At 35.0% G+C, this 132,983-nt stretch overlaps 4 protein-coding genes and 2 long non-coding RNA genes across 11 annotated transcripts; 3 read left to right on the top strand and 3 right to left on the bottom strand.

The window, feature by feature from the left end:
• The first annotated feature begins 15,601 nt into the window (after window positions 1-15,601).
• Window positions 15,602-47,450, top strand: LOC126971595 (medium-chain acyl-CoA ligase ACSF2, mitochondrial-like). 2 transcript variants are annotated; one of them, XM_050817924.1, is made up of 12 exons: window positions 15,602-15,748; window positions 23,385-23,562; window positions 26,434-26,562; window positions 29,211-29,431; window positions 32,117-32,235; window positions 36,783-36,889; window positions 40,261-40,388; window positions 40,884-41,049; window positions 43,324-43,437; window positions 44,321-44,463; window positions 45,476-45,617; window positions 46,985-47,450. In XM_050817924.1, the coding sequence occupies exons 1-12, from the start codon at window positions 15,696-15,698 to the stop codon at window positions 47,207-47,209; spliced, it is 1,725 nt and encodes a 574-aa protein (XP_050673881.1). In that variant the 5' UTR covers window positions 15,602-15,695; the 3' UTR covers window positions 47,210-47,450. The 2 variants fall into 2 exon arrangements, with proteins under 2 accessions (XP_050673881.1, XP_050673882.1); XM_050817925.1 differs by having other exon boundaries at window positions 15,682-15,757.
• An 11-nt stretch (window positions 47,451-47,461) lies between these two features.
• LOC126971723 (uncharacterized) lies at window positions 47,462-53,734 on the top strand. The gene is made up of 2 exons (XR_007730975.1): window positions 47,462-48,631; window positions 52,889-53,734. It is a non-coding gene; the product is annotated as an uncharacterized LOC126971723 (long non-coding RNA).
• A 1,360-nt stretch (window positions 53,735-55,094) lies between these two features.
• LOC126971609 (cytochrome P450 4C1-like) lies at window positions 55,095-77,866 on the top strand. Of its 2 annotated transcripts, none has more exons than XM_050817960.1 (9): window positions 55,095-55,291; window positions 56,745-56,851; window positions 58,662-58,752; window positions 59,598-59,783; window positions 61,634-62,016; window positions 63,921-63,989; window positions 65,929-66,097; window positions 76,488-76,667; window positions 77,654-77,866. In XM_050817960.1, the coding sequence occupies exons 1-9, from the start codon at window positions 55,135-55,137 to the stop codon at window positions 77,824-77,826; spliced, it is 1,515 nt and encodes a 504-aa protein (XP_050673917.1). In that variant the 5' UTR covers window positions 55,095-55,134; the 3' UTR covers window positions 77,827-77,866. The 2 variants fall into 2 exon arrangements, with proteins under 2 accessions (XP_050673917.1, XP_050673916.1); XM_050817959.1 differs by having other exon boundaries at window positions 55,096-55,291; window positions 56,742-56,851.
• Window positions 77,867-78,551: 685 nt separating this feature from the next.
• On the bottom strand, window positions 78,552-83,939 carry LOC126971716 (uncharacterized). Its single transcript, XR_007730968.1, has 5 exons — window positions 83,796-83,939; window positions 81,980-82,106; window positions 81,207-81,477; window positions 79,791-79,913; window positions 78,552-78,824 (listed from the first exon to the last, which is right to left on the bottom strand). It is a non-coding gene; the product is annotated as an uncharacterized LOC126971716 (long non-coding RNA).
• Window positions 83,940-86,180: 2,241 nt separating this feature from the next.
• Window positions 86,181-93,928, bottom strand: LOC126971691 (uncharacterized). Its single transcript, XM_050818086.1, has 5 exons — window positions 93,803-93,928; window positions 91,645-91,768; window positions 90,947-91,214; window positions 88,827-88,946; window positions 86,181-86,337 (listed from the first exon to the last, which is right to left on the bottom strand). Exons 1-5 carry the CDS (start codon window positions 93,861-93,863, stop codon window positions 86,209-86,211), a joined length of 702 nt encoding a protein of 233 aa, XP_050674043.1. The 5' UTR covers window positions 93,864-93,928; the 3' UTR covers window positions 86,181-86,208.
• A 5,553-nt stretch (window positions 93,929-99,481) lies between these two features.
• LOC126971594 (medium-chain acyl-CoA ligase ACSF2, mitochondrial) lies at window positions 99,482-122,704 on the bottom strand. 4 transcript variants are annotated; one of them, XM_050817920.1, is made up of 12 exons: window positions 122,586-122,704; window positions 120,651-120,828; window positions 117,662-117,790; window positions 115,221-115,441; window positions 113,505-113,626; window positions 111,010-111,116; window positions 107,289-107,416; window positions 104,762-104,930; window positions 103,590-103,703; window positions 102,573-102,715; window positions 101,004-101,145; window positions 99,482-99,742 (listed from the first exon to the last, which is right to left on the bottom strand). In XM_050817920.1, exons 1-12 carry the CDS (start codon window positions 122,639-122,641, stop codon window positions 99,515-99,517), a joined length of 1,737 nt encoding a protein of 578 aa, XP_050673877.1. In that variant the 5' UTR covers window positions 122,642-122,704; the 3' UTR covers window positions 99,482-99,514. The 4 variants fall into 4 exon arrangements, with proteins under 4 accessions (XP_050673877.1, XP_050673878.1, XP_050673879.1 ...); XM_050817921.1 differs by lacking the exon at window positions 117,662-117,790 and having other exon boundaries at window positions 99,483-99,742; XM_050817922.1 differs by lacking the exons at window positions 115,221-115,441; window positions 117,662-117,790; window positions 120,651-120,828; window positions 122,586-122,704 and having other exon boundaries at window positions 99,486-99,742; window positions 113,492-113,618.
• Between the last annotated feature and the right edge of the window lie 10,279 nt (window positions 122,705-132,983).

Below are 132,983 nucleotides of genomic sequence, written 5' to 3'. Positions count from 1 at the left end.
ATTTAAACAACACTTTGATGGACCTCCATGCAAGTAAAGGTTGTAGGTTTATTATTTGTAACGTGCCACATGCAAGAAATCTATCTGATATCCAGAATAAGCATACACAAAAACTAAATTCGTTATTACATACGAGTACACTTTTTTACAATAATATATATTTATTAATTGACCTAAATATGTTTATTAAAACATATAAATTGACAAAAGATAGAATGTATCTATCTCTTTCTTAAAGGCGACATATTGCTATTATTAGCATACAATATTCAAATTGACCCAGGTACCACACTTCTACTTCGGCCAATATATTGGTAGAACAATCTGCTTTTATTGAGCAAACTAAATGTTATTCCTAGAGACCGGATTATATGCAAATGCATATTGCATATGCTTTTGTATATTTAGTACCTTTCCAGCGGTAGTTGCATATTTTAGAAAAAAAAAAATAATAATTATGCACATTTACGCTTGATCTCCATCATCGTTCGATGCTTTTCATAGTAAGCCCAAATATTGCATTCAAATTTAAATTCTGCCCAGTAGCCTCAGTAGACGTAGAACGCTCCTTTTCCGCTTACAAAAATTTATTAAGCGATCGTAGACACAATTTGACTACAGAACGTTTAGATCAGTACATAGTAGTACATATTTTTAAAGGCAAATCTAAAATTTCATTGTTACCTAAGTAGTATCTTGTAATACTTTTTTCCCACAAATACGATTGTCAGTACAAGCCTTTATAAAATTGAAAAAAAAAATTAAAAATATGACTTTTTATTTTTTGGCCCATTTTAAAGATTTTCGTACATATTGTGAGCTATTTTACTTGCATATTTGCATGCATGTATTGGGTATTTTTTGTAGCATATAATCCGGTCTCTAGTTATTGCGATACTTTGGATAATAATAAAAAAAATATAATATTTTAAACTAGATAAGGAGACAACAGAAGTTTTACTCTTGTTTAAAAAGTAATTTTAAGGAGGGTTTACTCACAGATAAAGTGAATCAAACCAATAAAAATACACCAGATGTTATCAACATGGTTCACCAAAATATCAGATGTTTTCAAGGAAAAGAACTTGAAATAGAACTGTTTTTAAATAACTTTAATATTGATATAATTTGTTTCACTGAACACTGGTTAAAAAGTTATGAATGTATTTTTAATTTCAACAATTACCAGGTTGGTAGCTTGTTCAACTGAACCGCTGCAATTCATGGAGGTTCATTAATTTTACTGAAGAAAAAGTTAATGTATAAGAATCGAAATGATATTGTCTGCCTGTCTATTGAGCGGATAATTGAGCTAGCCTCAATTGAATTAGAGCAATTCATTATTGTGTCTGTTTATAAACCACCCTGTGCTAACTTTGAACTTTTTGAGAAAGTAATGGATGAAGTTTTATTCAAAATTACAAAATCAAATATGCTTGTTTGTGGAGACTGTGGATAGTGGATAATATAAATATTTTAGAAAATAGTACTTTAAGTATTAAATTTATTTAAATCATACAACTTATCCAATATGTTCATGGAACCCACAAGAATAACTTCTACTAGTGCCACATGTATTGATAATATTTTTACAAATGTAAGGGGTACTAGTAAAAACATAATTAGTAAATTAGATTCGGACCACTGTGGACAGTTTATTCACTCCTAAATCGGTCCTCATAACTGAGGCAATAGTTTTTAGCGAGTGGGCAACAGTTGAATTACACAAAAACAGGCAAAAATTGTACGATTTATATGCGGAGCGACAATATAACTGTAGTGATGACTTCAAAAAATATGTTCAACAGTTCTCTAAAAATTTAAAAAAGATTGTACTGTGTGTCAAGGTATATACGAGATAAAATAATCAATTGTTCTAACGTGATAAAAACGACTTGGAAAATAATAAATGAAGAAGCCGAAAGGGTGACCCATAAAATATCTGAGTTAAATTTAAACTTTGATAACAGGTCCGTAAAGCCGGATTGCGAAGTTGCAACAATTTTCGAAACATTCTTTACAGATATACCTGCTACCACTACAAATTCGTTGAACTCATCACCAGACTCCGCTCTTTCACTATTGAGAGATTTCATTTCCGTGACCTACATGATATATGGTATAGGGGCTCTTGTTTCCGCAATTAAGCCACTAGCATGGGTCCATTTTGCGTGCAGTAATGGCCGGTTACTCCAACCAGCCCAGCTCCTTCCAGAAGTTCAGAACATTCCTGGGGTGTTCACAGACTTCTTGGAGCGACCTCGTATTGGTTAAGGTTTTTGCCCGTTGGTTGGCCACCCCCGCACATTCCAGGATTACGTGAGCGACCGTTTCGTCTTCGGTCAGACAACCTCTGCACTTAGGACTGTCCGTTACGCCGATTGTGAAAAGGTGTTTGTTTAGTGATGTGTGACCCGTTAGGGTGCCCACCATTATACGGATGTCATGTCTGTTGAGGCTCATAAGTCTACGTGTCAGTTTGGGCGATAGTGCAGGTATCGCCACCTTCGACTGTCTACAACTTGAGACATTCATCCATCGGGTGTTGTGTAGGTCGTTGGTGAGAGAGCGTATCCATGAGCGCATTTGGCTGAAGGGCAGTGGCAGAAGTGGCAATGGACCAGACACTATATTTGCCGATGCCCGCCTTGCAAGCTCATCCGCTGCATCATTACCCAACGAACCACTATGTCCCTTGATCCATTGCAGAGTTACCTGGTTATAAGAGGCAACTTGCTCCAGGGTTTGGTGACATTCGTGTATTAGTGCTGAGTTGTGTGGTACCCTTCAGCGCTGTTAGTACCGCCATACTGACAGAAAGAAATCTGGTGTTGTGGCCATGTACTTTTCTTCTTAATATAGCGCTGGCGGCTTCCTTGATGGCTACGCACTCACATTGGAAGATGGAGCTGTGTGTGCCCAAGGGTATGGAAATGTGTATGTTTAGTTCCTGTGAGAATATGCCGGCACCAGTTCCAGTAGCCATTTTCGAGCCGTCTGTGTAAATTCTTAATTCGTTTACACCTGACTGGTCAGCATCTTTCTCATATAGCTGTATGTGATAGTTTTTATGGAAGGTATTTGTTTTAGGTATCTTATCACATGGTGCCTCACAGAGTGGATAATCCTTTGTTACCCTATTCCAGAGCTTATCTGTTAGGCCATCTTCATTCTTCCATACACCCAACAGCTTTAGACGTAGAGTCGCCCTACATGATATATGATAGATATGAATAAAGTTATTTTGATTTGATTTGGTATTTGTTGAGTGGGGTACTATACCCACGAAATTTTTTTAGAGCTCAAACATAATGTATAAATCTATCGCTATAGAGCGACATTCTGAACTATTTCTTTAACTCTTGACCTAAACATTTGCTATCATAATAGATCCTGTTGGTTACAGTAAGACAGGTCCACTCAAAACTGTATTTAGCCATATAGCCGCAAACTATAGCAATGGTAAGCGGTGAAAACTTACCATAAAATAACCCGTGCGCCCGTTTCGATAATAATTACCTTTTTCTTATATGAATGATAATTAATTGGTACATAAATTTCTAAAAAGTACCCATTTCCGTATAAAAAAAAATTGTTTAACGTTTCGAACCTATTGGTCAAGTCATAATCAAGTTTTCCATGTCTTTGACCCCATTAAAGTTTAGGGCAAGATAATCCCTTCTAATACAAGTTTTTTGTTTTGGCGTTAGAATAATTTGCATACATGTTTTACTATTTGTATGTAAATGATTGCATATAAATCATTATTAATTACAAAATTTAAAATAAAGATTCTTTATAATATACCCCACATTATGATAATTTATTCGTAAAGTTCAACTACATTTGTGATTAAGTTATCTCATCCGTTCAAGTAACAAATGTTGTTATAGAGAAATCGGTCTTTGGAGTGGAATGAAGAGAACGCTCTATTTTTACATAAGCATAATGGAACTGGTTACAACTGGTACAAAGATAGATAAGATTAAAAAAAGAAAGGTTCTTATCACTTGCCCAAAAATTGTGAAGTAATGAAATAATGCCCATATTGGGGATTAAAGATCTCACCCGTCACATTGACAAAGTTTGTAGCGACATTAATCATTAACAAAAGTTGAACAAAGCAAACAGAATTTTATGGCGAGGCGGTACTCGAACGGTAAGCTCAGATGGTTAGAGCACCGGCACACAACGCCGGAGGTCATGGGTTCGAAACCGCATCGTTCATAAAATTTTGTTTTACAAATTTTATTTGTGTATTAATCCTGGAAGTGAGGGTTATCACTTTAAAAAAACATAACATATTGTTTACAAAATTAATCGTTTTGTCTAGGTATTTAATAGGTTAAGAAGGATAGGGTAACACATGTTATCCCTTATGGCCTATCATGGATACGTCGCATCAGTTTTACGCTATGGACTACTTATATGGGGTAATGGTTCATATGTTCAGCGAGATTTGTTGCCCAAAAAAATGCTTAAGTGTAATAGTAGGTATAGGTGTAGGGCCGTGGCACTCTTGCAAAATGCTATTTAAAAATGCATAACCTGCTAAATCTACCATGTATGTACATTTTCGAGGCTTGCATTTGTGCGTAACCACAGATATCATTTCACGTCAGTTATTGAGGTGAATGCTAGAGGAACATGACAGCCGCATAGACTGGATTTGAAACATTGTCCTAAAACATCACTTTATCTGAAAAATAGCCATAACATGTATATTAAATTATATAACAAACTAACTGACCCCGGCAAACGTTGTATTGCCGATATTAAAATCGCGATACAAAAGTAACTGTTGATCGTAGATGGGTGAAATTGAAGTTGTATGTATTTATTAATTCTGACTAATAAACAAACAAATTTAGAAAACGATGTCAAAAAAATAAAAAATAAAATTTGACGTGGACCCTTAACATTTAGGGGGATGAAAAATAGATGTAGTCCGATTCTCAGACCCACTATGCACTCAAAATTTCATGAGAATCGGACAAACCGTTTCGATGGAGTTTAACTACAAACACCGCGACATTTTTTTTATTAATATTATTATTTATTATAATTAAATACATTGTTCTACATGCCTAATATACAATCTCAATCTCAAAAACAGAAACAAAGAGGCACCTTTAAATTAAATTCCTCTGGATGGCTCACTAGGAAACCCTGTGCAGAACCAACCAGTCATTACCGTCTGCTATGTAATTTTATTTAATGTTAATTATTAATGAAATAGAACTAAGACTGACACTTAAACAATATTTATCTAACTTTAAAGCATACCTATCTAATAATAAGAACTGTATAAAATAAAATAATAATAGAATAATAGATAATTAAATATATAAAGTTATATTATATAGTTATATTATAGACATGAGAATGTTATTAGATAATTACAGACAAATGCTACAGATTTATATAATTGTATTAGATTTGATAAAAATATAGTATTTATTTTTATAATAATATAATATAAAAGGAAAGAAATTATTTTCGAAGCAATCGTATCACCGAGCGCCTTTTAAAATTAAAATAGCAAAAAAAATGTAGAGTAGAAAAAATCAATTTAGGAGAATCATTTGAATAATAAATATTAATTTAAAAGATATATTCTCTCTTAATAATATTTGCAGGGATAGTTGATGATTTAGACATGTCCAGATTCGATTCCTGTTTTTGCAAACGTGTAATAGACACATTGAAATGTGTATGTAAATGTAATGTACGTTTTGATAATGTTCTGCATGTTCATAAGCACATTGAGGAATTTTCTAGAAACTGTCACATTCATAATGTTAATACGAGGAACAAACATAAACTCGAGTCGAGTTAGTAAGTCTTTTGTTGGGCGATGTATATGCTTCTACAATATGATCCCAGAAAATGTACAAATGTGTTATGAATTTTAAAAAAATTGTTAAATAACGTTTGTTTGGGTAAGGTTATTATAGCATAAACGATTTTCTTAATGACACCACGGACTGGGAATAAAGTGAACACCCTCAGGCTCTTTAATTATAAATGTTTATTGTACGATATCACATTGTAATCCATATTTTATATTAAAAAAAAAGCCCGCTGAGTTTCTTGCGCCCATTCTTCTCAGGTCTGAGGCAGTCTCTTTTGAATGGGTATTAGTTTTTGATTTAAAATCCTATTTTGAATATAAATTTTGAATTTGAATTTGAATAACACTAAAAATCTAAGTATCCATCCCTTCTCCGTGTTAAGAATAGTTACAATTATTAGCGACGCAATAGAACCTCTGATTCTCACCATAGAGACGGTTCGATCCTCTTCGACAATTAAACAAATTCTTTGTAGTTTTCAATTTTTTTTTTGAGAGGACGAAATACAGTTACGTATTTACGCCCCGGAACGGTATGGGGCGGACACCCCATACCGACTCAAACCTCCTCTAAGCTGTTAGCCATGCTTTTACAGCGACATAGGACATGGGCCGTGGAGGCCGCAAAGACTACGCAGCAACAGTCGCGGGGCGTCTCCTAAGGAGACTCGAACCTCGGATCGGCTGTGTGCTTGTGGGAAGGAGAGAGAATGAAGATGAAGGATGAAAAGATGAGAAGAACACACTCGCCGGCGAGTGTGGTGATGTTTTGTGTAATGTATGTAAGTGTGTATGTATGTGTTTATGAGTGTATGTATGTATGTTTGTATGTATGTAAGTAGTGTAAATGTTTGTGTGCATGTATGTTTGTGTTTGTTCGAATTCATAGTATGTACATCTATTTAACGCTTTAGAAGGTGGGCATCGCTTTTGTTTGGTCACGTGTTACAACAAAGTATGGACGGTGGTGATCACTTACCATCAGGTGACCCTTATGTACACCCGCTTGACCTCCTCTTTAATAAAAAAAAATCAAAAAATTAGAACTTTCGAAAATGTTGAGCTTAAATGAGAAGAAGTGACAAGAAACTCATTGCCACTATTTTTAATCAACATTTACAGCTTCTTCGTTTTTCTAATTAATTATAATGTACATAACATGCTGCACCAAAAATACCAACGTCGAAACAATACTCAATAACTTAGTGCCTTTTCAAATTCGGCCAAGGCACGGCCGCCGTGTTAAGTAGAAATGTATGAGTTACAATGATATCTTTCACATGGCACAGTGACCGTGCCGTGACCGTTTGTCGCCCGTGCTTATCCACTAAAAACACGTTTTGGACGCGGCAACCGTCTGCAGTAATGCATTGACTTGTGTAGCCTCGTTCACATGAACACAGGCAAAAACGACCTCTAATGGTGACCACGTACCGGAAGCCGAAGTTAGTCGGCCCCCCACAAGATGGACCGACGAACTGGACAGGATCGCCGGAGTACATTGGATGAGGGCAACGAAGGACCGATCGTTGTGGAGATCTTTGGGGGAGGCCTTTGTCCAGCTGTGGACGTCTTCGGGCTGATGAAATGATTTATGAAATGAAATGATTTATTTGTATGAATCGTGGTAACATAGTTGTTAACAATTAATTGGTGTACAGCACAATTCGCCAATATATCGGCTTACAAATATTTGATTGTAAATATCGGAATTTTCATATTTATACGTCATTAATACACATTACATAGCTTTAATTATAATATAATATTAAATAAACATTAGTTTGTAGGTACCTCTCAAAAACTTACATTTAAATACTATTATTTTTTGCTAAAGAATTCTTTTAAACTATAAAAGCGTTTATCTATTAGCCATAATTTTAATTTTTTATGCATTAATGTTTTAGGCATCTCTCTAATATTCTTTGGAAAGTGGTTAAAGACCCTAATACACATAGCATTTGCGTTATTTTGATGAAGCGCTGTTCTACAGCATGGCATCAGAAGGCGAGTTGGATCTCTTAATCCTAATATGGAATCGTCCTTTGCTGGTTTAAAAAGTTCACCATGTTTTTTAATGAACATACAAATTTCTATCTTGAAAAAGCTTGGTCTTCTGTCACATACACAGTAACGTTACCTACTTAAATACAACTTGTATGAGAAAACTAACAAAGTCAAATGATAAGCTAAATTTTTTTCTAAAGTTATATTAACACTTTTATCAGAAAAACGGTGAATGTTTAAAATATCACTCGACTGAAGTGAAATCTTCATGAAGGTGAGATAATTTATATGAATTAAACAACAAATTTTTCTTTATTTTCAATGACGTTCTATTCACATCATACAAAAAGAAAGCCTAAATATGGCACAATACAGAACGTCATTCAGCACATTGCACAAATGACACCTTAACACGTTCCCAGCGTCACTGATTTATCTGTACTTTCCATTACTGGGTTAGGAGACGTTTGAAACCTCGTTCTGAACAAGAGGTTGTAGCGGCACGAGGCTTAATAAACCCCACCCACAGGAGACAAAAAGTCCTTTTTTTGGCGCCAAATAAGGCGAAATGTACCGTTTTTGTCGCGATTATTATTATCAATGAGTTGATTTACTTAAATCTGCCGCCGCCTGTGGGCAGATTATTTAGTTTAGATTCTATAGATAAAATAAAATGTGGGGTCTTATGTACCTTACCAGACTTACCAGTTTTTCAAATATCGGTAATTTTGAATTAGATTTACCACCCAACTCGTCTTCATCATCAATAATATTATTAATTAACTTTCTTCAGCAACATTTCGACATCTTATAATATCGTCGCGGGTGCAGCTTTACACAACACTAACCGCTTGAAGCTAGCGTAGGGTGCGGTACGAGGTGTGCGGGGGTACGAGGTGTTCGCAACCTCGTAACGCACTGTATTAAACTTTTATTTATTCAGTACGGTACGAGGCCTAAAAAATCCGGTATTAAGGTAGGCATACCCAAAAACTCAGCATCAATAGCACATCTCAGATATATAGTTATCTCTTTCCTAGACTATACACACAGAAGTTACGCCTCTCGCACGTCAGAGAAGTTTAAGTTTTTCCTTACCGCTATAAAGACGAGACACTAACGAGGTGTTTCAAGCCTCGTTTCATACTCATCGTGTTAATAAGCTTCGACTGTTATGTCTATACATTTCTGCGTTTACTCCAGTTGTTTAAAATATTATTGGTCCATAGGCAACAATATAAACATTTTTTCAGTTTAAGCTGCGTATTTTGAAATTAGAACCCGATTTGGACAGTGATATCAGTGGAGTAGCACTTTGTTTTTATTTTAAACCCTGATGAAAAAGAGAGTTGCTATAAGTTTTACGTTTGTCACTCTGTCCCTATTTTCTGATTAAGATCTGTCCAGTAGGAAGTTTTTAACGTTTTTAATCAAAAATCGCACTCATATTATAAAGGCAAAAGTGCTCAAAATGGATTTGGATCTATTAGATATGGTAACCTATAATGAGAGAAACAAACACATAAATATAATATTTTTATTTAAGTAAAATAATTCGGTAAACTGGTATTATTAAAATGTTAAGTTCCCTGAAACAAATTTAATTTGTGAAAAACTTGTCGTCGTGGGTATCTTTTTGGCATATGTAGTGTAAGCGGACATTTGTGTGACACATATATATTGTCAAATATAAATGTTCCTAAATTGGACTTTTGTGTTGTGTCAATTTGACTAAATATGTCGACATTTAAAAGAGATATCAATATTTTTAATATTAAAAAAAGTTTTATCATCTTATTTTTTGAGCGTGAATTTTTAAACGCTTAAATCATTTAGTGAAATATAAATCATCTTCGAGGAAATGATTTGACGTGGTTTGTGAAATTCTCCAGATCTTTCTTTTGCTACGAACTGGCGCCAATACTCTTTCATTATCTCGTGTGCGGGAAAGCTGAAAAAGATTAGCTTTTACAGTTTTGTTTGATTGTTGTAAGATTGTTCACCTCTTGTAAGCCGTTCACATTCACCGGCAATTGTGCTCTTTTAAAAATGAGCGACTTTATAGTTTTTGCTGGCCGCGTCCTTTCATCTGTCTCTTTGTGACAAGCGGTTGAGAAAGGGATGTCAATACTTGTCAGTAATTATACCATATTTAATGAAAAAATACTTATTTTACTAAATTATTTACGCTTTTTGCAATATTAAAATGAACTTAAAGATGATAAGTCACACCATCTTTTTTGCGTAGTTAACGTATTATTTGAGCACTTTTTTATAGCAAAAACAAGCTTGGTGATTGACATACGACTAAGGAGTTTTGCTGTTCTGCTATCAGACTGCGAATGATATGTCCATAATATGTATATATATCATTGTATATCATCATAAAATTTTTACAACATAACATTATATATAAAAAATATCTGTGTAATTTGTCAATAGCCTTTTATGTAAATATTTTCCTTTATAATGCTGTAGCTGTAAGTTTTCCAATTAAAATAAAATTTAAATGTTATAAAATGACACTGGTACACTTTGGTCTGACTGGTCGTTCTCCCTTTGCTTAACAAAGCCAAATTCAGCCTAGTGAGCAGGTGGTCCGAGGTTCGAGCCTCCTTCCGCGACGCCCCGCACCTGTGAGCTACATTTTCGGACTCCAGGGCCCCCCGCCCGGCTTCGCTGTATAAGCCTTTAGAGTTATCAGCACAGAAGAGGTTTTTAGTCGCAAGGGGGTGTTTACACCCGAGCCCGACATTCTTCAATACGTAAATGTATTTTCCTCCTCTCGAAGAAAAAAAAATACACAACAAAATGTAATGAATCCGAATTGCGAAGCCCTCTCATATAAAGTTTCATTCGAAAAATCTCACACTATTATAAACTTCACCTGCGCAATGGATGATGGGATGGACAGCTGCTAGCTATAAGCGAAGCCGTGAATGGAGCAGTAGTGTAATAAAATGGTATATATTATTTAAAACAAAAACGAACAAGTGAGAGTTGAACGCGCCTACCGAGGGTTCTGTCCATTATTTTTATGATTTCCTAGTACTAGGTTATCGGTAAAAAACCTTTAAAAAAAAGATATTTGATTTTTTTCCGTTTTATGTATCATTTCTACTCGATATGTCTACGTATTACCGAGATAGAGCGAGTGGGAGGCTCCTTTGCACAGGAAGCCGGCTAGGTTGTGGGTACCACAACGGCGCCTATTTCTGCCGTGAAGCAGTAATGTGTAAGCATTACTGTGCTTCGGTCTGAAGAGCGCCGTAGCTAGTGAAATTACTGGGCAAATGAGACTTAACATCTTATGTCTCAAGGTGACGAGCGCAATTGTAGTGCCGCTCAGAATTTTTGGGCTTTTCAAGAATCCTGAACGGCACTGCATTGTAATAATAATTTTAATAATATTGACACACTTTTTACACAAATTATCTTGTGTTATGGGTTACAAGACAATGATATATTTAGTACAACATACTTACTTAAACATACAAAAATTCATATAAACATACATATAAATATACATTTAAACATCCATGACTCGGAAACAAACATCCATATTCATCATATAAATGCTTGCACCTACCGGGATTCGAACCCGGGACCTCTAGCTTAGTAGGTAGGATAGCTAACCACTCGGCTATACAGGTCGTCAAATGGGTAGTGCGTATCAATTACCATCAGCTGAACGTTGTGCTCGTCCGTCCCTCATTTTAAAAATAAAGAGGTTCTTGACAGACAGACTGACGGACAACAAACGATAAATTTTTTCCTTTTGAGGTGTGGAACTCTAAAGCCGAATCGTAAAGTTGGAATTGGCCTTTGTCCATTAAGACAAATGAGCATTTAGATATTAAGTAACTATTAAGTAATTATCTTTAAGTTACATTAAGAAAAACCTGTTTATTACACAATAAAAGGCTTCATTATTATTATGACTTATGGTATGAGTAAATAATTAATTATAATTTCCCAGGCTCAGTTTTTTTTTATACAATATAGATAAAAAATATTCAATTATTATCATTAACTTTAATATAATTGCTCAGTCAGTCTCACAAAAGTTGTTTTTTGACCTCTGTGTCTCGAAATGTCATTTTTTCGGACATTTTTTCAATTCTAGAATACAGCAAAGTTATTCATTTTTAAAATCTCGTAAGACTAGATTTTTAAAATGCGTCTTCGTTAAATAAATGCGTCTCACCAATAATAATACGACAATAAATTATCACAGATTATTGATGAATATTTAAATAGAAACAAGAATGAAATTGATTCCAAAACTTCACCCAAAATGCATGATTCAAATGCACTATTCTAGAAGTTTAGCACTATTCTAAAAGTTCAAACTTTTAGAATAGTGCTAAACTAATGAAGGATAGAAATCCCTGGTTTTGTTGGAGAATGTGTTTTCGTGTAATATAAAAAAATTATGGTTTTTATAGGGTCAGACCCCACTTGTCTGCATGGATTACGTATGCGTGCTATCCTCTTCTTTAACTCAAACTCAATTTTTTTATTAACAGCTATCCTTATATGAAGCACTTTTGAATAGTCCTTACATTTTTTATATAATTAACCGAATCTACCTAAATACCTTATACCTGCCAATGTTCGGGAAAAGTAGAGATCGTGACAAGAACATATAAAAAAAACTGACTAACCTGACTTTTTATCAAATTATCTTAAAAGATCCAATATACGAATAACATTCGATAACCTTCACTTCTGGTATTAATTAATTAATTTATTTATTTATTTAAGCCTTAAAACTACTTTTAACTATACAAAACTTTAATATAAATAAAATCATATACTTCATCCCACTGCTGGGCGAAGGCCTCCCCCTTTTTCTTCCACATTTTGTCAGCTGTTGATCGGGTCCAGAGTACTCCTTCAAAGGCAATTAATTCGTCGATCCACCTGGTGGTAGGTCTGCCTCTTTTACGTTTTGCGTCTCTCGGATACCATGATGTGACCAGACTACTCCAGCTATTGCTAGATCTTCTTGTTATATTTCCTGCCCAGTTCCATTTTATTCATTTCGTTACTCTTGCTACATCTTGTAGTTAACTTTCTTGTCTTATGTTTTTATTTGGTATCTTATCATTATTATCCTTATGTTAAAAAAATTTGTTCCATGTTTCACTGTGCTTTTTTGATTTTCCTAAGCTGACTCCTATTCAATGCCCACGTCTGACAGCTATACGTTAGGGACGGGATTATACAGCTATTGCAAGTCTTCGTTTTTAAGCTTACAGGTATAGCTCTGTTTTTAAAAATGAACTTTAAACTCCAATATTTATTCCAGCTTTTTTGAATTCTTTTTTCAATTTCTGTATCTTGCCAATTATTGAAAGATATTGTTTGACTGTCTACAACTTCTAGTTTGCAATTATTAATAGGTAATACATATATCTTCAGTACTTCCCATTAATTTTGTCTTATTCACGTTCATCAACAATCCTGCTTTTTTGCTTTCTTGTCCTAAATCGTGAATCATTGTTTTTAAGTTCAGAATTGTGTTGGCAAATAGTACCACATCGTTTGCAAATCTTAAATTTTTAACTGTTGACCATTTATCTTTATACCTAAGCCTTCCCATTTATTGTCAAGCTTTAAAAATATATTTTGAAGGACCGAGAGAACAGTTTTGGGGACAACTGGTATTAATTACACAAATTAAATTTGTAAACAAAATTTATGCGGGACCTCTCGCATTCCGTGCGAGAACTCTACAACTGAGCAAACCGGTGGAGCTTCGCATCGTCCATACATTTTGTTATTTTGTTTACAAATTTAATTTGTGCCTGTTTTTAATATTTCTTATTTTTTTTCCTTTTTCAGAATCCACAAAGATATGTAAATAAAACAAACACTCCTTAGAGTATTAATAAGCGTGTTATTGTGTATCTTTGTTTTTACATTATATTTTCCCCCTGAAACGTCGGGTTGACTAAAATAATAATAAAAATGTAAATTTTACGCAAAATCTAATGTAAAAACACAGTTACTATTACACGGATTTTAATCCCTTAAAAAGTGTTTTATTTAAATGTGTAACACAACGCGAGTGTTACACACATCAAAGAAAATTTGAATGTATTTCTCTACGGGCATAGAATAAAAATTCTAATTGCACACCTAAACTAAACATGTGTCTAAACGCTACTTGATACTACCTTAGACAAGAACAAATTATGGCAAGCGTATGTTTACGAGAGCGCACAACTTTTAAATAGTCTACCATAATCTCTCAAAAAGATTCAGTCGTTTAAAACATTTAAATGTTAGTTATCACACTACATTATCTCTAAGTTTTTATAAAAAACATGTCTGAAAAAGTTTGTAATACCACAATGACCTGTAAAAGTATACATTTATAAATTTTGTGAAGAAGAATATATTAAGTACCTATATACATATATACATAAACTATATATATATACATAACTAATAATGTAAGTGACGATATGTTTTTAATGAGAAAATAAATATCTTTTAACCTAATTACAGTAAATACAAACTATTTTTAGTTTTTGCCCATAGAGGAATACATGCTCAAACACAGCATATTATGTATGTTTATAAACAATAAAATTACCAACGTGCTGTGCAGATATTATTAGATCTTGCTAGGGCTATCGAAAGGATTTCTAGAGCTATCCTAAGGAATTCTATTCTTCTTCCTAATAAATCTTATAAAATTAAAAATCTTGCTTATAAGGCAGAGTTACTGCTTTAAATGTCTCCGAGCAGGGGCGTAGGTACCGCCGTATCGATTATACTACCCCCCGGGCCATGGGGACCCCCAACGTGCGAAAGCTATAATAAATAAAAACTTCCCAATTTTTTTATTGCAGAAATGAAAAATGTCAAAAAAAGATAAAAAAAAACTAAAGTCAACCTCAGCTATAAATATTTAATAAAGCCGAAAAAAGACAACGAGAGTGTACCTATATTTAATTTGAATTGCTTGAAAAAAATTGGAAAAAGTGATAGATAGATAATTGGTGGATAGATATCTCTTTTAATTATCCCCCAAAAAATTTTTTTACGGGGTCTCGTCAAGACACGGTACGCCAGTGTGTCCGAGACAAAACGGTTTGACGCCTATTTGGTTGAAAACTTGAAATAGCATTAACCAATCCAGTGATCCGTCCGTATAAATGGGGCCTAACCCTTAAAGTTTTAACACTTAATCGTGCTGTAGCTGATAAGATAATTATTTATTGATGAGTGACTATTATGATGTACTAGCTTACTTAATTCTCTCCTAAGCATATCGTCATAACTTGTTTTTCGTATCTCTGCTTCCCTGTTCTGTGTATTCTCATTCAAAACCCTTAAGGTAATATTTAGAGTGAACATTTATTTTATAATTACGTACGTAATTAATTATGTCATCAGCTATAAGCTGTATTTAATTTTTATTGAAATGTGCGATATTATTCGTTTCGATAATCACTGCGAAATTCGGATCATATAATATGTCGTCAGTGCGTCGAACTTAATATTATCGTCCATTTGTTTACGTTTATTGAGATTATCGGCAGTGAGTAGACTTTCACATCCAAAATCAGTCGCCTAGCATGCGCCCAGATAGCCAACCGCTCACAAAAATATATTATCTGTTGTTATATATTGAGAAACGTAATTAAAAGACACAGTGAGTGAACAGACGCAGTGTGTGCTTATCCACCAAGTGACCGCCGATCATCATAGATATTGACGTCAAGGACACTTCAAGTTGAGGCTAAGCACTGCTTGTACTTAAAGTTACTATGGTTATCCACTGTGTTCATTTGCTGAGTTCTCTGCTACCCGAAAGATGTTTCCCCGCGGTACTGCGCGTTCTAATTTTAAGCATTTGCGTTTCACAAGGTAATTCAGGTGAATATTTATTTTAATAATAATTCTTTTCAATTGTTTCATATAGAAAAATATTCGCAACTATTTCTATGAATTACTTTAATTTTAAAATATTTTAAACATTTATATTATCATGATAAAAATATATTGAATTAATTACGAAGTAATATTAATTGAATTCTTAATAACTAATAGGTATATAATAGTATTATATACAGGAATTACACTTTAAGCCTATTGTTATCTAGCTTATATTATTTAAAAAAAAATATGGCTTAGTGCCATTATGAAAAATACTAATTTGTTGATTTATAACAGGGTTGTTGTCAAATTATATACCTACCGGACATTTTGAGTAATATATTACCTACTTAGTAAAAGACTAATGGATACTCATTATCATACGTTCGCACTTATGAAATAGTAATAATTAATTACTTAACTTGCAAGCTTCTAATTGAGCTTATTAAAATTATTTTTTGCATAGATATATTCTGTAATTGTTACGTGGTGTGCGAATGAGATTACAATTAGTTGGTCAGTTATTCGCGCTAAAGTAATTATTAGGTATTTGACTTAAAGGAAATTGACGCGTTTTTGTTGTCATACCGAAAATCATAATATAAAGTAATTGTGGAAATTATATTGATAAATTGCATTGTGTTATGGTATTGCGATGCCAAATATTCTTCCCACTTCTTATTTGCGTGCCAAAGATCATCATGTCAAATTTTTCACCGCAGCAGTTAGGAACAGGGATTCAGATCACAGGCTAAATAGCTCACAAGTATGTCAGCCAAGGTGTCCACCCTCTACCTGGTTTCGTTGTTTTTATGAACGCTCATCGGCCTGCCTGTTTTATAATAGATAAAAGATAATAACCCACTAATAACCCATAATGTGTTAATTAAAACATGTGGTCTTGTCGTGTTTGTATTTAAGTGTTTTTTTCTTAAACCAAAAATACATTGGTATGTAGCGGGCGAGAATCGAACCGGTGGTTTCGAAGTGAGAGTCTACTGTTCAACCCATTCTGAATATAATCCCATAGAAGAACATTACATATTGTTAGCAGATAAAAACACTTATCTGGTATCCACCTGGTTGACATACTATGCTAAGACCTACTGTTTTTAAATGTTATTTTTTATGAAAATAAGGGACGAGACGACCAGGACGTTCAGCTGATGTTAATTGATACGCCCTACCCATTACAATGCAATGCCGCTCAGGATTCTTGAAAAACCCAAAAATTCTGAGCGGCACTACAATTGCGCTCGTCACCTTGAGACATAAGATGTCAAGTCTCATTCGCTCAGTAATTTCACTAGCTACGGCGCCCTTCAGACCCAAACACAGATATGTTTACACATAACTGCTTCACGGCAGAAATAGGCGCCGATAGTAGATAAAAGATGATAAAACTTTAATTAAAACGTGGTCTTTGGTGGTGGTGTAAAATAAAATAAATGTTTGTCGTAGAACACTATTCCAAATATGAAACTTCTGTTCAGTTACAGTGATATTTCATTTTGGTAACTTAGTATTTTTCTTAGAAATTATTTATATAAGCTGACCCAGCAAACGTTGTATTGCCGATATTAAAATCGCGATACAAAAGTAACTGTTGATCGTAGATGGGTGAAAATTTGAAATTGTATGTATTTTTTTATGCTGACTCCTAATTTAAAAAAAATAAAAAAAAAATACATGTGGACCCTTAACATTTAGGGGGATGAAAAATAGATGTTTCCGATTCTCAGACCTCGACCTACCCAATATGCACTAAAAATTTCATGAGAATCGTGTTTCGTTAGGCTTAACAATCAACGCGAGTAAATATTTACGCGGACTATTTTGGCGGTATAAAAGTTTAAGCTGAGAATATCAGTTGTCAGAGAGGACATGACACTTGTCATCTAGAAGGCCTCGGTAGAAAAAGAAAAAAAATAAACAAGCTGTCAACCACGGACGAGTAAAAAAGAAGTACTCCGCGCCGTGATATAAGCAAGTGAAGCACCGTTATGCTAGTGTGTGTGCGGTTACCGGGGATACTAGTTACACAATTTTTCCCCTTTAAATAATCATAAATGGCCTCAAATACTTATATAGTATCGTTTTTACACTTATTCACAACGCACGACGGCATTTTTAAAATATTTTATTGAGACGCAAACTGGTCTGTCACAGACGATGACAATTCTCATAATGGCCGTCAATCGGCCTGTAGTAGTGTGTGTGCGTAGGGCTATGTTTTGGTGCTGCACTGTTATGTAAGGTGACACGGAGTCCTTATTTTTTTACTAGTCTGTGGCTGTCAACATTTGACTACATAATTGAATTGTTAAGGCCATTTCATGTCACGTTAATAATAATTAATAATTAAAAGGTTTATTTGGTTCAAAAATTCAGAAATCTTATTACTAATAACAATATTGTGGACATAACATAACCAAAATGGTGTCTAGTCAGCATTATGTGGGGAATTTTACTTCTCAACGCTGGTATTCTCTAGACACCGAGACACAGACTTCGAGAATTAAACATATATAATCCCCCAAGTCTACTGCTACCATAAACATTGGCAATGAAAATAAAATTATATATATACTTATACAAAACAATAAAAATTAAATCTGTTATTAATTAATACGCTTATCAATTTATGGAAAATAATAATAACATAACTTTAAATCAGAATATCATAACATCAGTAAGTAATCGGCAAAATTTTTCTTACAAATAAAATAACAATTGGTTTGAATAAATAATAGGTAAGTCATAACTTTGACCTTTAAAACAAAATAAAATATATCCTTATGACATCAATGAATCATCTATAAAACCCAATGATATTCTATACATAAAACCAAATAATAACAAATCCTGTAAGATCATATCATTATCAACTTATAGATATTTAAATTAGGTAAATAAATTCTTAGTAACAGAGCAAGATACTCAACTGTTTACCTGAAAATTTATTGAAATAGGCGTTACTTTGCGGAAATCCATAATTATCAAAATAATTTGAGTTTTTCTTTAGTGTTAATTGCGCCAATATATGTCTTAAAACAAGTAAAGTAAGTGTTTTAAAAAACTTTGATTCTCGTGTCGTGTAGAGGCGAAACACGTGTCAAATTGTTTTAAGACAATTTATTTAATTATTTAATAAACACTAAAAAAAAATTCAAATCATTTTGATGTTTACCTAAACTTCTAGCAAGTGCCGTTTGATTTTTTTTTAAAGAGTGACAGATACGTCAGAAGAAACGATAGAACATTGTCAGTTTATAAATTCGTTCATCAGTCACTTTTAAGGCATATTATAAACAATACCGAGATAGCGTACTCTGCAAGCACCTACATTGGAAAAACGAGAACGAAAATATCCAAGTGATTTATCACATGAATTTATTCAAGGATTAAAATTATCCTCGTTTAGTTAACCTCGTGTTACATTGTGTTTGGTCAAATCCGCCCTAAGACTAGTTGAGTGGTATAATACCGAGATATCCTAATTTTCCCTATGAAATGAGAAAAACGAACTGACAAATAACAATAACTCTTTACTTATATAATATTAGTATAGATTAAAGTTTTTTGTGCGATTTGATACCGAGATTAAAAGAGGTCACAAAGATCGACCACACGAGGAGATCTCACCGAAACTTGTTTACAATGATACAATGAAATTGCGTCGGTCTGTTACCACAATATGTATCTCATGAACTGTAATATTTTATTAACTAGTCAACCGACACTTGAAATTTTGATGATGATGTAATTTCTTTTGCCACTATAACAACAAATACTAACAACAGAACAAAATTAATATATAATAATATAATATTGACACACTTTTACACCAATTATCTTGCCCCGAACTAGATATAGCCCGTACTATGGGAACAAGACAACGTATTATCGTTTTTTTAATGCAATAATATACATACATAAACACACATAGATGACTCGGAAACAAACATCTATATTCATCATACAAATGTTTGCACCTACCGAGTGCATATAGTCGCACAATTTCGAGCGAAGCCAAGTCTAGCAACTCTGTGCTCGTGGAGTAATTTGGGGCCACAGACTGGACGGCGACTGCGTATACTGGTAGCGAGAAGCCTCCTTCTGACATTTAATAAGCTAGTTTGCATAGCTCTCAGTTCCTCTAGAGTCTTTTTGAGGTCGACATAATATGATGATTTGCGCCTTGATGATGCCTGGTTCACCAGGAAGCGGTTATCTTGAGCTTCTTTGCATGGTTTTTTTCCAGACCCAGGCTTTCTACTGACGGAACCAGTGTCTTGATATCGTTGCCAAGTCCTTTGGACAATCGAACGACTCACATTTATCCTCTGGGACACATAACATTGACTTATACCCTTCCTCCAGTAACGTTATAATTTTCTCGCTGTTATCGTTAATATGATTTTGAATTAATACGAACTATCAACGATTCCCGCCACGATACGCAACTGCAATTTTAAAGTCGTACTATGTCTTAAATTTGAATTTGTAATAAACGTTCTTAAGCAACACATCACTTCATAAATGTGCCAGTAATATTCTCAAATTATTAAAATCTCTTTTGCTATTTTTTTTGCAAGTGAGTTGAGTTACACTTACGATTTTATCATTATGTTTCAAAGTGACAAGTGCAATTGAGATGCCTCTCAGAATATCTTCCAGAACCCAGAGGTTCACTGCATTGTAATGGACAGGTTGTATTCTTATCATCAGGTGAAACTGCTTGCTCATCCCGCCATTTTTTCTAATAAAAAAAACACTTATCTTGCTTAACAGATTTATTCAAACAAAACAAATCTTTTAACTATATTTACAATACTATGACTACATAAAATTAAAACTATCATTACGTGGAAGCTTACCAAGAATACTGGCAGCATTTCCGCGTTGAATAGCTAGGCTGATCCGTTGACCGAGATAGCTGCCAGCGCATGGGTTTCCAGTAGCCTTATTGAGGCGCGAAGATAGTATTTTGAACCGCTCTCTCACTCCGCGCCTCCGGGCCAAGTGTCTCGACACCAAACGGCACAAAGATGTATGACTCACTGAGACCAACATACTTGCGACGCTTGCCGTCTTCAGCAGTCGAAGCAGCAGCCCCAGCACTAACTGATGAAACTTGGACATGAGAAGGAGCCCGACCCAAGTCGCATCCGACACCAGCGCCCTTCCCCGTGCCCAAGCCACCAGAGTCATTCCATCAGGACGCTTGCCATCGCGGAGGGTAATACCATTTCGCTCTAAATCAGCTGCTATATTAAGAGCGGCAAATGCCCTGCGGATGACCTCATTAATGCTGGCGTGATGACTGATACGGCTTGCCGATGTTAGGTAAGATAACCCGTGACACCCAAGAGCATCTACCTGAACGCCACATCTACATTGATATGGTTCATTCAGTTTTATACCTAGCCGATGTGATACGCATATTGACAATGTCAAATTGTCAAGTAGCGTTCCAATAGGCACAGAAGGCACGGCTTGTAACCAAAAGCCCGACTCATTTTGTGTCACGGCCAAAAGACGAGCACGCTCTGTTCTGTCAGTAGATGAGATCAAAAGATCATCAAAGGCTGACTTACAAAGAAGTGCGTCCCATGATTTTTGACACTTTAAATCGTCCGGAATATTTTGAATATTTGCAATATTTGGCCAAGCATTGTTAGCTTCGTTCAAATACACAATCTCTGAGTTACCTGATACATTATTTAGAATTCTAGTAACCAAAGGCTGTGCACTATGAACTGAAGATAGAAATGCTTGTAAGGCAACTTATCTTTCTTGTCTTCTTAACATTCGAATTTTATCACAAACAACTTTATTCGTACGTTGATCTGATTTTTTTTATGAAAATAAGGGATGAGACAAGCAGGACGTTCAGCTGATGGTAATAGATACGCCCTACACATTACAATGCAGTGCCGCTCAGGATTCTTGAAAAAACCCAAAAATTCTGAGTGGCACTACAATTGCGCTCGTCACCTTGAGACATAAGATGTTAAGTATAATTTGCCCAGTATTTTCACTAGCTCTGACGCCCTTCATACCGAAACACAATAATGCTTACAGATTACTGCTTCACGACAGAAATAGGCGCCGTTGTGGTACCCATAATCTAGCCGACTTCCTGTGCAAAGGAGCCTCTCACTTTATTATTATGTACAAATTAAATATATTACAGTTTTCACATTTAACAAGAGTATAATCAACTTACTAAATACAAGAGTTGCAGTTGAGTTTCTTGTATGTTCTTCTCAAGAGCTCCACTACTCTCAAACATAATCGTAGGACTAGGTGCTGTAATTAAAATTCAATATTTATAATATCTATTTAATATTATATAAAAACGCTTATTGTAGACTATTTCAATAAATTTTATTTGACTTTGAATTTTAATAATATACTCAAATAAAACTGAAAACAAAATTTTATGAACAATGCGGGACTTGAACTTGCGACCTCTCGCGATCCGTGCGAGCGCTCTTTCCAACTGAGTCAACCGTTCGACTTTCGTATCGTTGATAAAATCTTATATGCTTTGTTCAACTCTCAGATTGTGCTTCATCTACAGGATCTACTTTAATAATTACTCTACAGGTCTCGGGTTCGAGTCCCGCATCGTTCATAAAATTTTGTTTTAAGTTTTATTTGTGTAATTAACCCCAAAAGCGAGGGTAATCGGTTTAAAAACATAACATATTGTTCAATAATATAATAATCGTCTCTGTAGATAGTGCATAATTTATAAACATACTAGTGGACCCGACAGACGTTGTCCTGTACACAAGTCCTAATTTTGAAAAATTGGTTCAGCCGTTACGAGTCGTTCACTAACATACACATGAGCAGGAGAATTATATTATATGGACGGAATTGAGAATCTAAACCATTCTCGAATCCACCTGAAGACACACACCAATCTCAAATTCACTGGAACACACAAAAAAAAACATTAAAATCAGTCCAGCCGTTTAGGAGGAGTTCAGTTACAACAGAAGCACAAAAGAAATGTATATATTAAGATATTGTGTTTACTTTGATTTATCTGTAATAGATATCTGATGACAAAAAAATGAGTTACTAATAGTCATTATGATGATAACCTAGGCTAGCTAATACGTGTTACTATATTACCAACTGATAAACTTCAATCATAAGTCATTATAATGAACTGTGAATAATGAGCGATTAGATTTTAATAATATAATAATTAATAATATGATAATTTCTCTAATACAAGAGATTAATTTAAATTTTTACCAGTGGGAGGCTCGTTTGCACCGGATGCCGGCTAGATTATGGGTACCACAACGGCGCCTATTTCTGTCGTAAAGCAGTAATGTTTAAACATTAGTGGGTTTCAGTCTGAAGGGCGCCGTAGTTAGTGAATTTCTGGGCAAATGAGACTTGACATCTTATGTCTGAAGGTGACGAGCGCAGTTGTTGTGCCGCTCAGAATTTTTGGGTTTTTCAATAATCTTGAGCGGCACTGCATTGGGTGTATCAATTACCATTAGCTGAACGTCCTGCTCGTCTAGTCCCTTATTTTCATAAATAAAAATTCAATGCTTCATCAAAGACTGTAGATCTAAAACGTCTCTTATTCCAGGTTTACACGAAAATATACAAAACAAGCTAGCTACGTGCACCACCCAGGATGTGAACCATTAACCTATTCGAATTTGGGTGATGTTTTAGAAGAAACAGTGAATAAGTACCCAAATCGGGTAGCAATAAAGTCTATACATGAAAATTTGGAAATGACTTATGAGGATCTACTAAATAAGGTAAATAACTGTTTCATTTTTCTCGCACATAAATTGTACCCTTGCTGCATAATACCAGGCAAGCAAACTGTTTGCTCTTACAGGGAAATAGTTCTTTGTCTTCGTTTGTTTTTGGCCTTTCGAAGTGCTAAACTAGCACCATGCACTTCGTAAGAAGCTTTTGTTCGGAAAACGCCTCCAAGGAGGTATTTATTAGATCTTATATCTTTTAGCGAGCGAATCATGAGATCTCTGCGGAAAACTCGTTTTGAAGAGTTTTCACTACCATTGTCTTCTAGGTGGGTCACTCTCTTAGGATGAAAATTCATCTTGTTTTTTCTCTATTTGTTTTGGTACAACCATGTACCAATAAACATATTCAAATCACAAACGCTTATAAATTAAAATTTAATTATATAACAGTATCAATTTATTTTTTATTGATTAATAAAGTAAATCCTAAGATTTTTGGGTAATTATTTTAATATAAATTCAACACATTAGTTTAATTACGCTATTTACTTTCGTAAGTGGCGTTTCCGCTAATAATAATAATTTGACACTTATTATCAAGGCTCAGAACCGGTTTTAGATTTAATGATTGTAACCGGTTTATGTATTATAATATTTCGTTTGGAATGTAATAGTTATTGGAGTGTTTTATTATCACTTATTAACAGTTTATTTTATAGATAGGCGAATCGAGATGACTCATGCGTCCCAGTGCCTTTGATGTGCCAAATGACTCGGCCTTGTGGATTCGCGGAAAACCGTCCCTTACCGGTTTATTCCTTGAAACCTTTATTTTGAGGTTAAATAAGCAAATAGTGGTTAAATGTGGACAAAATAGATAAAACGGCGGTATGATTTTGTCGGTTTTCAAGCCTTGCCTCAGTCTTATTTACGGCACTTATAGAGATGCAGCAGTTTTTAGTTTAGCTGGGCTGTTTACACACAGCCTCTTGAATGGGTCATTGTGCGTTTTCGTTTATCTTCTTACTCCAACCAGCCCAGATCATTCCAGAAGTATAGCAGTCTTTTTTAGCTTCTGCAGGCATCTGGGAGCGATGCTGGAGATAGGAGTATTTGTACCCGTTGTTTGGCCATACTCCTGCATTCCATAAGCACGTGTTCTAGCATTTCTTCTGCCTCCATGCATACTCTGCACAAAGGGTGTGCCTGTTACACCTATGATAAATTTAAAGAAATAAACATTTATTTAAAGATATAAACATTTTTTCTGTTGCTTCTCAGTACATTTTTGATAATGTTCTGTATGTTCATAAGCACATTGAGGAATTTTCTAGAAACTGTGACATTCAAAATGTTAACACGAGGAACAAACATAAACTTGTTATGCCTACTACTCGGTTGGGTCGAGTTAGTAAGTCTTTTGTTGGGCGATGTATATCCTTCTACAATATGATCCCAGAAAATGTACAAAACAAATGTGTTATGAAATTTAAAAGAATTGTTAAAAAAATGTTTGTGTGGGAAAGGTTATTTAACGATTTTCTTAATGACACCACGGACTGGGAATAAAGCGAACTTCAGGCTCTTTAATTATAAATGTTTATTGTACAATATCACATTGTTATCCATATTTTATATTAAAAAAAAAGCCCGCTGAGTTTCTTGCGCCCATTCTTCTCAGGTCTGAGGCAGTCTCTTTTGATGGGTGGTAGTTTTAAAGATTAATAAGTGATTTTAAATCCTATTTTGAATAAAAATATTTGAATTTGAATTTGATAAACAGATGCTTGTTCGAGGGTCAGTGACCGGTGACTACACCTACAATTGTACGTATTTTGTCCATGTGTAGTCTCAACAGGTTGCGGGCGAACCTCTTTCAGGGCACCGGAACCGCATTCATTGTTTAACTGCAACCTTGACTGTTTCTCCATTCTGTTAGGTGGAATTGTTCCGTTTTTCCCGCAGACACTTTTAATTTGGGCCTGAGGTATGGGTAGCAGTGGCTCCAATCCGTACGCAGCAGTTTTGTATAGATGTTAAAATGATAAAAAATAACACTTTTCCGTCCTCTCTCCGCTGTTTGAGACGCCGCAGGTAGCGAGATTTTGACAATAGTAGGTAGGTACCTACTATTCTCGTAGTATCAATTTTTGGCTACAACTTCACAATTCAATCGTTCTGACCACGTGGCCTTTCGTTCTTCTCATACATTTACTTAGTTTTCTAAAGCGCGATCTTCAATTTTCCTAGACACTGAACTCAGAATTATAAATAAACTGTGTACTTAGAATTCTATGATATTATTTCTAGCTGTTGATAAAAGCATTTGCGGAAAAAAAGGATTAGGACTTCCGCAATTTTTACATCTTTTATATTATATAAAACTAAGTAAATTTATATTGATTATAATTGCCTGCAATAATGATCAGTAATTAAAACTAAGTAGGCATTTCCTTAAATTTTCTTACATGGGTGATTTGTTCATTACTATTTATCCTTGTATTATCTTCCAGTCTTACTAAACTAATATTCAAGCATTGTTTTGTTTGAACATACAGATTTCATCATCATCATATCAGTCGGAAGACAAAGGCTTTCCCCAAAGATAATCCGTGCGGTGTTTTTTTTTAATGACAATAAGGGACGAGACGAGCCATATGTTCAGCTGATGGTAATTGATACGCCCTGTCCATTACAATACAGTGATGCTCAAGATTGATTGCAATTCTAAACATGTTTTATATAAGATTTTATGACGATATGTCACTCGAACGGTCAGCTCAGTTGGAAGAGGTCGTGGGTTTGAGTCCCGTATCGTTCATAAAATTCTGTTTTCAAATTAGATTTGTGTTATGGAAATATTAAATTTAACATTCGTGCCAGGTCAAAGAGTAATATAATATCAATTAAAATTTTTAGGCGGATGCGTTAGGGTGCGCTCTTCGAAACAATGGATTTGAGAAAGGAGACCGACTTGGCATTTGGAGTCAGAACTGTTCCGGATGGATTATATCGGCGATAGCAGCTGCTCGTGCGGGGCTTATCTCTGTAAGTAATTTTTTAATTTTTGCCATCGTCATAAAATGTTCATTACACTCACAGCACTATATATATCAATCTATGTACTCTACTAGCGGATCCGTTAGACGTTATTCTGTACACACGTCTTAAATTTAAAAAATCGGTGCAGCCGATAGTAGATTTTCACTAACATACACATGAGGCAGGAGAATTTTATATGGAATGAATTGAGAATCTAAACCAATCCCAAATTCACTGAAACACAGGTCCAGCCATTTTGGAGGTAGATTAATCGTGAATCTAAATCATACTCGAATCCACTTGAACACACACAGAAAACTTCATTCAAATCGGTCCAGCCGTTTAGGAGTTCACTGTCAACATACGTACAGAAGAATCATATATATTAAGATATACCTCTGGACTGGCGGCTGTCAAAGTGCTTTTGTGCCTGTTTGATATTCGCCATTTTGGCGCAGTTGGCCATGTAGCGAGAGTCTGCGGTACTAAAACTAGTGATGACAACCTCGATAGATGGTGGGAAACTATTTACAAAAAAAAAATGTGTACTTAATAACGTTGATTCTTCAAGTATAAATAACACCGAAAACGAAAGAAATTAATTCAAAATTCAAAAATACTTCAGAGTATTGTACGTTCCGTCGCAGCCATTTGTATTATACGTCAAAATTAGTTCTCTGGACGCTCGCGAGTGGCGCTTCAAATAGGCACAAAAAATTGTTGTCAAATATATGAAACAGCCTGTCCAGTGGTATTTATACAGATGAGTGATAACACTCACAAATGTCCATTCACGCATGATTCAAGTCATGCGAAGTGAATGGTTGTAAAACTTGCTTTGCTATCAAGAACGTGAGGCATCTATTAAAATGCATAAACTAGAATTGTTATTAAATAGATAAAGGCCATATGTTATGTTTTGAGCTCATGCGACCATGTCGTCGTATGATCATTCTTCGGTATTATATTGATCCGTTTTTTATTTATGATAATAAGGGACGAGACGAGCAGGACGTTCAGCTGATGGTAATTAATACGCCCTGCCCATAACAATGCAGTGCCGCTCAGGATTTTTTCCACAATTTCGCTCGTCACCTTGATACGTAAGATGTTAAGTCTCATTTGCAGAGTCATTTCACTAGCTACGGCGCCCTTTAGACCGAAACACAGTAATGTTTACACACTACTGCTTCACGGCAGAAATAGGCACCGTTGTGGTACCCATAATCTAGCCGGCATCTTATGCAAAGGAGCCTCCCACTGGTAAGAAGTCCGTGTCCGTTTTATCTTGTTTGCGGTCGATATCGCTACTATCACGCCGAAAGAATATGTTTTTGTGCGTCGTATTTTATTAACAATAACTGTGTAACATTTAGCCCATAATATGTGTTAATTCTGTGGAGTGATTGGATTTAGTTATCACTCGACGGTCAATGAACCGTTCATTTTATTAATAATTATAAGTTTGTTTATGATAATTATATAATCTTTTCATACGACTTATTTTCGATTATTTATACGTCGTATGGTATTTTGTGCAATGCACGCACACTAACAGAAAGTGACATACTAATCGCGAGTGTAAGACGTAACTTGTCAGTTGTCACGCACACTAAAGTAATAAACCTGGCCTATTTTCATCGGTTGACTAGCAGCAAGAGTCTTTATCTGGATATATATATTTTCTAATGAATAAACTATACATCAAACATTTTAATAGTATATCTAGTTTGTATACAAATCACATGCAGGTTTTATGTTATCTTTGCTATTTAAGTTTAAAAGGATTTCATTTTATATTATCTCCTTTTAATTCTAAACAGTTTTGAAGTAACATATATTATTGTTTTTATGGAAGCAAAGCAAAAACGAACGAATCTACATCTGACTTTAAGTGATCACCGCCGCCCACATTCTCCTGCAACAATAGAAAAACACAAGATCTTTACCGGCCTTTAATAGACATTACGGCCTGTAATTATATTATGATGCTAAAGTTATCTAATTTGCGAAAATGATTATTTATTTATTTATATCTTAGCTTTTCCCGAACTTAAAAGGAAATAAATTAATGAAGGAACGTTGGAATCTGAAATATAAGTAGCCACCATAAACCATCTAGGATCAACTTCGCATCGAATGGTGGTAGTTTCATATCAATACGATCAGCAGTTTAGGCGTGAAAGAACCTCAAACAAAGACCATTTTCTATATATATTGATTTTATTCAGAAACAAACAGTTATTTATAACTATATTAGCTGAGAAATACTTATTTAAATATAAACCCTACAGTGTCCTAGACTTTTATAAACTACATCATTAATTATTTTATATTACACAAATTCTTAATTATAGACATAAGTTTTAAAGATTATCCCCGTTATTCATAATAGTCTGCTAACTTAAAGCATTGCCAATTCTCACTCTATCTTCTTCTATTGACCTAAGTCAGAATTAGAAAAAACACTCCTTAGCGGCTGTTTTAAGTTAGCGGACCATTATGAATAATACCATCTATTTACCAGCAAACAAACTCTCAGTTATCTATATACGTAATTCAGGAATCAGTATTTTGTAATGCATCAGAGAAAAATGCTTTGTAAAGTATATACTATGCTTCACAATAGTGAATATATTTTTTCAAATTTTCAGGTTATGATAAATTCATTATATGAATCATCAGAATTGAGACACTGTATTAATAAAATTGAATTAAAAGGTTTGGTACTTGGCGACAATATAAGTGGCAAGAACTACTATGAGATGTTACGACAGTTAATTCCAGAGTTAAATAATACGAAACCGGGAGATTTGACGTCCGAAACATTACCCTCCTTGAAATATTTATTTTCTATGGGAAAAAACGATTTGAAGTAAGTGTAATAATAATAATAATTTACATCACGAAGGATGGCACAGTAGACATATGTCGGGCGTGCAATGGAGAGTATTTGCAAAGACACAACCAAGTAGCCAGGATTATCCATCAGCAACTTGCTCTTCGGTACAGTCTTGTGCATTTTGAAGTCCCATATTATAAGTATACTCCGGAGTCAGTTCTGGAAAACAGACGTGCCAAGCTCTACTGAGACCGATCTATCATCACGGACAGAACTATCATTGCTAATAAGCCTGATATTGTTTTGCCAGATTGGTTAGAGCGTCAGGCATTTATTGTTGATATCACCGTTCCGTGTGATGATAACCTTGTGAAAGCTGAAATAGACAAATTGTCGAAGTACCTAGACTTAGCACACGAGGTTACTGACATGTGGGATGTTGATGCAACAATAATTGTCCCAATAGTCGTTTTCGTTAACGGTCTTATAGCAAAGAGCATCGACCATCATCTCAAGAGGCTCTCACTTAATATTTGGCTATAGGGTCAGTTACAGAAAGCAGCTGTTTTGGGAACGGCACGCATCGTGCGGAAGTTCCTCTGTCTGTCGCCCTAACCACCGGCGGAATTGTCGTGAACCAACGCCGGCAGGACTCTATTTTTTATATTTATATTTGTAATATTGTTTTTTATAAATATGTTATATATATAAATGTAGAAAATAAGATGAAATTGTAAAGAAAACAATAATAATAAATTTCTTTATTGGGGCAATAGAGGCCTATATTTTGTTAGTAACAGGCTTAAAAAACTACGTTAGTATATTACAATTTCTACAATTTGCTTAATATAATATAATTTATTCTTAATACACACTTAAAACATAGGATAACTTTGTTAACAATCTGAGATAGCCTATTTTTATCGGACAAGAACTTGATCGAATCGTTGCAGTATTCGCGAATCCAGTTTTCCCGCTATCATATTCAGGATACTGTTTGAGCTCGAACGCAGCCTTACCAGGACAGATGACGTCCTTTTCCGATAATTATTGTTTACTAGCTGACCCGACAGACGTTGTTCTGTATATAATAAATAAAATAATGTTTTTATATGAATTTGTCAATAATATATCATAACATCATTAATTACTTCGTAAAATATGCACCCTGTTGTCGTAATGAAATTGTGTCACAGCAGAACTGTCAAACCGTGCGTCAATAAATTCTCTCATAGAAATTATGTAAATTTGTTGTTTTTATTTAATTTAGGAGCATTTTCCTATTTATTCACCTTTAAACCTTCTCTGGACTTCCACAAATAATTCCAGACCAAAATTAGCGAAATCGGTCCAGCTGTTCTCAGGTTTTAGCGAGACTAACGAACAGCAATTCATTTATACATATATATATATATGAATGATTTCGAATAGGGTTGCTAACAACAGGATTCAAAACGCATCATAAACAATACCTTTAAATGATTTTAAGTTTAACCGTTCGAGTGACGTATCGTCATAAAATATTGTATGCTTTGTTCAACTCTCGGGTTGTGGCTTCATCTACAGGATCTACTTTACAGTTGATAACCTGCTGAACCCCGATATTTGCATAATAGGAAATTGAATTGAGATGACGCTTTAGCAAATCAAAACAATGTGTTATGTTTTTAAAGTGATAACCCACACTTCTGGGATTAGAGGTGAGTCGAGTCCCGCATCGTTCATAAAATTTCGTTTTCAAATTTTATTTGTCTATTAATCCCAGAAGTAAGGGTTATCGTTTTAAAAACATAACAAATTGTTTTAAATATGTTTCTATTGTGATCCGTTTTCTCCGCAACGAAAAGTTTAAAATTGACGTTTAAAAAAACGATATTCTAAGATGGGATGTATAACAACTATTCAAATTTTAAATATTTCAATCAATTGCTTTTAAATTCAATAAGCAAATATGTTAAAACCGATATCCGATTTTAATATTGTAATGTTCCTGGTTTGGTCACGAGTGAAACAACTACCCCTTTATTCATAATAGTCTGCTAACTTAAAGCATTGCTAATTCTCAGTCTGTCTTCTTCTATTGACCTAAGTCAGAATGAGAAAAAACACTTCTAAGCGGATGTTTTAAGTTAGCGGAACATTATGAATAAGGGGGCTAATCTTAATACTTTACTATGTAGCACTACACCCGCGGGCGTCCGCTTGCAATCGATAGCCGATTGGAATTGGTATCGCAGCCTAAGTCTGCTTTGGTTGTGTGGGACTCACGTAAAACCTAAGTGCCTACCCACTAAACACCACCTGAGGTTGGCTTTGGGCAAGTGCCCTCTAAGCATTCATCGAAGGCGGCCTTCTCTTAGGGAGAGAGAGGCGCTAGCGGTAGCTAGTATGCGCTTCCTTATAATAGCACTTAACGTCACACGGTTAATGTCACTGTCGATGTCATGACAGTGACAATGATAGTTAACACATACTCAGTTCGGACTACACTACAAGTATCATTCTCGATTGCCACGGTTGAAGAGAATTTAAATACACACATTACTTTACTTTCTCATCTCATCTCATCCCACACGTTACTTTCTCGCCCTTGCTACTCATCCCCGCCACTTCACTGTTAGGAAATACATTATTTATACTATAATTTTAGCCAGTATTTTTTAATGGTAAAACGTAGCGGTATGTCATATTTTATTATTGTAATTTTATATATTACAGAGGTGTCTATAACGTGAATTCATTTACGAATGAATATAATAATAAGGACACAACGAAATATCGAAGAGAAATAAAACCAGAGGATGGAGCAATCATTCATTTCACATCAGGATCAACAGGTGGGTATTTTTTTTTGTTGATATTTTGTTAGACGCAATGTTTTTTAAGTAACTATACAAAATTAAAAGCAAATCCAGCCTTAAGGCGAAACTAAACGTCAGCGACCTTGAGCGATATGAGTTCACGGCTGTCGGCCCGCCATCTATGTAACAAAGCCTATATTTTGAACATTCTTGCGTGGAAAACGTAATATTTTAACAGGCGCAAACAGTTTATATACTTACAATTCTCACTATTGATTACTTATCTGAATAAATGTACCTACACAAAAAAAGTACAAGCTATAAGAATAACTTTTCTGTGAGTCGTACTAAACAAATGCGTCATGCCGAGAAAAAACTTGTTTAACTGCAAAGAAAAGTGGTAGATTAAAATAGCTCTGGAGTGTTAACTATGACCAACATTGGCAACCTACAAATAAGACTTAAGGGTATGTGTTACATGATAAAGTAGTGTTTATAGCTCCAAGTGCTATATTTTCACCACAAAAATTGTCTAAAAACACCTTGTTTGCGTGAATTCTGCTTACCCTTCGCCTTAACAGGTTATATGTTGGCTTATATTATTGTTCAATACATGTTATTCTGATGACAGTGTCATCTTTTTATATGTTAAATTGCACAACGCTTATGTTATTTTTAGTCGTATATAAAGCCGTCCTTCACGAGGTAAAGTCATAAAAAATCATTACACGAAAATTGTGTAGTGTTACATACATAAATAGTGTTACATACGAAAATTGTGTAGTGTTACATACATTCATACTCATATGCCCTACTTATTAAGAAACTTACAGCCATTTATATAACATACATGATTAATTAATTAATTAATTCAAGGTCCACCAACACAGAATCAACACGAGACAATTCATAAGATTGTAACATAAATTTCAAAAATCGTGTTCCTGCAATTACAGGTGAACACATCATGCACATAAACATACAAACAATTTAGTTCTTAAGAACTTAGAAGATGATAAAGAATAAATATTATACTAGCCAAAATAGTTCCTAACGATGCTTATTACACAGTGAAATTTAAGACTTATTAAAAATAATTAGAGCCAATTAACTCACAGATACAAATATAACCTTAGGCCACGTTCAGATGACGCATGCCGCCCTGTTTCAGTTTGAGTTCTACATTTGTCGAAGATGGACGTAGAAAAAATTTCTTCTTTTCTTCATTGTCATGTCCTTTACAGAATATAAGGACGAGTTCTTTCCAAGCCTGTCTTCTTAAAATCTTCTCTGAACAATCGCTACTTGTCATGTGCCAAATCGCAGGACGTTTCTCTATTTCATCAATTAATAATTCCGTATTAAAAGCTTCGGTTTCCATTTCGGACGATTTCCGGATGAACTAGATGAACCCTAAAATATGTCTATGCGCGTCGAAAGCGCGCGCTCAACTGAACGGAAACATAAAAAACCAATGATCTCAATTGACGCGCGCTGACAACAATCGAGCGTTTAACGCGCGCTTTATTAAAACGCGCGTTAGCATATGTACGGTCTGAATAAAATGTATGTAGTTGTAAGCGCACGTTATCAAAACGCTCGTTGAGCGCTTGTCATCTGAACATAGGCTTAGGTACTAATTTTTTTATCGAAAGATACAAAATCGTACATAATCGTATATTCAGAGAATGTTTTATTCTCTGCCAAATCGTTACACAATTTATGACAAATGAATAAAGTACATACTTAATAATATTGGCATATGGTTCTATTTTCAAAATATAAGTTATTTTTTTCACTTACAAGTGGCCAGTTGAAAAAACTTTCAGTGTCACCTACGTATATTATTAGCATTAGATATACTGTCAAACCATGGATAATATTAATGAAAAACTCAAGATCTATACGCGTAACAAAGTGGAATGTAGACGAAGTTTAACCACTTGGTTGAAATCCATGAATTATAAATGGGAAATGGAAGGGTTATTTAACTACACGGAGTAAATTTTAGGTATACCTTCTTGATAGTACAATAAGTAGTGTTTTACGAAAAGTAACAATGACACACACCACACATACGCACACATGCTCATACACACACATACTCACATACACACACACACACACACACTCAGACTTCCTGTTTGTATAATATTTTTCTTATATTAAATTATATTTTTAGACTTAATTTGTGATCCCTAGTTTTTGGTACTGTTAATTTTAATTGATATGGAAGAGCGTGGCCTTCTGGCACAGGTGCTTCTCACTTAATAGAAGGTCACATTCCACTATTATGTTTGTACCATTTTTGTTACAGAAATAAATATTTTTTCATTTTTTTTCATGGAGAAAATAATTTCAACGCTTCAAACGAAGTTAACAATATCTAATTTGTCAACTACGTCAGGTCCACAAGCCACAGTATTTTATTTTTATGGAACCATAGGAGCGTTGACGGCCCTTAAGGAAGGCGTACGCGCTTTTTTTAAGGTGCCCATGTTGATTCGTCCTGGAAGCACAGCTCAAGGAAGCTCATTCCACAACTTTGTCGTATGTGGAAGAAACTTCCTTGAAAACCGCACTGTGGAGGACCGCCACACATCCAGATATAGTGGTATATATCCAGGTGATATTCTAATTTGTGGCGTGTCGTGTGAATATGGAATTCAGAAAAGAAAAATAAAAAATTTAAATATCGAATTTATTATTAATTCATCATCATCACCATCATCGTCATCCTCATCAGCCGGAAGACGTCCACAGCTGGACAAAGGCCTCCCCCAAAGATTTCTACGACGATCGGTCCTGCGCTGCCCTCATCCAACGTATTCCGGTGATCTTGACCAGATCGTTGGTCCATCTTGTGAGTACAAACACTGCGTCATCCGGTACGTGGTCGCCATTCGAGGACTTTACTGCCCCAACGGCCATCTTTCCGTCGAACTATAGGTATGCCCTAGGCTATATCGGTACTATGGTTCTCCTCATTTCTGATTCGATTTCATTATTTATGTTAAATTTTCGAGTCGTTAGGTATGTTGTATTTACCTTTCAGTCTCAGTTTGTAAATAACAAAGTAGACTCCAAATACCTATATATTCGCAATACACAATCACCCAACTGAGGTGAGCGGGCGTGAGTTTCTGAATGCTCATTGGTCAGATTATATTCACAATATATCGTAATTAAAGACTACTGTCTACTATGGCTTTATTTAAGAATTATTTTCCTAATATGGTATTTCAAAGTGTTCGCCCTTTATTAGGCGTCTATGGGGTACCTATTTATCTATATCCACCTATAAATATATAGTTGTTGTATATGGCCGAAAATAATATGGAATCGTAGTAAGAATTTATGCGTAGATTGGTTGCAAATGTTGTTTACTCAATAATTCCATCCAGTATTCTGTAATTTGCATTTACGATCAATATTTCATAATCACGTGCATGTATAGTGCAGATAATGCTGCTTAGACGTGTGGGTGGGTCAGGGCTAGTGTTGGAGTATTTGACTGTTAAAAGTATGGATTAATCTGTTGCCATTACAAATACTATACAGTCCACATTTCAATGAATTTTTGACCAAGTATATTTATTATGGACTAGCTGACCTGACAGACGAAGTTCTGGCTTAGCTATGGACTTTCAATTTGGACTGGAATAAAGAATAAAATTAATTTAAGTATTTATTATGATTATAATACATTATTGTTGTAATGTTACAACAACATTAATACGGCTTTACTCACGTTTTATCGGGGTGGGTTCAAATTAGTTTCGGATCATTCGGAGGTCCTACATCAGGGTGAGTGTAGTGGGTTCGCGAAAACGTCCCGTCTCACAATGCGAACTTGTACTCGTAGTGCGCGGCTGGACAAGGTGGGGGCCATGGGGTGCGCCGGTTGTGATGACGATCACGGCATCACCACCGGCGCGAGACGAGCAGGACGTTCAGCTGATGGTAATTAATACGTCATGCCCAATGCAGTGCCGTTCAGGATTCTTAAAAAACCCAAAAATTCTGAGCGGCACTACAATAATTGCGCTCGTTACCTTGAGACATAAGATGTTAAGTCTCATTTTGCCCAGTAATTTCACTAGCTACGGCACCCTTCCTATCGAAACACAGTAATGTTTATACATTACTGCTTCACGGCAGGAATAGGCGCCGTTGTGGTACCCATAACCTAGCCGGCATCCTGTGCAAAGGAGCCTCCCACCGGTATATCTAATATAACGAACACCTCTCAGTGATATTAGTGTGTTATTGTTGATCAGCTTTAGTGTTATTAGTATATCATTTATTGCAGCGACGTGTAACAAAAAATATACGGATATATACTGCGTTTTTCATACCTAATAGTATTAAGCCTGTTATTCTCCAGCAAAAAAGAAATACATGCGTTTTAATAATCTCTTAACCATTCTTCATAGTCCGACCTGTTTTTGGTGTATAAAAACTAATGATGATTTATAATAATGTTGATTTTGTGCGTCTAGAATTATATATAAATGGTGTTTATGTGATCATATTTTTCATATTATAATTTAAAGTGATTTAAATTAATTCTTTTATTACAGGTTTACCTAAAGGTGGCCTTGATTCAAACTTTGCTGTAGTAAATAGCGCTTACTTTAATGGGCTAAGATTTGGCTTACATGAAGAACATCACAAAATTTGTGTGCAGGTATACTTAACGATACTACTATATAATAAAGTATATCTCTCTCTTTCTTTCTGTGTTATTTGTAATGTACAGGCATTCTAGAAACTGTGATATCATATTGTTAACAACAGAAACATTCATAAACTTGGTTGAGTCGAGTTAATTTGTTAAACGATTATATGGTAAAGTTATTAACATAAATGACTCTCCTAACTGTACTACAACTTGGGAATGAGGCGACCGCGCTGTGACTAATTAACTTAAGAATAACTTTCAATTTTATGTTAACGAAAATTTATTAAATACTAGTCCGCTGAGTTTCTTGTGACCGTTTCTTCTCACGTATGAGGCATTATGTTTTCAAATGGGTGGTAGTTTTTGACGATCCAAAAATTATTTAATCTTAGGTTAAGGATTGGTCTCCGCTGCGCTCCAACTAGATACCGCAGGCGTAGTCGCAAAGTGCGGCAACTAATACTACTTCTTAGGTATTACGGTATCTAGTTGGAGCGGAGACCAATCATTAATCTAAGGATTCAATATTATAATAAATTTTTATGAAAGATGATTACAAGCAAGCGTATGGTAACATGATGGTAATTGATCACTAAAACTCTCTTACGGCCATTTTCAATAACCTATCTATCCTTAGTTTAACTTATTAGAGGTAGACAAATCTATTCTTTTACACTTACATTTCAGTAACCTGTCGACATAAGCATTGGACTATAACTATACTGGAGTTATATCCATGGATAGATAAGATCTTGTCATTAAACGGTGACGGCAATGTATCCGTAAGTTAAACTAAGGATAGATAGGCTATTGAAAACGACCGTAAAAGAACATACTTATTCTTCTAATCAGGGGGAGACAAGATATTTTTGGAGGTACTCATGTCGTTTCAATCTGGAAATACCGCGCAAGGAAGCGCATTCTAGTTTTGTTCTGCGTGAATGATGCACTGAACTCCATGAAGTAATCTCCAATAAAATCAGTTCATCAGTTAAGAAGTTCCTCGGAAACAAACACCAGGACACTGGATTTATTATTATATATTAAGTTTTGCTGCTAAATCTTGTCCCTATGATTTAATAGGCGCGACCTGTGCATGTAAACACTTTTGATACATTGTGAAATGAAAACGGTGTCTTTATTCGATAGATGAGTCGCAGGTATTCGTTATTTCTTTCCTTTATAATATAGGACCTTAGTCTATTAAACCCATAACTAATATTATAATTTAAACCCAATCGCAATCAATAAATTTGAACTAAAGAGCTCTTCTTAAAGTCAAAGTCAAATAAACTTTATTCAATTAGACTTAAACTAACCACTTTTTGATCGTCACTTTAAATATTTCTTTTTAATTTCTTTTAATTTACCATATGTTTGGAAATGGCAGTGCTTGGACGAAGAGCATAACAACAGACTCAACGGCCACTGTTTTCAATCAAATAGAGTATTTTATAATGTCTGTAATATAAAAAATAAATTAGTTTGTAAGCTGCTGCATCCAATATATGAATCGTGTTCAAATAATATAAATCATTTCATAAAAAGTTATAAATAATAAACTGTATAAATTATCGTATATTCGATGCATCAACCTTGAGAGCTTGAATTCATTGTTTGGGTAAGGATGCTTCGTGGATATGATGATCGTTATAAAAACTAAAAACTTTAAAAACGATTTCAATAATAAATTTTATTTTGATTCACTTTAGTTTCATCGCAAGCGACCTTGAGGAAATAAAATATAATAAATAATACGTTACACTTATAGAATAGTTAAAATATTTATGAAATATTTTAAATACAAAAAAATAACATTTAACATTGAAGCGAAGCGGTTAAAACGTTTTTTTATGTTCCGCTTTGTTTCAAGATTTGTTCCTAGATTTAAAGAAATTCCACAAACAATAATTAATGGAAGAACCTTGTACTGGTACGGTCACAGATAGTGAAATATAACGCAATTATTATAATAAATTTGTATGTTTCCAATTTTGCAAACGGCGATATTACTATTAAAAATGTTATATGGAAAAATAAACTGTTATATTTGACACTCTCAGTAAAGTTAGTAAATCAACTGTGGGTGGTGATTGCATTTATTTATTATGCTTGTCTTACCCGAAAATATATTAATGAAACTGATAAAGATTTGTTATGTCAGATTTCTGCAATCGGTATTAATCTTATTGAAATTTTATATTATATTTTTAGAATTTATGACTTTCGGTTTGGTCTATAGTGACTACCTCGTAATCAGTATTATCTATATAAATCATTAATTTATATTTACATATTCATTTTTAACCATTAGCATAGTAATTAAAGAAACACGTATCTAAATATATAAATTTTTAATCAAATATCTAATATAAATATTAACAGATTTATTATTCACAATTATGTTTATGTTACAAATACAATTCCACAATCCGCGTAACGGACTGTCCTAAGTGCAGTGGATAATATTATAATATGTGTCTGGCCAAGGATGAAACGGTCACTAATGGAATGTACTCATGTTATCCCGGACAGTGCAGGAGTAACCAACTAATGTGCGAAAAACCTTTAAAAACTCGACTTCGCAGAAGTACAAGAACAACAAAAGTTTTCAGACTTCAGTCTGCGAACATTCTAGGAATGTTCTGAACTTCTGGAGGAGATGAGCTGATTGGAGTAACTGACCAACATTGCATGCAAAATTAACCCAATTAATGATCTACTTGTGAAACAGGAGCCCCCACCAATATAGCAAGGCAATAAAAGGCATAAAAGGCATTTATTTTCTCAAAATTGATTCCTTTAGAATTCTTTTTGATGCCATTTCTTATACTACTAGATACTACTACCGCTTTGGAAACAAATGGCGCTCTGAGAGAGAAGAAGCGGCGCAAGAAACTCTCCCAGCATTCTTTTTTTTGCGCTCTTTTCAATAAAAATATACAATATTGTACAGTCATTTCTATCGCTATAAAATAATCAAGCAAGTAATACTTCAAGCAGACCTAAATTCTAGCGCTTTATAAGGTTTGATCACAGCTGTCATCTCTGGTCTGTACCCCAGTACTGAGTTCGGGGATGCAGTGAAGGGTTGATACTTAACTTTGGAATGAGATACCTTGCGCGGTATTTTCAGTATAGGATATTAGCCTACCTTCAAAAACAGCATGTACACCATTCGTGAAGATCGATAGCGGTCTAGTGATTCCTCTGGCATCAAAAGAGTATACTCGGCAGTCAATCGGTACTTAACATCAGATGCACCGTACAACGTCGTACGTCAATCCCGTACTGCGGCGAAATGATAGCTCTGGTAAATTTGTATATTTTAATAATTGTTTGATTTCAACCAGATAAAAATCATTTGCATTTTTTAGGTGCCGATGTTTCACGCTTTGGGCTCCATCGTTACGGTGTTAGGAGGTCTTAGGCATGGGGCCACTTTAATAATTCCATCACCAACTTACAGCACTGCAGCTAACATCAACGCCATGTTTAATGAAAAGTAAGAATTAGTCGTTTGAAGTTCATTTTCATCGTTATTTCTGCAATATTGTGACAGAAAAGAATTCTTGGATTATCTTATTAATTCTTATGAATAAATAACGAATTGTTTTCTTGTTTTTATATAAATATAATTGAAGTATCTGTTTGTCTGTCCTTAACGACTGGGCTTATTTTGACGGGATATTTCTGGCTCATGTTATCAGAATTTAACATTGAGGTCAACTCAACTCGACTCATACAAACTCACTTAAGTCTCGTAGAACACTGATTTTTTTTAGATGAATCTATTAAAAATTTGCTATTGTAAACCATTGATATAAATATTTCAATTCAGAATCCTATTAATAAATCTCTAGTTTTTCACGCCACAATACTCCCTGCCATTGGAACTCCCCTGCCTGCCTTCCCTTCCGATCAGTGAATAGGAATCCTGAATCGATAAAATTTTATTGATTAGTACTTTTGCTTTTATATATTTTTTCATATTTTATAGATGTACTACGATTACTGGTACCCCAACAATGTACGTGGACTTACTATCGCAAATAAGAACCAGGGGAGAGTTACCGGCAAAACTGAAAGTTGCAATGACAGCTGGCGCACCGTGCAGCCCAAAGATCATACAACAGATTCAGCAACACTTAGCAGACAGGGTCATGGTAAGAAAATGCATCATTTATATCTTCAAAACCTTTTTATTTTGCAAGATTCCAACTAATATATTATGAGTTTATCAAATATCGTTAAATAACATTCTTTTCACTTATTTTAGCTGAACCCTCAGAATACAGAATACTAACGCGAAGCAGGAAATTAAATCACATTTCTACGCAGGGGTACCACAAAGGCGCCTATTTCTACCGTGAAGCAGAAATGTGTAAACATGTTTCGGTCTTAAGGGCGCCGTAGCCAGTGAAATTACTGCAAATGAGACTTAAACTCTTTTAATAAAATAAATTAAAAATGTGCTACTTATAGATGAAATGTAAACCCATTTGATTTCTTCATATGCCCTGCGGGCCTACCATGAACTCTTATTGCGATTCAATTGAATACCTAAAATGAACTGCTTTGCTATTTCGTACCACGACGTGATTAGAGCTATCTAATTTAGGTTGACGTCAATTCAACTGATTAAATCGCAATGATGTCAATTGAATGTCAAAAATGATAATGAAAGTGATTTCGTTTGTTCATTCATTCGTACCATGAGGTAATATTTCAACCTAAACTGGATAGCTTATGTGTCAAAGTGAGCGATTCGAAATAGTTGCTACTTCCTTAGACGAAAGTGAATCGTGTTGTTAATAACTTTTAAAAAATAGTGAAAACATACAGAAAAGGAAAATTTTATTGATGAAACATGAGATGAGAATACTTTATTGGACTTTTTGTAAAACTAAATACTGAAAATAAATACCAAAGACGAGGCAGTCAGGGCCCGGGTTATAGCCTGTTCGCAAGAACGAATGAACGAGGTGCGTTCATAACTCGTTATTTTTACGAAAACACCTAAGCAAACATTTAATAATTAAAATATATATTAAATTAATAATAATAATTCAATGAACTAAATTTATTAATATTACTATTATTTAATAAGTACAAAAAGGGCTTAATGGTTTATAATTTGAGGCTATAAAGCGCAATTTTAAAATGTATTTTAAGTATTTTCTACGCAAAAAAACCGCTAAAATCATATCATTTTAGGTTCCAAAACGCATCGCATATGGTTCGAGTAAAAGAGACAAACTTATGCAACGACTATAGAGCGTCATCTCTTACTCACACCGCGAACCACAGACAAATTTATTTCGTTCATTCTTCATAAGCCATCCAAACGCCATTGAGTAAAAGGCACTTCATGGTACGAATTTTAGTGATTCAGTTTAGGTACCTAAACTGAACTGCATTGGAATCGCATCGCTTATAAAAAGTTGATGGTAGGACCTCTGGTAGCATTATTGAAAGTGGGAACGACCCACAACCGCGTAATTATTTATCTGACATTTGCAAATAGTTAACTCGTGTCGACTATTACCCCAATATGTAGTCTTGTCATAAATAATGAAACAAAGAAAAAAAAAATTTCTATTGCAAATAACATTTATTACTTTTACAGTGGGTTAGTTTAATACATAAATGTAAAACAATTTAAAATAGAAAAAGCTTATTCGAAGTGGCCTCCATTGGCTGCACTACAGTACTTTAAACGTTCAGGCCATTCAATACAAGCACACACTCTTTCCATGGGAAAATTCTTCACTGCCGATCGTACGGATAGTTTTAGGGACTCCAAATTATCATGGAATCTAGAGCAAGCCGTACACTCTAAAACTTACCATAATCATAATCCAGCGGATTGAGATCGGGATTAGACGACGGCCAGTCTTCAGCTCTGATGAAGTCCAAAACGTTCAAGTTCCAAAAATTTAGCGCGTTGAAGGTTTCTAGTTCGTTCTGTATTCTGAGGCAGAACTTTATGTTTGAACATCTATCCTAAGTTTAACCCTATTTAATATGTACGACCATATCGATTTACGGTTAACTTGTATTTGTATGGAAATTCACACTATCAACTATACTATAATTTTACACTAGTAGTAGCTTCTTCCCATAAGATTCCGAGTTCCGACTAAGTGGTTACCACAGCGGAGCCATTTTATACCGTCAAGCAGTAATATTTTGTTTGTTGGTTTGAGGGCGCCGTACTTAGTGAAATAACTGGGTTAATGTGTCTCAAAGTGGCGAACGCAATTGCATCAATGCTTGGATTTAGGGCGTGTCAAAAATCCTGAGCGGCATAGTATTTTAATGGCCAGGGTGCATCACTTAACATCACGTAATGTCTTGCAGCTCTCCTTACTTTTTCTCTTAAAAAAATTCCGTGTAACCCAACCAAAGCTAACATTAATACTAATGTTTATTTTTAGGGTCTATATGGTTTGACTGAGAGTACAGGAGGAGTATTCCAATCATTTCTAGAAGACAGTCTTGAAAAAGTTAGTGATACAGTTGGCTGCATCCAAGACCATATAGAAGCTAAGGTATGAAATATATTTTTTTTAATGGAAGAGGAAGAAAATCCAGAGTTGGCCACCCTAGCTCACCTTCTCCTTCAATACCAGATTGATCACAGAAGCGTTTTAGAAATGATTACGTGATTTGTACCATGGTACCCATCGTACCATGGTATCGTCCTGAAAACACAGTTTAAACAAACAACCGCCATAATAAAAAAATATATATTTCCTTGAGCCATCATCAACACCTCTAACATGGCAGCTAAAAGACGCCCATTGTTGGATGAAGCTCTACCCTATATTCAAATATTTTTATTTCAAATAGGATTCAAAATCAGTTATTTAACGCCAAAAACTACCACTCATTCAAAATAGAGTGCCTCAGAACTAAGAAGAACGGGCAAAAGAAATCAACGGTCTATTTTTATAAAGATATGGATTACAATTGAATAACGTACAATAATAATTAAAGCATAAAATATAAATATCACATTAAAAATACAAATTCAAGATTACAATTAGTGTACGGAAGCTAATATTTCTACTCTTTGGCTAACTTCGGGTTTGTCCTTTGTCGCTTCGAGGAAGTCGTCGTCTACAGCAGAAATCCAAAAAAATTACAAAAAAACTGTGCAATAATGTATAACATATTATTATTATAATAAATGACGTTATAAATAACACGTTGGTATTGGGGCGATCACCATCTTTCACGAAACAAAAGCCCTCACGAAAAGAAAGCCCTGAAGCATCAATTCCTCCGGTAGATTCAAACTTTTGGGATTGATTATAAAATCCAACTTAGCATGTTCACATATGAATTTGGAGAATCAATGAGGAAATATTGCTGATTTCAACTTTTTAATGCGACTAGAGCTTTCTATAGTCATAAATTTTGTTCTTTCAGGTTGTTGATGAAAATGGCCGTCCAGTGCCGTTTGGAGAGACTGGTGAGCTTCTGCTTCGTGGATATTGTAGAATGGATTCGTATTGGAATGATCCAGAAAAAACTAAAGAATCTATTGACGATGATGGTTGGCTGCATACTGGGTAGATATGACAATTATTTTTCACTACTAGCGGCCTTGCCAAAAAAACCAAAAAAATATATGATTCGATCGCTACATAACTTGCGAGGATCACTCGCTGGGCTAATATCAAATTTGCATCAAATTTCTTCAAAATAGTAGTTGATTTCGTTACAATGGGTCCATAGGCAACACACACAGATTGGTTTACAAATATATTTACGCTCACGATTATTTTGACCGGTAATTTTGGTACGGTCTTGCCAAATAGCAGTATTTCTTTACTCTCTAGGGGCTGATTTCACCATTTAAATAAAATTTTATTAAAAAAAAATTGTAAACGAGTTGACAGCTTCAATTCATTTCACCTAAACAAACTAAATCCAGTTAGAGCCTTATATCCCTTTCGTTTTATAATTTAAAAAAGTTTTTATATAGCTTAAATGTAAGCAATGTAATGACAATGCTATCGCGTTAACGTTGTTGAGGTAGTTTGTAAATTGAAATAAACAAGAACATAAGTATATGCATAAAGCATGAATATCCGGACGACCAAGCTATGCTCATATTTTTAAGAATGTACAAAATTTTAACCAAAAAACAAGTAATGGGACATCTGGATTTTGAACCGGCGTCTTCTGCTTTCCGGATCACCCAAAGTCCCATCTGAGCTATTATAGTCTTGTATATAGTGGCGAAATTTACCTTTGTATTCTAATGTTATTGTAGCACCTTCTCATTAAAACACGGAAAAAACCACATTTTTTTAAATTGAAACCTAGCTAGGTCGGTTGGTAGGTAATTTCATGAAAATCATTGGAGCCGTTTACGAGATTCAGATTATATATATACAAGAAGTGCTCGTTTAAGGATATTAGATTAATAGACACTTAAATAATTCATATTGTCATTCTGAGAGTTAACATAAACGATAATATTATGTACTTGCAATTCAAAACTCTAGCAAACGCTGAACAGTCCTTGAACGAAAATGCATTTAAAATTTGTATTAATGTCTGTTTTTTAAATTTTAGCGATATATTCAAGTTATCCCCTGACGGCTATGGCACTTATATAGCACGAAGCAAAGATATCATTGTACGAGGTGGAGAAAATATTGCTCCTAAGGAAATTGAAGATCTTCTTAACACTCATCCTGATATCATTGAATGCCAAGTATGTTATATGATATGACTGTCTTGTTAAAAATATCACAAATTATTATCATAGATACTTTCTAAAGAAAAGTAATATAGATCTTATAAATAAATTGTATAGTAGTATTCAGTGTTGAATAGAATTAGGATAGCTATTATTTTGTTGTAGGGGCACAATATACACGAAAAATTTATGAATTTTATAATAGTGCAAACTTCACCCCCCTATTTTACCACCTTTAAAAGGGGATTTCCCAAAATGACTTACACAATTTTTTATTATTTAAAGCTAAGAACCTTAATGTCGATATCGACGTCTCTAACTTCAAAAACATAGGACTTTCATACAACCCTCGACCCGCACTTTCACCCCTTTAGGGTAGGAGTTTCTCAAATCCGTTTCTTAGCTGACACCTACGTCCTAGAAAGACCTTACTTTCCAAATTCCAAGTTTGTAGGTTTTGTAGTTTCTGAGACTTCGTGATGAGTCAATCATCGGTGGACATCTCTTATAATATATAGATAATAGTACCCGAATGACTCGTGCTGGCATCATATGAAGTGGCATTCTACAACCACGTATTTGAAACGATATGACTTACAGAACTTGAGGCTTAGACCATAAATTAAAGTCTTGCAAGAGATACGACTTTACCCCTGTCTTTGTGGTTTTCCATGGATGATTTTGTCACCACTTCCCACTATGAGAGCCGCTTACCAGTTTGCCCCCTCTTATTTAAAACAAACCAATAGATGCCAAGCATCGACTGGCGAGGAGAGTAAATTGGATAACCTTTTATTAGATGGAGTTCCGCCGTTTTTATATTTTCTATCGACATTGATGTCGTGCAGTGGTATCTATGGTGGTATTATATTATTATATATCCATACATTGGAAAAATGTTACACTAACTTCAGCACTTTAAAGTTATATTAATATTTAAGTATTTTAATATTTTAGTAAACAAGTGTAACCTACCTCTCCAAAGGTACACATTAAATATATCAAATATCTGTTATTATTTCAAGTTTTATAAATGTCCGATCTTAATACATACTCATTAACCAGATCGTTTCTATGGCAATGTCGCCGTTGAAATGTATTAAATTTAAGATTCTTATTTCTTTGACTGTGTCAAGTAATGTACTTTCTATATATTTTTCACATGAATAAAGAACTTTTAAAATGAAATTAAATGAATAAGTAAACTATTCAAAAATCGGCAGTAAATTATTTACAACATAGTTCACAATTATTACTTGTAATATATTCTATCCCACATCTATTAGACTACATTGGTTGTTACTGGAAAAGACATAAAGCTACCCAGAAAAACGAAAATGTGAGTTACTTGTATAATTAATTCAAAATGTGTTTATTTTTAGGTCTTGGGTATTGCTGATGAAAGATTAGGCGAAGAATTGTGTGCAGTAGTAAGGATAAAATCAGGTGCCAAAATAAGCTTGGAAGAAGTATTATCATTCTGTTCAAAGAAAATCGCTAAATACAAGATACCTAAAGTTTTGAAAGTAATAGACGATTTCCCTAAATCCAGTACAGGGAAAATTCTCAAAACAAAACTAAAAGAAATGATAGATCGAAATAGCTAATTACAATAATTGAATGTATTTACGTATTTGTTTTTGTATACAGTGAAAGCTCTTTATTCGAGGGGTATATGTTCTGAAAATATGCCGCGAATACAGAAACCGTGAATACGGATTGGTAATTTATATGGGGTTATAGGGGATATGTTCCTAGGTGACAAAAAAAAACAATTGCATTGAAGCTTTTGACCATATTTATTAATTATTATTTTCAGGCTTAGGCAACGGTTTAAAGAATTTTGTAATTTTTCTGAAAAATAAGACTTCGTTCCATAGACGGATCAATTTTCATAAAGAAATCACAAAGCTCATTTGCCATTTTTAAGCCTTCACTAGGATTTTTCAGAATTAAATATCACATTTCCAGTGCTTGCTGAAGCCTCTTCACATGTCCTCCAAGTCGATTTCAGTCAAATCTTCATCCTGCGATTAATGCAACTCCTGAATGTCACTTGATTCTATCTGTTCGTACCCATCTCGTCCTATTCCATTCGCAATTTCGGCTATATTGGAATTGTTTTTATTAATATGCATGTACTATGTACCGATTACATCCGCGAATAAAGAAATCTTTAGCCGTGAATATGGGAATTGGGTCACAATTTTTTAATACGCGAATAGTGAAAACGCGGATAAGGAGCTTTTACTGTACTTCGCGAAGAACAAAGATTTATTGTAAGATATTTTATTAATGTAAAAAACGTTCCATGATTATTCATGACAATAATTAATTTTATTCATTCATCTATAATATTATCAACACACTGAAGATCAATATTTTAATCATCTTAGTTAAATTATAATTTATTTTTCAATATCACATTATTATAAGTATAACTATCTTCATGTATGAAATATATAATTAGTATTAAGTGTGTGAAAAACTATGCCTAGAAAACATAAAAGAGCAAGACTCGAAATCTTATTTCGCCGCTAGATTTTTTTCTTACTAGATGATATTTACCAATTGGGGCTGATAAGGGCAATTTCTTAGTACATTTATATATCTAGATGGACAATGAAAGCTGTGAAAATGTTGAAAAAAGTTAAGTTTAGAACTTACCTCTATTTGGAGCAATTTACACACCCTAATACGAAGTGTTATATAAATCGCGAGTGTAAGACGTAACGTGTCTCGCCATATTCCTGGCCTGTTTTTATCGGTTGTCTAACGGCCGTTCCCAATATTCAGTCTATCTCTTACTTGAGATAAAAATCGTAACTATCCTTAACTTTTCTGTCCCACTAAACTTATCGACGGTAACTCACCTTATCCGTGCACGCTGTCAATGGGACAGCTTACCAGCGATAGAAGTTTGTATGGAAATTGCAATTCACGCATCCCAATATAAGGCGATAAGAATGACATAACGGGTATATTGGGACAGCTTCAGATTATTGACAGCTAATTACTGACAGTAGAAGGTAGTAATTTATCTCTATCTGTAGATAGTAAATTGAGTTTAGAACTAACCTCTAGTTTGAGCAATGCATGCACAATAATACGAAGTGTCATATAAATCGCGAGTGTAAGACGTAACTTGTCACGCCATATTCCTGGCCTGTTTTTATCGGTTGTCTAAGAGACAGAGACTATCTAGATGTATAAATTATCGAAGTGCAATATGCGTTTCAACGAAATTATATTTTTGAACATCTTCCTTAAGGGCTGTGATTCCTCTGGTGTTGCAAGAGAATGTGGGCCCCGGTGATCACTTAACACCATTTGACCCCTGCGCAAGTTTGTTTCATTAAAAGCAAGACAAAACAGATAAGCATGACTTTACAAACACCACACGAGCAAAGAATTGCACAAAACTGGTTACTTACAGTGCATAGAACAACTCAGATTCAATAACCGGAAAGCAACGGAAAATTCCAATATAATAACAGTTATACTTCTTAATAAATTAATGTACATATTTAAATATATGCAAAAAGAGCTATATAGCAACATTAATTAACCTAATAATATGTAATAAATGTACATAAATTATCATTGTTTAATTCTCAGATAGAACGTTAGTATAATTATTTAAATTTTAAGATAAGTATAAGTATAAGAACAGAATAGGGATAGATACTTACTTATTGAATAAGTATCGAATAAAATGAAAATTAAATTAACTCATTTGCAAAAGCAAGCACCTTAGTAGGGACTCAATTATTGTTACCATCATCGTTATTTGTAAAATATTTGAAATCAAACACTTAAGACATTTTAAATATTTTTTTTTGGTACACTAAAGCTTAGTGTGAAGTTTGATTCCTATTTTTGTAGTCCTGTTTCGTGTCACAGTCGTAGTTTTAGAATATCAGTGGGAGGCTCCTTTGCACCGGATGCCGGCTACAATTACGCCTGTTTCTGCCGTGAAGCATTGATGGAGATTGGAGCAAATGAGATTTGATATCTTATGTCTCAAGGTGAAGAGCGCAGTTGTATTGCCGCTCAGAATTTTTGGGTTTTTCAATAATCCTGAGCGGCACTTGTAATGGGCAGGGCATATCAATTACCATCAGCTGAACGTCCTGCTCGTCTCGTCCCTTATTTTCATAAAAAAAAAGATATCCCATCCTCTATGGAATTGAGGTCGGGAATTCGATCTGGCCAATCTTAAAGATGAAACCCGACCTCGGCATTAAGCTCTTCCACATCGGCAGACTAATGATCGTAAGCGTAATCGTCCTCAAGAATGGAATAATCTCCAACAGAAGTCGGAGCATGAGGAATAAGAACTACCGTTGTGTATCGATGTCCATTCAATGTGTCATTCTCCATAAAAAGGATAATAATGAAAATCACTATTAAGAGCAAAAAGGTGACGATTTTTGTGAACGTATATTAAATTTTCATAAATGTACTGACAATGATCAGTCATAACGACGACCTGTATAGCCGAGTGGTTAGCGATCCTACCTACTAAGCTAGAGGCCCCGGGTTCGAATCCCGGTAGGTGCAAGCATTTATATGATGAATGAATGTTTGTTTCCGAGTCATGGATGTTTAAATGTATTTATGTATGTTTATATGAATTTATGTATGTTTAAGTAAGTATATTGTATTAAATATATCATTGTCTTGTAACCCATAACACAGGCTATATATGCTTAACTTGGGGCAAGATAATTTGTGTAAAAAGTATTTCAATATTATTATTATTATATTATAATATTGATTTCTTTAAAAATTTTTTTGAGAGACTGTCTATAACCAAGCTGATATATAGCACGAACAGCTCTTTTTTGCAGAGCAAACACTATATCTGTGTCAGCAGCATGACCCCATAGTAAAATACCGTACGTCATGATGCTGTGAAAATAAGTGAAGTACACTAATCTAGCGGTCGCAACATTCGTGTACTCTCTAATCTTTCTAACTGCATAAAGACTAACTCCGTACAATCCAACGAATATACGCCTGCGAAGAGCCCTCACCATTCGATTTGATTTATTAAAAGCATGCATCTGCAAAGCATTCTCCCCACCGTCGTAGAACCCACCGACGTCGGTCTCCACCGTACCATAGAGGATATCTCATTCTAGCTTGATGAGAGAACAACTTATCCAATTGCTGTTCAGTCCTTAAAACACAATTTTCAATAAAGTTAAACCTGACTGACCAGAAAAAGATCGTCCGATAATTTGGTACATAGTTCACTTCCAGAAGCAAGCCTCTTAACAGATCTATTATACTTCTGTCGTGTCCTTTAAAATGTCAAAACACCCAAATTTAGTCCCTGCAATAATTTGGCTTTTATCATTTTATCCACCAGTATAGAACTAGGGGTTCTAATCGTGCTAATGGTAAAACTAAATAAAAAACGAAGTTAATCAGAAAAATCACCAAATCACTAAAAGTTATTTATAACCGTTAATAACTCTTCGGAGTTTATTCCACAGAGGTAAGGAATAAGCGATTTTATTTAAAAAAAACCTTAAACGTCTTAAATTTTAATATGGAACGAACTTCTTAAACTCTGTGGTACTTTTCTAACCTGCTGTTAGTGTTATCAAGCATAACCTTTTCCCGTTTTATTTTGACACAAACAAGAAATCGCTTTTTTTTTGCAAATGAGTTTGTTATATTTATTATGCTAGCTATTTAAGGATGGTCTATGGAGTTGTTGAGACTTGGGATGTCATCCCAGTCTATTAGCGGCCGTTTTCAATAACCTATCTATCCTTAGTTTAAGTTAGTAGATGTAGACAAATCTATCCTTTTACGCTCATTGCATTTCAATAACCGATCGACTTATGGCCGTTCCCAATATTCAGTCTATCTCTCACTTGAGATAAAAACCGTAAATATCGTTGACTTTTCTGTCCCAATAAACTTATCGACGGTAACTCACCCTATCCGTACACGCTGTCTGTCAATCGGACGACGTATACCTTACCAGCGATAGGTATTTTGTATGGAAATTTCAATTCACGCGACCCAATATAAGGCGATAAGAATGACTTATCGGGTATATTGGGACAGCTTCAGATTATTGACAGCTAATTACTGGCTTCTGCTTTGTGGACTTTCGCAAAGCATTTGACACGGTCATATGGACACACCTTTGGAAGATACTTGCGGAAATGGGTGTACCATCCCATTTAATAGTTCTATTGAGGAGGTTGTATGAGCACGGTACTGCAGCGGTACGAGTGGATGATACCCTTTCAAGCGAATTCAAGACTGAGGCCGGTGTACGACAAGGATGCATCTTATCGCCATTACTCTTTAACATCTACACAGAGTATATTATGCGCATTGTCTTGGAAGATTGGAACAAAGGAATATCTGTTGGGGGACGCGTGATAAATAACCTCAGATACGCTGATGATACTACCCTTCTCGCACAGACTAGAGAAGATATGGAAAATTTTCTAAACCGTCTAGAAAGTACCAGTCTCCAATTCGGACTTATTATTAACCGAGACAAGACGAAGGTGATGATAGTAGACCGGGCCGAACAAATTGGAACCAACGTACCCTATGTAGCCAACTGTGAAGTGGTTCAGACCTATATTTATCTTGGTTCTACTATATCAAGTACTGGAGGATGTGGCGACGAGATCAGACGACGGTGCGCCATCACCAGGTCTGCAGTGGAACAACTGGGAAAGATTTGGAGGGACAGGAGGATTACCAAGAAGACTAAAGTCAGATTGATGAAATGCCTTGTGTTTCCAATCTTTCTCTATGGAGCCGAAACTTGGTCTCTGAGACTGCAGGACCGCTGTAAAATCGATGCATTAGAGATGTGGTGCTGGAGACGCCTCCTAAAGATCCCGTGGACGGCATTTCGCACCAATGTATCCATCCTCAAAGAGCTTCGTATTAAAGACAGACTATCGTCAATTGTGCAACTAAGAATACTGAAGTTCTTTGGTCACGTCTCTAGAAATGAGAACTCGATGGAGAGACTGGTAGTTCAGGGCCAGGTGGAAGGCAAGAGAGCACGCGGTCGATCGCCAACCCGCTGGATAGACGCCATCACAAAGGCTACTGAGTCCACCATAGTCCAGTGTACTCGCAACGCCTCTAACCGTCAGAAATGGAAGCACATCGCCAGGAGATCTACCCTCAGAAAGGATGTTGACCCACCGAACACTCCACCATGTACCTCGTCAGCGCAACCACGACCACTCTGACAAGAGTGTCCGACTAAGAAGAATTACTGGCAGTAGAAGGTAGTAATTTATATCTATCTGTAGATAGTATATTGGGAACGGCAATTAAAGCTTTGGACTATAACTGTATTAGACATAACTATGGATAGATAGGTGACAGCAATGTATCCGTAACTAGAGTACATAGTTTCATACAAGTATATTGATCCTATAATTCTTATTAAATAAGAAACAATCCAGTAGTTGTTAATAAATTGGGATTTGGTTTAAAGCGAGAATAAAATAGAATTATAACTAATTTTTTTGTATGGATATGAATATTAGTAATTTTATTGTTATTATGACTATAAATTTTACTGGTTGTAATAATATAAGTCACGAGAATTGAAAAACGAATGATTCATAAGTGTTAGCAGATAGTTTGGACATTAAAATCTTCAAAACAAAAACATAATTTTTTTTAAAATCTCACTTCTGGGATTAATTACACAAATAAAACTTATGAACCATGCGGGACTCAAACCCGCGACCTCTCGCGTTCCATGCGAGCGCTCTTCCAACCGAGCCAACTGTTCAAGTGACGTATCGTTGATAAATCTTGTATGCTTTAATTTTTTGGTTTTTTAATTTCTCTGGCAGTAAACGTTACGTTCTTAAATAAGTTTTTTCTATTTCACTAATCGTAGTTTCAATATCAGTTTTATCAACAAAGTACAATATTTCTTAACGTTTTCTCATTTTGTATTTAAAACGATACATTAATATTAAATAACCTTTATGTAAATTTTCGGTCGCGATAATGTGCCGTGAAGCAGATGTTATACAAGTATGGTAATAATATTGTATACAAGTATTAGTTTACAAGTTTGTTCGACATAATATAAATAAACATTAAATATAATATAATGTATTTATTCTAACAAAAAAAAAATCCTCTTACTATATTTACAATACTATGAATACATAAAAATTAAAACTATCATTACGTGGAAGCGTAGAAGCCAAGAATACTGGCAGCAATTCCGCGTTGGATAGCTAGGCTGATCCGTTGACCGAAATAGCTGCCAGCGCTTGGGTTTTCAGTAGCCTTATTGAGGCGCGAAGATAGTACTTAGTACATTCTCTGCGCCTCTGCGCCCCACGAGCCAAGTGTCTCGACACCAAACGGCCCCAAGATGTATGACTCACTGAGACGGACATATTTGCGACACTTGCTGTCTTCGGCACTGACGTAACTTGGACATGAGAAGGAGCGAGAGTGTCGACCCTAGTCACGTCCCACACCAGCGCCCTTCCCCGTGCCCAAGCCACCAGCGTCATTCCATCAGGACGCTTGCCATCGCGGTGGGTAATAGGTACCATTTCCATACATTAAATTGAATTGTGTTGGCACAAAGAAGTATGTCTCACTGAGATTGACATATTTGCAACGCTTGCTGTCTTCGGCAGTCGAAGCAGCAGCCCCAGCACCAAATGACATAACCTGGCCATGAGAGCCAGAGTGTCGACGCAAGTCGTGTCCCACAACAGCGCCCTTGCCCGTGTCCAAGCCATCAGCGTTATTCCATCAGGACGCTTGCCATATTTTGGCTCTAAAACAGCTGATTAAAGTAGTTGGATATATAATTGCACGCTCTTTGTTCTACTTTTTAAGTTCTCGCAGCTATAGTAATATAAGATATATTTTCCGAATTTTTTTCACAACTTGCGTTTGCCATTGAATTTAACAAGGAGATCCCTAATTTCTGAATTCAACCTTCGCACGACATGCCACAAGTTAGGATATCATCCTCACCATCTGGATGTATGGCGGTCCTCCACAGTGCGCTTTTCAAGGAGCTTTCTTCCACGTACTACAAAGCTGTGGAATGAGCTTTCTTGTCCGTTGTTTCCGGGACGATACGACATGGGTACCTTCAAAAAAAGCGCGTAAACCTTCCTTAAATGCCGGCAACACTCTTGTGATTCCTCTAGTGTTGCAAGAGAATGTGGGCAGCGGTGATCACTTAATACCAGGTGACCCGTACGCTCGTTTGTCCTCCTATTCCATAAAAAGAAATCTGGAAATATAGTGTATAATGTATCACCTCAACCTGAACAATAACGTTCTATACATAGCATCATGTAACTTTCATATATTGATGTAACGATTAAAATTGATACAGATATACAAACAAACCTTACTCATTTTAGTGTAGATATAATTTTTCTTATATATATGTTTGTCATTTTGATAGTCAACAAAGCAATGGACTTTTATCACATAATTTATTCTTAATATATTTCAGTAGTAATATTGTATCACTATGATATTCACGTTAATAGTTATTGTATTTTGTTTACTTATTTACAATTATTCCTTTAATAATAAAAAGTCTAGGAAAGCGGAGTTAATGTCCAAAATTCCAGGGCCAAAAGGGTCACTTTTTATCGGCACAGCAGTCACTTTCCTCTTATCACCAGGTAATTTCTTAAAATTATTTTGCGATAAAAGATTTTTAGTTTTATTGTTATATCTAGCCTTTTTTTATGACAGCAAGAGACGAGCAGGTCGTTCAGCTGATGGTAATTGATACACCCTGCCCATTACATCACAGTGCCGCTCAGGATTCTTAAAAAACCCAAAAAATCTAAGCGGCACTACAATTGCGCTCGTCTCCGAAGAATGGGCGCCACATACTCAGCGGGCTTTTTTTTTCATCGAATAAATATGTTTACAAAGTAATATTGTACCATTAAACTTATTATTTAATAGCCTGACGGCGGTCACGTTTGTATCTATAAGAATCGAAATCGAGAAATATATATTGTATCGTTAAGAATCGAATCAAACGATACGGCCTAATAACGGCGATTATGTCTAACATGCACGTAGGTCTAAATGAAAAACATTTTCAAATTAAAAAATATTCTTTATTACGATCTTTTGATATTTTTTATATAAATTAATTGGTATGTAGCCGCATTAATATTGTAAGACAAACTTTACACTTTCCTGTTTTGTTCACTTCTTTCAAATTGAAACTAAAATATTATTATTGTTAAAATATTTATTGAACGTTACAAAAGTATTCCTCACCCATACGAAAATATACCTCAATCCTGAGAGAAACAGCCGCAAGAATCTCGGGGGGCGTCTTTTTATAAGGTATCGTTTCAATAAAATTTATTATTTAAATAGCTTGTCGCTACAATCCGAATCTGTGGTATCATTGAGAAAGTTATTTATGTTTAACAATTGAACGTCTTTTACAAATTCTTTTTAATTTCCTAATGGTTCTGAACATTTTCAAGGATCATGTTGTTAAAGCTTATACGTAGTCCAAGAAAAGACTTACTAACTTAACTTCTTAATGATACTTTGGGAATGGAGCACTCCCTGGCTATTTGTTACAATAAAAAAATATTGTAACGATTTTTTTTAAATAATGAGTATATTAAGATGATTCGCACAGAAAGATGAAGATTCCGGCACTAGATTTTTCTGACACACCAAAACCCGCAGTGCCGTACGGCACACTATTCCTCACCAAGTTCTAATCCTTATTTTGTTTTTAAAAAGGTTTATTTTGGCATGGTCTGAAAGCTTGTTTCAATAGCTTTCTGATAGATTCACTCAAATCATTCTTATTATAAGCAATTTATTAATATACGTAAAATAATACAGAACGCTAGCGACACAATTACAGCAATCTGAGGAATACCGTGCGATCAGAGTTTACCGGGACGAAAAGGTTAACTACTTATAAATATTATGTAAACAAATAATGGAGTAGGTTGGATGAGGGCAGTGAAGGACCGATCATCCTGGCGATCTTTGGGGGAGGCCTTTGACCATCAGTGGACGTCTTCCGGCTGACTATATGACTATGAAGATGAAATGATGTAATATATGTTGCTTAAACATTTTCAGAAGAACTTTTTCTAAAATCTCGAGAATTGTATAAAGATTATAAAGGAATCACCAAATTTTATGGATTCAATTTTGGAATTGTTAATATTTATGATCCTGATGATATCGAGGTAAGTGTAGCATGAAAGGGTACATATCCCTTTTTTGAAATCTGTAATTTAAACCCACAAAAAATTGCTAGAAAAACAATTAAAAACCTACCTTAATACCTTTTTTTAAATTGAAAATTTCATTAAATCACTTCAAAATTTTTCGCCAATCTATCGCATGTCGCATTACAATACGCGAGGTACTGCCACCGGTCGATTGTACTAGGGGTTAAGTTGTATCTACTACTGCTTTCAAATTAGTTTGGCTGCGTGTTTTTTTTTATGAAAATAAGGGACGAGACGAGCAGGACGTACAGCTGATGGTAATGGATACTCCCTGCCCATTACAATGCAGTGCTGCTCAGGATTCTTGAAAAAACTCAAAAATTCTGAGTGGCACTACAACTGCACTCGTCACCTTGAGACATAAGATGTAAGGTCTCATTTGCCCAGTAATTTCACTAGCTACGGCGCCCTTCAGATCGAAACACAGTAATGCTAACACATTACTGCTTCACGGCAGAAATAGGCACCGTTGTAGTACCCATAAACTAGCCGGCATCCTGTGCAAAGGAGGTGGTCTGGTCTAAGGTGCCAGTTTTAAGCTCTGGTTCCCGAGGGGTAGAGTGGGTTTTGTTTATTACATTATATTTCTAATTTATGAATATAGTATGTATAAAGCATAATATATAATTTTTTTTCCTAAAATTATTGGGGCAATTCCATTCCATTTGCGAGGATTGCCCACATACATATTTCTGTACTGTGAAATTAATACTGATTTGTACAGTTCAAGATTAGCTTCGCGTATCTTTGTACATGTTTCAAAGTGTTACAAAATTAAATTATTTTATTAAATTTGAGTATGAAACCTTAAAAACCTTAATAAAATAGCAAACAAGTGGAAATACTTGTTACGAATTATGATTAATTATTACTATTGTTATTACGAATTACCAGGTTGTAAAATGTAAAGTTATACGCGAAAACCTCTATATTAAAATTTTCAAATTCAAATATTTTTATTCAAAATAGGATGTGACATCACTTATTGAAAGTCAAAAAACTACCACCGATTCCAAAATGAATGCCTCAGACCTGAGAAGAATGGGCGCAACAAACTCAGCGGGCTTTTTTTTTCATCGAATAAATGTTCATTATACCGGTGGGAGGCTCCTTTGCACAGGAGGCCGGCTAGATTATGGGTACCACAACGGCGCCTATTTCTGCCGTGAAGCAGTAATGTGTAAGCATTACTGTGTTTCGATCTGAAGGGCGCCGTAGCTAGTAAAATTACTGGGCAAATGAGGCTTAACATCTTATGTCTCACGGTGACGAGCGCAATTGTAGTGCCGATCAGAATTTTTGGGTTTTTTTGAGAATCCTGATCGGCACTACGTTGTAATGGGCATGGCGTATCAATTACCATCAGCTGAACGTCCTGCTCGTCTCGTCCCTTATTATCATAAAAAAAATGTGTTTACAAAGTAATATTGTACAATTAAACTTATTACCTATTTAATAGCCTGAGGGCGGTCACTCATATCCCAATCTGTGGTATCATTAAGAAAGTCATTTATGTTATAGTAACCTTTACCACACAAACGTTTTTTAACAATTCTTTTGAATAACGTAATACTTTTGTTTTGAACATTTTCTGGGATCTTGTTGTAAAAGCATATACATCGCCCCACAAAATACTTATAACGCGTGTAACTTTAATATAGGGGAGATTACCTGTACTTATTTTGAATTATCTACAGTAGTATATATCTATAGAACCTAACGAAAAATAATAACTGAATTATACTAAAGTTGTTTTACATTGCAGACGATATTGTCAAACTCACGATTTATTGAAAAACGTAGTCCTTACACATTTCTTGGTTCATGGCTTGGCGAAGGACTTCTTGTCAGCAACGGTAATCTTTGGATTTATAAATAAATATAATACATATATATAGATTAAGGATTGGTCTCCGCTGACTGCAAAGTGCGTCAACTAATACTACGCCCAAGTGGGCGTACTCGAGCCTGTCTCGAACAATGTGTGACGTCGACGTGCCACATGTTCTGTTAAATTTTGCTAATTGAAACTAAAATGCCGGGTTGCGTAGTAAAAATTGCTTTGTAAAAATAATACTACAAGAAATAAGAAAGACACTGAGATCACATATCATCAATAAGTATTTTGTATTTTAGGAAAATTTATTGAAGTAGGCGTTACTTTGCGGAAATCCATAATTATACAAATGATTTGAGTTTTCTTTAGTGTTAATTCCGCCAATATTTGTCTTTAAACAATTCGACACGTGTTTCGCCTCTACACGAGGCATCCTCAGGACGTGTTGTCTCGCCAAAATCTGGCACGAGACTTTGTATTTTATTAATTTCAATGTAAAATAACACGAAGCGTATGTTACAAAATTTGAAAGACGGCATTGAGTGTCAAGACAAGATGCCACGCACACAAGCATCTAATAGTTACCGTAATAAAAAGCTATTATAAAAAAGAATAGAGATCAATCCTTATTCTATGAATATTGTGTTAATTTTTAAAAATGTCTTTGTAATTTTCATTACCGGTATGGTTGATAAATATTTTTCTATGATTATTATTACTGTTTTTTTATTAGTTCTATATCATTCGAATGTTTATAAATAAATTGCACTTATCATCAAAGTTACATTTTATCGATGCATCAGATGGTCTTCAAAGTACCGTACAGTAGTTAAGGGTTAACATTTATTTTATTACTTACCATAGGTGCAAAATGGCAGGAGAGACGCAAAATGTTGACACCAGCATTTCATTTCAATATACTTAAAAAATATTTCCGTTCATTTCTGGATCATACGCAACAGTTCTTCGAGATTGTAAGTGATGAAGTTGGAAATGAGAAAACCGATCTGAGCGCTTTGATACGCAACTACACCTTGAAAATAATGTGTGGTACGTACGTAATATTAGTTAACATATTAACTTATTAGGCTGTTCATTATTGTTTTATTATTATTAATAATACATTCTAATAATAGTGTGCTATACAGAATGGTTGTTTGAGAAGGGCGGTGATGGCGAAGTCCGAAATTACGAGACTTAGAGGAAAGTCGAAAAAGGATTCATGCCCACGATTTATAAGAAATCAATAATAATATATTAGTTTATAGAATTTCAACGGAAATCGACCCGAATGAATTTTCAAAAAAATTACAGCCTGTATTATTGAACCATAGGACGTTGTTTCTGCTAAGGATCAAACTTTGCAAAGATTTGTATTACACATTGCTTTTCATATCTCACTTTAACCTAACTATTAAGTTGCTCAAAATGGTTCCCGTTGACTCTAATGCATAAGTTTATACGTCTCTCAAAAGACCTTATTGCATTTGATACCTTGAAAGGATTTATCCTCGATATAATATCATTATCAGCAACAGAGTCTATTGGGCCTATATTAGGTGTAATTTTTTTGAAAAATCATTTCGATTTCCGTCAAAAGTTCAAGAAATTAAAAAAAACTCAATGTGAAGTTATTCTTTTCTTATGAATCGAGGGCATGAATCCTTTTAAGACTTTCCTCTAAGTCTCGTAGTTTCCGACTTGGCCATCACCGCCCTTCTCAAAAAACTACCCTGTATAGGTTATTAAGCTCGAGGTGGTATGAATCGAATGATACTCAAACACAATAAGGGGAGCGAGAGTGTCATGATCACACGCGTTTCATACGACGTTTTTCAACACGCTTGCAGGGAAACAATTTGTTATTTTTTAATAAGTACAACAATTAGTAAAAGTACAGATTTTTATTAAAGTTACCCTTAACGCTCGTGATAAACATTTTGTCGTTAAATTTATTTATTTATATTTTCTTGAGTTAATGTCGTTGCTGATTAAATATGATATAGGAAATTATATGAAGGGCGTCCAATAAAAAACGTAAATGCGTATAAATGGTGCTGGTAAAACCTAATTTTATTTTCCGCTAACGTCGGGTTTTAGCATAATACGCTGGAGATATCTTTTTACTAAACGAAGAGAAAATTCGTAGAGAAATACAAGAGATTTGCCATTTTCCACAGAAGCACATTAAATTTTACGTACCTACGCAATGTTTCTTTCACTAATCTGTTGGTGAAACAATTACAAAACTCCACCAAGAGATCGTCAAAATTGTTAAAATACTAAAAACGATTAGTTTCGTATTTATAAAAAATAAACAAAAACAACAGCATACTTCAAAAACAATATTTCAAAACATAGATCATATAATATGCACTAAAAAGTAAAAAAAATATATTTCGTATTTTTATACTATCTAAATTATTAATATTGTTATTTTTAGAATCGGTGTCCTCACGTTCACGTGAGACTCAAGCACTCACTTCTTTATTTTTAATTATGTATGTAGTTACAAACCTACCTTGGCTGACACCGACTCCAAAAATAATAATTTTATCATAACTAATTATATTAAAGAATTATCGACACCATTTTGCGAAATATTGATTTATTCGTAATTTTGTAGCATACATACTTATAGCAAATTTAAGACTTTTATGGTTTTCTCTTGCATACCATTGTCATATCTGGATCAAATTGCAATGGGACCACACGGAATGCACCAGATCTCAAATAAAAAAAATACATCAATCGGTTCATCCAGTCGAAAGTTCTGAGGTAAAAAAATATAAAATAAAACATACCGACGAATTGAGAAGCTCCTTTTTCGAAAACGGTTATAATAAAGAGTCTATAAATTGTAAATATTAATACTATAATTAATCTTTGTCCCCTTACAGAAACAACTATGGCTGAACATGTAGATGTAACCATGATGAACACAGGCATTGACAAATATTTTAATGCAGTTTATTCACTTGGACAGTGCGTCGTTGAAAGACTTTGCCGGATTTGGTATTACAATAACTTTATTTATAAACTGAGTTCTGTAGCTCGCAGAGAGTCAAAAGCTCTCGCCACGCTACATGAATTTACTGAAAATGTTATAAGAAATCGGAGGAAGTATCTTGAAAATAAAAATATTATAGAAATGACAGAGGATGACGAGGTTTACGGCAAGAAAGGTCGACTCGCTATGCTGGATCTTTTGTTACAGAACGAGAGAGAGGGAAAAATTGATTTTAAAGGAATAAGGGAAGAAGTGGATACGTTCATGTTTGAGGTTCGCTTTCATATTAAAAATTTATTGTTTATTTAATTTTATTTGGCTTTCTCTTTCATATAGCCTTGGCTTGGGCAATCGTAATAGAGAGTTTCTTGCGCCGCTTCTTGTCTATCAGAGCGCCATATGCTTCCGAAGCGGTAGTAGTATCTAGTATATTAGAAATGACATCAAAAAGAATTCTAAAGGAATCAATTTTGAGAAAATAAATGCCTTTTATACCTTTTAATACTAAACGAAGTATTAAGTGAAGTGTTGTCGAAAAGTGCTTCTGCCATTTTTTCTACTCTACGACAGCACTAAGTACAACTAAGTAAATGATTTCCCACTTGTATATTATGTTGAGGCCTTTGACTTCACTTCATCCATACAAACCTCACCATCGTAGGAATTGCTCACATTCTTCCCTTGGGCTGTCTCACTCCCTGTGTAGGTATCGAATTCGTAAATACGCGCGGCGGCCTCTACAGAGAGGCTATCGAGCTTTGTTCGTCACCTAATTTACCGGTCCGACCGATTGCTATTCAAAATTATTTTTTTAATCCAGGAGGATTTTTTAGGAAAAGACGCTGCAGCAATCTAATAGGTTATTATTAGTATAATGAAATTAGCATTCATGATACTCGTAGCTACCAATTTATTTTCTATACTAAGTAGGTTTGACGACGTTGTGGTCAAAGTCAAAGTCAAAGTCAAAGTCAAAATATCTTTATTCATTGAGATCATATTTGATCATTTTGAATCGTCAATTTAAGGTTTCTTATAATAATAAGAGCTACATAATGTAGTTTGTAAAAATAATACATATACTTATACTCTAGAAAATTATAATATATATTTTGTTTTATTAAGACAGAGTTAGAGCATGTTCATTCCCAAGCATTTTTATCATCTAAGTAATCCGATATTTTATAGTAAGCTTTTTTATAAAGTTTCCCTTTAATTGAATTTTTAAATTTGTTTATTGTCAGATTAAGCATATCACTTGGGAGTTTGTTATAGAAGCGTATACATTGCCCTTTAAATGATTTATCAACTTTATGGAGCCTGGTAGTGGTAACAGCAAGCTTATCTTTATTCCTAGTATTAAACTTATGACAATCGCTATTTTTCTTAAACAAGTTAATATTCCTGTGCACATACATCAGATTTTCATAAATATATTGACAAGTGACGGTCATTATACTTATCTCTTTAAATTTTTCACGGAGTGATTCTTTGGGACCCATATTGTAAACTGCACGTACAGCCCTCTTCTGCAGCACAAAGATGATGTTAATATCTGCAGCACTTCCCCACAGCAGTATACCATAAGACATAATGCTGTGAAAGTAGCTGAAATAGACTAGTCTAGCTGTGGCTACATCTGTATAGAGACGGATCTTTTTAACTGCGTATGCTGCAGAACTGAGCTTCTTCGACAATGTATTAATATGAGGGCCCCACTGAAGCTTATTATCGAGGGTTATACCTAGAAATACAGTGGTGTCCGCGAGAGCTAATTCTTCGTTTTTAATAATAATATTATGGTCTTCAAACGCATACATTACTATCTGCTACTAATGTAGATTTGACAAAGAAAGAATATTAATTTAAAATTACAATTACAAACCTATTTATATTATAGAAAAAACTAATCTATTTTATAAGTTGACCTTATACTAGGTAGGTACAGTTTATGGTAAATAAGTTAACCCTAATGTCGTCAGAAGAGGTAAGGATCATGCGATAGAAAGAGAGGCAACTTCTAGGTTAATAAAAATGTAGGTAAATAGCGCTGTGCGATCTTAATTACAGCTTATTTCATGTCAGAAAGAGTCCCTTTGACTTTAATTGATTTTTCGGAGTGAGACTTCTGTACTTGTACTACTACATATCCTGTAAAGTGTTTTGTTTTGTTTCAGGGTCACGATACAACAGCTACGTCATTGATGTTTACGGTCATGAGAATTGCTAATGAGCCAGAGATACAGGTAAGAATATTTTATAATACTAGCATTTGGTACGGTTGTCATGCAAAACGCAAGTAATCTACAAGTCAATATCACACCTTACCCCTTTTTAAGGTTCCATAGCCAAATGGCAAGAAACGGAACCCTTATGGATTCGTCATGTCTGTCTGTCTGTCCGTCCGTGTGTTACAGCCACTTTTTTTCAACTATACTGTTGAAACTTGGTAAGTAGATGTATTCTGTGAACCACATTAACAGTTTCATACACAAATAAAAAAACTATAAATTTCGTGGGTTGTCCACTTTACGAGTCCGACTTACACTTGGCCGCTTTTTGATCAATTACTTTTATAATATGGCCGACGGCCGTTTGCCATGTCTAAATTAAAAAGTTGTCATTTAAATTAGATTTACAAAGATACGCCGATTACAATGATTCCTTGCAACCGAAGTTACAAAATAATTTATTATTTATAAATCATTATAGTTTAGTAGATTTTTAAAACTTATGTTATACAAATTTTATGTTTAAATAAAATGCATAGATTTAATTCAATAATAGGCACCAAATAGGCATAATTATTCAATTATAAATAATAGGCAATATGTCCCCCATTGCTAAGCAGACACAAAAAGGCATAAGTACTCTACAAAGACGGTCAATGGAGATCTTAGCTTAAACATAAATGACTCTATAAATGTAATCAGACCATGATTATTAAACTGACCGACGATTCCTGCAACGACAATGCGAATTAATTGAGAGTCTCATTGTTAAAAAATGATTTAAATGTATTCATCAAAAAACAGCAATTTAGAAACAATGACTGTATGTAATGTATTTTATTTTATTACAATTGCAGTCTGTGGGAGAATACCACAGTTTGTGAAATACACCATATATACGCGTTGTTTCACTTCCGGAGTTCCTATCAATAATAATTAAAAAATCACTTCTCAAGACTTGTGAGGCGATAATATTTTAACTGTGGCTATCTCACTTGTAACTTATTTATAGAAATAGTCTAGGCGCATATTTTTGCCGTGAAGCATTCTTGTGTTTCGGTCTGAAGGGCGCCGAATCTAAATTACTGGACAAATGAGACTTGACATCTCATGTCTCAAGGTGACGAGCGCAATTTTTTTATCTTAATAATCTTGAGCGGCGCTGCATTGTAATGGATGTCTCGTCCCTAATTTTCACTAAAAAAAACTTCTTATTTCGATTTCTATGCTTGTAACGTAACAAGAACCCAACATAATTCAGAGCATTTCTTAAATTATCTGCTCCCTGACAGTTCAGGTGATCGATTGTGCGTGAAATTTTGGCTATAAAGCAAAAATGCAACATTAAGAAATTGCGCCATATTTCTTAATATTTCGCATTAAGTAAATAAATCTGAATAAAGAAACAAGGTCAAATTTTAATGAATTATTAATATGATTGGTGATTGTGGTAAAAACGAGAACATCGCATTGCTCTTAATAGTGATTTTCATTATTATTACACTAGATATAAGGGATATCTTGTAACTAATTCTAGTAGGCTTCATAAGATACATAATAGCTTTAAGGGTAAATGTATACACTTCTACAATAAAGTCCCAGCCACTGTTCAGGCATTATCTATAAATAAATTTAAATGTTTTATAAAAAAATGGCTCTGTCGTAAATCCTATTACTCCACTGCTGAATATCTAAATGATCGGACAGCCTGGGACTAGATTGTGATTATTTTATAGCAACTGTACAATATTGTATATTTTTATTGAAAAGAGCGCAAAAAAAGAATGCTGGGAGAGTTTCTTGCGCCGCTTCTTCTCTCTCAGAGCGCCATTTGTTTCCGAAGCGGTAGTAGTATCTAGCAGTATAAGAAATGACATCAAAAAGAATTCTAAAGGAATCAATTTTGAGAAAATAAATGCCTTTTATGCCTTTTTATGCCTTTTCATCATTTCAGGAAAACATATATAAAGAATTAAAAGAAATATTTCAAGAATCCAATAGAATGCCGACGTTGGAAGATCTTAATGAAATGAAGTATTTACATTGTTGTATCATGGAGTCGCTAAGAATTTACCCGCCGGTTCCATTTATAGCGAGACGTCTCAAGGATGAAGTTGTTTTAAGTAAGCCATGTAAATATTTATTTGACAAATTTCATGACAGGAGTTATGTTCGGACGATCATAAAAGGTCTTTTTAAAAATTATTATTTATTACACAAAACTAATTACAATGATATTAAAATATGACGTGTTACTTATAACAAGACTGGAGCGAAAGTGAATTATAAAAATATTAAATTATAGACAATCGAAGTTCAGCGTCAGCATCTATTCACTTGTTCAGTCTGCCACTCAGCTCTTTCACACCGATGGGGCCCCGGTAACGCCTCCCCCTTCAAGATGGAAGCGTAACTTGCAGCTTCCTCCAGCGTCCTCGCTGGCTTCTTCACTGGCTCTTGGGTTAGGCTTCATCCGCTTGCTCTTAAGCCATTGATAGATCTTTTTGGATATTATCACGAAGCCTATGAAGTATAATATTACTGTAGTCCAACTCGGAGTCGCCATGATGAGGGGCAGATTAACTTCATCTGGATTTTCCACCTCTCGTGCCTGGTTAATAAGACCACGGATGTTGTCTAATGATATATCCTCGATATGCAAAGTGAAATCAGCTGGTGACTTATATGAATAGTCTTGTTGATGTGGCAATGGTATAATTTCATTCATATTTAGAAATTTTCTATGAGCTTGAAGTGTTCTATTCATTATTTGAATCACGCATCCTTCTGAAATAGTAATGATTTGGGGTCCCTTTATTTTTTCGTAATGAGTCCTTCCATCACACATTTTCCTCACTAGCTCTTCCGTTGTTGGAATAACAATCCAGCTGTTATCGTTGATCTTCTGAATTTTCCCACTACGCAAAACCATTTTAGCTAGTGTGCAACTGGCAGGTTTGTGTTGCACCAGTGCGATGATGCAGTCTTCATTTTTCTTTATAGACAATTCATTTAGTTGGCTGCATAGAAGTGTAGTCTCGGAGATATGCCGGCATCCGTCATCAAGGTAAGCGTACCCCTCACTTCCAAGTGCAAGGTATTTGGATTTTGGGATTATCGTAAGGTTTTGTTTATCGGGGATGGAGTACAGGTGAATAAGGTCATAAATCTGGAGGTCAACCGAGGGGATTTCTAATATAAAATTTAGTGTGTGCATTGTTTTATAAGCTTTAACCACCACAGATTTCTCTATATCATCTATTGTACGTATACCTATTTCCGAGATTGGGTTGAGAAAATAGTTTTCCTTGATACTTAGTAATTCATTGATTAAATTATGAGGATTAATTATACTAGGATGCATGACTTCCATTCGGGCAAACGTAATTGCATTTTCTAATATCATTAGCTTATTTAAAATTAATTGTAAACTAAAACTTAATTGGACGTATATATCTAGAAAATGTAATTGATTATAAACTAAATTAGAACTATTAGAAACATTATTAACTATCGAGGCTAGTTTATTCTGATTCTTATTAATCTTTTCTAATTCTGAGGTAAATTCTTTAATAGTATTTTCAGCCAAAAAAAATGATTTTTGTTGCTTGTTTTTAATATTATTAACGGTATTCTGTATAGAACTAATTTCTTGTTCTATTTTTTCTGCGTCATTATTGTCCAAATTTCCAGTTATTGCTTTTACTATTGAGCCAAGCCCGTTTACTAATCCTCGCTTAACTCTATAATTATTAGAATAAGATCTAAATAAGCTAAGTTTCTTATCTACCAAAGTAAAAGTGTAATTTAACTGATCTTTGTATGTTTTATGCGAATCTCCGGATACTGTATTTACTTCTAAAGACTTTGTTATCATAAAAAGTGAAAGTAATTTCAGTGACGAAGATTGAAGTGCTGTAATATTGTATACACATACTAGGCTGAAGGAATCGATCTGCTTAAATACTTGCCCTTCTTTAATGAGTACAATGCCATTTGTATTATCTATTGAGTCTATAACTACGTCAGCTGATGCGTAGAGCACGAGGGCTCCTGCGTAGAGCATGAAGGCTCTTGAGATGAAGATCCTGTAACAAGATGAGGCCGTCTGAGCAGCTTGTAATGAACTCTTATCGATTTGGCATTCGGATGACTACCAATAATTTCGGCTATATTATTAGGATGCAAGTGAATTATTTTATACGGACCTTTATAAGTAGGCTTTGTTTTGTCGTCTCGCGCCGTTTTTGCCACCTGTTTGTAAACAGTTTCACCTACCTTGAAAGCCGCTTCATGTGCTGCCTGGTTCCTCTTGCTAATTATCTGCTCCTTATTTTTAGACATGTATGCTGTAACGCACTCTTGTACAGCTTCTGCGTTATTTTTATGTTTTAGAACATAATTTTGATAGAATTCCTTCGGGTAATACAGTTCAAGTGGATTCCTAGATGCTGTATGTCCAAACATTAATTCATGTGGTGTATACCCAGTACTGGAGTGAATTGAATTATTATAGGCGATAAGTGCATATTTCATTAATAAAGGCATAGGATCGTCTTTATTTGTCATTCTCTGAATTCTTATTATTTCAGCAATAGTGGAATGGAATCGTTCTATTGGAGAATTTGAGTTAGGGTTGTAAGGGGTTGTGAAATGTATGCTAATATCATGTAATGCAAAGATCTCTTTTATTAAATCATTTTCAAATTTCGAATCCGAATCTGTAGTGATTTTCATGGGTAAACCGAAAACAGAAAATATTTGTAATAGTGCATCTGCTACGTGAACGCTACTTGATGCAGTTAGGTTGATGGCTTGTGCAAATTTTGAGAAATTGTCTATAACTGTTAAAAAAGTTGCCCCACCTGTGGAGTATAAGTCCATGAAGAGATGCTCCATAGGTTTTGTAGGCGTGTCCGTTAAAGCCAAAGGTGGTCTCAGTGGGTTTCTTTCATATTTAGCTCGCAAACAAACATCGCATTGATTGATGTATTTTTGAATGCTAAGTAACATATTTTGCCAATGATATTTTCTACGGAGTTGTTTATATGTCTCTTGTATTCCCCTATGAATTGTTTTTCCTATATGATGTTGTTTTATTAAATCCTCCTGTTCAGTTTTATTTTCCACTAAGGTTACCCGTGATGTGCACTTAAATAATTTTGGACCTCTGTCGTTAAATACTGTTGTATACACACGTGAAAATGCAAGGTATAACTCTTCATTATGAAAAAAACAGTGAAATACTCGATCTGCTACAGTATGTTCCTTTAAGAATTTAATTATTTCCTCTTCTGTATTATTTACAGGGATAAACACATCTTTAATTACTTGCCTAGAGCTTGTTGACCTATTTTCTATGCGGTAAGTTGACCCTGGGGTCGACCTAATATGAAATTGTTTTTGTTGTCTATCTATAGCGTCAGATATTATAGGTATACCCCTGTTCTCATTATCTGGCTGTGTGTGATTAGTGGATACGAGTTGTTCAGGGTCATTTGCTACCGTTATATTATCTCCTTCTGTGACTATAATTGATGGTGTGACATTTTCGTTTACTTCAAGGTTGTCCGTTTGCAGTTCGCCTGCCTGTTCCCTACGTGCATGTTCAAATATTCTATTTATTATTTCATCATCATCATTATCGTCGAAGTTGACTGCTAACGAATCTATACTATTATGAAAAATTTTTGCCCTTGACAATGCGTCTGCGTTAGTGTTTTGCCGACCCTTCTTGTAAACTACTTGATAATCATATTCTGCCAACTTTAAGCGCCAGCGTGTTAATTTTGAGTTTGGATCTTTAAGTGACATTAACCAAGTTAACGGACGGTGGTCGGTGTATATGGTAAACTTCCTACCATACAAATACGGCCTAAAATATTTTACTGCCCATATGATCGCTAACAGCTCTTTCTCTATGGTAGAATATCTATTTTCCGTTTCAGATAGAGTTCTAGACGCGTACGCGACTGGTTTATCTGAACCCACACGTCCTTGGGACAGTACTGCACCAATTGCTACTTCTGATGCATCTGTCGTAAGAATAAATGGTTCATCAAAATTTGGATATTGTAATAGAGGTGCATTTGTTAATATTTGTTTACATTTGTTAAACGCATCTATGAACTCAGGTGAATGAATGACTGAATGATTTTTCTTGAGACATATGGTCATAGGTTTCGTGAGTTTTGCAAAGTCTTTTATAAATTTTCGATAGTATCCAACCAAACCTAGAAAACATTTGACTTCCTTCTGCGTTTTTGGAAGTGGAAAGTCTAGCACTGCTTTAATTTTGTCCCTATTTGGCTTTAAGCCTTGGTCTGTAAGTTCATGGCCTAAAAATGTCACTTGTTTTTGGAGAAACTCTGACTTATCTAGCTGTATCTTGAGATTATGCATTTTAAAACGTTCAAAAACCTGTGTTAGCTTATGTATGTGTTCTTGTAATGATGTAGAAATTATAATTACGTCATCGAGGTAAGTAAATACATTATCTACACCTCGTAAAATATGGTCCATAAGACGCTGAAAAGTACTAGGCGCATTCTTTAAACCGAATGGCATCCTAAGGAACTCATAATGACCTCTTTCTGTTGAAAATGCTGTTTTTTCTATGTCACTAGGGTCCATTTCCACCTGATGGTATCCGCTAGCTAAATCAAGCGTTGTGAAATATTGTGCTCTACCTACCCTATCTAAAATATCATAAATATTTGGAAGTGGATATTTATCTTCAATTATACGGTCATTGAGTCTTCTATAATCTATTACAAGCCTCCATTTTATTTTTCCTGATGCATCTGTTTTTTTTGGTACAATATGCACAGGACATGACCATGGAGAAATGCTTTCTCTAATTATTCCTTGTTTAAGGAGATTATCTATTTGATTACGAATCTCTTGGCGTTGTTGCGGAGACTGCCTATAACTTCTAACATATACAGGTGTTTCATCCGTAAGCCTAAGTTTATGCTTCACTGAATGGTTAAATGTTAATGGAATATTTTCAGAGTGAAATAATTCTCTGTACTGATAACATAAACGTGATATTACTCGCTTTTCCTCTTCGTTCATGTGATGTGTTCTAATTTTCTCTAAGTTTTTGCAAAGTTCTCTATCTATCTCTGATCTAGTAGTAATTGAATGAAGCTCACAAGAAGTTTCCGTACTATTATTATAATAAGGCTCTAACACGAACGGAGCTGTTGATTTTATAAACCCTTTTTCAGTATTGAAATTTAGTACAGACGTCCGAAAATAACCATTCTCTACTTTAATAATTGCAGCAGGAGAAATTACACCATTATTCCAAAAGTAATCTTCGTGCAAATATTGGCCGTCTACATAATTTGTTTTAACCTTTATTAATTTTTGACATCTTGGTTCAATACTAATATTTCTTTTTGGGTAATCGAAATTAATAGGTATAGTTGCGCTTGACGTACATAATACTTTATTTTTTATATCTATATTACTGCATAAGACCTTAAGCAAATCTAGCCCTATTAGACCTTTATATTTAGGATCAAAGTCAAAGATTAGAAATTTGTGGAATAATTCATTATTAAAAACCGGTGGTAATGGAAGGTGAGCTACTAAGTCATGTCTAGTAACACCATGCGCAGTTTTAACTTCAAAAGGTTCATGATCTATACAATGTTCAAAAATTGTACCGATTATAGCGTCGGGTGATATCATCGATCGAGGCTCCTGTATCTATTAAAAACTTACCTTTATATTCAGGTATCTCGATATAGGGCAAATGATCTTTATAGTGATGATTCAGTTTTACTAGCTCTGGTTGTCTGTGTTGTTGCCATCCCGAAAATCCAGTTCATCACATGAGGTAATTGCCTGATTTTCCCCAATAATTTGTTCATGAATTTCTTCAGAAGGTGGCTGCTCCTCAAAATACTGGTGGTGATCATAATCAATTGGGTTACTTACCTGATAGTAGTCGTTCGGGGTGTAGAACAACTCTTCGAAAGCAAATTGTGGCTTCTCTGGCTTATTGACGGACCTCATACTTACATCTGATACTTTTTGAGTCGGATTTATATTTTGTTGAGGCATATTGGGTTGATGTCCAAAATTATTACGTATATTACCTGAAGTCTTGTGACCTTGGTGAGAATTCTTCCAAGGCAGGCTGGACTGTATCCACTGCTGTCGTTGTTGTGAATTCATATTATTTTGTTGGGGTACAAAATTAGGATTGAATAATCGTGGAGGGTTATTATTAATAGAACGCAAATAATTATTTTGTGGGAATAATCTAGAATGATCTGTTTTCTGTCTTATTTGCGAAGTAGATGCAGTATTTGTACCAGGATTTGCTTGCCTATAATAAATTAGTTTAGCTTCCTCCTGTCTAGCCGCAACAATCGTAAGCTCTAACGACGTGGGTTTCATAATCCTAACACCTATTCCTACGTTAAATTCTAACTGACTTATATAATGTTCTATTACCATACTTTCATAATAACTTTTATCGGTATGTTTTCCGACTGTAAATAATGTATCTAATATGTCCCTAAGTCGTTTTCCAAATGTTTCGGCGTCCTCCGATTTAAGGCGACGCATTCGAGTAAGTTCCTGCATTACTTGGATCTCGTTTCTCGTTTCTCCTAAACGTCTTAATAACGCATGTTTAACCTCCGGCCACGAGTCCAGTGAGTTTTCGTACGCTATAGCATCTATAGCTGCGCCACTAAGCCTACTCTTAATTAAACTTATTAACACGGGGTGCGCTTGCCAGCCAGGCTCTATTAAACTAATAACGCTCTCTACTTCTCGTATATAATAATTTAATGTTTTGGGGTTACCGTTATATCTCGGAATTAAATCACCCATAGTCTTAATAACACTATCGCAATCTTTAAGAGACATTATAGCTTTCACTGTACCCTAGCCTTACTTAACAATGCAATAATTCTACGAAGTATCCTATATCCGTGTGAAATCCGTGGCGATTTTAGCCTAACGACAACACACAATAAAATATATGTTCATATAAAATTCAAATTATTTTCCAATTTGAAGTAATGATTAAAATAATATCTAAAAAAAAATTTTACGACAGGAAATAGAGCAAAGGAACTTGGAAGTAAAAGAGTACTTACCGAAATCTCTGCATCTCCCGCCGGACTTTGCCCCAGAACAGGATTTTCAATTTTCCGAAATTCCCGTTAATCGTCCTTTTAGGTTCTTATATCCCGATCGCGGTTATTACGATTAGAACCGTTCACTTGATTTTGAAAGTGCCGCGATCCTACCGACTGCGCCAGTTATGTTCGGACGATCATAAAAGGTCTTTTTAAAAATTATTATTTATTACACAAAACTAATTACAATGATATTAAAATATGACGTGTTACTTATAACAAGACTGGAGCGAAAGTGAATTATAAAAATATTAAATTATAGACAATCGAAGTTCAGCGTCAGCATCTATTCACTTGTTCAGTCTGCCACTCAGCTCTTTCACACCGATGGGGCCCCGGTAACGCAGGTTACAAACATTTTACTATGGGGTCTTACTTATATCACCAACTAGCAGCCCGCTCCGGCTTCGCAAGGGTATAAACTATAATATTGCCTATGTCATTCACTGAAAAAATGATAATTACTGATACATTGCAATTTTTAAATCTGCAATATCTTCGAAAATATTTATTTAAATCATATGCTGTAAAGGGCCATATAGATCTATATTAAAGCAACAATGTATTTAAGGTATTTAATTAGATAAGGATTAGTGCTGTATTGGTTAAAATCGCTTCGAAAATTAGCCATTAAGTATTTCTCGTAACAATTAAATGACAAAAAAATGTTATTGTGGGATATCCATAAGTGATAGACATATACTATTGCGGAGTTTTCTATAGACCTTTTCAATTTGTACAATACTTAGTACATTATTTTGGCTGAACCGTACCGAAACCGAAACCTGAATGTATGCGGGTAAAATGTAATTATTTACATCACATTAGAAACCTCAAAAATAACAGTGTGTCTCCACTATTTAATGGATGTTATTATACATATTATAAACCTTCCTCTTCAATCACTCTATCTATTAAAATAAACCGCATCAAAATCCGTTGGGTAGTTTTAAAGATTACAGCGTATAGGATATAGGGACAGAGAAAGCGACTTTGTCTTTACTATGTAGTGATGTATGTATAGAACATCATTGTATATCACTATAGTTTTTGCGTTGTAGAAGGAAACTGTTCGTCCTATTAATCACCTTGGTAATAGCCAGTCACCCAAAGAAAAATTTTAGGAAATATATACCTCTGCTTATTGTTACCAAAAATGCATCAAATTTTGTTAAAAACCTTGAAATAAAAATCGTCACTGCGTCGAAGAAATAAGGAAGTACTTACTAGTTAGTACTCATAAATATTAATGGGTTTAAATACCGAGCTTTTTTGGTAACTTACCTTTTATCCAATGGGTTAAAGCTTTTTTTGTGGACAATTCCCAGCTTATCTACTATGCAGTAATTACTTATATGCCGATCCTGCTTCACTTTTACAAAAATAGTGTACATTTTATCCGCAATAGTGCGAGATGCATCGATATTCATCTGTGATATTAAAATTCCCGGAGCTAAAACGCTTAACGGCCATTTTCAATAATCTATCTATTCTTAGTTTAACTTACTAGATGTAGACAAATCTATTCTTTTACGTTTATTTCAATAACGACTATAGCTATATTGCACATAACTATGGATAGGTAAGATCTTGACATTAAAAGGCAGGCATTGACAGCAATGTATCCGTAAGTTAAAGTAAGGATAGATAGGTTATTGAAAACGGCTGTTAACAAACTTTGTGTTACTGTTACTAACACTATATTGGGTCTATAATGTCATAATCTTTTTTTGCGGCTAATGTTGCATTTTATTTTTTGTAATGAAATTTTAAGATGTATCTAAATACTTCAAATACTTCACTAGTTTTGACATTAATGAAAAATAGCTGAAAACAACGTTTTAAACCGACTCCAAAGGAGGAGGTTCTCAATTCGCCGGTATTTTTTATGTTTCTTACCTCAGAACTTTCAACTGGGTGAACCAATTTTGATAATTCTTTTTTTTATTTGAAAGCTGGTGCTTTTCGTGTGGTCCCATTGTAATTTGGTCCAGATCTGATAATGGCATCTATGAGAAAACCATAAAAGTCTTAAATTTGCTATAAATATGTGCGCGACAAATGACGAATAACTCAACATCGCGCCAACCGATTTTAATGATTCTTTTTTTATTGGAATGGATATACTTCAAAGATAGTTTAGTTAGGTTCTGATTATGGTATTCATTACAAAGTAACTGAACTCTTCAATTCTTAGGAGCAAATTAACGATACTCGGCCGAATCTTTTTATGCTATCCGGATACTTGAGTTACCTACCGTAATACATAGTTAAAGGTGAGATGATCGATAGAGATCAAAAGAATTGTTAAAAAACGTTTGTGTGGTAAAGGTTACTAAAACATAAATGACTTTCTTAATGATACTACAGATTGGGAATGGAGTGACCGCCCTCAGGCTATTAAATAATAAGTTTAATTGTACAATATTACTTTGTAAACATATTTATTCGATGAAAAAAAAAGCCCGCTGAGTCTGTTGCGCCCATTCTTCTCGAGGCATTCATTTTGGAATGGGTGGTAGTTTTTTGACTTTCAATAAGTGATTTCACATCCTTTTTTTGAATAAAAATATTTGAATTTGAATTTGATGTGCTTGTGTCTCACGCGCAACGTGACAAGGCGAGAGACGAGAGTGGGGTAACTAGAATTAATTAAGTAGATTGTATAAAAATACACACTTATTTTTTTACTTTTTAGTGCATAATATATCTATTGTTTTGGAACTAAAAAAAAATATTTTTTTTTGAAGTTGGTTGTTTTTTGTTAAAATTTTTTTACTATTTATTTTTTATTTTTTGAGATTTCTCAAACCTTTTTAATCTCATTAAAACCAGCCAGATACATAAACTACCTACAGCCAAAAAGTTCAAGTCAAATTAGTGATATGTATAAGCTTAATTGTTGATTATACAAATGATTTAAGTTTTATTTAGTGTTAATTCCGCCAATATTTGTTTTTAAAACAATTCGACACGTGTTTCGCCTCTACACGAGGCATCCTCAGGACGTGTTGTCTCGCCAAAATCTGGCACGGCCAGATTTTGGAAACACGTGTCGAATTGTTTTAAAAACAAATATTGGCGGAATTAACACTAAAGAAAACTTAAATCATTTGTAAAATTATGGATTTCCGCAAAGTAACGCCTAATTCAATAAATTTTCTAATTGTTGATTGTTTATTGTTAAATAATAAAATAAGTCTTGACATATGAAATATTACAAACAACCTGCTATAATATCTTTAAAACTTTTAAACAAATAAGTGAATGTCACTTCATGTTCGGACTCTCAACTATTCCTTAAATAAAATGATTTACTCGTTATACAATCAATGTCTCATTTTAGGTGGTTACACATTACCATCAGGGATAGATTGCTATATTTTCATCTACGATCTTCATCATCGTGAAGATTTATATCCGGAACCAGAAAAGTTTATACCAGAAAGATTTTTGCCAGAAAATCATCAAAAGCGACACCGCTACGCCTACGTACCTTTTAGTGCTGGACAAAGAAATTGCATAGGTACCTACTATATCTATTTTTTTATTCCTTTGATCATAGTAGCAAGCAAACCTTGAAATGAACGAAATTGTTTGATCTCTAAATATTAAATGTCTCAAAATACTTTTTTATGACAATAAGGGACGAGACGAGCAGGACGTACCGCTAATGGTAATTGATACGCCTTGTCCATTCATTGAAATGCCGCTAAGGATTCTTGAACCCCAAAAATTCTGAGCTGCACCACAATTTGCCCAGTAATTTCACTGGCTACGGCACCCTTCAGACCGGAACTGCTTCATGGCAGAAATAGGCGCCGTTTTGGTACCCATAATCTAGCCAACATCCTGTGTTAAGGAGCCCACTCGTTTATGTATGCCTCAAAGTAATTAATCTGTCATGTTCTATATTCAGAATTTTATGGGAATAGGAAGAGAAAGGATTATACTGGTTACCTGATGGAAAGTTATCTAGAAGCTAAAAATCACCCTAACTACCGTTCTTTTGCAAAAATGGAGGAATCACTTACAGGGCGCCAAAAGGGCCCAAATATAGGGCGCCCTTCAAATCTGAGTATATAAGTGTTTGAATACTTCCTAGCCTGCTAACTGGAATTCGGTAACCAGGCAAGTAACTTCATTCTAAAACTTTGTTGTACTTAGAAGAAAGCTAACGCCACACACCTGAATGGTGAGGATGATTATTTTTCAGTTTCCGCACTTTTATCTTCGTAGATGCCTAAGGATTTTATTAAGCGGAAGCATTTGGAGATGTGGTCTCCCATATTCCCAATGGAAAAGACGCGCAATTATATCATAATACCTTTGAGAAAAGAGCATACTCCCACTTATAAGGCCGGCACAAATCTCTTGACACCTGTTGTTGTGGATGTCCATGGGCGGTTGCCTCACCTCTCCCCACCCCGTGAGCCTCTTGCCCGTTCGCCCCTTCTTATATAAAAAAAATCATACTATACAACGTAAAAAAATCTTTGTTTTATATTTTAGGTCAAAAGTTTGCGATGCTGGAAATGAAAACGTTCTTGTCTGGATTGTTAAGGAAATTTAAGGTGGAACCAGTTACCAAGCATGATGAAATAACTTTTAGCTCAGACGTGGTACTACGTGCTACACAGCCGCTATTTGTAAAATTTCGTCCCCGATCCCAGAATTGTAACTGATAAATTATGAGATAGTATTATGCAGTTGAAACTGAAACAAGTATTTCATTGGCTTAATTTCCCTATCCTATACCGTATTTATCACGGGGAGTGTTTTGAAGAGCTCTGTGACTGAATTTCTGCAACCAAATTGCAGCATCACACCCCACGTCAAAAACCAAAATGTCATCATTATTATCAAGATGTTTGGCGTTCATCTACAGTGCAGTTTCAGGACATGGGTTCCTTAAAAAGCGCATAAAACCAAGACTGCAGTGGCTCTCATGGTGTTTCAAAAGAGTATGTGCGGTACGGTCGACTTACCATTAGAAGAGACACACGTAGATCTTTCTGCTATCTAACAAAAAAGCCCGATTGCAAATTGAAACAGTTCAAGAAACAATCGATGTTCCCATCCAGATTAAGTATAAAAAAATCTATGCTTCACATGTTAACTTTAAGCCACCTACGCAAAAAAAATGCTGGGATAGTTTCTTGTGCCGCTTCTTCTCAATCAGAGCGCCATTTGTTTCCGAAGCAGTAGCAGTATCTAGTTTATTAGAAATGATATCAAAAAGAATTCCAAAGTTGTCAATTTTGAGAAAACAAATGCCTTTTATGCCTTTCATACCGCTTGCAACTACATAAGGCACATAATATTCAGCTTCACATGGAATAGGTCCTGTTCTCATCTCTGGGTGGGCACTCATAAAAGAGTTTAAAAATATGTTAAGTGAAAATGTGAAACATATTCATCATATAATATTATTAATTGTCAATACATTGTTTTGCTGTGATAAACACGTCTAGGTAACTCTAAGTACACGTCTTATCAAAAATAATTACGTTATTTGACTTTTATGCTTTTTCACGGTCACAGAACTCAGTTTCTTCAAGATCTAGCATCCATCGAAGCGTATTTCAGGAAATTCGTATTTTCCCACATTCCTAGTTACAATAGGCAGTATTATATCGTGAGCCCACGTCGAGTAACTGTTTGACATCAAATTATGATTAAACTGAAAAATAAAACAGGTTAATCTAAAAATTATTTAGTAAAATTGTTAATCGGTTATAGGCTAAGTCCTGAACATATATTTTTCTACAATTCTCTATTAGGTGAGGTAAAGTCAACAAGCAGAAAAAAAAACCCCAACAACAGTAAACATCTTCAAGACCATAGGCCAAGTATAGTAACTAGATATCGGTTTGGCGTGGCCAACACGAGATTGATAATCCTACATATATAGGTACAATGATACATAATATAACACAAGTGTTCTTTCACTATCACTTTTACATCGTAAAACACAACATTGCACCATATTTCCTTCGATTCTACTGTTGAATAAATAGTGGATATTTCACACGTTACACAAGTTTTCTGTGCAGCGCCGTCAAGTTTGTTTAGCACACCGGGTGTGCTGACATTGAAAAAACCGGCACACATGGCGAAACAAAAAATCTAATCACTCTATCTCATTTCTTTACATAAGACTCGCATAAGTTTTTCTTTTCCTCGTGTGAGTGAGACGGAAGCTATCAATTAGTCTAGTTACTATACTTGGTCTATGTTCAAGACAAGGCTAGTAATAGGAAGTACAACTATTTCTTTTGGTATTCATTATATTCATAAAGTGATATGTACCGATGATTTAATGACACTGCTCAAAGAGGATGTAAATACTACGTAATAAGAGGCCTAATTAAAAATTGAAAATTAGTTAGGTATGAAATGTGTAGTGAGATTTGACGTAAGTTTGAAATGGTAGTAAATACAATATGGTGACGAATAATCTGGCTAAGTTTGAAAGCGAACAGTTACTTAAAACGTAGAGGATTTTGGCTATCTCCGTATTTTACAAGATTATAGCCGTCATCTGTCAATCTATCAATCATTGCACGTTTCAAACAATCGAGTGAATCGCTTTTTTCTTTAAGAGTTTCGGTGATTTCGTATGATTGACTTTAAATAGGGCACTCACCATCCGAGACAGAACTTGGGTCACATTTGTATTTGGTAGATATTGCATTTTTTGAGAAGTAGCTGTTGTACCTGAGTTGGTAATTGATACTGTAGTAATGTTCGTATTTATGTTCTTCTGGATCTAAAACATAAAATAAGTATTTATTGAAATAAAACAAATCTTATAATTATACTAGCTGACCCGGCAAACGTTGTTTTGCCATATGAATTATTTTAGAGTGAGACCGTTTCTTGGACATTGCAACTTTACGTTATTTTTCTAAAATAAAAGATTTTTTTCTAAAATAAACGTAGTCTTAGTTACTCCTTATTGCATCAGCTACCTGCCAATAAAAGTCGCGTCAAAATCGGTCCAGCCATTTCAATAGCCGGAACAAACAGACAGACAAAAATTGTAAAAAATGTTATTTTGTTGTATGTAGGTACCGTATATATATTCATGTACATATAAAAAACGGTTATTTCAATATTTTTTTATGGAATAGGAGGACAAACGAGCCTACGGGTCACCTGGTGCTAAGTGATCACCGCCGCCCACGTTCTCTTGCAACACCAGAGGAATCACACGAGCGTTGCCGGCCTCTTGAAGGTGTACGCGCTTTTTTTGAAGGTAACCATGTCGTATCGTTCCGGAAACACCGCATAAGAAAGGATTACAAACAGACGCTCCAATTTTATTTATATGCATGTATAGATTTACAATACTACGATTACATTTACATTACATTACATAGACTTGACAACTTATGCCTCAAGGTGACAAGCGCAATTATAGTGCCGCTCAGAATTTTTGGATTTTTCAATAATCCTGAGCGGCACTGCATGTAATGGGCAGGTCGTATCAATTACTATCAGCTGAACGTCCTCCTCGACTCTTCCCTTATTTTCATAAAAAAAAGATTTGATATTTTTGTTAGTACAAATAGAAGGACCGATAGTTTGTTCGCAAATGAGATGTCGACATCCAATCACACTCGCAATCAACGCTAGTAGAGAAGATGTTCGGAATCGCGGGCTTCAACTTTTTTGTGGAAAAAGGAGGACAAACGAGCGTACGGGTCATCTGGTGTTAAGTGATCATCGCCGCCCACATTCTCTTCAACACTACAGGCACCACAGGAGCTTTGCCGGCCTTTAAGGAAGGTGTGCGCGCTTTTTTTGAAGGAACCCATGTCGTATCGTCCCTGAAACACTGCACGTGTACGCATAGTACGTCGATGAAAGCTCCTTGAAAAGCGCACTGTGGAGGACCGCCACACATCCAGATAGTGGGAATGATATCCTAATTTGTGGGTGTCGTGCGAAGGTAGAATTCGGCGGCAGGAATCAGGTGAAACAACTCTTCGGAACACCCCCGTGATAAATGTGGTAGAAGACACACTATAATTAAAAAAAACATGCCAAGCATACATACCCCGAGAGTAAACCTTATCCGGTTCATATTGAACACTCCGGTATAGTGCCCTTCACCAATACCCTCTATAATCGTTGAGACATCCATCCCAAGTTTGACGTTATCAAAGTCCAATGTTGCTGATATACCAGCGAAGTATTCCGTGTAGTTGGCATTGACGCGTCTGGTGAACATATTGGAAACAGCAGGCACATTTACCATCTCAATGGAATTAACAAATCCATTGGAATATACAACAATTCCACCTAAGTACCATGAATACATTTGTTGGCTGAAACGAATCCATATGATTATATTTTTGGAAATATTGACAAATGAGCATACGGGTTCAATGTTTTTTGCTTATATTAAGAATTGGACTTCGCTGGGCTCGAACTAGATACCTACCGCAGGCATAGACGCATAATGGGGCGTACTCGAGCTAGCCTAGAACAATTTGTGGCGCTGATGTGCCACATGTTTTGTTAAACTTTACTAATAATAATTGAAATTAAAATGCCGGTTTGCGTAGTAAAACTTTGTAAAAAGAATACTACAAGAAATAAGAAAGACACTGGGATCGCATATCACCAGTAAGTATTTTGTATTTTATTAATTTCAATGTAAAATAACACGAAGCGTATGTTATAAAATTTGAAAGATGCCATTGAGTGTCAAGATCTCACAGTTGCCGTAATAAAAAAACTATTGTTCGTAGGTAGTGCAGTATCTAGTAGAGACCAATCCCATAATATATGGCTTTGTAATAGCCAGATTATTTAAACTAAACTTACTCTATAGTTTGATTGAAGTCAATAATTTTCAAGTTGCACAACTTAACGTCATTTTCCAGTTCATGCAACGTCTCCTGCAGGATGTCGTGAATGTAATCCCCATAGTTTAACAGACAGGCTTGGTTATCTTAAATAGCAAAATTCCTGTTAATAAATATTATGAATGACATGATGAATAATATTACATATATACCGCGCTTCATAGTTCATACCTAAAGTGGTCACAATTTACATTTTTTTTTGGAATAAAGAGCTGACAGTTCGATTTTTTCCAAACTTTCCCGTGAACAATAATTCAATTTACATATTGTTATAAGCCTCCATGTAGGTACAACTGGTCGTGAAAGAAAGAATTACTGACATGTACACCGGCTGTTTTCAAAGGTTGATTCTGCCTTTATTATTATAATAAGATTATCGAGTAGTATAATTTCTTAACCAGAAATTTTTGCTTTGTTTAAAATGCAATTGGTAATCCGATGGTATGGAAAAAATAATTGAATTGAAAATAAAGGAAAAAATAATTTGTAAGACTTCCCTGGAAACAACATTTCTGGATCTTCTTTCGTGTTGAAGAAAAAATCTGGTGAACTGACTTGAACGGTGAGTTCTGGCCATGCAAGAAACAATCATTTCTGAGATCTATACCGGCTAGTTTCAAACTTTGGTCCCGTGCTTTATTCATTGTCATCGCGTAGCATAGTTTAACCGGAAATTGCAGACGTTTCAATTCAAATTGGTAATCCGATGGTATCAAGGGAATCCTAGAGATAAAGAATGTTTCCCCTTCGTTGACGCCAGTAAAAATGGTGGCTTCAATCACATGTTTATGCAAGGTCTTGACCTGAAGTATGGTTCCATTGCAAAGTTTTGGAGGGTTTAGATTGCGGATTAAAATAATTTGAGCGCCAACCTTGAAGTACAGGATGTGAGGTGGTATTCTTGGTGGCTCTTCAACGTGTGATGAAATTCCACAGGATAATGCACAGCTTCTCAAATCCGTTTCTTAGCTGACACCTACGTCCTAGAAAGAACCTACCTTCCAAATTCCAAGTTTGTTGGCTTTGTAGTTTCTGAGATTTCGTGATGAGTCAAATATCGGTGGATCTCTTATATTTTATAGATATATAGTTAAAATTTATTTAATATCTTTATTCTAACATTTTTATCCACGCACCCCTTTTTATCTATACTCCCCACAAGATGGACTGATGATCTGGTCAAGTCATTTGATATTTAATCGTCAGATAGGCTTCGAGATCTGATCCTGGAGACGGACTCTGTTTCCATACAGACATTTCCACGCTTCGATATATCGGTAATCAATGTGGCACCTCTGGAGAGAATGAAGCATCGCCCAGGACTCGATTAAATCAAAGGCTTTCTCATACTCTACCAACGCCAAGCATAGTAGCTGGTTATATCTATCATATCATCACAATTAGCAATTATCATATTCAGAAACGGAAAGTCTACTGCAACCTTCTCACTTGTAAATTAAACACTCACGTACACACACACACACACACACACACACACACACACACACACACTCGATCCGAGGTTCAAGTCTCCTTCCAAGACTCGCTGCACTTGTGAGCGGCCTATTTGGCCTTCAACGCCTTCTTTGGCCCACGCCCGGCTTCACTAAAATAACTTTCGAGCTACAAGCATAGAGGATTTTTAGTCGTTAGGGCCCGATGAGCCCTAAATACGTAAATCTATTTTCCTCCTCTCTCGAAATAAAAAAATGGCGGACACACATATTACATACATAATGAAAATAGATAATTTATGATAAGATAGAAACACTTACGCCATTGAGCAAGAACACCAAAACTACAAATTATCAAAAAAAGGTAATATATACGCGACATAGTGAAAAAATAATTCAACTGTAGTCAATAATTAAATTGTCTTATCTTCTTTGAAATTCGGTTTATCAGACTTTATTCGCAAATCAATTCCCAATTACATGGCAAAATGATTAAATCATTTTAATAATATAAAAATTTACTAACAATCAGCAATCGATAAGATATATCTTAAATGAATTGGAGATCCTTGCAATATATAAATTTAATTAACATATCATAATTTATGTACAATTCGGTTTTTGAATTCATACCTGTGATCGAGCCAGCGGTTAGCTAACCGTCCGAATGGACAGTTGCAAAATACACTTAACCACGGATTACGTGTTGAGTCAGGTTTTTGAATACGGCCCATATTACGTATACCGTCGCTCCTTCTTACACGGTTTTTATACGCTTCACTTGTATTTATGTTTGTTTGTAACCGACTCATTTAGGCGCGATTTTGACCCACTTTAAAACGGCCAGATTTCGTTCAAACTTCGTATTTATCGAGGATCGATGACAATACATTAATTTGATAAAATGATTCCGTTTTTCAATTTGCAAAATTATATTTTTGTTAATTTATATAATTTTTATCTATAGTCTATAAGGCAAGAATTGATATTTATTTTATTTTAGTTCGGTTTTCTATGTAAAGCGTGGTTTTTAGTCTTTTTTAAATAATATTTATTGTTAAAAACATTAGACGGGTTTCAAGAAAGATGCGTGGTACTTACTACTTAAACATAAATCGACTTCAATACTTTCCCTCTTACGTATTGATATAATTTAATTACGAATGTTAGTAAAAAGAAAGAAAGTTTCTGAAAAAAATTAAAGTTTCTGAAGAAGTAATTAAGTAAAGCTATTATATTGTTTTTTTTTTTTTATAGAACCAACAGCACATGAAAGTAAACTAATTAAGTAAAAAATATTATGCAAATATTTAAGTTACATCATTGATTGCTCTACTTACACTATATTTGAAAGAAAGAAAGAAATAAAAAACGTTTATTCATGACGATATAGTAGAATAAAACATAAAACAAAATTGAGAAATATTATTTTCTATTCGTCACAAAGTGGTCCCAACTCAGCATATTTGCTGGTTTGAAAACCAGCGCTGGTCTTCCGTTGGGCCATTTGGTCACGTCGCCTTAAAGATAATTATATAGTAACTAATGCGTAGACTGAGACACAAGATAATGTATCAGCTTGTCAATTTCTGAAGTTTCTAAAGTTCTGACTACTATTTAAAACATAAATAAAAAAATTAACGTTTAAAGATTTTGTATTGTGGTTGTGTGTGTGAGTATGAGTGTATGAGTGTATGTCTTTAGTAATAACTACTGGATTACAATATATTTAAAATTATTTGCTTTTTGAAAGAGTTTTTACTATCAATGGACGAATAAATCTGTTGGTAAGATTTTTATTAAAGCAACTAATGGTACGGCAAACCACCGAATTCTGGGCATAGAATAAGTGAGTTATTGGGACATTTAAAAGGATAGCATGCCTTGTAAGCTTTTTTGGGACTCTAAATTGCATGAATAAAGACGACAGTTAAGCAGTCAATATTGTTGTTGCACACGTCATATAGAAATAACATATCGAGTAAAGTTCGCGCGTCATTTAATTGTATTAATTTATGGTGGTAACAGGATTCCCCGGAACTAGAACCATAATGCAGATGCTGATATTCTTTACAAATTTTGATTGTGTATTCTCTATTTCGTCAATATATATCTGGAGGCACCCAATGCCCTGGTCTTGATGGTGGGTTATCTTAGCGTAAAAAGTAGACTTTAGGTAATTAATTTAACTCGTTAAGTAGAGTTACAAAGTTAATATTATGTTACGTTAACACGACACCGTATCTAACCGATGATAGCGCGGCTCTGCTACCCGACCGTATTGCAATACCGGTCTGTCCTCGCGACGGTCTTATTTTTTTATGTAAATAAGGGTCGAGACGAGCCGGATGTTCAGGTGATGGTAATTGAAACGCCCTGCCCATTATAATGCAGTGCCGGTAAGGATTCTTGAAAGAGCCAAAGATTCTGAGACATAAGATGTTAAGTCTCATTTGGCCAGTAATTTCACTAGCTGCGGCGCCCTTCAGACCGACACAGTAATGCTTACATATTACTGCTTCACGACAGAAATAGGCGCCGTTGGTACCCATAATCTAGCCGGCATCCTGTGCAAAGGAGCCTCCCACTGGTAAAACTTAATTCAGCCGCTTAACACAGCGACTGTGTCGCTAACAATATCATATAATTATTATAATATTATTAGGTTAAATAAAAAATGCTTTATATATAAATAAACTATAAAAATTATTAAAAAAATATTTATTGAATTTCATTACACTATAGGACAATCGTAGCAGAATATTGGTATTTTATGCTCAGTTTTTGCCAACTCAAGGACGGTAGGTGCAAATATTTCAGTAGCCCATCGGTTGAAACTCGAAAATGTGCTGTTCCATTGGAACTGAAATTATAAAATACTTTTACAATATGTTATGTTTTTAAAGTGATAACCCTCACTTCTAGGATTAATACACAAATAAAATTTGAAAAACAAAATTTTATGAACGATGCGGGATTCGAACCCACGATCTCCGGCGTTCCACAACCAGAGAGTTGAACAAAATAAACAGAATTTTATAACGAGGCGGTACTCGAACGGTTAGCTCAGTTGGTTAGAGCACCGGCACGGAACGCCGGAGGTCGTGGGTTCGAAACCCGCATCGTTCATAAAATTTTGTTTTTCAAATTTTATTTGTGTAAAATACTTTTAGTTGTGACTGTGGCATATCAATATTATTTAAAGTGAAAAGAAAACAGTATAGCTAAATGCGTAACACAAAAGCCAATGCAGCGACTGTAAGTAGTTTACACATAAGGGGTTCTAATTGGGTGTTTGACTCAATTTTTTTATTTTTGATCATAAACTAAGTTAAACTTCTATGATCGGCAAGTGCCCCCGCACCGCGGTATGCTATTGATCGGCGCCATTTTGGCGTGGGCGCAGTGTTTATTTTATGTGTAATAATAGATTGCTTATAATTAGGATGATATGAGAGAATATATAACAAAACTATTTAAACAAGCTATAAGATCATGCAAAATAAACTATCTTAGTAACAAAATGAGAGTCAGAACTTGTTCGGGGCGTAGTGTGCTAAACGGCACGGCGCTTTTTTTGAAGGTACCCATGTCGTATCGTCCCGGAAACACCGCACAAGGAAGCTTATTCCACAGCTTCGTAGTACGAGGAAGAAAGCTCCTTGAAAACCGCACTGTGGAGGACCGCCACACATCCAGATGGTGGGGATGATATCGTAACTTGTGGCGTGTCGTGCGAAGGTGGAATTCGGCGACAGGAATCAGGTTAAAAAGCCCAAAAGACACACAGTGAAGCGACGTCTCTACGCAAAGCCAAGTGATCCAGCCGTTCATAGAGCGCTAGGTCCCCGACAATTCGAGCTGCTCTGCGTTGCACGCGGTCAAATGGATCGAGCTGATACTGGGGTGCGCCAGACCAGAGATGACAGCAATACTCCATGTGTGGCCGGACCTGCACTTTGTAGAGCGCTAAAATGTGGGCCGGCTTGAAGTATTACCGTGCTCTATTTATGACGCCCAGTTTCTTTGAAGCCAATTTGGCTTTGCCCTCCAGATGGCCAGGGAATTGGCAATCGCTCGAAATTTCGAGACCCAGTATTCCGATACTAGGCGAGGCTTTAAGGGAAGTGTTTTCGAAGAGCGGTGATACAAATGGAGTTTTCTTTGTGGTAACGGTAATCGGTAATATTAAAATCCTTATTACTTATTTAGATTATTATTTATGAGTGGAAAACCCATGCTGCGTCCTAAGGGTCACAACCGAATAAGGCTGGCACAACCGTGAAAATAAAATCTCCCACTTCAAAACGGACGTGAAATAGCAGCTTTGCCCCTGTGTTTTATTCAGTCTGTGGGCCACCTGGAGGCCTAAGCCAGCCCCTCCCCCCTCTAGATACAAAGGGCAGGACGGAATAAAAATGGACTACTCCAGATTATGTATATGTTTACCAGTGGGAGGCACAGGATGCCAGCTAGATTATAGGTACAACAACGTTGCCTATTTCTGCCGTGAAGCAGTAATGTATAAATAATACTGTGTAATAATAATAATATAATTACTGTGTTTCGGTCTGAAGGGCGCTAGTGAAATTACTGGACAAATGAGACTTAACATCTTATGGCTCAAGGTGACGAGCGCAATTCTAGTGCCGCTCAGAATTTTTGGGGTTTTCAATAATCCTGAGCGGCACTGCATTGTAAGAAGCAGCGCGTATCAATTACAATCAGCTGTATCAGCTCATCTTGTCCCTTATTGTCATAAAAAAATGTAGTCCTAGAGAATCCGTCCCTGGGCGTCCACCTGTACCTAAAAGTGGATTCCCGGGCTGCCCCCCGTATTCAGGAGGGGGCAAACTTGAGGCTCTAACCACCTCCACCACATTCGCTGTGCACTTTTGCAACATCAGGGGACTTCGCTCAAATTTAAGTGTAGTCCACTTCGACCGGAAGACGACGAAGCCGGCCCTGCACTTTATAAACGCGACACAGATATCCTCTCTGGCTGGTATATCTTACCTCCTCTTTTACACTACGGGTTGGCGTATGCGTTTACGTCAGAGAGGATGTCTGTTTTTGAGTAGTTAGAAAATATAATTATAGCGGTCACATCTAATTGCACAATTATCGATGAGGTGATTTATAGACGTAAGCATAGCAAGATGCAGTGTCATTGTCAAATTGAAAGCAAATTTGAGATTTGGCTTTTTTACTATAGATTTTTTCTGGTATAGGTACTAAAACCCAAATATTATTTAAATATGTAATACTCCAGTTAATCAAAGAATATATTATACTAAGTGATTCTACTTTCGAAACTCAAAATAATAAGAATAACTACAAAACAAAACTTACAAGTACACTTATAATTTGCGTCACAGTATTTTCTGGTACAAATTTAACTCCATTTCTGTGAGTGAATAACGTCGTTGACCCCGTGGAAGACAATTCATCAGTGAAAAGATCGCGTATCAACTGAAATATAAAATTGGTTAATACTGTGTAGACCATCATAAGATTATTGATAACAACTGATGAAATTTGAAAATGAAATATGAAAATATATTTACTGACAAAAATTGGATACATAAAAATACAAAATTAGCAGCGCTTTCCGCACATGGCATGCCTATGAATATATTTTGTAGCTTTTCCTCACGTACTCCAAAGCGGCTGGGCCGATATATAGTAGTATCTAGTATATTACAAATGACATCAAAAAGAATTCTAAAGGAATCAATTTTGAGAAAAATTAAAAAAATGTCTTTTATTAATAAAATGTTCAGATAAGCTAGTAGTACTGGTTATTTTTTTTGTGTTTTGGCAATTAAGCTATTTTCACGAGAGTGAAGCGAACTAAGATAAACTCTTAAATAAAAAATATTACGTAAAGATAACGTAAGATAAGGTCGGAATGTTTATTAAGCTATAATTCATAATGACAATTAACAGAAACAGACAAATCGCCGGTTGCAGAAAGCATATTTAATGTTAATGTTACATTATATCACATGCTATTGTAACAAGGAGTTCTTATCCGCATATAAGAACTCATTGTTCTATTGTTGGCCGTCAAGCTAAAGAATAGAATATTCTTTTATAATTTAAAATATTGACGCGGATGAGCGGAAAATCGAATAAGTCAGATTAGATCATGAAGTAAAGTAAGAACGGTTGGTCTTCGGCCTAATATAAACTATAATATGCTGTATTAAGTTATAAAATGAATATAATCCATTGGAGACTAATAGATTGTTTGATTTTATAAGATCCCGCGTGTGACTTAAGCGTTACACTATCTTTGACTGTCAAAATGAAAAAGAAAGTGACGGTATTATATTTAATGAAACATTAACTTTAAGGATGCTTTCTGCAACTGGAGGAAAGAAGTTAAAAAAGTTTAAAATCTAAAATATCTTAAATAAGCAGATTACTCAATATAAATAATAATAATAACTCTATTATGAACAAGGTTAATGATTGAGTTTAAATTAATATACAATTTACAAATTTTATGACCGTGAAGTGTAAGTTGCACGTTTCAGACTCAGGTACGTATTCCAGAATACGTCTAAATGCGTAACACGAGATGTGGGTATGGGATCTTAAATATGCCTTTTTTATTATCTATTATGCTTTTATTGTCGGCTACACACCAGAAATACATTTGTGGTGTTCAAATTTGTAGCGCGCCATTTGACTAGTGACACAAAAGTAGCCTAAACATCTGATCGGATTTGGTACGGCCGTACTATCAGATAGTCCGGTAGGCGTGGGTAGAGGCCTCGCACAATGATAGTTTTAATTTTAGGCAGGCAGGCTCTACTTAATTGCGTCTAGTAGTATTAGTAGTCATTATATCTAACGCTCTAGCTGTGCCCCATAGTTTTGCGGAAATCCGAAGGCTTCTATTAACTTACTAATCTATCTGAGGGCATGGTAGTGCCCCCGCCAAGTCGTGTAAAATCAAGCGACACAGCCGCTCCATCCTTTTCTTGAAGCAGTTCAGACTTTTTTCGACCCCCTATATCTTCGATATGGATAGAATTAGAAGCGTGAATTAAGTAAGTTACTTAAAAGATTTTTAATACTATAATATGGTCACTGTAAGATGATGTTTTGTATGTTTAATACGAACAACTGATGATATTATGGCAGGAAGTTGACAGAAAGCGGTCAAAAGTGATCAATATAAATGGATGAGGTCTTTTACCATGATAACGCTAGACCACACATATAGCCACTCAGAAAAAATTAAGAGAGTTTGTATTGTCACCAACCACCAAATGGCAAAAAGTCGTCGAACAAAATTTTGCTTAAATCGCAAACCTCGCAAAAGAAGTTTAATGTAAAATGCGAAATAACTTTTCTCCCAATCCAATAAATAAAAAAGTTAATCCCATTGAAAAATATGCTACAAACTGTTCGGGTATGTCCGCCGTTTAATACCTAATATAATTAAACGTAATGCTTACTGTAATTGGGAAATGAATCAACGGATGAACGATCACGCCTGTATTGTGAAACTCATCATGATCCATCTTTGCAATGACGTCATAGCCAATGGCTACATCTTGCATCCTCAGTGTACTTCGTAACTCCAGTCTTGTTATATTTGTATTTCTATCATACAGCCAAGCTTGCTGCACAGTGCTTTGTATCAGATCCATACTTTGCATCGACACAACGAAGCCGTTTGTGAATTCAACGGTTCCTCTTACAGTTTTATTCATTACTTCTTCACTACAAAAGATAATAGAACTATTATAGTAGAAAATGTACGAACAAATGTGTTACGAAATTTAAAAGAATTGTTAAAAAACGTTTGTGTGTGAAAGGTTATTATAACCTAAATGATTCTCTTAATTGAGCGAACACCCTCGGGTTCTTTAATTATATTTTTTTATTGTACGATAGTGCATTGTAATCTATATTTTTATAAAAAAATGAATAAAGCCCGCTGAGTTTCTTGCGCCCGTCCTTCTCAGTCATGAGGCACTCCCAGACACAAAAACACAAAACAAAAGTCACTCCCTTTTAATTTTATCTACGATAAATATTTATTATCCTTAAAAACATAGAGTTAAATAATTAGGTATACTCCATTGTGATTGCTTTTAAAATATTTTCGTCGTTTTTCGATTTTTGTGATATCAAGAACATTCATACTTACTCTATATTCATAACAATATCATCTAATTTCAGTTTGCTCCAGTTATATTTCTGGGCAATGTCGACCGTCCGCTGAAGAAGTTCTATTATGTAGCTGGTATGATCTGCAAGTCGTACATTGGTCACTAAAACAAAAAAAAATAACTGACTATTCAGTAATGCAAGGAATACACGCTAATGGCAGGGCGCAGTTATAGGCAACCTGTTTAGCCGAGGGGTTAGCGATCCTACCTACTAAGCTAGAGGTCCCGGGTTCGAATCCCGGTAGGTGCAAGCATTTATATGATGAATGTTACCGATAGATAGATGTTTGTTTCCGAGTCATGGATGTTTAAATGTATTTATGTATGTTTATATGAATTTATGTATGTTTAAGTAAGTATATTGTATTAAATATATCATTGTCTTGTAACCCATAACACAGGCTATATATGCTTAGCTTGGGGCAAGATAATTTGTGTAAAAAGTGTGTCAATATTATTATTATTACAGGAAGCGCGAACGTCACGGACCTACTAGCGCTTGCGATGAACTCCCCGAGTCATGCAGTGCGGAAAATATGTATCGTTTAACAATAGGGAAATTTGTTCAAAAATAAAGTTCCTAATTTTATAATATAATTAGAAAAATATCGTTAAATTGTAACAATCGCTAATCACTCACCAGTCAAACTGTATATACTTAGTCTGGCCATAAATACTGTTACAATTAAAAATAAACAAAACATTACATTTGAATTTGGAATCTGTCATTTTTATATGATTGTTCGTTGAGTTTTCTCATTTTGGCGCCAAAACATTGTACAATATTTTGCGATATAAAAATGGAGTGGGGTGATAAATAGAACCGGATCGCTGTGGTTGCATTAATGCAATTTTTAAAACTCTCCATACGCTTGGTATTTGTAAAATGTTTGTGTAGGTACCGGGCTATTAATAGGTACAATGAGACCTCCTCTGTTTGAGACAGAAAAGTATGTGGCCGTCAACGTAGTGTTCGTACGAAAAAGGTCGTCAAAGCAGTAAGGGAAAGAGTTCGAAGGAATACTGTCCGAAAGTAAAAGATTTTATCTCGGGAAATGGAGATAGCACCTAGCACCATGTCGCTTATTTTAAAAGATGACTTATACTAGCACCATGTCCCTTATTTTAAAAGATGACTTATACAGCCTATAAGAGACGTAATGGTCATTTCTTAACTGATAATTTGAAAAATAATAGGGTGGTAAAATCAAAACAACCACTGAAGCGGTACGCAAAGGCAGATCACAGAGATAATTGAGCATTTTATGTGATAATGAGCATGAATATTTTAACAAACAAAATGACCGTATTTATGCTCAACGCTCTAAGTCGCTTCCCAATTAGTCGACAGAGTGCAACGTGAACTCTATCCGACTATCCGACTATACTGATGGTTTGGTGGAGTATTAGATAAGAAGGAGTGACTGAGCCATACTTTTGTGAAAAAGGTATCAAAAAAGGCACAAATGTATCAAGATACGATTCTCGAGAAGGTATTGAAGCCCCATAAGAACACCAGTTTCAATAACCAAGAATGGCCCTTCCACCTAGATTGGGCGCCGGGTCATAAAGCTCGGTCTCCGCAGTCTATGTTGGAAAGGAACGTTTCGCACTTCGTCAGAGCTGAAGACTGGCCGTCGTCTAGTCCCGATAAGATGATGAATAAGGGATGAGACGAGCAGGACCTTCAGCTGACGGTAATTGATACGCCCTGCTCATTAATACGCAGTGCCGCTCAGGATTATTGGAAAACCCAAACATTCTGAGCGGTACCAAAACTGCGGTAATCAACTTGAGTTAAGTTGTTTAGTCTCATTTGCCCAGAAATTACAGTTCACACATTACTGCTCCACGGCAGAAATAGGCGCCATTGTGGTACCCATAATCTAGCCGGCATTCTGTGCACAGGAGCCTCCCACTGGTATTTGTAGTGGTACTAGCATTTTTATGTTTTTACCATATTCTAGTATTACCCCACTGCATTTTTATATGGCAAAATATTGTATAATGTTCTGGCCGTCGTCTAGTACCGATCTTAATTAACAAAACAGAATTTAACTTCTTAGTAATTATATAAAGAGAACCGTTGGTAAAATAAACTACACGTAACATATTAAATAGATCATTAATACTTACATGTTTGACCAATCACAGACACACAAGATAAAGATAAAATTACAATCAAAAGAAAACGCATTGTGGATGATATTAAGTATTAAATATTTTTGAGCATAAACTAACGATGTATTCTTTCTTCATGACATAACTGCATTAATACATAATTATCTACATTATCTTTTATATGATTATCAATATAATAAAACGATAAACGCACTAATTAAATTGTTTATCTAATTAAAAATTTACTTTGTAACTCTATACGATATTCCAGCGAATGTAGCATTTTTTTTCTTATGAAAATAAGGGATGAGACGAGCAGGACCTTCATCTGATGGTAATTGATACCCATTAATATGCAGTGCCGCACAGGATTATTGAAAAACCCCAAAAATTCTGAGCGGTACTACAACTGCGCTAGTCAACTTAAGTCTCATTTGCCCAGTAATTTCACTAGCTACGGCGCTCTTCATACCGAAACACAGTAATGCTTATGCATTTTTTTTTATGAAAATAAGGGACAAGACGAGCAGGACGTTCAGCTGATGGTAATTGATACGCCCTGCCCATTACAATGCAGTGCCGCTCAGGATTCTTGAAACCCCCAAAAATTCTGAGCGGCACTACAACTGCGCTCGTCACCTTGAGACAAGATGTTAAGTCTCATTTGCCCAGTAATTTCACTAGCTACGGCGCCCTTCAGACCGAAACACAGTAATGCTTACACATTACTGCTCCACGGCAGAAATAAGCGTCGTTGTGGTACCCATAATCTAGCCGGCATTCTGTGCCTAAGAGCTTCCCACTGGTATTTGTGGTAGTAGAATTTTTATATATTTACCATATTTTAGTATTCTCGACATTACTTTAAAAAATATTACCATAATTAAAAATTTTCAATACTATGAAAACGTGGTTTAAGTCGTTACGTTATGAAAAAAGGCTCAATCTCTGCAGCAAACACATATATTCTCGGGCTTTACTGAAATTTTCTGGACAGTTTATTTGTAAAAAAAATAATAATAATAAAAAGCACCCTACTTCAAAAACACTATTCCAAAACAATAGATATAATATGCACTAAAAAGTATAAATATTTTATAGTATATTATAAAGTATAATTGCGTATTTCTATACAGTCTAATAAATTAATCTTATTCTAGTTACAATTATTACTATTTTTCGAATCGGTCGGTCCTTCCGCCGCGACCCGCTCTCGCCTCTCGCCTCCTCACGACTCAAGCACATCTCACCTATGTATGTAGTAACAAACCTATCTTGGATGACACCGAGTCGAAAAAAAAACATACAGACGAATTGAGAGCCTCCTCCTTTTTTGAAGTTGGTTAACGGTCGGTTATGGTAAGTATTTAAAAACAGAATTCTCGGAGAGTAGGTCTAGATTGTGTGATAGTCATTTGGTTTTACATTTTATTAAACTCGGAGCAATAATAGATAGCCTGGAGAGCGCGCATTCAATTGAACATTTTCTAAGTAGTTGCACTAGGAGACAACATAAGGCAATCAACTTCAATTCAAATCCATATGTAGCCATTATTTATTCTAGTAAGGTAGTGCTTGCCACTATAATATCGACAAACTATAGATAGATAAAAATGTGTGAATATAAGCACGAATGAAGAAACATGCTGTCGGGTTAAATTAAAGTAGCTCTTGATCTTAAAATATATTAGCTAGCATTGGGTATATGTATTATTAAACCTTTTATGTAATTTATTTAGAAATACCAACATTTGTTTACATTGATGCGTTATATATTTATAATACAGACTAAATATAAAGTACTTAATGTAACAAACAATTACAGGTATCTACCACATGCTTTAATAATTTTCACAAAGTAAATATTAGTTTAAGAGGAAAAAAACTTATATGCCAACAAGTAATAATGGTTAAATTGATTGGTTTGGTTTTAAATTATTATTATTTAAGATTATTATGTATATTATAATACTGAGAAATATAATTATTATGACTACATTTTATTCAGTAAACTTACATACAAATAATTTACGAACTGTATAGACAGAAGTCGTGAAATTAATATCGATGTAATCGCTATATATGTTTACCATCTTGCACAGCTTAGGAATAGGAGAGTTCGCTCCAAACATACATCTTCGAACCGGTGGAACTAGCGGAATAATTTGCTTCCGGGGATATCTACTAGAGACACGAAAATTAATTTTATTCAGAAGCTGAGGACAGTCAATCTTGTCATTTAAAAGTTTTAATACAAAGATAAGATCGATTAGAGTTCGCCTGTCTTCTAAGGAAGTCATTTTGAAAAATACGAGTCTATTAGCATAGGGAGACAGACATTTTCTTGAAAGTCCGTTCGAATAAAGTAAATGCCAAATAAATCTTTTTTGAATTCGCTCTATTCTTAACATGTGTGTCGCATAGTGAGGTCTCCAAACTACCGATCCATATTCCAATATGCTCCGTACCAATGAGTTGTAAAGTGAAATTTTTAAAAAGTTGTTACGAAATACTTTTATGTTTCTAATTAAAAATCCTAACATTTTAGATGCCCGAGAGGTAACATACTCTATATGGGGAACGAAAGTTAACTTAGCATCAAAAACAATGCCCAGATCTTTAACTTGATTTAACTTATGAATAGAAGTCCCATTAATGCTATAATTGTGCTCTACTTTACTGCTTTTCCGTGAAAAAGTAATAAAGTGGCACTTATCTGAATTTAATAACATACCATTATAATGGCACCATAAAGTAATGCTCTCGATATCTGATTGAAGTCTGGTACAGTCTTCGATTGAATTAATTTCTTTTAATATCTTCAAGTCATCGGCATAGAGATAAGGTTTTGATGATTTTATAGAATTGACGATATCGTTAGTAAAAAAATTTAAAAGTAGGGGCCCTAAATGAGAGCCCTGCGGTACACCAGATGTAATAAATTGAGGAGAGGAATTGAAGCCATTAACCACCACAAAAAAGTAGCGACTAGACAAATATGATCTAAACCATTCCAAAAATATGTTGAATATACCATAAGCTGATAATTTGGCGATCAAGACACTATGACACACTCGATCAAAAGCCTTACTGAAGTCAGTATATACAACGTCGACCTGTTTCTTTGCATCCAGTAATTCGGTTATAGTTTCACAAAAATCTATGTATGGGGACCACCTTGGCTGTTTTCCAATACAACGGAAAGCATCCCGTACTGAGATATTTATTGTAGATAAATGAGAGGGGTACTGCCAACTGCTTAGCACATTCAACCACAAAAATTGAAAGAATTCCATCTGGCCCAGCTCCTTTATGTCTATCCAGTGATTGCAGTTTTTTTTAAATCATATTATCGTCAATCTGTGGCGGCATCAATAACGGACTATTATTCCTGACATTATAGAAATATTCAGAGTTTAGACAGTTATTGTAAGGTTGTCCACTGTTATTTGTATAAATAGAGCCAAAATATGAAGAAAAAAGCCCACAGATAATAAGAATTTAATCTTCTGCAATTTTGCAGCAAAGCTTTAATTTTCGAGACGTTGTGAAGAGTTATCAGCTACATACTGCTTTGAACATTCCCATACCACACACAGATGCACTGTCTCATTTTAAAGGTAAATTCTTGCAAGACTTTCAGAATTATTGGCAACAAGTATTTCAAACAATGGGCAAATGGTTAGCCGACATTAAAAACGAAATCTCTCCTCCCTGGTTTGTTAAAAAGAAAAAATACTTACACAGAAAATTTTACACCACAATTTGTCGGTTACGTCTGGGACATTCTCGTAGTGGTGCTCATTTATTTAGGATCGGTGTTTTAGATTCTCCAACTTGTCAATTCTGTAATTTATCCATCCAAACTCTTGATCACATTTTCTTTGACTGTCCCCAATATAATCTTCAAAGATTTACATTGATAGACTGCCTCTTGGATATTTATAAGAATGCTGAAGACATCCCGCGCTCACTTCAGCAGTTATTGAATACTTATGACTGCTTCGTGCCGCTTTACAAATTTATAGTTTCAACGGTAGGCGAAATTTGAATATACGGCTTGGCTTTTGACACAATCCCTTACACAGACTTAAAACATATTCGTCCATAAATTATTATTAGACTTGTGTTTATAATGTAAATTTTAATGTATAAATGTAAATATTATATTTGTAGTTATACCTTAAATTAGTTTCATATTATCTTATAATTATATTCATCATTATTACTATTATTACTTATAATTCATGTATAATATATTTCTTATAACGTATATGAGATTTATATTTTAGTATTATATCATAAAACTTTATTATTAAAAATAAGGGGCTAAGCTTGATCTTCATTGGAACAAGAATATTATCAATAAAAGACTTGACTTTCATGCGAACCTATATGTATATGAAGAAAATGAAACATGAAGAACACGAAATACTACTTTTATGGGAAATTGTACTATTTATGTTTGAAGATGAAGATTATATAAATACTTAGCTTGACTTTGAACAAGCTGTGTAACGTGAAGAATAGAAAAATAAAAATGAAGACTTGGCTGTATGGGCTTTTCACCCCTTTGCCTGTCCAGATGGACGAACAGAACCAAAAAAAAAATGTCTATGTTACTTTATTCCATTGCACGGAAACCTAACGGTGACATTAAACAAAGTACTTATTGCTAAATTAGTGGAACCTCTAAGAAAATAATTAAAATAAGGTTCATGGATCCAAAAGATATATTTTACTTTTCAAAAGCCGATAATCACTATAACTACCATGTTTTGCAGTAATATTTTTATATTCTCACATGAATGTTACAAATGTTTCATTATACGCATTTTTTTGCCAAGGTAACCATAACTGGATACAGGAAATGTAACAAATGTTTGTCTTTTTATTATAATTTTATGATCCCGGCTGGATTTTACAATAAGATATGTCGTGTTGATAATAATAAATTATTTACAATTTTACTAGCATAATACGATTTATAAACATCACCAAAACCAGTGGGCCGAAAAAAAATGTCTCCTTTAATATGTATAGTTAATCCCTGAAGTGAGGGCTATCAGTTAAAAAAATAACAAATTGCTTATAGGAAGACTATCTACAAAAATAAGCAACGGTCATAAGAAGTAAAAGGTGACGGAAAGGAAAAAAAGTAGGACTAAGAAATGAGAAGCCATCAAAAACATAACTTGTAAAAAATAACTGGTTGCACTCCAGGAGTGCCGGCAGAAATGAAAACTTTTAACATTAACGTTGTGCTTCTAACATTAATATTTTGGAATGGTTAGGGAAAAATTTCGCACAAATTGCTTTATTTATCAGTATGAAAGTTCTAGCATCGATGTGGTTAAATACAATATTAATTTATTTGCGCTATACACAAAAATGACAATTTATATTACATAAAAAAATTAACACTTCAGAACTATTACAATTATTTTACATTAAAAAGTCTATCTTACAGAAAAATGAACTTTCATCCAAAATTTCAACGACTCTCTTACTCAGGCTTACGAACTTTCGATCAGGTCACGTGTCCTGGCGCGAGTTTAACACTTCATTCCCATCATAAGAAGTGCTCAACGCCGCAAAAGATTTTTTTAACTTCAATAAACCAAGTCTTGCAACTCAGTTCTTCTACCGTAAAAAGTTATGTGATGGTTAGATAGTGAGATCGTCGAATGATCAAAAATAAAACAATAAGCTCAAAATTTTGGATTTTTATAATTTTCCCGATTCCATCATTTCTTTCAGCCTAAATTTTTGAATTTTTCCTGATGCTGTTTTCGGAAAGCTATCGACTATTCTCATTATTCTTGGTATCTTAAATTTAGCCATTTTGCCTGAACAGAATGATTTAATTTCATCAAGACCCAGTTTAGCGCCTTCTCTGATCCTTAAAACAGCACATAGTTCTTCTCCTAATCTTTCATCTGCAACACCAATGACCTTAAAAAAAAACATTAAAATTGTTGAGATTGTCAACCATTATAAAAATAAGTATATTAACATACACAAAAGCAACTTTAACAATAATTGATAATATATAAAGGTCGCTAGAAATTTCAATAACAACTTTTCAAGATACTATCTACAGATAGAGATAAATTACTACCTTCTACTGTCAGTAATTAGCTGTCAATAATCTGAAGCTGTCCCAATGTACCCGATAAGTCATTCTTATAGCCTTATATTGGGACGCGTGAATTGCAATTTCCATACAAACTTTATATCGCTGGTAAGCCTTACGTCGTCCCATTGACAGACAGCGTACACGGATAAAGTGAGTTACCGTCGATAAGTTTATTGGGACAGAAAAGTAAGTTAAGTAAGGGATAGACTGAATATTGGGAACGGCCGTTAGTAAATTATTTTCTCTCATCCACTGATAAACACATACGGCCTTACAAATAAGCTTGGTATAAATTTGTAACTGTGAATAAAGCAAGAATATGCAAAATGTTTACAAATAGACATTTTGACTATTTTTTTATTTTTTTTATTTTACTTTATTCGACAAACCAACAATATTTATGCACAAATGTAAAAATATCAACAAGGAGACTTAAAACGAAAAGACACATAGCAAAAATATCAATAACTGGCATATACAAAAGATTTAGAGACATACAGATTATTTAAAGTAGTGTAACAAAAATAATAGTAATTTCTACAAATTAGCTCCCTTACGCAGGGAGTCAATGACATTATTACGAAAGCAGGTTGATGTGGAATTAAATAAATTGAGTTGCTGATTATTTTGAGAAACTGTATTAAATTGGCGACAAATACGATTGATGCAGGAGTGATATGATAGCTTAGTACGGCTAGGATTATCTTTGAATATGTTGTTGGTACAAAGTACTGTACGTTTAGGGATTTTACAATTGAAATTTATTTTTGGTAATAATGAAGTATCCGTTCGATTATTAACTATTTTATGAAGTAGCATCGTGTCAAGCAGCACACGACGCAAGCATAGAGATACTATGATTGGCTTATAATGTTTCCCGCGTTTATTTGCAAGGCTGCCTGACATTCGGAAAACTTCAGAATTATCATTGCATTGACAGTTTTCACCGATATAGTCAACTTTTTGCATTTTCTTGGTTTATTCTCAGTTTTATTCAATTTTATTTGTAAAGCCGATACTGTCTTCCAAATAAACTATTTAATCTTAACATCTTACAACACTATAAAAGAGTTTTACCTGGCTTTCAACAATATCAGGGTGAGTATTCAAAAGATCTTCGATTTCTTTTGGTGCAATGTTTTCACCACCTCGAACTATTATTTCTTTAATTCTTCCAACAATAGTACCATAGCCGTCAGGGGATAACTTAAATTTATCGCTAGAAAAAGAAACACTAAATTTTAGATTACATATTATATTTTTTTATTTAAGAGGGAGCAAACAGGCAACAGGCCCACGTGATGGGGAGTGGTGAGGCCAACCTAGCCGTTAAGTTAAGTATGCTCTAAGCTTGCAGGAATAAATAACAATTAGTAAACGTTGATGTTGATGAATAATAATTTATCTTACAATTATAATTAATTTTTTAGTTTTAGTTTGATGGGTCCATGGGCCTGTGGCCCCCCTAGGGGATTGTAAGTGCACTGATTAATCTAAAGCAGCGTGCCCTTAACATGGCCTCGCTTTTTAGCCTTTTGCTGCATTTGGAGAGGTTGGCATACTGGATTGAGGTGTGGTCCTGTTTTGTTAGGCAAAGTCAAAGTTAAATAAACTTTATTCAAAGTTACGTCAGTTGGTGCTGGGTCTGCTGCTTCGACTGCCGAAGACAGCAAGCGTCGCAAATATGTTGGTCTCAGTGAGTCATACATCTTTGTGCCGTTTGGTGTCGAGACACAGGGGCCCGTGGGGCCTAGAGGCGCGGAGAATGTTCAAAATACTATCTTCGCGCCTCAATAAGGCTACTGGAAACCCAAGCGCTGGCAGCTATTTCGGTCAACGGATCAGCCTTGCTATCCAACGCGGTAATGCTGCCAGTATTCTTGGTACGCTTCCACGTAATGATAGTTTTAATTTTATGTAGTCGTAGTATTGTAAATATAGTTATAAGATTTGTTTTATTTATGTATGTTTATATGAATATATCTTTATTCAAATAAGCTTAACATCAGGTTTTGAATCGTCAATATAAATATTTTTTTTAGTTTCCATAATATGTTCGGAAAAAGTGGAGCTTGTGAGAAGAACATACAGGCAACTCAAAGGACTCTATATCTTTAAGCTAAGTAATAATATATACTCATATAAAAATAGTTTGTAAGCTTCAATATATGAATCGTGCTCAAATTTAAAAGCGTTTTAAATATTTCATAATAACAAATAAGCTGATACTAAATTATACTATATTGGATGCATAATTTTGGGATTTAATACTTTTTGTGTTTTTGTTTTCATTATACAAATTACAGTACGTGTAAACAACATTAATTTTATATAAAAGATGGCAGGTTTGTAATTGATTTAATCTACATTAGCGCCGAAGCCAGTACTGATTTACATCACAGGCTGAGCATCGGACTTTTCTTTTGCAACACAGCATATTTTGTTAAGTTAGGATTAGCAATATTTTAATTATTTTGATTTGATTGTAATTTTACGTGTGTGGAATTGAATACATTTTTCTTAATCTTAAGCTTGACGACTCCCAATAGACTAGTATGTAGTTATGATTTTATATATATTAGGTAATATTATTTTATGACTAATTTATTAGCTAATATAACAAACGAAAATTATGATTTTATTTACCCAGTATGCAGCCATCCTTCTTCATTTATAGTCTCTTTGGTTTTTTCTGGGTCATTCCAATATGAAATCATATTCACATACCCGCGGATCATCAGTTCGCCACTCTCGCCAAATGGTACTGTTTTGCCATTCTCATCTACAACCTAAAATATAACACCACCATACAAAAAAAATCTCATACATTTTTAATCACTATTATTTTATATGCCTTTTTTTTTAAGTAATTTGATAATTTCAAGCGATTCAGATTAATAGTTAAATTTATAAGACATAGGCTCTTTTGCACAGGATGTCGGCTATATTATGGGTATCACAACGGCGCCTATTTCTACCGTGAAGCAATAATGTGAAAGATATACTGCATTTCGGACAGAAGAGCGCCGCAGCTAGTGAAAGAGAAAGAGATTTAACATCTTATGTCTTAAGAAGACGAGTGCGATTATAGTGCTACTCAGAACTTGTGGATCTTACAAGAATCCTGAGCGGCACTGAATTGTAATGGACAAGGCGTATTAATTACCATTATCTGTTCGTCTTATCCCTTATTGTCATAAAAAAATAACATAATGATTTTTTATATAAGAGAGGGCAAACGTACAAAAATCCATAAAAACATGGAAGGGGTTTTGAGAAAAACTATATGTTGCTGAAGCTCAAGACATAGTACAGGTAGTACACATAGTACCTAAAGAGGACTACCTGCAAAAATAATAAAGGTCATAAGACATGCAGTGGGCTTTCAGATTTCAAATTTATGATGGTCATAATATGCGGCTCCTCGAATGCATCATGGAGGCATCATGTGGGTAGAAAAAATATATTGTATGTAGATAAAAATACACTGTATATACTCGTGTGATGTTATTGTTTTTATGTTATGTTAAAACCACACTCGTGTTCAATGCCCTTCCTTATGTACAGTCACATATAAATCTCTATAACGCTATAACAATAAAATACTACTATAACGCTCATAACATTTTCAAACTACACTTTAGTAATTTGAGCAATTCTTACCTTAGCTTCTACATGATCTTGAATATAGCCCACATGTTCAGCTACCTTATCGACACTGTCATCTGGTAGGGACTGGAAGTTGCTAGCTGTCGTTTCAGTCATGCCATACAGAGACTGAAAACAAAAACACAATTTCTAAAATGGATACTATTTCACGTTATATATTTGATAAAATAACCAACTGGTTTGCACCATCATGATCATTAATTTAAGAGTTCTGTAATAATAGGGGCTTTACGTATGAAATGGATGTTGGCATTCTGATTAATTTGTATAAGAGTAAAACCTCAAAATTTTTTCACATGACGGCTAGAATATTCTAGATTTAAAAGATGTACAATATTGGATTGTTTAACCTAAGATCATTGAAAGTTATGATAACTTTTTTAATACGAATGTAGCTAACGCAGCAGACACAGCTGGCAATATCAGTGCTGTGTTTAAAGAAGATACGGCTACTGACAGTACCGTGCGTTTTTCGTTTAATCAATTCCCAAGAGAAAATTTTGGCTGGAAGAAGGAACCCTGAGGAAAACCGGCCACCAAAGTAAATGATTATAAATTGAATCCATTGGTTGAAGCTGTTCCACATAAAACTAACAAAGAATTAGAGACATGGTTTGTTAGCATACTCAGAATTATATTAGATCTCTATTGCTCCATGATAATGCAAGTTTATAAACATGGAACGTTACAGACTGCGACTTTTCGCAGTTCGAACGTTGCGACTGTTTCAAAACAGCAGCCAGTAATTAATTCCACAAAGCGGCAGTCCAAAGAAAGAAATTACTTGCAAAACGTTAATATGATGCAGTGGGAATTTAGCATTTTGACGTAATGTCCGGTAGTAGAATTCTGCTGCTCTTATGCCTTATGTCCACATAATTGATTATTAAGATAAGGCCAAAATGTATAAATTATGATAAAAGGCAAGAATGGGCAGCGTATATCTATTATGAATGGATTTTTGATAAGACCATAAACGCTAGACCACCTGCGGTTCTCCGGACCAGCGCTGATCCTATCAGCTATGGGTATGATCAGTATTATGCTGAGGTGAATTCGATTTCTGCAATTTAATATAAATTATTAATAAACCTACTTCTATACTAGGTTAAAATTGCAGAATAAATGGTTTTTCTTCCTTTCAAAGGAACAAAAGAAACTCTTACGCTAACTGATGCTGTATTCATTTGTTTTTGCATCTGACGAATGAGTTGTGGACTGCAGGGTGCACCGGCTGCCATCGCCATTTGCAACTTGATCGGTAATATTCCTTTATCCCGTATTTGTGATAATATGTCCACGTACATAGTTGGAGTACCAGTTACTGCTGTACATCTATAATTATAATTATTTAATTTGTTAGTTGTAGGACTCGTTACTTCTTTAATCTAGTAAATTTAAATTATCCTTAGTCTTACTGTGGGATACAAAATGTCATAAGATCTTTTTTACCCGACTCCCCAAAAGGAGTGATATGGTTTTCGTTAGTATGGTTGTACAATCGTTGGCACCTACTAAATCCTACTAATATCTTCCCTTTCTGGGCGTGCGTCCGTGCAGAATGGAATGTCGTTATGCCAACTTAATAACTGACAGGCTTGCCCTGCTTGTTTCAGTGTGACAACTCTCTCTATTATCCCTATTTAAACATTTTATTGAGATAAAACCTTAAGTTGCGAATGCATCGGGCAACTACTAGTATATATACATGTATAAACTACTAATATTATAAATGTGAATGTAAGTTTGTTTGTTACTCTTTCAAGCCGAAACCATATAGGCGGTTTTGATGAAATTTTGTACAGAGATAGAGAAGAGCTTGGGAAAGGACATAGGCTAACTTTTATCGCGATTAAAAGGCTTGGCGGGGTTGAAATTGGAGTGGAGTTCGTGATTATCGAAGACAACGCCTTGAAAATTTGTATGTAAGCACTTGATAAAAAATAAATAATTATTTGTTCTAGCGTTTTTAAAAGGCGTGACCTGTGTGGTGATGAAAGTTCTATACCTAATTTGCAGCTTCTAAAAATGTATTAACCACAGCAGTTTCTATGTGTATTATTTGCAAAGTGAGTATATTAAGAAATATAAAAGCTGCCCAAAACTGCACGCGGACAAAGTCTAGGGTAAAAGCTAGTATATCATAATATAAGGCATAAATTTTGAACCAGAATATAGCATAAGCTGGGAGTTCCTCCAGGCGGTAAAGGCGGTAGCAGTTTAACTGGCTAACAATCAAACTCATATATAATAAAACTAAACTAAAAAAATGGTAGTTTAAGAAACCTGACGGCATTTCTATATAATTTTGTAATTAAAAAAACCCTTAAACAAGAAAGTCGTAAGAATAATCAGTAAGGAAGATTCGTGAAAGTTGCTAAGGCGATGCTTATACGCGTCAAATCCATACAAAAATACCAATTACACCTTATAGGTAGATCTTTAAGGCGAAGAGTAAGCAGAAAACACGCAAACATGGTGTTCTTAGACAAGTTTTGTAGTGAAAGTATAGCATTTAGAGCTATAAACACTACTTAATCCTGTTACACATATCCTTAAGTCTTATTTGTAGGTTGCTAATGCTTGTTGTTGGTTATAGTGAAAACTGCCGAGCCTTTTTGAACTACCACCTTTCTTTGAAGTCAAACAAGTTTTTTGGCATGGCGTGACGCATTTTTTTGGTACTTCCTTCTCTCAGAAAAGTTATTCTTATAGCTTGTACTTTTTTGTGTAGGTTCATTTATTCAGATTAGTAGTGAATAACGAGGATTGTAAGCATATAAACTGTTTTCCACTCAAGAATTTTGAAAATATTGGCTTTGTTACATAGATGGCGGGCCGGCAGCCGTGATCTCATATCGCTCAAGGTCGCTGGCATTTAGTGTCGCCTTAAGAAGCTTAGTGCAAAGTGGCACTCGAATAATAGGGGTAGGTAAATTATAGAACAGGAGGTTTTTTTTATTTTTTAATACTAGTTACTGTAAAAGTCATTTATTTTCTCAAAATGGATTCCTTTTGAATTCTTTTTGTTGTCATTTCTTATATACTAGACACTACTACCGCTTAGGAAACAAGTGGCGCTCTGAGAGAGAAGAAGCAGCGCAATAAACTCTCCCAGGATTATGTTTTTTTTGCGCTTTACTTGTAGGAGTCGGGATCCATTCTAAAAACTGAGCCGTCTCCTCAGTAGATTGGAGTAATCTGCAATGCAATGTAGGTGCTCCCAATTGAGCAACCATTTCTAGAATAGGTCCAGACTGCTGCATTTTTCTTGTATTTAAATATAGTGACTTTTTCCTTATTTAGAAAAGAAAAAAATATTCACTGCAAGACAAGAAAGGTATCAACCATAGTATGGCAAGCGATTCCACCTTCGCACGACACGCCACAAGTTAGGATATCATCCCCACCAACTGGATGTGTGGCGGTCCACCACAGTGCGGTTTTCAGTGGAGCTTTCTTCGTACTACAAAGCTGTCGAATGAGCTTCCTTGTGCGGTGTTTCCGGGACGATACGACATGGGTACCTTCAAAAAAAGCGCGTACACCTTCCTTAAAGGCCGGCAACGCTCCTGTGATTCCTGTGGTGTTGCAAGAGATTGTGGGCGGCGGTGATCACTTAACAACAGGTGACCCGTACGCTCGTTGTCCTCCTATTCCATAAAAAAAACGAGAATAATGATTCCAACTTACCGTTCGCTACATAAAGCGTTAATGTTGGCTTGAACACTGTACACTGGAGATGCTAGTATCAATGTACAACCGTGTCGCAGACCTCCCATCACTGTAACAACTGACCCCAAAGCGTGAAACATGGGCACCTATAAACATTTTACATAGTTAACATACATAAAAGTGTGTATACTTATGTATGCACGCAAGAAGTTATACTTCTTTGGCCTAACAAAGCAAACATCCTTAAAATTATTTATACCTCGTGCTATTCTACGTTTGTAGAAAGAACAATATTGTTAAAATCTTGCAACGATCGCTTTGACAATTAATTATTAAATGACGAATACGGCTGTACGGGATTGAACCCTTTGCCTATCGTAATAATGGACGAAGAAACCAAAAAAAAATAACAAATGTTGCAAACGTCAGAAAATTTAAGGAACCAACTTCACTCTGTTACTACTACAACTACTTCACTGTGTTACAGTGATGCGCGCATCTTAAAATTTCACTCTCATATTTTTTTCATAACTCTCCTAAAGAAATATAACTTCAATAATAAAACATATAATAAAATTCATGCTAATTTAAACGTAACCAACGAACCGAAAGTAAAGGTAAATCATATAAATGAGTTTTAATTACAAGGAATTCTCTTAGCTATACAAAATTTGTTCCAGAATCTTCTAGATAAGCCAGCGCATTCAAATGAAACAGGTTAAGCCACCTAATAGTAGGTTCCATCAATAAATATTCCGAGTCAATTGTCTCGATATCTGTTGAATGGTAAACTATTTATTTACAAAGTACCTACATAGTTTTAAAGTCGCAACTACAGCAAAAAAACGGAATAGTTAATTGTGTAAATTTTAATACCTACTAACTGATTATACTAATTTTAATAATAATTATAATTTGAGGTTGCAAATATTTTCAATATATTATTATATTTAAAATGAGAAGACTATATGAGACAGTTTTTTTTTATCAGCGCAGTCCTCTCTCTTGTAATGCGAGAGGAATCACAAGATTCGCACGCACGAATTCGAAAACTGAAAACGCTAACTAGAGAGCAATAGAGAGGGCTATGCTCGGAGTTTCCCTGCGATATCGAATCAGAAATAAGAAGATCCTTAGGAGAACCAAAGTCACTGACATAGCCCAAGTGCTTGAGAAACTGAGGTGGCATTGGGCAGGTCACTTAGCACGACGGACAGATGGCCGTTGGATCAGTAAAGTCTTCGAATGGCGACCACGTACTGGAAGAAGCAATGTTGGAAGGCCCCCCACAAGATGGACGGATGATCTGGTCAGGATCGCGGAAAAAGGTTGGATGAGGGCAGCGCAAGACCGATCATCGTGGAGATTATTGGGGGCGACCTTTGTCCAGTAGTGGACGTCTTGTATTGTCTTTGTATATTTCACTACAAAATATTAATTACAGGGTAGTACCATAATTAATTACGCCTCTTGCGCAATTATTTATGGTTTTAGCGCAAGAAATATCCAGAAGCTACAACACGCCCGAACGCTAAAAGCGCCAACATATATGTCACAGAGTAACTTGGAATCCTGACTGCCATTAGTTCGTGTGATGCGAAAAAAATTAACTGCCGGCTTGCGATCACCACCATAGATATACGCTATGTACAAGAGATAGATGTGCCACTGACGTTTTTATTATGTAACATCATTGTACCCAGGCTAAGAGATGGCGATGTGTTATTTTTAGTAAAAATATTTTACGCCCGTACCCGCACATCGAAATATTACATTATTATTATTTGTGGATGGAAATTCTTAACCTCGTTAGAGAAAATGTGTTCTGTGTTTTTAATAGTGTTTTGAATTTCTTTGATTACCACACGATAGTCAAGTCTTGTTTTAATCAGTAACTTAAGTAAGTTTATTACTATCACTAGCTCCATCTATCATGTATGTAAAATGATCGCCATCGTGATGAATTTGCAGCGTACCTAATAGAATAGATGGCAGCACTTTTAATGCAAATTTTTATTATGTGCCAATGTAGGGAAGTTGAACCCCCCTGATCACCACAAAGCCCACACGCTATAGGACATAGCAAAGGGTGTCTACTAGAGAGTTGAGACCTGTCAGTGATGCCACCTAGTTCTTGGGCAATAACAAGTGACATTATATTTATTATGTTATTTAAACATCCAAACATGTTATCGGATAACAATTCAATATACAAATTTAATTTGTACTAATATTATTATGGACGTCGCTGAATTTGAACCGGCGGTTCTGGTGATTGTGTCTCTTACGCGTATAACAACTAAGTTAAACGTCTGAATTTTGATAAAAATAAAATATATATATTTAAATCCAGAAATAGGGAAGTCACTTAAAATTAAGAAAAATTCATTTATTTCTATCCACGCGATAAGATAACTGCATTTTCAACACAATTGCTTGTAAAGTGAGCCTCACCATAAGTGCAACTTAACACACTAGTGAATAATAGAATTATCTTTACAAAGTTAAGTCAGTGTCTAACTGAAAATTATATAAGTGTAAACAGAGTACTTTCAATTTAACCGGGTAATACAGTTTTTTTTTTGTTACAACAAAGAGGTTTTATGCCGCTGATAATTTTTGGAATAAATAAATGTGTCCCTAATTAAGACGAAAAAACATTTATTATTGCCAAATATTTATAATCCACAATAATTTGTTACCTATCAAATATATGCATCAGTAATATTATAATTTTGAGATTTATGCAACATGTTTGTTGAAAAAGGGCGTATGTTTTTTTTATGAAAATAAGGGACGAGACGAGCAGGTCGTTGAGCTGATGGTAATTGATACGACCTGCCAATTACAATGGAATGCCGCTGAGGATTCTTGAAAACCTAAAAATTCTGAGCGGCACTACAATTTCTCTCGTCACCTTGAGATATAAAAAGGCATAAAAGGCATTTATTTTCTCAAAATTGATTCCTTTAGAATTCTTTTTGATGTCATTTCTTATACTACTAGATACTACTACCGCTTCGGAAACAAATGGCGCTCTGAAAGAGAAGAAGCGGCGCAAGAAACTCTCCCAGCATTCTTTTTTTTGCGCTCTTTTCAATAAAAATATACAATATTGTACAGTCGCTATAAAATAATCACAATATAGTCCCAGGCTGTCCGATCATTTAGATATTCAGCAGTGGAGTAATAGGATTTACGACAGAGCCATTTTTTTTATAAAACATTTAAATTTATTTATAGATAATGCCTGAACAGTGGCTGGGACTTTATTGTAGAAGTGTATACATTTACCCTTAAAGCTATTATGTATCTTATGAAGCCTACTAGAATTAGTTACAAGCAATCCCTTATTTCTAGTGTTATAATAGATGTCAAGTCTCATTTGCCCAGTAATTTCATTAGCTACGGCGCCCTTCAGACCGAAACACAGTAATGTTCACACATTAGATCGCTTCACGGCAGAAATAGGCGCCGTTGTGTTACCCATAATCTATCCGGTGTCCTGTGCAAAGTAGCCCCCCAAAGTAGCCCAATAGTGTGTAACTCGTGAGCAACTTATTGACTAGACACTCGGCTGATTTACGCCCTCGCCTACGACTCTGGCTGCAACCCACAGCCTCGTGTATAATGATCAACTTACCTTGTATCATATTCTACTATTATTTGTAATGATAGCATAATATTATATATGAACCCACAACCTAATACTATGTAATAAAAAGATGGAAGTTGGTACCTGTACGCAAATTTTCTGGTGATAATCACGAAAATTACTTCTTAATCCAGAAAAGTAGGTATTATTTACTAAGCCCAGATGAGAGTCGAGACCAGCTTTGGGTTTACCTAAAATTTGGAGATCGATTAAATAATCGAACAAAAAGTGGCATAATATTTATCTGAAGTGTTTTTATTGAGTTTCAATTAAATTATTTTCCTTTTTAAACATCTTTGAAATTGAAAATGTTATGCATAAGTACTAAAGAAAGAGGTCGAAGTGATCCAAGAAACGAGGTCAAGATGTATTCATCAAATATAATAAATGCTGCCGTTAAGGCGTATAATAAGATATGTTATGTTTTTAAAAGTGATAACCTTCACTTCTAGGATTAATACACAAATAAAATTTGAAAAACAAAATTTTATGAACGATGCGGGACTCGAACCCACTACACGTAAAGTAGATCCTGTAGATGAAACCACAACCTGAGTTGAACAAAACAAACAAGATTTTGGAACGATACGTTACACGAACGGTTAGCTCAGTTGGTTAGAGCACCGTCACGGAACGCCGGAGGTCACGGGTTTGAGTCCCGCATCGTTCATAAAATTTTGTTTTTCAAATTTCATTTATGTATTATAATAAGATTTTCAATACAGTACCTAGGCAATGTATAGAATACCTAGACCATTCAGGGAATGTATGAAGTACCTATTATTAAATACTAGCTTATGCCCACGACTTCGTCCGCGTAGATAAAGGGTTTTTAAAAATAATAAGCAAGTTTGGAATTGAAGATTATCTCATGTCCTATTCCAGTTCAGGTTCCCATTTTCGCTCCCGTTCTCAACATATTATATGAAACTTATTTCGAGGAAGATTGCTGTGGCAAATTAAACCTCCTATTGGTATAGTTATAGTGCATCGACGTAAATTTCAATTTTTAGTGAATCCCCCTGGAATTTTTCCGGGATAAAATGTAGCCTATGTCCTTTCCTAAGGTCTAGTCTATCGCTGTACCAAATTTCATCAAAATCGGTTCGATAGCTCTTGCGTAAAAGCGTAACAAACAAACTTACATTCACATTTGTAATATTAGTAGGGATTAATAATTAGATTTATTGCCTAGGAGTCACTACCGAATACAAACGAATTTAAGTTATCATTTTAAAATTACTATAAACGACATTAATCCTCTTTATCTTAGTCATGGATTTAGTAAATTGATATTTAATCAGCTTGCAGTGAGTGACGCATTATTTTGATAAACAATTTTATTTGGTTGGGCATTAAATTTAAAATAATAGGGACAAAATATGAATATTAAACAATATAATATAAACGATTTTGGAAACTTCTATTCCATTTTTAAAAGATGATAGCTTGAAGATACAATTGTCACATTTGATCATGTAGTATCGATCAAAGAGGATGTAAACACTACGTAATAAGAGATGGGACTACCTACGTAAATATTGGGTGTGTTCCGATATGCACTGCGACCACTGTACAGTGTGACGTCAATTTAGTATACTGTGAAGCCGTTCCTTTATAGTTAGTCATACTGGTTACTATTTAAAACGGAACGCAATCCCGTATACTGTCAGCCGCATTTTTTGACGCAGCATTCAAATTATAGTTTTCTAGTTCATTAAAAAAAACTGTTGTTGGAGTACTGTCAAATTAAAAATATTTGGGATTAAACTGTAGGTATTGTTTATAAAACGTAAGGCACTCGAGTGGTTTGGACTGATCTCCTCGAAAACGCCAGTGCTCACAGTAGAATATAGCGGCGATTTATGACGTCATATTTCCCTAGGGTACTGCGGTAGTATACTGCCAGTCCATAACGGAACGAATTTTTCTACAGTGATAGCACTGTGAAGTGCTTGCAGTGCATATCGGAACATACCCATTGTAATATAGTTTAGTATGAAACGTGCAATGACTTGAGATAAGTTTGAAATACCAGTAATTACAGTATGGCGATTAGCGACGAAGTATAATCCGCCTAAGTTTGAAAGCGAACAGACGCCTAAAACGTAGTAGATTTCGGTTGTCTCCGTTTTTTTACAAGATTTTATTAGCCGTCATCTGTCAATCTATCAATGACTGCACGTTTCTTTGAGAGTTTCGCTAGACTGGTATCGATTGTATATAACACTTGAACTATACAGATTATCAGTAAAATATACAAACTTAAATCACCTAGCTTTGTCATAGCTCAGTACATTAGTACTATCTTTTAGCTTACAGTTCAATCACAACCCTCATTTTAACTAGTACAATCCTTAGTTTATAGATGGCGCTACTTCAGTATTCACCATAATATTATAAATTAATAGAATATTAATAACGGACTACAGTGAAGCTTCAATTGAATTAAGTGAATGATTAATTTATTATTCGTAAATTTATATCACATTATTCATTGAGATAAGGTCTCATTTAAAACAGATATCAACAGATTTCAGACGGTAAAATTAGCCAAACTTAATACCTTTTCTACCCACCAGTAGTCCCTGATGTAAAATGTATGATGCTGCCATCCCCAGGATTAATCTCTTTGACGTATTCCGATATCCTGTTGTTATTCCTGTATTCATTTGCCAATGACTTCAATTTGAATATCCCGCTATAAATTGAATGCATACAAAACGATGATAAATAACATTAATCCTGTTTATTTGAGATATAAAATTAGTAAATTATAATTATTAAATTTATACAACATTAATTCAATGAGATAATTATTTATCAGTCACCTTTCTCCGAAACACCATGTTAATCCATTTAAAAGAAAATCGATATTTAAATATGTTTTAAATTACACAAAAAAATGGAAATAATGTTTTACAGTCACGGACTAGTAAAAAAATAAGGACTCCGTGTCACCTTACATAACAGTGTAGCACCAAAACAAGCCGATCAACGTGTAAATACATAGCCCCACGCACAGGCCGATAGGCGGCCATTATGAGAATCAGATCAGTTTGCGTCCAAAAAAAAAATATTTGAAAAATGCCGTCGTGCGTTGTGAAAAAGAGTAAAAATGATACTATATAAGTATTTGTGGCCATACATGATTATTTAAGGGAGATAAAATTGTATAACTAGCTATATAACTTGCTAATATAACGGAGCTTCACTTGCTAATATAACGGTGCTTCACTTGCTAATATCACGGCGCGGAGTCCTTCTTTTTTTACTCGTCCGCGTTTACAGTAAGTTTTTTTCTTGCTTGCTGATTGCTTTGCACAGTCATTTTGTGGAATCAAATACCGGCTGCAGTTTTTTCGAACCGATATGACTTACAGATCTTCAAACGTACTCCAACATCAACGTAATCCCAATTAAGATGACTATGATATAATCAACCAGCCTTACAACTTCCCATCACATAAAACTTTTTCCCTTTCCCTCACTCTTATAAAAAAAAAATATATCTGGAAGGCTTTTGGGTTGTTTTAAAAAAATAACAAGACTCCGGCAAGTCTTTTGTCAATGTAATTATAATTGAGTAAGAAGAATTATTAATAAAAGCCAGCAATTTAATATTTTCTAATATCATATAAGATCTATCTAGTGTTTGGTAGAACATAAAAATATGTTTTTTGTTTATCTCAAGAACAACAGAGTCGATCTGAAAATTATTTTATAAACAGAAAGGAAATTATGTTTAGTCCTTATATTCCCGAAAATAAACCGATTTGAACTTTACCATTCAATCTTATCTTATATATAAAATTCTCGTGTCACAATGTTAGTTACCTTACTCCTCCGAAACATCTTTACTGATTTTTACCAAATTTTATAATATGCATATTCGGTAGGGCTGAGAATCGGCTATTATCTATTTTTCATCCCCCTAAATGTTATGGGTCCACCCCAATTTTTATTTTTTATTTTTTGACATTTTTATTTTATTATGATTCAGTATTGAAAAATACACACAAATTTAAATTTTCACCCTTCTACGATCTACAATTATTTTTGTAGCACGATTATTATATTATTCTGTTCCATCCACCAAATCGATATAGGGTTGCAAGATGGCCATCGAATACAATAACTGTAGTACGGTATATTTGGTAGGTCTGAGAATCGGTTGCATCAAAATTTTAATAATTGATTTTTTTTGATATGTAATATCGCAATACGAATTGATGGGTCAACTAGTATAGTATAATTATTATAACACATATCAATATATCTAACTTAATACTTACTTTAAGTCATCATTTCCGATAGCCACTAACGTTGTTAAAGTTGGAAAATCTTTCGAAACCAATTTTCCTGGTTGTGAGTTACTTAATTCTGGTATCATCTGCTGCAGCATGCCATAATAATCCCTGCTGGTTATTTTATTGCCAAAAACGAGTCCCTTCAGTTCAGCTTTGTTGATACAATATCCCAGTTCCGATATTTCATATGAAGGGTTAATTAAAACCTGAAATGTTAAATGAGCATGTGGTAATTTTGTGAAATAGACAATCCATATAGCCCTGGTTCGAATCCCTATAGTAAAATATATAATAATAATAAATTTCGTTTATTTCAAAGATTACATATACATTTTTAGTGGTTGAGACTTCCCAGTAAGTTGTCTTAGGACACTTGTATTGGGAATATCTCGCAACTTCCTTAGCAGATACATTTTATTTAGTAAAGAATATAGAAATAAACAGAAATGATTAAAAACCAAACTTTTCAATTTACAATTAATTGCGTGTGTGTGTGTGTGTGTGTGTGTGTGTGTATGTGTGAGTGAGTGGGTGTGTGGATGTGGGTTTGAATTGGACCTTTTATTGGGTCGATCTATACAATGCGTGTGTTTATCATGTCAGTATAGGTACCATCTGTATAAAGTATGTATGCATACTCATTATTCAATATATTATATTTGTCTTCCAGCCATTGTACAGGCTATAATTATCTAGTTTTGGGTAAGATAATTTGTGTAAATATTAGATTTTTAGTTTTTTTAATTTAATACACCTCTAATGCAAATCATGTACCTTTAAAATTACAAAAATACTATTATTTGAATGTGCTTACTATTAATAGGCTTGAAGTCGGTGTCAAGCGAAATGTAATACCAGGTACCTACACTCGCCACGCGTGACTTTGAGCGGGATAGCTTAGTCTAGAACCAAAAAACCCAAGCGGACAGACACCGACTTAAACCCTATCAATAGGAAAAACATACAACTTATAGTAGTTTATTTATGTTAAAGGTTAAGACGTATTTTTTATTATATCCATTTTGACACTCGGTAGCCTTCACTAGCTAATAACGGCCATTTTCAATAGCCTATCTACCCTTAGTTTAACTTACGGATACATTGCTGTCACCGTTTTAAGACAAGATCTTATCTATCCATAGATATGTCCAATATAGTTATAGTCCAATGCTATCTGTCAATAAAAGGATAGATTTGTCTACCTCAACTAAGTTAAACTAAGGATAGACACGGGCGAGTAAAAAAAGAAGGACTCCGCGCCGTGATATTAGCAAGTGAAGCACCGTTATGCTTGTGTGTGTGTGTGCGGTTGCGGGGGATACTAGTTACACAATTTTTTCCCCCTTAAATAATCATTTATGGTCACAAATACTTATATAGTATCGTTTTTACACTTTTTCACAACGCACGACGGCATTTTTAAAATAATTTATTGAGACGCAAACTGATCTGTCACAGACGATTACAATTCTCATAATGGCCGCCTATCGGCCTGTAGTAGTGTAAGTGTGTGCGTGGGGCTATGTATTTACACGTTAATCGGCTTGTTTTGGTGCTACACTGTTATGTAAGGTGACACGGAGTCCTTATTTTTTTATTAGTCCGTGAGGATAGATTATTGAAAACGGCCGTATCACTATACTGGACATAACTATGAATAACTATAGAAAAGATGTGGTGTCGTGGGACACCAGGTAGGAACGAAGTTCCTTCGGCTAATGTAGAATCGCACAATTTGTAAAATAAAATCGTGATCAATTTTATGTAGGTTTTCTCGATTTTTCTCTTAAATTTTGCAGATTAGTTTTTATTTAAGTACAGGAAAGTATTTAGGAAATTCAGTATTTTAGGAAATAATGAATTACGTAAAATAAAAAAAAAATCGTAATCCAAATTATCAATTAAAATAACAAAATACGTCTCTTTATTTTTGTTTGACAACATAAAATTACATAGAAATAGAAATAATTACCAACCCTGTTAAGATTTCTTGCACTCACATAATAAAGTCCATTAGAAAGAGAAAGGTATTATACACTACTCGCTTGTGTATACGACTGTCGCGCCTGCGCACGTCTCATTTAACGGTTTTATTCCACGGACTTTTTCTTACGGTTTTACTATCACATTTTTTTCAGTTCGCTCCCGCAGCAAAATCCCTATCTCCTCCTAGCCTGCCGTAAGGAAATTCGTTCCAATAAGATCTTGTCATTAAACGGTGACAGCAATGTATACTTAACTAGAGATACGTTATTGAAAACGGCCGTAAGCCGAAACGCCAGCGAATAGCGAGTAAAGATGCCAGATAGTTTATTTGGCGGGTGACTATCAATACACAGGGCTGTACCAGCAGCTTGTTAATGCGCCCCGAGTATATAGCCTTAATATCACTCAAGTCGTAGATACTTTATTAAGTAAATACATACAGATATAAGGCCCGCACGAGCAGCACCTATCGCTGATATAATCCAACCGGAACAATTGTGACTCCAAAGTCCAAGGCGATCTCCCTTCTCAAATCCGTTGTTCCGAAGAGCATGACCCAAAGAATCTGCCTGTAATATTCCATATTTTTTGTTAATTATACAAACGAACATATAAAATTGCAAGTATTTATTTGGATAGGTGAACCGATTTTGATGATTCTTTTTTAACCGACTACAAAAAAGGAGAGGGTTCTCAATTCGTCGGTATGTTTTTTTTCATGTTTGCTACCTCAAAACTTTGAACTAGGTGAACCGATTTTGATGATTCGTTTTTTTAAACTGGTGCTTCCCGTGTGGTTCCGTTACAATTTGGTGCAGATTTGACAGTGGTAACCATGAGAAAACCAAAAGTCTTTAATTTGCTAAGTATGTGCGTAACAAATTTACGAATAACTCAATATCGCGCCAACTGATTTCGATAATTCTTTTTATATTGGATATATATACTCCAAAGGTAGTTTGGTGAGAGTTTGGTTAGGTTTTGATAATAAGATACATAACAAAGTAACGGAACTCTTCAATACATAGGAGCAAATTAACGATACTAGGCCAAATCTTTATTATGCTATCCCGATATTTGGATCACCTGATGATCAATCGAACTCCTTTACGACTTAGAGTTAGGGTGCGATCTGTCGCAGAACTCCTTACTGTCTGTAGTAATCAAATTGCAATGCGCTTTCGTTCATTACTGATTTGCAAAATTTTTAAAGATAGTACTTCAGATTCACTATAAATAAAAATAAAATACCAAAAAATCAACAGAATTCAAGAAATTTATTCCAAACTAAAGATATATGCACTAAAAAGTGTTAAACATATTGCTTATTTTTATATAATCTAATTATATAAACAATTATTTTTATTTTTGGAGTCGGTGTCAGCCAAGGTAGGTTTGTAACTACATACATAGTTATAGGTGAGATGTGCTTATGTCGCACGCGTGACGTGACGAGGCGAGAGGACACCGATTATATATTTTTATTATGTGCAGAACTTTTTATTATTATAATGATAAATATTAATGATAAAAGATGACTTAGACGGGAAGTCCAACGATAAGTACGCATCATTTACACTATCGGCATATTGTACAGAAATTATAAATTTTGTGCATTTATTATATGCCTATGAGGTTTTGAATGGTACATATATTAATAGAGTAAATTTAGTTAACAGGGGCGTTATATTTAGAAAATCTAGTGCTATTTAAAAAGTTTTAAGCTGGTAATAAATGGTAAATGATCTTTAGTTTTCTTCCGCTTCAGGGTTCGGCAAGTCAGCAGCCCCTTAAGATGCCTTGTAGTTGCGAAACACGTGTCGATATTTGTGAATCAAAGATTTGGTATCAATGCCGGAATTTACCAGTGGAACCTTGCACAGGATACCGGCTAGATTATGGGTACCATTAACGGCGCCTATTTCTGTTGTGAAGCAGTAATGTGTTAGCATTATTGTGTTTCGATCTGAAGGGGGCCGTAGCTAGTAAAATTACTGGACAAATGAGACTTTACATCTTAATATGTGCTAAGGTGACGAGCGCAATTGTAGTGCCGCTCAGAATTTTTGGGGTTTTTTTAGAAGCCTGCGTACCACTGCATTGTAATGGGAAGGGCCTATCAATTAATAACAGCTGAACGTCCAGCTCGTCTCCTCCCTTACTTTAAAAAAAATACTGAGCATTCGCCACGCAGTGCTGTTCAAGGCATCATCAACAAACGCAACTCTATAAATTATTAAAAGATTTTATTTACTTCAAGTTAATTAATTTGTTTAAACATTTTTGACAAACTTTAAGCACTAAAACCGCTTTGGAATTAAATCATTGCGCTTTGAGAGGATAAAACTGTTCCAGGGTAGTCGCCGCGCAAATTCATATTCTCACCAATATTTATACCGTTTCCAAGGTTCTTAGGGTTGCAGACAATGAGATTGGAATCATTTTTGAAATCATAATGGCCGGCCTACTCAACTACGATTCAAAAGGCATTTAATTTTTTCATAATTCATTCCTTTAGAATTCTTTTTGATGTCATTTCTAATATACTAGACGCAACTACCGCTTCGGAAACAAATGGCGCTCTGAGAGAGAGGAAGCGGCGCAAGAAACTCTTCCAGTATTTTTTTTGCGCTTTTTTTAATGAAATATACAATATTGTAGTGTCATTTCTATTCCTATAAAATAATCATAATCTAGTCCCAGGCTGTCGCATCATTTAGATATTCAGCTGTGGAGTAGTAGGATTTACGACAGAGTCATTTTTTAATAAATCATTTAAATTTATTTATAGATAATGCCTGAGTAGGCTGGGACCCTTAAAGCTATTATGTATCTTATGGAAAGATATTGATATCTTTATCAAGGTTCTCAGGGTAACGTTTTATTATATCATGATCATATCAGCCGAAAGACGTCTACTGCTGTATAAAGGCCTCCATCAAAGATCGCTCCTGTGCCCTTACCCAACCTATTCCGGTGATCTTGACCAGATCATCAATCCATCTAGTGATCGACTGTCCGTCGCTGGCGTATACGTCGTTACCAGTTATGACATACGACACATTCATCTTCGTCTTCAAAAACTGTGGTATTTGCAACATGGACATTAGACATGATCTTCGCCTTGTCCATGTTAATTTTGAGACCTACTCCTTGAAAAGCTGTATTATATTAAGTCTTCTATGGTCTCAGCCATGATTACGATATCATCTGCAAGTTCAAGGTGATTGATAAATTCGCTGCTGATACTGATGCCCAGTTCCTCCCAGTCCAGACTCTTAAAGACATCTTCCCACGAAAAGGTGGATAGCTTCGGCGATATAACATTGTTGTCTTGCCTTGTCTGCCCTGTCTTGTTTGGAATGGTGTATAATTTTGGCAAGCATATTAATTATAATATTTTTTACTAAGAAATGTCCCTAGACTCACCTTACTTAATAGTTCCTCATATGTAATTGTCAAATCCTCGTGAATAGATTTAATTGCTACTCTATTGGGATACTTATTAACTGTGTCCTCTAATACTTTACCCATATTCGAGTAGGTAAGAGGTTCGCATCCTGGGTTGTGCAGATAACTAGGCTGTCCTGAAAATTTTCGGGACAACCTGAAAAAAGGAAAGCACCTTTAAATATACTTACTTTAAGAGATATTTACACATTTTTAAGTCAGACATTAGATTAGTTACTACCACACCCATTAAATTCACTTTTTTTAGAGATTATTTTAGGGATTTAGACTGGTTTTAGTGCTGTTAATTATTATTAAGTAATGATGTAAGATATCAAATACCAAGAGTTTTCATCCAGTTTCACGAAAAGTTAAGTGCAATAAAAAACAGGTGGCGAAATATCGCACAATTATTGATAATAAAAGGACAGATATGTCATGCATGAAATTAAGATTAGTCAAGATTCAAAATATTACAAAATAGTTTCAAGTTCTTTTACTAAATCGAGATCCCAAGTGATCTGCAATTATAGGTTCATAGTGGATTCAGGTAGGTCACCTATACGAATGTCTTATATCTAATTGATCTATTGGTAGTCCAGTTTTGTTTCAGCTGTTCCTTCTAGCTAAAAGCTTAGTAATAGTAGTAGTCTAATACCAAAAACTGGAAAGAATATTTTCCACATCCCAAAGCATTTATTACAATATCGTGTTCCGGCGACTAAATCCACAGCTACCCTCGTTGTTTTCAAGAATCACCTAATGGAGTCAATAAATAATTACTAACGGCCATTCCCAATATTCATTCTATCTCTTACTTGAGATAAAAATCGTAACGATCGTTGACTTTTCTGTCCCAATAAACTTATCGACGGTAACTCACCTTATCCGTACACGTTGTCTGTCAATTGGACAACGTATAGCTTACCAGCGATAGAATTTGTATGGAAATTGTAATTCACGCATCTCAATATAAGGCGATAAAAATGACTTATCGGGTATATTGGGACAGCTTCAGATTATTGACAGCTAATTACTGACAGTCGAAGGTAGTAATTTATCTCTATCTGTAGATAGTATATTGGGAACGGCCGTAAGTAAATATCCATTATCACCCAAAACAATGCCCAAATAGTTTGGAATACATTTGGAACTTGGATATAGATTTTGAAAAAAATTTAACTGTCACGTGAATAATGTGCCCACCATATCGCAATATTTTCAAACTTCAAGTCGCTGGTAGACATGGCTTGAAAGTTTAACGAGAGAAATAATATTCTATTATTATTTTATAATTTCAGAAAATTCTTATTTGAGGCTTGAAAGGTATATATATGCTTTGATAATGGGTATATTCCACTGCTAACTATGTTAATTATATTTAATATTATCTAATTTAATGTAAATATAACGACTATATGTATTAATTTGTGAAAACTTGTAAGTATTTAACCGACTTCAAAAAGCAGGAGGTTCTCAATTCGATCGGTATATTTTATAACAGTTTCGTAATTAAAATATGCTAGCTGTAAGTTTACTAAAGTTGTAAAATAAAAAGAATCTTATTCAACTATTGAAATAAGAATTACAAAGCTACTAGAGCTATATAGTACTTATATTTATAAATACATCTTAACTTACAATAAATATACATTTACAATATCAATAAAGTGTTCTTTAACTTTTTATTTTTTTATATCTTCCCTTCCCGAAACTGCTCGAAAACAAATGGGTTAGTGACGAAATTGAGAATTACGTTACAAGCATTTATTTATTATAATAATATACGTTGTGCACTAAAATAGCTGTTACACGGCTTATTATGATTAATGAAGCAACAAATGTTCTTTGATAGGTTAAATCACAGAGTAGGGATGTATACTTAGTTAAATTAAAACATAAAATTTTCGTTACCTCGAGTAGTTCCACAAATAAACACGATTAAATAACACACAGCTACGCACAAACATGTTGCAAGTACGAGACAACTATATCGTATGTATATTAACGACAATTTCTTATCATACTTACTGAGTGATTGACTTAACTATCAACTTTAATAATTACGTACAATTTACAGAGAGAGTGTAAGATTCTGTCGGAAATGGGGACGCCATAGCCGGTCTGGTTTGCTATTTAACTTTTATAACAACTTTTTGGATTCATCAAATCTTTCGTTAAAACTTAGGTATGCTAAAAGTTCATTATATATTCCTAACATCAACTTATAGTCGATACGCAAATACATAGTTCATTATATGAGAGATAATGATTGTAATTATTTAAGTATGTATTATTAATTATTATTAACTTGTTAATTATTTTTTAATTATTATTAATCTGTTTATCAAACAATGACTACACAATCCCACGGTAACTCTTAAAAATATACATAAATCAAGTTGCGCGTGAAATATATAAAGATCTCAATGAATATGAAAATTTCTAAATAATATATTTATTTATTATTACAAGAAAACAGAACAAACACGTCACAATAACTGAATAATATAGGAAGAGATACAAAATATGATGCGTCTTTAACACATGTTTCACAGATAGTGATTACTATTAAGATGTAAAAAGAGTAAATTTGAGTGAAGAATTCCTGTATTAAATTGAATTGATAAAAAGCGTTGTAGTTGTACATAAATTATTTTATATTTTATAATAGGTGTTCAAATTGTCTGCCACCGACTCGGTTACAAGTTTGACATCTTCTAATAAATGCTCTTTTCAGAAATCGTGTGTAGTGTCTTTCGTGCCGTATGTTTGATACATGTGAAATAAAAAATTGATAATCATTTTGAGATCGATCTCAGCCACCCTTAGAAAATATACTTACTTATCCATATTGTGGCAATGATAATTTACGCAGCGAAAAATAATAGATTTAAATATTATCCTAAATTCATACACCCCCGAGCACCTTCTAAACGATATCTATGTTGCTGAAATCATAATTTTGTGCGGCGGCCATCTTAGATTTCAAGTATACTACATGACCACATTATCTCTGCACTTTCTGCTGCGTCAGTACAGTTTGTAGTTTCATTACCGTTAGGTACATGTCGTCTTAGAATAATAATGCTCAGAACGTGAGTACGCCCAAGCGAAATCAAGCAATTTCAATGTGGCCTTTTAAGGCTACATACATTGCCTCAGTGTCACGTTGTCAAGTTCCATGACAATCAGCGCGTGAAATTTAATTAAAAAATGACGTACTGTGCAGTGTAAGGATGTGACAACGCTTCTCATAATGAAAATCACATTTCACACCTAAGTACTATATTCTTAGTACTAAGTACTATATTATTTAGCTATTAATACAATGTAAACGCCATTAAAAAAATATGTTGCTAGCTATGAAAGTACTATTTACCCCGAGGTCCTCCGTCGGGATATTTTTTTGTGTTTATTGCTAGGTATTGATAGGAGGCTATATGTAATAGCCACTATAAATATTTCTTTTAAATTATTGACTTTACCATAATTTTTTCAGAAAACCTTGAGCTTGTGAGAAAAACAGACAAGAAACTCTATGGCCACTCTTTTCAATCAAATAGAGTATTTTACAATAACTGTAATATACATAACAAATTAGTTTGTAGGATGCTGTATCCAATATATGAGTCGTGTTTAAATATTATAAATTATTTCATAAAAAGCAATAAAGAATGCACAAATGTTTATATTTTGCACTAGTGGATTACATAAGTTACGCTCTTGATTGCTATGGATTAACATTTAAAACATATATATAACGGTGGAAGAGGGTCACCGTCCTTAGCAGGGTCCATAGTCCAAGATTTCTAGCAGTGGGCGTCGATGGGTAAAGTCAGTGCACGGAACAAACTTATTCACACAATCAAATTATAATGTAGAATCACTTTAAATAAACACACTATGGGATATATGGAACGCGCGATGGTTCAAGTTCGACCGCTCTGGCCGACCGCTGCACAAGAAGTGTAGTGCGCTCCTCTCGGCCGGGGGAACGTTGACTCCATCGAACGCCAACAGATGGCGCTGGCGTTCCGTGTAACGACACGACAGATGGCGCTGGCGTTCCGTGTTACGACACGGCCATCCTGCTAGCACACGTCCCAGTGAGTTGGTTAACCTGCAACCAAATGAAACACCCACGAGAATACCTGTTCACTCGGTCATTCCTGACTACAATTTACAGTTTACGGGCAAAGAAAAAAAAAAGTCAACTATTTTAACATGTTGACCAAACCCCACAGAAGATACAAAATTCACTATACAACAGACAGAGCCACATACCACAGTCGTTCGTCAAACCTCATATTTACTCAGTTTAACCATGCACGGCTTACTGGAATTACGATCAGATCACATAAAACTCCCAAGTAAGACATCTAACGCCACGGCTCTCCAGCCGAACAGCAATCATATTGCTCATACACAACCAGCGCGTGGTTCCAAATCAGTTCGCATATCCATCAAGTGGATCGCCCGTGTGTCACCCAGTGACCACACGATACGGTCTCTGCAGACCACGACCTCCGCCAGAACCAAACGTGCACCGCGCACCCACGGACTACCTGAGTTGCCTCAAGAGATACCGATTTCTACCGGGCTACGACTGCGAAATGGCTTCTGGTATGGTCGAACACAATACGGCGTTAGAGTCCCCTTACTCGAGTTTCCGCCACAATTTAAGCTTGATCTTCATTATCATCAACATGATCAACATCATTAACATCAACCTCGACTGGTATGTGACCTGCTGGCATTTTTCTTAGTCTATCGTGTGCGTATTTGTAAGTACGTTTTGAATTTAAGGATTTCAACGTATAACGGTCTCCATTCAATACTTCAACTACTTTAAACGGCCCTTTAAACTTCGGATCTAATTTCGTTTTATTACGCTCTTCATTCGCTAACAACACAAAGTCACCAACCGAAAAATTTATAATTTTAGCCTTTGTTTTGTCAAAACGAGACTTATCATAAGCCGCACACGCTTTGACATTTTCAGACGAGCTTTGGCGAATCTCTTCAATGTCATCAACGTTAGTTTCTACGTCACTGCACATCATCGACAAAGGCCTTGCCACTTTACCTATCAAAAGCTCTAGAGGAGAAGCTTTTGTTACTCGGTTCATAGTACAATTTATCGCTAATTGAACGTCGTCTAAAGAGTCTTGCCACTATTTACTATCACTAGTCTCAACTGCGGTTAACATCGATTTTAAGACGGACATAACGCGCTCTACCTGCCCGTTAGCGCGACACGAACCCGTCGCTATGAGATGCAAGTTTATGTTCTTACTCACACAATAATCTTGAAATTTTTTACTGGCAACACAACGACCTTGGTCAGTTATTATCCGAGTAGGGGCTCCAAAAAGAGCCACGCTTTTAGTCACCGCGTGAATACTACTTTTGGAGTCAATGTTCATCGTATGAATAAGAAGAACGTATTTTGTAAACGCGTCAATCAAAACAAAAACGTATTCTTCTTATCGTTTTTCCCGCTAAGCTTGCCCGTCGCGTCTATGTGAACCGTGTGCCATGGAGTCTTCACCTTAGGTATTGGATGCAACTCGGCCTGAAACTGTAACGCAAGTATCTACGAACTTTCTTACGTATTGTGATATTCCCGGGAACCAGTAAAAATCAAATAGCTTTTCAGTTGTCTTGTCAGCTCCGAGGTGAACGATAGAGTCGTGAAAATTATTCACTACTGACCATCTGATAGCGCGTGGTAAATAAGGTAAACATTTAGACCTCCCATTACGTTGAATATGAACGATACAGAATACCCGATCGTAGTACATAGGTTTTAGGTACGTTGTCGTCTAATTTGGAGAAGTATTTAACACCGTGAAGCCGTGAGATTTCATCGGAGATCAAAGGAAGTGGATAACGATCGAGAAAAGTGTTACTGTTAAGTTCGCGGTAATCAATACACATACGGTCTGAACCATCGTGCTTTTTGACAAGTAAAGCTGGGCTTGCAAAAGGGGAGCAGCTAGGTCTGATAATATTCGCATCTAAAAGTTCTTTTACGCGGTCACGAATAACACTACGTTCGTCAGCCGACATCCTATAAGGTCGACGCTGTACCGTGCGAGTGCTATTTATTAACCTAATTTTAAGCTCGCCTGTATCAACACGAGTCGTAGGCAGATCTGTGATAAAAAAATCAGAGAACCGATCTAACGTTTGCAATGTCTCGAGTTGTCACTAACTCCTACATCCGTCTCAATAGCGGTTAAATCTGGTTTACGCGCGTTATCGTTAGTCACCGAATTGACAGAAACAACTTTGGACAAACGAATATTCGTAGCCGTCATGTTCATAGCAAAACCCTGATTTAAAATCTCGCGCCCTATCATGACGTCACTCTGTAGGTAATTATCGGGCAAAACGTGCAACAAAACTTCGAGATGGTGATCGTTAATATCTACGCAAGACAAAATCTGTTCTGTACTGAACACTCGCGCTTGACCAATACCAGTCATAGCAACAACATTAGTAAAACGCTTGCCACTAAATTTGGCTGCAAAACTTTCTTTGACTAACGAGCATTCAGCACCCGAATCATAAGTAAAGCAAATCAGTGCACCTTTATGTTGTAACGTGCCCGACGGTGGTTGCACGACGCAGACATCTACGCGTCGCTCGCCTCGTGACGCGCCGGCGCCGCCGTCACTCGGCCCGCCCGCGCCGCCGCCGCCGGTACACCGAAGGGCGATGTTGCCCGGTTTCCCACATTTGAAACACACCAAAGGCCTTAGCGTAGGCTGCTGCATCACTTGGCTTGACGTTTTTGATTTTATAGTTCGTCCTTTTATGTCGATCGTCTTGCTTCTACATTCTGCTCGATTATGGCCGGTTTTTCCACAATTGAAGCACTTCAGAGTGGTCAGCTTCGCTCGTTTAAAATCGAGTGCATTTGATGAGTCGCCGCTGGTATTTATCTTGCGTTTCAATTGCGAGAATGCGTTTAGTTCTTGTTGTAATTTTTCTCGCGAAACAATGTTAGCAGTAAACGCCAAACGTTGAAGTCTCGGGTCAAATTGCGATATATGAGCCAGTACAGTAGCTACCGCGATTTCTTCTTTGTTAACATCCTTCCAACGATTCGTCAAAGAGGCTATTAATCAACTTGCATACGCTGGTAGCGATTCTTTTTCACTTGGTTTTTGTTCATTTAATTTAATGAGGGTACCTGCCAATGTTTCCGTCGAAATAAATCTGGCGGTGAAAAGTACCTTGAATTCGGTCCACGTCATTCCTTCGTATGCAATTTGAGACAGCCACGTGGATGCTTCACCTTTGAGCGCCTTACTGACGGCTAGCACGAGTTGACCGCCACTTGGTGGATTTTTCGGAGAAACACAATTCAGCTGTTGCGCACCACGATCTTGCATCCGTATCTTGCTTGTCAGGGTCGAATGTGGGTAGATTGTCACGGAAGACAGGTTTCGGCGCTTGCAGGGCTTCGATCAGCACTCGCATGTTTTGGTTTTGTTGTTCGAACATGGCACGCCAAATACTCGCTTCGTTATTTTTCTCATTTTGCACCAACATTGATCCCACTTCTGATAACGGCGGAAGAGGGTCACCGTCCTTAGCAGGGTCCATAGTCCTAGACTTCTAGCAGTGGGCGTCGATGGGTAAAGTCAGTGCACGGAACGAACTTATTCACACAATCAAATTATAATGTAGAATCACTTTAAATAAACACACTATGGGATATATGGAACGCGCGATGGTTCAAGTTCGACCACTCTGGCCGACCGCTGCACAAGAAGTGTAGTGCGCTCCTCTCGGCCGGGAGAATGTTGACTCCATCGAACGCCAACAGATGGCGCTGGCGTTCCGTGTTACGACATATAGATAAAATAGAATCATTGCAAACAAGATTTTTAAAATTACTCGTACATAAAAGGACAAAGAATCAATGTAAAGGAGATTACTCTAAACTATATAAAATATGTAAAATTTTACCGGCTAGCCTGAAACATAAATATCTTGTAAACAATCATAGTAAACTGGATCGTTTCACTAATTTGGTGCAACATAAAACTGGCACAAGGTCATTGTCCAAAGGTAAATTTGAAATACCCATGGTACAAAATTACTATGGAGATAGAACGTTAAAAAAACGAATTCCGTACTTACTCAATAGTTTACCCGAGGACATAAAACGTGAGCCTACACTTGCTAATTTTAAAAGTTTATTAAAAAAACACTTGGTAAATACGTTGTAACCATTTACGTAAATTAATTGTATAAATATAACCTAATTTAATAATTTATAAGCTATGTTTATAGTACAGTTTTGCGGGGCATGGTTTAAATGAAATTGTAACTTTTATGAATTAATATATTACATACATACATACTTTATAAATATTAGTTATCGTTTTATGGACGCACCAAGTGGAAACCCTAGGGGTGTTTTAAGTGGTCACATAGAGATCTCACCACAAATCCACCTATTTGCTATATATATTCACAAGCTTGGTTATGATCTAGTAAACCAGACATTATGCCTCCATTATTTTTTCCACTAAGTTATCTATAACATAACCTTCACTTTCATTCTCATTTACATCATTAGTACGTGAAGATGGAGCGTTGTATTAATATAAAGCAGTGAAGAAGAACACAATATCAAAATACTGACGTTTTCTAGTGGTTCGTGTTCGTGTTCATTAGCACAAAGTTTCCTGATTTCAACGATTTTAGTTCCATGTGGCACAACAATTTCAAAAATATGCCTTTAAGTTGTTTGGCATTAGGGTTATAATTGTAAACCACCACGTATACGTGTAGACCCAAAAACAATTTTGCGCGGCGGCCATATTGGATTTCAACTATAATCCCAAATTCGTTCTCTGCGCCCTCGAGAACCTCGGATACGATATCCATATTGTTAAAAGCATATTTTTGCGCGGCGGCCATCTTGATTTTCAAAAATGTTCCCAAATTCGTTCTGTGCACCCTCGATAACCTCGGATAGGATATCCATATTGTTTAAATATTTAAAAATAATATTTATATAAATAATAGCTGTCAACGGCGCCTATCGTCTCACTTTTTCGTTTCATTGAGTTTAAAATTACAACGGTTCTAAAGAAGTTTCACCTCAAAAATTGTTGCAACAAAAAGTATACGTGATGTTTTTATTAAATCCTAATTGTATATTTTATTTCTTCTTTCTACATGTAATCTACTATTTCTCAAAATTTACTGATTTAGGGAAATATCTATTCACTTGCAACATTATTTGGCTGTCGGTGTGCGTGTTGGCGAATGTAAGTACGTGACGTTCACGCACACATTAATATAAATTCTAATGTTACTTCTATTATGACAGGAACTATGAATGAAACTATCGTTCTGAGCGTTATTTTTCTAAGCATATCGTGTCTATATTCTAAGATGTCGTGATATTTTCGTGCTGTCAATGCTTTGTTTTTGAAGTATTCATTGTCACGTTCTTTAGTTCCTGTTTCTCTGTGTCGCTATAATAATTCTGTTACTAAAATTAATTCTCTTCGTATTCAAACTATATGCTTTCATTGATTTTTCATCATTATAATAATAATAATCAGCATCACAACCACACATTTACATCAATCAATAATACAGAAAAAATAAATCGTTGTTTATTTATTAATAATATTAGAATATTTTTTAGTGATGTTTGTTTTACACACCGTATCAAAGCGACGAAGTGCCATCATCGACGTCGTACTGGTAGTAATACCAAATTCGTTATCTACCCCGAAAACTTTCGATGTTAATATTCTAACAATATTATAACAGTTACCAAATCTGGTAACTGTGTAACCACGGGAGCGTTGTGTTGTATCAATCGATACGACAACACAACGCTCCCGTGGTCCCTCTGGTGTTACAGGACAAAATGGGCGGCGGTGATCACAATAACATCAGGAAACCAATACGACTGTTTGTCCTCCTCGTACATAACAAAAATTAGCACTGAGGAAAAATATCACACATTTAGATGGTGACAAAGATATTTTAGTTTGGGGCATGTAGTGTGATGATGGAATCCGGAAGTAAGGATCCAGCTAAACAGTTTTTTGGAGCACTCTTTTTGTCACTCCGTTTGTCTTTCCTTGTTGCTCAGTCACCCGGGGACGTCCGCACCCGACCTAGGCTGGTCGGAACTGGTGTATTCGTTCTTTTTTGCGCCCAGAGATGAGGAAAGGCCTACCCTCTGGGTTATCCCGTCGTTATGACGGGAGGGAGGTGGTGAATGCTCATGCGTATCAACGCAGCCTAAGTCTGCGTTGGTTATGTGCGACTCACATAAAAACCTAAGTGCCTACCCACCAAACACCACATGAGGTTGGCTTTGGGCAAGTACCCTGTAAGCCACCTTGACCGGGGTGAAAGAGAAGCAAGCGGTACTCCCTATGGAGTATACGCTGGGATGTTTCCGTTATGTGGTGCACTCCTTATATAGCACAAACATGTTTAATGTCACTGTCGATGTCATGACAGTGACAATGATTGTTAAAACATATTTAAATCGGACTAGATGTCAAAATGGTAGTGCCATTGAAAAAGAAACTGCGTTTAAAAAAACCGACTTCAAAAACTGAAAAGTATCAAATAACTAAAAATTTAATTTAATTCACCTCTTATGCAAACCTTTACCTTTAATATTAATAATATACTATTATTTATATGTGCTACCTAAACAAAATAAAACTTAAAATTATAAAAAGCTTACTTACTGTCATTATTTAGGTTGTCAGACCACGCGTGTCTGTCCGCTTGGGTTGCTTTGTTCTAGACGAAGCTATCCCGCTCAAAGGTTTGCATAAGTGGTGTATTCAATTAAATTTTTAGTTATTTGATACTTTTCAGTTTTAGAAGTCGATTTTTTTAAACGTAGTTTTTTTTATTTTTTACGTTTTAGTGTCAGTTTATAATAATATATGATCAACCTGAATGAAAACTCCAAAAAAAAGCCATTCACAGAAAACAATTATGTCATCCAGGTAGAGGAAAATTTTCATGTAAATGTTCACAAAATGAAAACTACTGGGCTAAACTATGTAAAATTTTTATGGGACCAAATGGCATCTATTTCGCATCAAACAAAAGAAGAATTACGTAAATCGGGTCATAAATCTCAGAGTAATCGGTACATACATAAAAAAAATACCGATCGAATTGATAACCTCCTCCTGTTTGAAGTCGGTTAAAAATACCTAATGATTTCCATTTTAGTCTACATTACAATATGTTAGTCAACAAAATAGGTAACGTTTCATTCCATCCCCGATCCAAGATATTTAGACCAACAATCGACTAACTAAATAGCCATGAACTGTAAATTGTTTTTTTTTTTTTGGATCCAGTTTTGAATCTAATACCAACTATCTCGTCTTGAAAATCTTATAGCGCTTAGAACTTCTCCGCACTGCTCCGTTCTGAGTTGAGAAATCATCATAATTTCATCAATCAAACCCAGATGATTACAATTACTTAATGCAGTACTCAAGATTTATATAAATCTAGATATGTCCACATTTCACGGCTATAACATATTTTATGCGGTAGATTGTTGACCAGTATGAATTTTATGGAAATTTTGCCAACCAAAGAGTGATAACCAAATGCCTAGTTTTAAAAATCGTAACTATTTTTGAGATAGAAGAAAGATATTAGTAATTTAACAGATTATAAAAGTAAAAATATTTAACTTAAAACTTTATCTGATACGACAAGCCGTCAAAATGCGGTCAGCTTTAAAAATTATCTGTAGCAGTCGATTTAAAAATTCTTTTATGTATTATCTATGATGTTTTAGTAACTATTCTATTACTAATTAGTAACTTTGAAGTATGTTTTAGTTTTAAAAAATTACTACATTCATTTGTAATAATCGAAATGTAATGTGTAGGTAAATCTAAAAAAATCTAAAAAAATCATAAAAAATGCATGACAGCCCTACTTTAAACGAAATTTGTTTAAATTACGCAGTATCTATTGTTTATGTTATCTAACAAAGCGCTAGCTTGTTTAATAACAAAAGCATTGACGTTCGTTTTTATAAACAAGCCGAAACACTTCAAAAGCAATAAACTTTATTGTAACCCGAGCCCGTTGACCTTGGCGTCGGTAACGCGCGGCGGCTTAAGACTACCATGGGCGCCACGCGCTTTGTGGCAGCTTAGCCACTGACAATGATACACTGTACCTTAATTAGTAAATTGCAACTTAGTCCCCATTCTGCAAACTATTTATAAATTCTATATAATATACACCTACAAGAAAAGATGTGAT

The sequence above is a fragment of the Leptidea sinapis genome, chromosome 24, assembly GCF_905404315.1.
Source record: "Leptidea sinapis chromosome 24, ilLepSina1.1, whole genome shotgun sequence".
Lineage (NCBI taxonomy): Eukaryota > Metazoa > Arthropoda > Insecta > Lepidoptera > Pieridae > Leptidea > Leptidea sinapis.
Note: the sequence above shows the minus strand (reverse complement) of the source record. Positions and strands in the feature narration are given on the sequence as shown.

What these genes read in the sequence shown, in the direction of transcription:
- LOC126971595 (XM_050817924.1), top strand. Translation starts at nt 15,696, where the DNA reads ATGTTTCCCCGCGGTACTGCGCGTTCTAATTTTAAGCATTTGCGTTTC. An exon ending in TTTCACATCAGGATCAACAG is followed by an intron (nt 32,236 to 36,782) that starts GTGGGTATTTTT and finishes CTTTTATTACAG; the next exon opens with GTTTACCTAAAGGTGGCCTT. An exon ending in AAGACCATATAGAAGCTAAG is followed by an intron (nt 43,438 to 44,320) that starts GTATGAAATATA and finishes TTGTTCTTTCAG; the next exon opens with GTTGTTGATGAAAATGGCCG.
- LOC126971609 (XM_050817959.1), top strand. Translation starts at nt 55,135, where the DNA reads ATGATATTCACGTTAATAGTTATTGTATTTTGTTTACTTATTTACAAT. An exon ending in CACTTTCCTCTTATCACCAG is followed by an intron (nt 55,292 to 56,741) that starts GTAATTTCTTAA and finishes AAACATTTTCAG; the next exon opens with AAGAACTTTTTCTAAAATCT. An exon ending in AGGACTTCTTGTCAGCAACG is followed by an intron (nt 58,753 to 59,597) that starts GTAATCTTTGGA and finishes TACTTACCATAG; the next exon opens with GTGCAAAATGGCAGGAGAGA.
- LOC126971594 (XM_050817920.1), bottom strand. Translation starts at nt 122,641, where the DNA reads ATGTTTGTGCGTAGCTGTGTGTTATTTAATCGTGTTTATTTGTGGAAC. An exon ending in TATTTGTGGAACTACTCGAG is followed by an intron (nt 120,829 to 122,585) that starts GTAACGAAAATT and finishes TCCTTTTTTCAG; the next exon opens with GTTGTCCCGAAAATTTTCAG. An exon ending in AAGATCATGTAGAAGCTAAG is followed by an intron (nt 102,716 to 103,589) that starts GTAAGAATTGCT and finishes GTTATATTTTAG; the next exon opens with GTTGTAGATGAGAATGGCAA.
- LOC126971691 (XM_050818086.1), bottom strand. Translation starts at nt 93,863, where the DNA reads ATGCGTTTTCTTTTGATTGTAATTTTATCTTTATCTTGTGTGTCTGTG. An exon ending in GATATTGTTATGAATATAGA is followed by an intron (nt 91,215 to 91,644) that starts GTAAGTATGAAT and finishes TATCTTTTGTAG; the next exon opens with TGAAGAAGTAATGAATAAAA. An exon ending in CGCAAATTATAAGTGTACTT is followed by an intron (nt 86,338 to 88,826) that starts GTAAGTTTTGTT and finishes TTATAATTTCAG; the next exon opens with TTCCAATGGAACAGCACATT.